Source organism: Haemaphysalis longicornis, unplaced genomic scaffold (assembly GCF_048455015.1).
Source record: "Haemaphysalis longicornis isolate Haplotype H1 unplaced genomic scaffold, Haemaphysalis longicornis Haplotype H1 scaffold_10, whole genome shotgun sequence".
Lineage (NCBI taxonomy): Eukaryota > Metazoa > Arthropoda > Arachnida > Ixodida > Ixodidae > Haemaphysalis > Haemaphysalis longicornis.
Window position 1 is genome coordinate 125,295,797 of NW_027526204.1, and position 144,179 is coordinate 125,439,975.

The 144,179-nt window shown below is 48.7% G+C and overlaps 1 long non-coding RNA gene across 1 annotated transcript; it reads left to right on the top strand.

Annotated features, from left to right (window-relative positions):
• Nucleotides 1-64,252: 64,252 nt before the first annotated feature.
• LOC144157951 (uncharacterized) lies at nucleotides 64,253-111,632 on the top strand. Its single transcript, XR_013319912.1, has 3 exons — nucleotides 64,253-64,345; nucleotides 90,370-90,455; nucleotides 111,409-111,632. It is a non-coding gene; the product is annotated as an uncharacterized LOC144157951 (long non-coding RNA).
• Nucleotides 111,633-144,179: the final 32,547 nt, after the last annotated feature.

A 144,179-nucleotide genomic window follows, 5' to 3' on the forward strand; every position in this document is an offset into this window, starting at 1 on the left:
CGTTGATCGTCGACATCACCAGCTTTTGGCCGGATCTCGAACAACCCGTTCTCTCCAATCCAGTCAACAGCGGTGATATAGCGAGCTTTTACAGCTTGAAATTCGCCCATTTCTTCTTTAAACAAGGATGTCGACCTTCAAACCCAGCACGCCGATGCCTACGGAGTTGATCAACATCAGAACCAGGGTCCTGAAAACAAGCGGCATACACTTGAGGTTTCCGGTGAGCGAATTTTACTGCCTCTCAGCATGGTAGCTGTGTACGCACTGAGGTTCCAGTCACGAAAAAACGCCACAACTTTTCTGTAATACATTATTATCAGCACGCCCATGAACTATTTTCTTCCCGCAGAAAGTTTGTACTTGCAAATATCCAGAAAACGTACGCCTGTAATTCGTACCTGTTAAGACAAATACACAGCTTCTCAAGTGGGTTTTTACCATCTGAAGAAATTAGTCCGTTTATGAATTCCAGTAATAACAAATCTTTACCTTCATAGAATAAATGAACAGTAACGTAGAGACAGCCGCTATGAACGTAAGGCGTAAGAAACGAAAAATGGTAATATAAGACGAGTACTTAGACTTCTTCACTTAGAAATTTCCGTTGTCTACAGAAGAGGAATACATTTTTTCGCAAATACAAGCCGAACAAAAGGAAGTACGGAGCAGACCCAGTCCGGGGCAGCCCTAATGTTTCTTTTCAAGTTTTGCTACGTATCTTCATCGACTCTGTTGACCTCCTGGCTATCAAGGGCCTCCCTCACCCTTTGTCGAATCGGGATTTGGGATGCGGTGAGAAATCGTTAACTAGCTAGTCGTAATTTTTTTTTGGACACTTTTGATTAATGGTAATAGAGCAGGACACCAGCCCATTGTAGGAAATGTTTACAGGAATTAGGGTCCTGAATAGCAGCTTTAAAAACTCGCTGTTGACAAACTAGCGAGTCAACCATGCCTGGGACTCGCCACGCCACCATGTGCGCCAAGTAGGGATTCCTCGTCACATCTACTACGCTGGTTTTGCGTTAAAACCATGGCCAGAACGAGAGTCCAAGTTTCCTTCTTTCCACTTCGCGTGCCAAGTCACTGGCCCCTTGCACGCCGTAACAACATCCCATCAATTAGATTTCGGGGTGCGCTCCGTACCGGGCGTTTTTAGGAGCACAAAAAGGCTTTCCGAGTTCTGGCTTTTTATAAGGTTTGATCTCCTCGCCAATGACACTGTGAACGAGTGGAAATTTTCCTCCCACGCCCTCTCACAGCTGACAATATTAAAGGATTGTGTTTTCGTAATAAAAGTATTCGCACCACCATAATGACTTTGCATTGCGGTCTGCAGACACCAATAGCCATGAGCAAAGCAGTTTACAGAATTCTTGGCGTCATCATCACTTTAAATAATGATTTCCTGAATGAAGGCCACGTCACGGCTGAGGTCAATAAATAAATAATAAACGGCATGCATACCGCGAAAGTCATGCAAATGAGGTAACATTAGCACTACAATATCAATTTCATGTCAAACCTTGCCTTTGACCACACCTACTAAGTAATTCACTGTCGAGTTTTGATTATGCATTTCGGAAGCGCATAGCTAAACCGCAGTAATAAACTTTTGTGTAAATACATGGGTGCCACTGAGGAGCTCCAGCTTTGGCATGTATATTTGTTTATTTGTATACTGGTTTCGATGTATATGTACTTGCTTCTCGAGTCTCCTGTGTTGGTCCTGTTGATACCTGGTTCTCAAACGCGTTTTTTTTTTCCGTTGTTGATTGAGGTATATATGGGCTTGTTTTTTGTGGCTTTTTCATCATACAGCGGCACGGCCGCATGCTAGAATTTTTGGTAATGAGAAGTAGAAGCATATTTCGCCGGACAAGAACCCCTTCATAGTTACTCGAATGTGCTGAAATTTGTGATGGGTTTCCGATACTTTGTCCACCCATGTGCTTTGACCACACCTCAGTGAATTCACAATCGAGTTTCCATTATACGTTTTGGAAGCGCGTAGCTAACGGCCGGCAATAGTATCTTTTATGACCTAAAGGGGTGCCATTCTAATGCCACGCAGGGCATTGTTTTCCTGCATGGTTTATGGCCGGCAACAATGTATAGCAGTGAGCATCCTGTTTTCATCCACTTCATACGTGGACAGCCCAACGTAGTTTATTTTATTGCTTATTGCGAGGTGGATATTCTCAATTTTTTTGGCTTTTCTATATTGACAAAGGCACACCCGCGCGCTACTATAATGTGAACACTAATCGCCTTTGCCACGACAGGAACCCTGTCTTTATCATTAAAACGGGCTTAAGTATGAAAAGTAGTTGCACATTCTTTATTTCTCGCCTAAACGGAGGAATTCTCCGAATAAGGTACGTATGGTCGGAGAGACATAATAAGCACCCTGTACACAATTACAGCAGCACTGTAATGGCAGAAAATATTTCAGTTAATTTATTTCATAGCAGACCTGCCTATTTATACACTTTAGCAGAGGGATTGCTGCAATAATCAGAGGAATAGGTAAAAGTGTGAGTCTAGCCAGAAACAGAGTATAAGAAATGATTAAAACAATTAAAACATTAAAACATTAAATGCTAATGATTAAAACAAGAGCATTAAAAGACGTGAGAGTCATTAATAAAAACAAGAATAAAAATGAATATCTTTTTTCATATAAATATACATATACATGTGCACACACGTACAAACACTTGTACACACATATTTTTAGACTCAAAGAAACGCTTGCAAGTACTAAGCCCGTAAAAAGTATGAAAGTATGAAAAATTACGCCCATCTTCCCGCGAGGAAGCCCTGATGTAATGCGACACATCGGGGGGTTCAATTGGCGTTTCCATTGGGTTGATTCTCTAAATCGGGTGAAACGTGTTGTGAACGCGTATGATGCATTCCATCACATGCGGGTGTTCTCATACGCTTTATATTCACAGCGCCTGAAGGAGAGGAGACAGCGGAGGAGAGTCGCGCATGCGCGCACTTGCGCGCCGTAGCCGACGCGAGCGGAGCGAAGCGCGCGCGCGCAGCTGTTGTTGTTTATGATAATGAGACGGAGTGAGAGTGTTGCGCCAGCTGTCGGAGAGAAGAACGGGGGAGAGTTCCACATGCGGAGGTGGTGTGCGGACGCCGACGACGCAGGAGGTACATTCCCCATAGCCAGAGATGCGTCGCATCTAAAAATACAAGGCATATGCAGCATCGCTAATTTACAATTAAAACGAATTGCCGCATATCTCTTCAAAAAGCAAGGTAATAAAAAAACCACTGAAAGAATGCTCATTATATGCCCGTGGAAGTGTACAAAGTTAGAAAAGAAACATAAGAAAAGAGTGTAAGCTATTCAAGAAAACACACATTGTAAGTGAGTAATGTATACCCTGGCTGTGAAATAATTTTTCAGACACCTTGAAACAAAATTTCGGGCATAAGGGTTAAGGTTTCTGTCGGCCGAACTAGCAATGTTTGCTTTGAATAATATGTGTTTCTTGGTGGGTGTCGGGTGTTATGTAGATACGTGTCGTGGGAAATATTGCTGCTCAATATATTTTACCTCAATGAATTGCATACATTGGCCCCGATTTCTTTTTGCTATACGTACCGACGGGCACATTTAACACCCAGAAAAAAATACTGTTATAAAGATAATGGGCACCTTATTGGTGCTGCGATGGTACATTTCTTTGCGTGTTGTTTATAACAACCAAATTTGAGACTGTCAATTTGCATATTTTCCCCTCTTCACACCTGCGCAGCCGACGGTTGTTTATTTAAAAGCTCATTGCAGGTTATATTTACTTGTGTTATCTTGGCTTTCCTAAGTTGAAAGAAGAGGCTCAAGAGCTAGAATTTTTGTTATGACGTCAACAGGCTCCACATGTTGTACTCCGCCTTAATCACATAAATGTGCTGAAAGTTTGGTTACGATAGCGATGTCTTGTCCACCCCTCCTTTTGAACACACCTGCTAAGTTAACTTACAATCGAGTTTCTATTAGGCGTTTGGCAGCTGTAAAGCTCTTCCCCAGCAAAACTCTAGCATGCGACGCAGGGACGCCATTGTGGAGCATTGCAGGGCATTGTATTCTCCTATGGTCTATGGCTAGCCTCCAGATCGTATGACCGAGCCTCCTCTTGTTTTTCTTTATGACTTGGTCACAAAATATTTATCCCACCGTTCGTTGCGAGGCATATGTTCTTGCTTTATTTTCGCTTTTGGGAACTGAAAAAGGGGGGCCGGTGAGCAAGATATTTTGATGAGGATATCTGCAAGGACTATGGTGCTCTCGGCAAGAACCATATTATATTTATATACACGTGCTGAACCAAAGGACAGTAAGTGAATTTCTTGTCTATCCCGGTCCTTTAACCACACTTGATTAGTTATTTTAACATCCAGCTTTGATACTTTGTAGCGGAATTGTGTAGCTACCCCGCCACAGTAAAGAGTTGTATGTGTTCGAGGGGCGATGCTCTGGCTTTGCACCGGGCATTTTTTTCTGGTATGGTTTATGGTAGGTAAGAATTTACAGCTACGGTCCCATACTTTTTACCCTGTTGATATATGCGTGGCAGGTCGGTATTTATACGTATATAAATGTCTGGTACATAGGTGCTTCCAATATTACCGCTTTTTAAAATTCACATATGCACTCTCGCGTGACAGATACTTCGATAATATTGTCAACATGATGTATGTCTGCTTCGACAAGCAGCTGGTTACAATCATACAGGAGCCGCAAATTAAGGTTCATATACCGATTTTGTTTCTGTTGATGATTGTTCTCCACATGTGTCCCGCGAATTTATCAGTGTGTTTTGATCCTGCCTATCGGAACAGTATAGCCGGTATTCAATAGCGTGGAATGCATGCAGGCAACCATGCGAGTGCGCCGCCATATTTGTGGCCAAGCGTCTGTTGCCAAGGCGACGTTGTGCGCACGGCCCCCAGATTAGGCACCCCTCTTCTCCTCCATGCCTTCATGGCGGCCAGGCAGGCCGCGGGGAGCGACGTGACCTCATGCCGCGGGGAGCGACGTGACCTCGTGTTTCCGTGCAAGGCGTGTGCTATTGATTTGATAGTCAGTTGTACCGTGATAGCGTTGGTTACGCGAAAAGTCATGATTCCGTTCATGAGTGTGACAACCTTATCTGCAATTCAACCCCAGCCTCCGGGAACACCTACGAGAGACTGCGGGTCTGTCGTGGCACAAAGGTTTGAACGTGAGCGCCTTGGTCCGTTTGACAGCAGGACCTGCATCATTTGCAAATTGTTGCCCACTGAACGCAAAGTAATACCTCGGCGCCAAGTGCTGTTGAGTGCCGCACAGTACGATCTACCTATCGTCAGACGTGTATGAAGTAGCCGCCGCAGATCAGCTGATTGCCAGCCACCGCGCTCTAACGTCAGACGTGAGTTGTTTTGCTGAGTGTGAAACATTTAGCGCGCGAGAAAGCTAGCGCTAAATCGGTGTACGCGTGAACCATTTCTCCAAAGACATTATTCGGTTTTTGTACTCAACCACCTATTAGGGGGCATTTACCAGACCTAAAGTCGTGTGTGCGGTGCGGGTGCACTTGCGTCGACATCCGCGGCGGCAGCCAACTGCAGCGTCGGACGTATGCTGCCTATACACGCCGTTCGCAGCCGCGGTTTCATCCTCCGTGAATTCTAAGTGCTCGATGGTAGGTATAGAGCGCCACCACTTAATCTGTTATATTAAGTGGTGGCGTAAACAGATAAGATTATATCTGTTTACGCCACTACCGATAATCGGGCTGGAACGCAGCAGACGATTTACGCTGGTATTTGTTTTCCTTCTAGATGCGGGCGCAAAGCGCATGCACTGGCATGGTGGTTACCGACATGGCGGTTTTCAGTGTTGCCAGGCGGAGAAATGGCCCGCTAAAATTTTCATTGAATACCGCCTATTGCTATCCCAAAGCCATAAACTCTTTTATGAGCTACAGTGGCACTGTGCTGAAGCGGCGCCCGTGCGTTTTACTCGTATGGTTTATGATGGCCAAAAATTTGTAACAGTAGTCCGCTTTTATTTGGCTGGTTGATACCTGGGTGGCGGGAAGTTGTTTATACCTATACCTATAGTTATCCTGTACTACATGTGTTTGCTGTATTTTTGCGCTTGTAAATTTACAGAGGTACCTTAGCCCGGCAGACATTTTGATTCTAATATCAACGCGACGCTAATACGCTTGACAAGTGACGTAACCATTACATAAATATGAAACATTAGAGAGTTCTAGCAGTCCATCCGTTCGGTCGCGTACGTTGCTATGTTGACCCGGACCCGTCTGGGCACTTGGGCATTCGTCACGGTAGGGGGATTAGTTCCGCCGGCCTGCCTTCGCCATGTCCGCGCGTCCTCGCCCTTCCTCCTCGCCCTTCCGCGCGCGCAGGCGCAGACCGGTCCCGGCTACCCGGTAACAACATAACGAACGGAACGGTCCAACTGCTAAACTCTCGATTAACGGCGGAATAGCGATTTTTTCTCCACCGATATATTTTGACCTTACATGATAAGTAATTTACATTAGGTTTGGATACTACATATTGTAAAAGTATAGATAAGCGCTACAAAAATATTCTTGATCAGCCACAGGGGATCCGTAGCGGAGGGGGGCCGGGTGTGTGGTTCTCGTATGGTCTATGGCTTGCAAGAATTTATAGCAGTGAGCCTCGAATTTTTCTGAGGTTAATATTTGGATGCCAGAACGTTGTTGATCAGGAAGCTGATTCTGAGGGATGGAAGCTTGTTTCCGCTTTATATAAATTGACCGAGATACTCTCGGGCGTTTAATGGTTTTACGATGCGGCCACGTAACAATATAAACATGAAGCATGTTTGCTTCTTCAAGCAACCGGGGAAAATATAAAATTGTGCAAATCTTGGGCTACTGTGTCAATTTATTTGGCGCAGATGTGTTGTCTACACGTGCAATGTTAACATACCTTCAATTTTTGATCCTGTGCATGAAAGAAGTATCCGCCTCGAGCTTCGCGATCGCTGCGCCGCCTGCCGCTGCTTCTCCGCGGCGTTGACGGTATGTGCGGTGCCTGGCTGATAGGATCGCGTGCTGTGCTTTGGGTCTGTTTCGCTTCTTTTCGTCTTTCCGCGCTCTAAAAAAAACTTGTTATGGTGACGTGTATAATCAAAGAGTACGTTTGGGTCACTTAAAAAGCAGCTGCGTCTTCGTAGAGTACGCGACCGCCTGCAAGGGCTACCCGGGGACGTGGTTCTGCAGGCTTCGTCGCCGGTCTACCGGGCGTCGTTACTCTAGCAGTATACCACCCGTGTCACCCCCAAATCCGCCAGGAACAAATGAATTCTACTGTAGCCTCGTTTAGACCTGACACTGGCACAGTGCGTGGTTGGCTTGGTTTTGTGCATGGACAACGAATGCGGCTTCGTTTCGAAAATATACGTCGCAAAAATTTTTTTTGAGTATGTGATTACCCAATCTCTTACAATTACTCATGCCAGTATGAGAATAGAAATCATTGGAAAATGTTAAGTATATTCGAAGGCTGTGCGTCATTAAATGTGTGCCCACACACGCCTTATAGCAAGAATCAAGTGTAGGTAATGAAGCACGGAAAAATAAATGCTGTGAAAGTCCGCAAGAAACAGAATAGCTTTAACGGAAATGAAAAAAACCCCGTGCAGCTTCGGAAATGCTAAAGACATTCGTCGAAACTTCAACCATGTACGCGAAATGCACCGCTATTTTGCGAGACATAAGCGGAAGGGGAGGGAGACGATAGGGGACGCCGTGTACATACGCGGAACGAAATCAAGCAATGAACTTTGTAGTAATCACACACACAAAGCTCGCGTTCACTTTCCTTTTGTTTTTGAACTTCAACGAACAGCTAATCGTCCGGTGGACGCATTTTTGGAAGTGTAAAGGGTACGCAGTTCACAGGCGATGAAAGGTGTCGTTGGAAGAGTGCCGTATGTGACAAGACCCTCTGATTCCAGTTTCGGCTTTATTGTGCAGGCTCCCTGTGCCTTATGACGATATTTCGAAGAAGCGTGCAGTCACGGACGTGGATTATATTCCAATCCCGTCTGCGCGCTGCTCGCACAGTATATATGGAGCAGGTGAATGTTTGCGGGAGCTCACCTCACGACAAGACAACTCTTTGTCGTGTGCGGATCCCCGAGTACAATTCTGCATTATCCATCGTACTTTCGTTTAATATTTCCGAAATTAGCACATACTGGCTTGTAAATGGTGGTGATCAATATCTGAGTAGCTGGCGTTATCAGGTATGAGTGCTCCGCTGAAAATGTAAGCGCACAAAACCGATTTACATCGTGTGTATTGCCGTAGAATGAACATCTGAGGAAACGGGGGTTACGGAGACACTGCTAGTAAATTTCAGGACATTGTAACTACCATCAGCTCCGTGCATACACCGGTTCCGCGACGCTGGTCTGTGACACACCTGGCGCTAACACACACCGAATTTACCACACTAAGATCGTGTCAGAAACATTTACACTGTCGTAAATACACCTCATTGCGCGAACAGAGTGACTGCTCCACATAAACATGGTTTTCCCACGCCTGCATACGGTAAATCTCAGTCGGGAACGTGCCGCAAAAGCAGCGGCGACAATGGGGAGCGGGACGGAGATTCCCGCGGCTGCTTTGGAAACGGGCCGCTAGTCGGATTTCAGTGGCACCCCTGCAGGCCGCGCTCGAGGCGTATTGGCGGTGAGCGCGACCACGGGCGGAGCTGCGGAGCGCGCCTTCGTGACGTCGGCTTAGGGATTCTCGCATTTGTCGTCTGCTTCACTCGGGCTCGCTCTCCCTGCTGTTTCTTTGCGCTCGGTTGACGTCTGAGGCTTGTCCGACCCACATTTTGTGTGTGCTTAACTTTTTGTCATAAGAATAGACTAAAAGCACCTACACTAGCTCAAGGCGTGATTTAACGTATAGTTTTCGACACCGCTGCGGAAGAAACATTGCCGGCGTCGCCCCATTCTTTGCGAAGCCGGTCTTGCGCGCTGCGCAAAAAGTCGGAGCTAGGCGTCGGATTCTGTTAAGCAATATTCGAATAAAGCGAACAGCCAGCTGCTAGTAGGCGAGAACAGGGAATTTACGAGACCAAAACAAATTACAGGCCTTCGAGGCTGTCGGCTTTGGCAGAAGACATTTCGAGTCCCGGTAATCGTATGTAAGGTAAATCAGTTTTTGCAACCTTGACGGACGCTCGAAAGTATTGTATCAAATCAGTTTACGTTGTCATATGAAAGTGTGCTGACATGCACTATGGTCCGCAAGAACTGTAGGTAGAGTTCCAAAAAACCCACTGTGTGCATAGGCGCGTGTTGGTTTTATACAGGATTCTAACCAGTATGGAGGTTTATTGAGCAAAATGAGCCACGTCTACGGTAAAAATACAGAAACACTATGTTTGTTCAGAGCTGGAGGGATATTTGGTTACATTTTCCACAGCCATATCTTCTCAATATTCAGATATGCGTTAATGGAAAGCTGCAATCAATAGGAGGAGGAGGAGAAGGAGGAGGAATATTTATTTGACCGTAAAATTGAGATGATTAGTGGGCCGGGTCCTCAGTCCAGGACAAGAGAGTAAGAGTAACTTTGTTCTTTACGCCTGGAAATAAAAGTTGGAAAACAATAAAGAGCGGCTTGAAATTTTTTGTTATATATGCACGTATACTGTTTATTGCATCCGTTAGCGACTATATCAAGCCTTCAACACCGTAACTATGTCTTAACTGCTCAGGTTGAGAGTCGATTCGATATGATAACGATGGTTACGATAGATTCGGAACACAAAAGCCGCCTTGGGCTGCTCTGGACAACGCTGTCTGAGGCGCGATCGTGGCGGCGTAGCACAAGTCTTCTCATTGTATTTGCATGAGAATAAACAATGCACGCTGCGGATATTCACCTTTTCGCACGCAGCCATAACTAAAGCCAATTTGTGAAGAAGGGAATGTATGCCGTATAGACTGAACAAAGTATTCACACAACCTTTGCGAGCGTCCCAAACATCCCCAAACCTACTAACAAGACGTTTGTGACGGTTCAGAAAAATTAGTGCGTTGGGCACAAAAAAAAAACAAACACATTCATCTTATACAAGTCAACAACAACGAAAGAAATAGAAGCCAGCCGCCTTATTTCCTGCTGTGCGATGCGCGTGTAGGGGCGTGCTGCTTGGTACGCATAGCAGTGGACTGTTGAGTCTTCATAAGAGCATCTCAAAAATACTGTTGGGAAGCCTACACATTTTGAATACTTATCGTGGAGCTCTGAGCGCTGAATTTCACGAATAAGCTAGAAAGGACGAGTTACACACCTTCTTCTGACCGATGCTCTGAAGAAAGTTGTTGTCTCTCTCTTCGTGTGTTGCAAACTTGCGGGGGATACAGCTTGAAATTATTCAGATGTGTCAGAAGCCGGCAAAAATTACTGAATAGACCCTATGCAAAATGCGCCCCGCCATCTCACGTCGACTCCGGTAACTAGGTCCGTCATTTTGGTACGGTCGTTTTTAACTTAAACGAATTGGCAAAACATAGAAGGCGGGCATTGACCGCTCTTGGTGATGGGCTACAATCCCGGAGCATTGCTTCGTGCCGCAGTGCACGCAATGCGGAAATACCGGTCCAAATGGAGGAAAGGTACTTGAATTTCCACGCTTTTGAACGAACTTTCTGACGCGAACTTGTGACACGCTGGGCGCGGTGCGCTGGGAGCGAAAATTTGTCGTTGGTTCGCTAAGCGCGGGATTCCGTAGTTGCTGTCCGGATGAAAAATACAGCTGCGTTGGAGTTCTGTGGTCCAGCCTTTGTATTCTAAATGAAGCCTGAGCGTGCGCCACCTATTCATGCGACTGACAGCGCCGCTCGACCGGGAAAATAGTACCACACGTTGCCAAAATTAGGCTATTTCTTTGCTCGTTCCTGTGGCTCTGCGCCCGCTTCATTTCATTGTTAAATGATACCGCTTAGCCCCTACACGAGCCTTTACCTTACCTAGGGCTGTAAGCAAACTTTTCTTGCCGCACTACGCCGTCACAGCGTGGTTGAAAATTTCCTCTATGGCGGGCGCGCACGGTATGGGAGTGTGTTGTTGGTTTTCGTTTACGTTGCATTTAGCCGCGTGTCGTTGCAGAAGTGGCGTACACTGTTTTATGATGATCTAACGGTGGAGCATTCGTGCTTTTGGACTTGGTTCCCGATTTGCCGGGCTGAAAGTTTTGTTGTTACGTCTAGTTAACTTTGTGCCTATTGTCATTTCAGCCACGATGGATTTACTGTCGAATATTTTGCGACTAAAATACACACTCACTCCTCTAGTTTGTCACATGCTGCATGCATACCACCGACGTAATGATAGTGGCCATTGATGTAGGTAGCTGAGACAATTTTCAAGTTTTTATTTATTTTTTATTTATTTATTCAAAAATACCCCTAAAGGCCCTCACTAGGAGGGTATTACATAGGGGGCAGGATACATTGAGAACGAAAAAAAAGAGTACTAGCAGCACGTTATTAGGCAAACAAATAAATACAAGTGGGTGTGAGGAAAAAAAAGAAAGCAAGAAAGAAGGAAAACAAACAAAAAAATCTTGAAAGAACTCAAGAACCTATAAAAGCACAATTTAGTAAAGTTAACACATGAAGTAAGTGTGTAAAAGTTCTTGTAATTTGGTCGTATCTGTAAAATTTACAATGTGAGATGGTAGGTTATTCCAATCCACAATTGTGCGAGGTATCAACGATTGTGAATATTGGGAAGTGTGGCATTTCACACGTGTCAATTTTAAGGAATGGTCCCGTCGGGGAAAGATGGTCGGTGTCGATGAAAAGAAATCAGGATATGAATCAGGATCAGTTTTATTCAAACAAAAAAAAAACGGCCAGAGTTCCATCAGGCTGCCACGCATCAGTTGGGTGCTTTTGCATTTTTTGTATCCACAGTGAAAATCCCAGTAAATTAAACTACTTCGCTGATTTATAGCGCGTGCAGTATAGCAAACTGTGGATATAAATGGAACATAGGGAAGCAATCGCGAACCCCTTCATGGCGCGGTCTAGTAAACACGACTTTGCCCAGCCTCTGCGTGCTCGCGAGATGACGACGGCGAAATGTGGCATGAATGCTTGCTGGTAGCTCATAGGTGACCCTTCAGGTGACATGCCAGTCCTTGTTTCTGTCACTGTGGGGGGTGAGGCCAGCACAACTGGGGCAAAAAAACCATTCCCAAGGCGACCAAGTTTTCTCCCAAGCGCCTGCATGGCACTTTGTTGCTGCTCGCATTGCTCCTGTACTCGACGTGCATCGAACAGACGCATTGGCAAGGGAAGGGAGGGGCCATTTTCTCACGGGCTTCTCCAGTCAATGTCTTGGACACTCGCTGGCTTGATGCCCTGATGTCTCGGACGTCGCCACTGTTGTGGCAGCTCAGTGCACGCAAGCTCTGGTGGCACCTCTTAAAACCTTCGGCTTGCAAGAGGGCGAGTAGGTGCACAGCAGTCAGGATGTGACTCCATACTCCACTGCAACCCGCCGGGCAATCGCACGCTGCCTCAACATCGCCCCACTGTCCATTTCAAACGTGAGGCACACAACATAGGGCCGGCCACTTTTCTTCTGGGGGCGAAAGCAGCTGCTGAGCACATGGATGAGGCCCAGCCTGCAAGAACAGCGAGAGTAACAGTAAATAGCACTCAGGGAAGAACAGGACTAGTCCGCTACAGTTTATGGTAAAGGGACCGAGCAGAAAACAGTGGTTGCAAGGAACAGACTCAAAATGACCAGATTTTGTGTCTTGCTTAACATTGTTGCAAGGGCAATAATCTACACCTCAAACAGCAATGATGTCAAAATTGTTCGTCAAGTTCGAGCATGCAAGTATCTCTGAATGCTTTCTTAATGCCTTTTCAAGAGGAGGAAGTTTAACATTTATAAACCTCACCGTGGGTAATGATACCAGTACCCGCATAATCGTGTTCGTCATAACTTAAGCAAGCAATAATATGATTATCTGGAACTCACTTCCAGAACCTTTTGAGATAAATAGGTAAACATTCTGGCTATATCGATGACCCATCGAATTAAAAAAAATCTTCTAGTTCAGTGAGTTCGAGCCAACGTGGTTTTACTGTATTATCAATTCGTGCACATCAAAAACATGCGCTTTAGAAACAAACACAACCACCCCACCGCCAAAAAAGGAGAATAAAGACACACAAATAGATTTTTGTGGCAGAACGTGCGCAATAAATAATGAAAACACACAAAAAAGAAAATTCAAGGCGTATGTGCGCTTTTGTAGTTGACTTCGCCGCAAAGAGCGATTGCTTTGCGACAAACGCGCGGGCGGACGACCGTCACGGAAAACGGCCGCAACCTTTCCGTAAACATCTTCGCCAAAAATAATTCCGCAAATTCGATGTACAGCATTTGAAAATACCTAATCCACCCACTAGCGGTACGGTCTGGCGATTTGTCGCTTTCCTCCTTCAGGGTTACTGCCACAGGGTCGCCAGTACGCATTTGCACGGTAAACAACGGTGAACAAAGTGCTATACAAATGCTAATACCGGTTAACTCGCGTCACGTAAAAACTAAAACAAGGTTTTACGTACTGCGAGTCACGCGTGTTTGTCCGCACCGATGAAGGCGAGCAATGCGCCTCGGGGGCTAGGCGGCATGCCCTGCTCCGCTGCCGCTCGGATGAGTCTTTGGCGCGGCACCCCGAGTAGTATGAGTCTTCAGACACAGTCAGTCGGCAGCGCAGACAAGTCCTTCGTCCACAATCCGCGGTCGGGAGCCAGAAAACGCCGTCCAGTTTCAGCCATACCGCGTTACCGTCACCTACTATTCCACAGTAAACAATACGACACTTCCCGATCGGCGCCCGTACCAATATGGCCGACGGTCTCGTTTACATCAGTGTTGCTAGATCACCAAGCAATTTCGCATAAGGTCTATTGCTAGAACTACGCTTTCCAATGCAATAAAGCATCAAAGCGGGGGATTTCTAGCGCAGGCACTGCTGCCTCTCACAAGCGGAGTGTAGCAGACGACAGCGGCGGGAGTCCCTAAGCCGACGTCAGAGCCAGGGGGCGCCACTCAAACATCTCACCGCCAATAGCTGACGTGAGCCATAAACTGTTCAATGAATTATACGGCCGCCGTGCGGGAGCGACGGCCGGGCGTTTTGTTCTTCGATTGTCTATAGCAGTATAGAATTTAAAGCACTGCGCATCTTTTCTGAGGATGATATCTTGTCGGTGGTACGTTGTTTATTTGAATGATGATCCAAAGGTATATGTGCTTGCTTTAGTTTCTCCGTTTTAAATAGTGGGAAGCCCGCTGGAGCTAGTATTTAGCTAATGATATCAACATTAGGCATGGTTATTTCGACAAGCAACGTATCGCCGGTATATATTGCAACTAGGTAGGGTTTGGACAAGGATTTATTTTACGTTCTGTGACGACACACGACATTTAAATTCAACATAGAGCGTCGATTCAGCGTAGTGGAAGCGCACACGTAACGTACAGAAATAAACTCTTTTACGAGTAACCGGGATGCCATTGTGGAGCTCACAGGAAATTGGGTGTGTAGGAGTGAGCGTGTCAATTTATGGTAGTAAACTTCCGTTTTTAAAGACGCTAGAAGCGAAATGTTGCCAGGGACGTCTGTCTTTACGTCTCTCGATTCAGCGATACTGCGACCCGCCGCGGTGGCTCAGTAGCTAAGGCGTTGCGCTGCTGAGCATGCGGTCGCGCGTTTCGATTCCCGGCCGCTTTTCTGATGGAGGCGAAAAGCAAAAACGGGCGTGTGTACGAGATTTCAACGCTCGAGAAAAATCCCGAGGTGGTCAAAATTACTCCGGAGCCCTCAACTACGGCGTGCCTCATCGCCTGCGTTGCGTCGGTGCGTTAAACCCTACAATCAAAAAGAAGATCATCTGTACTGCGGCTAGTCACTTCGAAAACGAGATATCTATATAGGTAAATCATTGCTAAACTACAAAAATTGGGGGCCACTCTCATACTTGTGCTAAGTGATAAGAATAAAGAAAATATTCGGCATATTTGAGGTGAGGCACCAGTACAACCTTGGACATTAGCTTTTTTTTTTGGTGGATAAGAAAGCATACGGCTGCCTTAAATAAAAAGTACGCCTTGAAAAACAGATTTTCACATTGAAATACTGAAGCGCTCGCTGCTTTCCTTTGTGATCGTGTTAGAAAGTTCAACATTATGAAGAGAGAGAGAGAAACAACATCTTTATTTGGCCTGCGAAAAGGGTTACCTACTACCGCCGGCGTCCTGGGGGGGGAGGCAGCGGGTTCGGCCGCTGGCGCTCGATGGCCGCTAGCGCGAGCTGAACGACCTCTCGCTGTAGATTATAGTCCGTGCTGGTTACCGCACTTTGCAGGCGCGGTGGTAGCGGATCCGCGGTTGAGTCCGTTGGTTGGCATTCCCAGAGCATGTGCTTCATGGTAGCTCGGTCGCCGCCGCACACCGCACACGCGTCTGTCTGGTATATCTCAGGGCACACGTGTTTTGCGAACACTGGCGTCCATATCGCGCGCACCTGTAGTTGGCGTATCAGCACTGCCTCTCCTCGGGTGAGATTTCGGTGCGGTGGCGGGTAGGCTCTCCTGCCCTCCCGATACCAAGCCAGCACCTCCTTGTACGTGTCGATCGGCGTCATCTCGGTGTGATCGTCCTCTTCTTCGCCTTCCGTAGGACGAGGGCTCGGGGCAGCGTCGTGGCTGGTGAGCACGCGCGCTGCTCGGTCTGCCTCCTCGTTACGGTTCGCTCCCGTTCCCACCGGGCCCATGTGTGCCGGGAACCACTTGATGGTCACTGGCATTGTTCGTTGTGGTAGGGCCCCGCACACCCTGGACGCGCATGAGGACACTCTGTTTGTGGCGTAGTTTATGATCGCACTGCGTGAGTCGCTCAGCACTGTCGCACACTTTGGGTTAGTCAGGGCAAGCGCGATGGCCAGCTCTTCCGCTTGTCTGGGGTCTTGGGCCCGCACGCTGCCCGCCGTGTACAGCTCCCCTGAGGTCGCCGCTATCACGGCCACGGCGTACGTGCCTTGGCGGTTCGGGTACGCCGCCGCGTCGACGTAGTAGGCGTTGGTGTCCGCCGCGTGCGTGGCCGTGAGGGCCTTTGCCCTGGCAAGGCGGCGTTCCCGATTCGTCTCTGGATCCATGTGCTTGGGGACTGGCGGAATCTGCATGAGGCCGAGCAGCCCGCGCGGCAGCGACAGCAGCGGCGCCCGGTCCCCCTCCCCCTGCGGCCTCGTTTGGTAGCCTACTCTCTGCAGTATCGATCTGCCGGTCCTAGTCAGTGTTAACCTCGTAAACTGCCCTGTGCGTTGTGCCTCTGCTATTTCGCTCAACGTGTTGTGAACTCCTAACTCTAAGAGCCGCTCCGTGTTGGTGTGTGTGTAAAGGCCTAGTGCCATCTTATATGCTTTGCGTATCAGAGCGTCAACCTTTCGACTCTCCGCTGCTGACCAGTCGTGGAAGGCCGCGACGTAGGCCACGTGGCTTATCGCAAACGACTGAACCAGCTTCAGGAGGTTGCCCTCTCTCATTCCTCCGTGCCTTGTTGCCACTTTCTTGATGAGTCTTACTGCCGTCATTATCTTCGTTTCGAGCTTGGTGACGGTGAGGCCGTTGTGTCCGAGTGCATCGACGTGTAGCCCGAGGATACGCAGCGTCTTCGTTCGCGGAATTGTCGTTCCGTCTCGCGTTCGGAGGTTGATGTCGGGTTCCGTCTTGTTTCCTCGACTCTTTCGTTTCGGTGGTATGATCAGTAGTTCAGACTGTCGGGGAGCACGTGAGGCCCGTGCCTTGCAGGTGGTCTTCGACTTCGTCGATGGCGCGTTGCAGAGACGCCTCGATCTCGCCGTCACTGCCGCCGGACACCCACAGCGTGATGTCATCTGCGTAAATGGTGTGTCCGACGTTCGGGATGCTCTGTAGTCGTTCAGCAACCCCGATCATGACTATGTTGAACAGCGTCGGCGAGATCACGGCGCCCTGCGGTGTTCCCGTGCTTCCCAGACTTTTCTTGGGTAGTTCCATGTCTCCTGCCACTATCGTCGCGGTGCGGTCCGTCAGGAAGTCTCGGATGTATGCGAAGGAACGCTCCCCCATGTTGAGGCGCGAGACCTGTTGTAAGATGGCTGAGTGGCGAACGTTATCGAACGCGCTCTTCAAGTCCAGGCCAAGTACCGCTCGATGGTCCATGGAGCTGGTCGGTCGGTCTAGGACTTCGTGCTTAATGAGCAGCATGGCGTCCTGCGTGCTGAGCTTGGCTCGGAAACCCAGCATCGTGTCCGGATATAGGCCCTCTTCTTCCAGGTTCCCTCCCTCCCCATTCCTTTCCCCCATCGTGACCAGTGGTCATCCTTTTCTATTAAAGGCTGTCTCTCTCTCTCTTCCAGGTACGCTTGCCATCTGTTTAGGAGGACGTGTTCTAGAACCTTCCCTACGCAGGACGTCAGGGAGATGGGTCGCAGGTTGTCGATACTCGGCGTCTTGCCCGGCTTTGGGATGAGAACCGTTCTGGCTTCTTTCCAGCTGGTGGGGAGTTTGCCCTCTCGCCAGCATTTGTTGAAGTATCCCGTCAGCGCCGTTATTGCCGCGTCACTGAGATTGCGCAGCGCTTTGTTCGACACCCCGTCCGGCCCCGGTGCTGACTTGCAGTTGATGGTTTGAATGACTGCCCGGACCTCCCATTCCTCGATGTCGGCATCGAGCTTGGCGTTGGCCTCGCCCGCGTAACTCGGGAGGGGGGTTGGCGGAGTGGGTGGGAGGTATTTGTTGTCGATTCGCCGGCGTACCTCAGCTTCGCCGAGATCCTGCTTCGCCTTGTGTAGTGTCCGGGCAAGGACGTGATGTTGTGTCCCCTTCGTCTTGTTCTCGTCTAATAGATGGCGTAGTAGGTGCCAGGTCCGACTCTTGTGTATCTGGCCATCCGCTTCCTGACAGACCGCCTGCCATTGCTGACGGCAGAGCACCTCGCTGTGTTTCTCAATCGCGATGTTCAGCAAGGCGATGCGCTTGCGGAGCTTCCGGTTGTGGCGTTGTCGTTTCCACCTGGCCCTCATCGAGTGTCGCGCCTCCAACAGGTGCGCTAATCGGCTGTCGACTTGTGGGGTCTCTTCATCCGCTTCCACCTCTGTTGTGGCTGCTTGTGTCGCTGTGTTGAGAGCACGCGTCCATTCGTCGATGTCTTCTATGTGCTCGGTCAGGGCGTCCAGCTTCTGTCTGTACTTGGTCCAGTCCGTCATCGCTTGCTTGCGGGGGGTCGGCGCTTTGCCGTGCAGCGGCACCGCAATCTCGAGGACGCAGTGGTCGCTGCCCAGCGTTTCGCCCGTGTTTCGCCAGCGAGCCCCGGCGGCGTTGCAGAATGCCAGGTCTGGGTTAGTGTCTCGTTGCGTGGATGTGCCGTGTCTCGTGTGTGTCGATGGGTTGTTTAGTAGTTGATACTCCGCTTCCATGGCTTCCTCGTAAAGGCTTTGGCCCTTTGTCGTGGACTTCGGGTACCCCCACGCCGTGTGCGGTGCGTTGAAGTCTCCGCACACGAGCGCGGTGTTGTCCCCTGCCAACTGCTTCGTCTTGTGCATAAGAGTTCGAAACCGTTGTTGGAATTGCTTGGGATTGCTGTATGCGTTCACGATGAAGACGCTCTCCTTTCGCTTGCGGCCCGTGACGACCTCGATAGCTAGGTGTTCGATGGCACTGTTTTGAAGCAGGCCGTGCTCGATGTATGTGAGTCCCTTCTTCACCAGGGTACACACCCCTTGTCCCGCACCTTTCCCAGTCGTTCTTGCACTGGGCGGGCTGGCGTAGGAGCGGTACCCCGGCAGGCCCGGGGGAGCCTCGCTGTGCGTTTCTTGTAGGAGTATTACGTCTGGCCGCCGGCCGGCTTGTCTGATGTACTGTTGTAAGAGTGCCTTCTTTTTGCGCAGGCCGTTCGCGTTCCACTGCCACACCACGAGCTCTCGCGTTATCGCTGTTCGGGCCATGTTGGACGACTCTTGCTTGGGTGCTGCTGCTGCTGCTGTTGGTGGGTTAGCTCGTCGGGTCGCGTTAGAAGTTGTTGTATTTGCGCTAGTATGCGTTCCATGTTGGTCATGCGAATGTTCATGTCTGCTGTCGTTGCCTCCAGCGCCGCTAGTCTTCGGTTGATTGCCTCCTGGTCCATTCCAAAACGGTCCATGCGCTCTTCCAATTGCTGGTGGCGTCTTTCGATCGCGTTTGTCACTGTAGCACGTCTTTTCGCCCTGGGGCCGAAGTCTTCTTCGGTTGTGTTTCCGTTCTGCGTCGTTGTTGTTGTTGTTGTTGTTTCTTCTTCAATTGGTTCTGCGACTCGCGGTTCGGCGGCGTGTGCCTGTTCGGGTTCCTGCGTCTGCATTTGTTCTTGGTCTTGCTCTTGCTCCTGGGCTCGCGCTTGTCTCTGTGCCTGTCTGTGCGCTGTCCTTGGTGATAGATCTGGGATTTGGTGTTGCTGATGTTGCGGCTGTTGGTCGGCAAGGAGCATGTCTAGCTTCCTGCTGACCTCTTGTAGATGCCGCTCTTGTTGTGCGAGTTGTGCTTTAAGGCGCGCGTTTTCATTGCGGAGTGCAATCATCTCCGGAGTTGGTTGCGGTGGTTGTTGTTGCGGTGCATTACTCTTGAGTTCCTGCGGGTTGGCTTCCCGCTTCGGTCGTGGCTCGGTCACGGCGGCAGCCCACGTCACGCCCTCTCTCGGGCTGGGCTTGACCTGATTTCCATTGCCACTACGGCGGCTCGTTTCGCCTCCTCCGAATGCTGCCGGAGCGCCGCCAGCCGTTGTTGTTGCTGCCGCCGCCGCTCTGTTGACGTCAGCCTTTATATGTGGCGTCCGTTTCGCGCCATTTCCGACCGTTCGCAGCTGCGGGAAGTCGGCTAGGCCTAATGGCGGCGCTCGCCGCTGCTCCTCCGCCCGCTTGCGCTCCCATCGGCACTGCTTGACCACGTGTGGGGTCTTGTAACGATTCTTGCATCCCGCCACCCCGGTGGGGTGCGCCCCGCCGCATAGCTTGCAGCGGGGTGTGCATTCTTGTTCGTGTGTGGGGCCCGGGTTGGGCGCTCCGCACGCAAAGCATATCTCGGTGTCCGGATAGGGACACACGTCTGCGCGGTGACCTAGTCTGCCGCAGCAGTGGCACACCTCGTAGTGTTGTCTGTATAAGGTACATCTCGTTAGCACAGCTCCGTATTTCACTACGTTAGGTACTTTCGTACCCGCGAAGGCCACTATTACCGTGGTGGTGTTTCCGATCCTGTGCGCTTCGAGCGCGAGTGGGTTCGCTTCGTTCACGATATTTTCTTGTAAGTCCTGCTTCGTATCTGATAGCGAGATGCCTCGAATGACGCCCTTTACGGTGCCGTCTGGCGCCGACGAGTACGCGCTGACCTCGTATTCCCTACCCGCGATTCTGAGCTGGCGAATGCCAGTGTACATTCGAGCCCTATGTTCGTGCGGGGTACTTATCACGATGATGTTCTGAGCATTATTGGTGCAAATAGTGTCTTTTCTAGACTCCTGTAAGGTAGTTCCCGCCGTCGCGAAAATGGCTTCCATGAGCTTAGTTGCCTCGGTGCGCGCCACGTTTAGCCCGCCACATGGCCTAAGTATGATTTTGATCTCCTCTTTCGGCAGCGCATGCGGCATGCGTGCTGCCTTGGTGAGTCTAACCGCGACTTGCTTCGCGAAACGCGCCTGATTTATAGAGGCTGCAGGAGGAGTAGCCAAAGCAACAGGGACCGACTCACCGCTGCCGCCGCGGCCGCCATCGCCGCCGGCCGCCCCGATCGCCTGCCGCCGCATCCGCCGCCTCGCCACCTGCCATCCCTCGTCGTCTTCTTCCTCCGTCGTTGGGTCCGTGCCGGTAACTGCTACCGCCACCCGTCCGTGGTCGTGGTTCACGTGCATCGTAGGTGCTTGAGGGCTATCTTCAGGTAGAAAAGTGGTGCCGATGTCCATTGTCGTCGTCATCTCCTCCAATGTAGCTGCCATCTCCGTCATGGCGGCCGTCGTCGACGCGCCCAGCCCGAAGTCGTGCTAGGCCTAGGTTAGGCCTAGCTGGCCGACCACGTTGGCCGATCTGTCTTCGCCAGTAAATAGATGAAAATCGATGCAGCTCACTCGAAATTGGTGTCGATCGATTCCGTAGGTCGAGCAGCGTTGCCCTATAGCAGAAGTTCGTCGATATTTCCAATTGGCTAGGCACAAATAATCATAACCGTCGGAGCCGATGTGAGACACGTCCGCTCACTGCGGCGATCGCAGCGCCTCCAACATTATGAAGAGGTTCAGTAGATGACGCGAGGAGTGCGAAGCGGCAAAATTGAATTCACGCCAGAAAACCTCTACAGAGAATATCCTTGAAGACGACCAATGGGAACATGAAGGGCGTGAGTCGTGGCGGAAAAGAGAAGAGAGGCATCCACGTGGCACGGGAGCAAGGATACTATCTTATTTCGCCCTTTCAAGTAAAACGACCGGATAGGCGGCCATTCTTTTAATACACAGAGGCACACTCGCAAGCCACATATTTTTACGATACCAAAAAACGAGCATGCTTGCATAGACAACCACCCTGTCGTAATCTAAAAAATGTGTTTAAAGGAGTACTGACACGAAATTTCAAAGCTGAGATAACTATGCCAAACGCTTCCTTTGTATCAGGAGATATCTCCCAGAAAGTTTCAACAGCATCCCTTCAGCGAAACATATGTAAAACCCATTTCAATCTTCGCCCGCACGAGAAAGCCCAGATCGGACCGACATGACATCATCTATACTTGCCCTAAATTGGCGACGTCGGGGACCCCGTGGCGAAGCCGACGCGCTGGCGGTGGTTTGCGCGCACTCTTCGGACGTGTGTTCACGTCATGGTTTTGGTTACTGACGTCATGCTGCCCGGGCCTGTGGGGACGGCGAAGACCTCGGCCGGTCTGGGAGCGCGCGTGCGCTCGCTCGCGCACGCTTCCAGAGAGGCAGCGATACGGCAAGAATGGTGACGTCACGTGATACCTCCTGTCATGGCGGCCGCTCGGCGTGCGTTTTGTCGAAACCGAAACTGACACAAATAAACAACTCTGTAAATGGATGTTTACGCTGCCCTAGAGCGTCCTATCTGTCATTCTATGATTATTAGGCTGGTAGGCAGGCATAGCAGCGAAAAAAGCGTAACTCTAAAATTTCGTGTCAGTACTCCTTTAAAGGAGCCATGAAAAGCAAGTTTGTTTGATTCGAAAGATTTCGTGTTCTGTAGTGCTCCCAGCGGTTGTCCGGATGCAAACGATGCTTTATTCATCGAGAAAACAATCAATCTAGGTTAAAATTGTGATTTCCCCGCTAAATCGTGTGTTTTCGTGGTCTGCATAGACATCGCAGGGACCGGCCGCTCTGCAGCCAAATACGAAGGCTTTTTTAACGTTACTGAACCTAGATGGCGCCACCCAACATTGGCAAACTATTTTCTGAGTTCGGTTTGTTTTTGGCCGTATTTAAACCTGACCTGTTTTTGTTCTGGGAGAAAATAATTGTTTCTTGAAACATAGTGCTTCCTCGACAAATAGGGTCACGTAAAACACAGTTGCTTGTGCCAATCGGGCAGTGTCCCCCGTAGTGCTGTGCAGCAAAACCAAGCATGGTGCGCGCAGTACCACCAGCAGTACGCATCAATACTTCTCTGTTTACGTGTGCTTTTGTAACTTGCACTCTTGGTCACACCATTCTTACTACTTTAAAAAGAATGAGCCAGAAATTTACGCGCAAACAGCTCGTTCGGCAATCTTATAAGCTCTGCCTAAGTTGCGTTTGCTTTGCTGGCCTCCGCAAATTGCAGAGCTGGCTGCTGTGGCATCAGAGTTTCTGTTTCGGGAAATGATCTACTGGGTCGCATGGCCATTACCTTTTTGCCTAATTTTACAACTTATTTGAGCGACGTTTGGGGTAAAAATTCTGTCAGTATGATTCTAACGAGGCAATTTTTTTTCATGAAAAAATCTTGTGTTTTGTGTTGTGGCCCTTGTAAATGACTTAATATAGTTATAAATACCATAGTCATCTGCTTCTATGTGCTTAACCACACAAGATGCGGTAATATTACCATTGTGTTTCGTTTCTAGTTGTCGGAATCGCGTAGTACAGCATTCTCTCTGCCATATACCTTTTTTGTTATTTAGAGGGGCGCCGCTGTGGAGGTGCTCAGGTATTTTTTTCTTGCATGGTTTGTGACGTGCAGTTATTTATAGCAGTGAGCCTTCTCTTCTTCACCGGTTGGTATTTCGGCGGCAAAATGTTGTTTATTCGGATGCTGACTGCCTCGTGTATGTGTCTACGCTATGTTCGTTTTTTTTAATTGACCAAAGCTCGATCGCGCACTACATATTTTCGACGATAATATCACCAAGCAGCTTATTTTCTTCGACAAGCACATCTTAATAACCTTCGAAATGTGTTTATATGTGGGACAACGTACCATTTTTTGTCCAACCTTGTGCGTTGACCACACCGGCCAAGTTATTATTAGCATTTATTTCCTATTCTGCATATCAGAACCATAGAGCCAATTCCCCAGCAATAAACTCTCGTATGAGTAACAGAGGCGCCGTTGTGGAACGGCGCCTTCGCATTTTCTTCCGGTATGGTTTATCGCCGGGAAGCATTTATAGTGGCGGGCGTCCTATATTTTCCTGCTTGAAACCTTGGCGGTAAAACATTGTTTTTCGGATTGTGATTTCATTGAATGTAATTTGCTTTTTATTCCATTTTGCAATTCCAACAAACTACGCGCGCGCGACAAATATTTCAATGTTGAGAATAACCAAAAGGATGTTATAGTTTAAAAATGTTGCATGTGCTAGAATTTCGCTAAACTTCTGGGCTACGATGTCAGTATCTCCTTCCCGTGCAGTGGGACCAGAGATGCTAATTATATTAACATTCAATTTCGATTCACTGCAAGGGAAATCTTATTTCTTCTCTGAATGGTGATATGGGCGCTGCTCTGCAGCTTGTATGCGTGGGTGCCTTGAATGAGCCCTTTAATCATTTCCCTTTGTTTACGTACGGCTTATACGCAGCCAGGATTTATAGTAGTGAGCGTCGATTTCTTTTGGGATTCTGTATGGGTGGCCTACGTCGTTTATTGTTAACGCCGTAACAAATATTGATATTGTTAGCTGCGAGAATTGAGTGGAGGATTGTTTCTTCACGGCTATAGAAAGCAAGCGTCAGTGTACAGGCGTTGATCGTCGACATCACCAGCTTTTGGCCGGATCTCGAACAACCCGTTCTCTCCAATCCAGTCAACAGTGGTGATATAGCGAGCTTTTACGGCTTGAAATTCGCCCATTTCATCTTTAAACAAGGATGTCGACCTTCAAACCCAGCACGCCGATGCCTACTGAGTTGATCAACATCAGAACCAGGGTCCTGAAAACAAGCGGCATACACTTGAGGTTTCCGGTGAGCGAATTTTACTGCCTCTCAGCATGGCAGCTGTGTACGCACTGAGGTTCCAGTCCCGAAAAAACGCCACAACCTTTCTGTAATACATTATTATCAGCACGCCCATGAAGTATTTTCTTCCCGCAGAAAGTTTGTACTTGCAAATATCCAAAAAACGTACGTCTGTAATTCGTACCTCTTAAGACAAATACACAGCTTCTCAAGTGGGTTTTTACCATCTGAAGAAATTAGTCCGTTTATGAATTCCAATAATAACAAATCTTTACCTTCATAGAATAAATGAACAGTAACGTAGAGACAGCCGCTATGAACATAAGGCGTAAGAAACGAAAAATGGTAATATAAGACGAGTACTTAGACTTCTTCACTTAGAAATATCCGTTGTCTACAGAAGGGGAATACATTTTTCGCAAATACAAGCCGAACAAAATGAAGTACGGAGCAGACCCAGTCCGGGGCAGCCCTAATGTTTCTTTTGAAGTTTGGCTACGTATCCTCGTCGACTCTGTTGACCTCCTGGCTATCAAGGGCCTCCCTCACCCTTTGTCGAATCGGGATTTGGGATGCGGTGAGAAATCGTTAACTAGCTAGTCGTAATTTTTTTGGGACACTTTTGATTAATGGTAATAGAGCAGGACACCAGCCCATTGTAGGAAATGTTTACAGGAATTAGGGTCCTGAATACCAGCTTTAAAAACTCGCTGTTGACAAACTAGCGAGTCAACCATGCCTGGGACTCGCCGCGCCACCATGTGCGCCAAGTAGGGATTCCTCGTCACATCTACTACGCTGGTTTTGCGTTAAAACCATGGCCAGAACCAGAGTCCAAGCGTCCTTCTTTCCGCTTCGCGTGCCAAGTCACTGGCCCCTTGCACGCCGTAACAACATCCCATCAATTAGATTTCGGGGTGCGCTCCGTACCGGGTGTTTTTAGGAGCACAAAAAGGCTTTCCGAGTTCTGGCTTTTTATAAGGTTTGATCTCCCCGCCAATGACACTGAACGAGTGGAAATTTTCCTCCCACGCCCTCTCACAGGTGACAATATTAAAGGATTGTGTTTTCGTAATAAAAGTATTCGAACCACCATAATGACTTTGCATTCCGGTCTGCAGACACCAATCGCCATGAGCAAAGCAGTGTACAGAATTCTTGGCGTCATCACTTTAAATAGTGATTTCCTGGATGAAGGCCACGTTACTGCTGAGGTCAATAAATAATTAATAAATGGCACGCATTGTGCGAAAGTCATGCAAATGGGGTAAAATTAGCTAGAATACGAATTTCATGTCCAGCCATGCCTTTGACCACGCCTTCTGAGTAATTCAATGTCGAGTTTTGATTATGCGTTGCGGAAGCGCATAGCGAAACTCCAGTAATAAAATTTGTGTTAAATACATGGGCACCACTGAGGAGCTCCAGCTTCGGCATCTAATTTTGTTCATTTGTATACTAATTTCGATGTACATTTGATTGCTTCTCGAGCCTCTTGTTCTGGTCCTATTGATACCTGGGGGCCGCACGCTGTTTTTTCGTTGCTGATTGAGAAGTATATGTGCTTTTTTTTGTGACTTTTTTAAATTAGACATGGGCACCTGCGCACGGTAGAATTTTCGATTACGAGAAGAAGAAGCATATTTCGCACGACAAGAACCCTTCATAGTTACTGGAATGTGCGGAAATTTGGGATGGGTTTTCGATACCCTTTTCCACCCATGTGCTTTGACCACACCTGCTGAGTGAATTCACAATCGAGTTTCCATTATACGTATTGGAAGCGCGTAGCTAACGGCCAGCAATAAGATCTTCTATTACTTAAAGGGGCGCCATTGTAGTGCCGCGCAGGCCATTGTTTGCTTGTATGGTTTATGGCCGGCAACAATTTATAGCAGTGAGCATCCTGTTTTCATCCACTTCATACGTGGACAGCCCAACGTAGTTTATTTTATTGCTTATTGCGAGGCGGATATTCTCAATTTTTTTGGCTTTTCTATATTGACAAAGGCACACCCGCGCGCTACTATAATATGAACACTAATCGCCTTTGCCACGACTGGAACCAGGTCTTTATCATAAAGACGGCCTTAAATCTGAAATTTATTTGCGCGTTCTTATTTCTCGTCTTAGCTGACGAATACTGGGAATAATGTTACACATGGTCGAACAGACGTAATCAGCACCCTGCACACTGTTACAGCAGCACTGTGACGTCAGTAAATATTTCAGGTAATCTATGTCACAGTAGACCTGTATATTTATACAATTCAGCAGAGCGATTGCTGTAATCATCAGAGGAATAGGTAAAAGGGTGAGTCTAGCCAGAAACAGAGAAGACATGAGGTTACCAAAACGCAAATGATAAAAACAAATGTTAAAAAGACCTCAAAGTCATTAATAAAAAGAAGAATAAAAATAAATAGCTATCTTCATATAAATGCACATATACATTTGCATTAACACGTACAAAGACTTATACAGAGATATTTCATGACTGAAAGAAACGCTCGCAAGTACTAAGCGCCGTAAAAAGAATGCAAGTTTGAAAAAATACGAGGCATCTGCAGCATCCTGAATTTACAAATAAAACGCGACGCCGAATATCTCTTCAAAAAGCAAGCTAATAAAAAAACCACAGAAAGAATGCTCATTAATATGCCAGTGAAAGTGTACACAATTAGAGAACGAACATAAGGAAAGAGTGTAAGATATTAGAGAAACCATACATTGTAACTGAGTAATGTTGTGTACCCTGGCTGTGAAATAATTTTTCCGACTCCTTGAAACATAGTTTCGGGCACTTTGGCTAAGGATTCTTTCGGCTGAAATAACGATGTTTGCTTTCATTAATATGTCTTTCTTGGTAGGTGTTTGGTGTTATGTGGATACGTATCGGGGGAAATAATGCTGGTTAATAAATTTCACCTCAATGCATTGCGTATATTGTCCCCGATTGCTTATTGCTATACGTACCGACGGGCACATTTAACACACAGCAAAAAATACTTTTATATGGTGAATGGGCACCTTATTGAAGCTACGATGGTTGTTTTCTTTGCGTGTTGTTTATAACCACCAAATATAAGGCTGTCAACATGCATTTTTTTCCCTCTTGATACTTGTGCAGCCGACGGTTGTTTACTTAAAACTTTATTGCAGGGTATATACACTTGTGTTATCTTGGCTTTCGTAAGTTGAAAGAGGCCGGATGAGGAGCTAGAATTTTTTGTTATGGCATCAACAACAATATACAACAAAGCCCCATACCCGACATTGCGAATGTGCAGCAGCAGAGCGAGCGAACGCTGCACTAGAAATTCATCAAATGTGGCCAGCATCCGCGCAGGAGTGAAGGCGAAATTTGGCGTCACTCGGGCTACCCTCGGAGTGAAGGTGCAGAGCGCGATAGCAGTGCAGCGGTGAGGGTCTGTGCCTCTGCGGCTGCATGCTTTTTGATCAGTTTAGTTGTTGAGCCGATAGTACTTCTACCTGGTGCTGCAGGCTTTCTAGGGCTTCTTGGTTTTATATAAATTCTTTTGCGGTTGCTTGGGAGAGGTTCCCCTGTGATATTAGGCTTAAACAAAGGGGTTTAGATTCGCTCTGATCTCAGCAGCATATTCCTGTCCAAGGTTGGTAGTAGTGTATGTAGGGATGGTGGTTGTGGACTATGTTGGGATGTGGACCTCCTACATGTATCGCGGGTGTGCAATCCCCACCAGAACTATAAGCGGCGATGAAGCGCGATGGGCTAGGCGCGTGGTGATATTCGGTGCGCGCGCGTGGCAGGGCTCACCCTCGAGGGCACGCACTGCGGAAGATGATTGCACCAGGATGCGCCTAATCTTGATAGTGGCGCTGCATTCAAATGCCGCGGCTATGCAGGGATCGCCCTAAGGCTTGCCGCGTTCGGACGAAAATAGGAGAACTGTGTACAGCTATGCGCACTTAAATGGGAACGAATGCCGGCGTTTAAGGTGGTTACACCACGACCAACTTTACTTGGTCGTGGGTTACACTGACAAAGCCGGTACAGTCAGCGTCCGGTGAGTAATTTAGTTGTCTGGGAGGGTCGCAGCGTAATCGGATAGCAACAGACGTCTTGCGATTCCGAACCTAAAAGGAGCGCTCAGACAGAAGGTATAAAAGCCGCAGAGGTCGAGTAGACTTCCGGTGGCACAGCGCGCTCTAAGAATGTGGGTGGAGATAGCTCACGAGGGTGTGGTTTTTCTGTCCTGCAGAGAGCTTTCACATTTAGGGATTTCAGTGCTCACCTCGAGTGGTGGCTTTCGATTTGCTCACTTTACTTCACTGCGCTTTTCTATGCTGAGTTCCTGGAATTTGAAAAACGTAACTCAGATAATAAACTTCGTTATTGTTTTAGATAACTTAGCTGTTTGACCCGCTTTGATATCACCCAAAACTTCAGCACATCTTTCCACCGTCGGTTTACTGGTGCCTTCCTATTTTAGTGATATCACCCTCTAATGTGTCTCTGGTCGTAAGGGATGATGGCTGAACAAAGTTGTACACTCTTTGGCGCTGTCATCGTTAGATGGCCTTCCGACTGACGTCTGCCTATGTCCATGTATACTGCCCGGAGCTAGGATACATCCACATCAACATTTGGCGAGGTTGCCCGAGGGTGGTCTCACCTCGTTTGAAGATTATGCCGATTTGGCATACACGTCGAGCTCACGCTTCTGGAATCGCGCCTATGCGAGGTTACTCTAAGCAACTTACAGTATAGACTTCCACGGGTCAACTTTTATACGAACGGTGCTCGTCTCACCTCCTGCGGTCGGTTTGCTCTCTGCGATGAAGATGAAACGATAAAGCATTTTCCCTCAGACTGCCACGTCCTTCATTATTATAGAGAACGTACATTGCCGAGGCCATTCACTGACTCGAATTTTTACTTTAATTGTCAGTATTACTTTCGTTTGGTACCGTATTGCTCGGTATTCATCACGGAGATGTGCTTACTGCCAGCACCGTCATAAAAGATTACGCGACAAAAGTACCCGAGAATACAGCACAGCGTCAAAATAGCACGCGATAAAGAGCACCCCACAAAGGAGCAGAGCGACAAATAGAGAAAGCTACAAAACAGCACAGCGTCAAAAGAGCGAAATGTCAAAAAAGAGCACGCAACAACAGACACATCTACAAGAGGGCATACGACATAACAGCATGCTACAAAAGCCGAACACTGAAACAGTTGCGCGGTTTTCTCGCACAATCTATTCGTTATAGTGCTATCTGCCTACTATCGCTTAACTACAACTTAGATAAGGAAAATAGCTTGAGATTCCCTGGGTATGGCGGTCTTGCAATAGATTTGTACGAAACATTTTTCACGACTGAAATAAATGATGTTTCACCCAATCGTTCTCTTTCAGTTATATCATTCTTCGTTTGCCCTGTAGAGTCGAAACCATTTTTTACTGTGATCCGAGTCCGGCATATGCCACTATAATATAGATTCCATCTTCTGTCAGCTTTTTATCCCAACTTTAAAATGCGACTTCTTGTAACAGCCTTTTTAGGAACCCCCTGAGTTATGTGTCAGAAATTTACGTTGCAATGACAGCGGTCCTGTGATGCACATAGTTGTAGCTACACTATAGCCCTCCGACGAAACCTGGTAGACGATCCCAACCTCATGCCGCATACTCTCGCCGATTTCGAGCGTCTGAAACATGCGGCGCCAACCCCCGTCAGCGCGCGTCAACCAAATGGAACAAAAAAACGATGCTAAAAATACGGCGTTCAGTCAGCGAACGCCAGAAGGCGAATGGCAGCTTCCTGGTTTGCAGTCATCGTAAGCTGTAAATTTTCCTGATTTCCAGTCCGCCTCAAGGTACTGGGCCAGATTTTAGCATTCCTCAGCCCTCTTTCGTTCCCTCACAGCAATTATTTTTTTTACCTATCAGCAATCGGCTGCTTCGAGACAAACTGAAACAACTGCTTGTGTTCAGAAGCTGTAACCAACTCAATTGAAGCGCCCGCTATTGCCGTGGATGTTATTACCCAGAAAACTGATTGTCGCCGTCGAGCTGCGAGGGATTGTGTCGTACATTTCATCCGCGCGCTGGGGCTTAATCGAAAAAGAGAGGAACGTTTAATTGAGTCTTCAAAAGCACCTTAGGGGGGCAGGGTGACCCGCGTACTGGTGACAGCAGCGCCCTTCGCCGTGACTACCAGTGGACCGTCAGGTTGTCCAGCTTCTGTCCAGTGTCGAGCTTCTGATAAGATGGGATCGGGGTTACGGGGCAGTTCCAAAGCACACGTTCGAGCGTTTCGACAGTTCCACATACAGAGTCGATTGATTGTAGGGTTTAACGCGCCGACGCAACGCAGGCGATGAGGCGCGTCGTAGTGTAGGGCTCCGGATTAATTTTGACCACCTGGACATCTTTAACGTGCGCCGAAATCTTGTAAACACGGGCGTTTGAAATGCGAATGCATTTCTTAGTCGGGGGTTGTCGTGCTCCGTCGGGGTGCGCCTGCATTCCTCCAGCGCGAGCGCACGTGATCGCGCGCCTCGTAGTCCTGCCTTCGTCGTCGTCGTCGTCGTCTCGGCGCGGCGGGGGGGTTGTTGTGCTTCGTCGGCGTGCGCCCGCAGGTGCTATCTCTCCGCGCTCCTCCTCGCCCCTAGCAACAGCTGTGGCGCGCCTAGCAACCGGAGCAGGTGGTAGCTTGGGCGGGAGTAGCGGAGGGCAAGGGGAGAGGAGGAGCGCGCTCGGGCGTGTGAGGGCGCTCGCATCGCGGAGCTCGGCGGGAGAGAGAGCTCACGCGCGGGGCGGGCGTGTTGCGCGGGTCTCCCTCTCCTCTCCGCTCGCTGCGCTCGGAAAATGTATATAAAGGCAGTGGAGCGCACGCCTCTCTCCGTTACTGCTTGCCGCAGCGCACTCATCGGTGCTCCCAATGCATTCGCATTTCCGCACGATCACCTTCGGGGAGGTGGGGGGAGTTTTTTGCTTTTCCCCTCCATCCGAAAAGCGGCCGCCGCAGCCGAGAATCGAGCCCACGACCTAATGCTCAGCAGCCCAACGCCTTAGCCACTGAGCCACCGCGGCGGGTCACATACAGAGTCATTGGGGGAGCCGTAGATGGAAGGATAAATACGGTGCGAGAAACAGCCACCAAGGAAAGTTTGGGTTTGAACCAGTCGCCATAGCCGTGATTCAGCGTTGGATAAATCGGGGTCTTTGCGGTCATTCCAGCCGCAGCGTCAAAGCTTTTCTACATTTTCAACCCTTTCTAAACTTCACGTTACTACACCCTACAAATTCTCTACACCACACTCGTATTTGCGCACTGAGTTGAATGCGGGCGAACTATCCAATGGGCCTCCTCGATTATAAGCCCTGGACCGTTCGCAGACTGCCCAAGACGCGATCCGGTGGTCGATTTTCCCATCTATTCTGATGGTACTTCAGGCCGTACACAGTCCTCGGACTGCCCGCGGACCGTCCGGGACTGGTAAATCGAGGATGCCCCAATACTAACGTTAGTGCATTTCCTCCCCTCTTAATTCTGAATGAATGACTTTCTCCTTTTGTTACCCGACATATCCGAAATTTTAGTCGTGGGTCCTTGCGGTCGTGGCTACCTTGGTTTGCGTCGGCAAGATCGGGCATGTGCGGTTGATTTTTTAGATTTAAATAGGGAATGCTGGCGAACTTATTTGGTTCTTCTGCAAGGTCGGTGTTTGGAAACTGCAGTTGTCATTGCCAGAAGTTCTCAAATTCGACAAAACTAAGCACACTCGACAAATCTTGAAGACGAGCTATAGCTTGATATGCTAAATTGTATACGCCGTTTCTGTGCGCTGAAATAGGGCCACCGGTGAGTGACACATTTTTCAACTACATTAAGAAAGTCGCTTGTTCGAACCTCGCCTGAAATTTTTTCTCTCTAAAAATTGGATCGCTTTGTTGTTTATTTCTTTATTTTTATTAAGATATGCGCCTTCTGTTCTCCTTACTTTCAACCCACAAGTGACGTTTGGCTTACACCTGAATAGCAATGCGCGACTGAACTTTGCCGCGTTCTTTGAACAAACCCGGGTTTCCACAGGGTTCCACCCTCGGCCCTTTACTGTTTAACTTATTTGTGAATGATATAAAGTTTAATGTAAAACATTCATCTCTCTTGCAGTTTGCAGACGACATATAACTTTCACGTGCAGTAGTATCAGAGGCAGATTGCGCCCAGCTTCAGAGCGACGTACATGCGATTTCCCTCTGGTGCAAAACAACTACCTAGACCAAGATCCGCTAAAGGCCGGTGCTATTACATGCACTCGCAAGAATTCTCCTGTAACCTTGCCGTGCCATCTTGACTCTTAGACGATGAAAATAGCAAATATAACACGGGATTTGGGGTTTTTGATGGTTTCTAAACTTCGGTTCACACCTGTTATTAACCCCGTAGCACGCCCATAATTCGGACTCTGGGTGCGATCTCTCGAGCAACAAAAGACTTCTCAAGTGGATCGTGTTTTCGAGTCCTGTATAAATTCCTTGTCATCCCCAAGGTAGAGGTTGCATCGGCAGTATGGAGATATATGAGCGTGTCGTCATCATTGAGCTTAGAGAGGGTGCAAGAAAGGTTCACGCTCATCTTCTCTCGCCGCTACACCCCGCATTTAAAATACGCTTACAACGATGTCCTCAATTAGCTTAACCTAGAAGAAGAACAATGTAGGCGCACGAAGAGCGATTTATTTTTTATGTTCAAGTGTGTCCACTCTAAATTCGACAGCCTGAAACTAGTGAGCTCTGTTCGGGTAAGGGCACCAATGCGAGCACTCCGTCCCACATGTGCTTTGATGTACCAATGACAGAGATACTGTCTCCTGTACGCCGTGTGCAACGCGTGTATAATCATGATTTTCACGTATCCTTAGACTCCTGTGCAGGCAAAAAAAATCTTCCAAACGTGCACTTAAAAATGCAAGAATCTGAAGCTCTTCGTGCTCGCTCAGTATGGTACACAAGGGATTCCGAGTTCTCGTTTTTGTTTGCATGTGTGTGCGTGTGTTCCTGCGGGCGTATGTTTTGTCAATACAGTAGGGTAGCCAACCGAACAGTACCCTGGACAACTTCCCTGCCTCCCCGGCATTGTTCTTTCCTTGTTGATACATTTCAATGTACTCTAAATGTATTTCGCGCCATTTCTATTCTCCTATATGATACTTAAATTCTAATGTTTAGAACATGAGTGTTTGCAGATGCCTGTAGTTTTTCGGGATCCCTCTTTTCGTGCTTGCTAATATGCCCGACCACAGTGTTCATATCTTACTCGTGTAATTTGTGCGCTTGTGGGTTTATGTACGGGTGTGTGCGTGTGTTGTGTGTGTGCGTGTATTTGCGTATGTGTGTGTGTGTGAGCGCGGCGCTACACTGTACTTCGTTACTCATTGCACTTAGCAACCAGTATCACTACTTCCTCGTTTGTTCTGTGTCGCCCTGTACTTCCAGTGCACCACCCAAGGAAGGCCTAGTGCTGTTGGTGGGCACTCACAAACAAACAAAGAAATGTTTAAATAAATAAATAAATAAATAAATAAATAAATAAATAAATAAATAAATACCAGTCTGTACAGGAGTGACTGGCTGAATGGAGTTCACTAACTTTTGCACATTACCTAAGCCCTGGGAATCAAAATACGCCAGGTTTATTAATGTATTTCTTGGTCTGAGCACTGTTAAAGGACTACGAGTACATATAAGGTCAAGATGCCATAGGCAGTAATAAGGTGTAGGTTCTGCTTACGCGTTCCTAATTAACCAAACGCTGTCATTTAACTCACGTACTCCCCATTACTCGGACACAAAGTGAAACACTTTTTAAAGGAGCCTGAAGACTGCACAATGTCATGCTTTACTGAAAAATCTCGCGTATTCTGCCTACGAAACCTGATCGAGTGCCTTATTGTAAACGAACATGGTAAAAATTGCATAAGTAAACCCTCTGTCGTAATCACAGATGAAGAAATAGCGTTTCTTGGTTTGTGCTCAGATTGTCTTTTTGAATGCGAGAGGGTGAGGCAATACCTGGGGTTAAGCTACGGAAGAAAAAGGGATACATCGAGAGGAGTTTCGTTTCAATACACAATTGTGAGACCAGTGGCTGTTCCTTTTGTGTCCCTCTTCACTTGTGCCGTCTTTATACGTCAAAAATTATACACCAACACGTGCACGAATCTACCTTAGTTAGCTTTTCCGCTATTGTTGGATGGCTAACGGTAAATTGCTTCCTGATAAATAAATAATGAGTTCGAAGTTCTTTCCACACTTCCCGTCTCAATTTTTGTGACTATTCAAGAGCATCCCAAAGAGGGACAGAGACAAACATTTATTTTGGTTATGAGCAGGAGGATGTTCTTAGGGCCTCCACCCAGTGAGAGGCATCCTTATTCCAAGATGCCTTGGGGCTGGCTGGCCGTCCGGGCCCGTTCCACCAGTCGGCGCTGAAGGAACAGAGCGAGGCCACCCGATTCCTACTATACCATCTCCACCTCCGCGAAAGCCTGAGAAAGACTCTTTTTAACATAATCTCAGTGGGGCGTCGCTCAGACAAATTCGGCCACCAGTCCCGGCGCTTTATGTACGGCCGGGACTGGTGGTAGTAAGTTTGGTAGTAAGGTGGTAGTAACTTTCAACTGGTAGTAAGTTTTGTAAATGCATGTGCAGTTGTACATGTAAATTGAAGGCCGTCCTCTTCCAAGTCGGTCGCACTAATAGTGTCTTGTACTACCACAGGCTGTTCAATATATGTGGAAAGATGCTTAGTGGGTACGGTAGGCTGTGTCTATCATCCGCATGCACGAGTCTTTTGATCGCGCTTGAACGCACTGCGAAAGATTCCAACGAAATCAAACGAAACCAAGCCGGGCACTGGCATTTTATGATATTTGCGAAGTAAGGGTTGCGTCTTAAAAAGCGCTTGAGCTGTGAACTTTGCCACAATCGTTTATTCTATATTTGCATGTTCCTTCTCTGTCAGTATTTGCTCCAGATAAGCGCTATAAGCAGGCTCAAAATATCCCGTTTTGACATGACTTCGCGATAATGAAATTGCAAATGGTAGTGCAGGAAAGTGTTGGCGGCATCCACACCTGTTTTGTTTGGCATTTGTGGTGTCAAAGGGGCCCTGAAAAACTTTCGACAAATGATTTCACTCTTTCCTTCACGTCTGGAAGCACTGCGAAAATTAGTTATCGTCAGCACGGAGTGGCACTGCGTGATTATCTCGTCGCAACAGACACGCCTTGCGTTTTTGCTTTGTTTTTGTGACTGTATTTTTAAAGTTGCAATTGAAAAGTGGTCACTCCTGAAACTGAAGGAAAATCGGCCAACAGGCGCTACATAGCTTCAGTGACCTAATGACGGACGGCACGCGTTAAAAACCGCAATAAATTGTCACAGCAGAGGTGCATACTACATTAAGAAATAAAATATAAAACAAGGAATGTGTATTTAGGGCATAAAATTCAATCAGCAAACATGGGATATGGTGGAATTTTGAAAGCGTATGGCAGAATATTTGTGCAGAGAAATAGGACAGATGTAATATGGATATATAAAACGGAGCTTATCATTTTTACATTCTAACCTATATAGCTCATGTGCGTTGCATTAACGGGCATAGTGTTCTCCGAAGGTATCGAAATCAGAGCATGTTTTTCGAGAAGAACTAACAAAACATGAAGAGGAACTCATAGAGAGCATTTTATGCGGATGTTAAAATACAAATACTTGCCCATTCATTCCTTCCGTAAAAGCTCACTTTTTTGCCGTCGGTATGTTTTGACGCTTTGCTCTCTTCTCGTGTGCGTTTTTTCGCCGTACCCTCTTGGCGCGTGTACTTTTGTAGCGTGCTGTTTTGGCACCGTACGGTTTTCCCAACGTCGTGTTGCAGCTGTCCACGCATACGTTTTTTGGACCAAGCTCTTAATCTATTAGCTGCTCTTCGCGACTTGATTTGCGGCCTACAAAAAATTCGTTGCCTTCTTTTCACGGCGAAGCTGTTGTTGCCGGCCGTAATGGGTGCGGTGCGAGGCGTCAAGTAAAATGTCTGTCATCGTTACTCCCGTCGTTTACACCAAAAGTAAGCACTTGCTTTACAAGGGGCGCCCGGCGTTGTCCATGCTTGCGCATGGCACCCGCAAAGAATACTGTGACGGTCGTGTGCGTGCCCTGGCTAATCCGGACCAGATGGAGGAAATTTGACCGCAGGAAATTTTCCCGTGGGAACACGCGGCCGCTTCACTAAGGACATATGGTTCCATAGTGAAAAATTAAAGCGCAAAAAATTTATACAAAAGACGAATGACACAAGGACAAGCGCTTGTCCTTGTGTCATTCGTCTTTTGTCTAAATTTGTTGCGCTTTAATTTTTCACTATGGAGTACCAACTAGCTCGAACCGTCACGTTGTTAAGTTATATGGTTCCATTTTGCCTCGGGGCGAGCCAGGCTCCCCTCCTGCTCGACGCGCGTTGGGCGGGTTCATGGCCAGCCGCGTCGTCCACCGACGCTGGAAGCCGGCCCTTCTCCCCCTTTCCCCCGTCGCGGCTCGGACGTAGGAGGAGGAGGAGACAAAGAGAAGCAAACGGAGAGGGTGAAGGCAGACTTGGGGCGACCGTCTTGCCATTCGGACGCAGCCGTAGGAGCAATCCGAAAGCGCGTCCCTCCCAAGAGCCCGCACGCTGCCAGCATTTCCTGCCCCGGTCCACACCTATAGCCCGCAGAGCTACCGGTCCTGCCCGGCCTCCCCTTCCTGACTGCGGCCGAACTACCGGTCCAGTACTGCCTGCCGTTCCGGCCCGTGGATCCACCGCGCAGGCCTTTCGAGCCGCCGGCCCCACACTACCTCCATCTCCTGGCCCCGAGACCCACTTGACCCATCGGCGTCCCGTCGACGATTGACCACCCCTGCAACCCGAACGAGTCCTCCCAACCTGGTGAGGAAGCCGGCACCACTGAGGCACCCCATTAAACTAATTGTTAATGTTTTTTCACCCGCCTCAGTGTGTCTCATTTCCTCCAAGCTCTGCGTGAACCCACCTTAATATAAGTTGTGACTAACCAATTGACGAGCGTCACACATGGTGGCAGCGGTGGGATCCACGTAAGCTAAATCGCAGAGCTAAAACGTGAGATTTCCCCCTTATGCTAGGAGGAAACGAGACACCATGGCCAAGGCTACTATGACCCAGGCGAACGTGATAGGCGTAAGTGTTAAGGCATTAGGTGGCATGGTTCCGTCTTTCACGGGAGATGGACACGGGGTCAACATCGTTGACTTTTAAGTGTGAATGCACTTCTTAAGCGAGCCTGAATCGTCCGCCGCCGTCGTCCGCATAGCAATAGCTGCGGGTGCGCGCGCTCCTCGTCTTCCTCCTCGTCTTCCCTAGCAACGGGGGGAGATGGGCGCGCACTACTCTCCTCCTCCTCTCTCCGCTCAGTCACTGCGGGTGTTGGGCGCCTCCTCTCCACTTCGGGCGGGAGAGCTCTCGCTCGCGTAGCGGGCGCTCCGCATTCCGACGCGTGAGGGCGCTCGTGTAGCCCTCGCCGTAACGGCGGGCGCTACTCTCCTCCTCCTCTCTCCGCTCAGTCACTACGGGTGTTGGGCGCCTCCTCTCCACTTCGGGCGGGAGAGCTCTCGCTCGCGTAGCGGGCGCTCCGCATTCCGATGCGTGAGGGCGCTCGTGTAGCCCTCGCCGTAACGGCGGGCGCTACTCTCCTCCTCCTCTCTTCGCTCAGTCACTGCGGGTGTTGGGAGCCTCCTCTCCACTTCGGGCGGGAGAGCTCTCGCTCGCGTAGCGGGCGCTCTGCATTCCGACGCGTGAGGGCGCTTCGTGTAGCCCTCGCCGTAACGGCGGGCGCTACTCTCCTCCTCCTCTCTCCGCTGAGTGACTGCGGGTGTTGGGCGCCTACTCTCCACTCCAAGATCACGATATCCACCGTAATCGCGCAATCAACAACCGTGCATTCGCACTTACACACTCTCCCCCTCGGGGAAGTGCGAGGGAATTTTTTTTGCATGTCCTGAAGGCAGTGGGACATCTCGGCGGGTTGTCTGACTCGCAGTTGGTAGGCATTGCATGCTGTAAAATGGTCGGTGCAGCATATGATTTTGCATGGCAAGATGAGGCCGCGGCCGTGGCTAAAACCTACGTTGAGTTCAAGGAACGGGCACAAAATCGGTTCGACACTGAGCCCGAGTGCGAAAATTTGCGCAAATTTATGTGCTCCAGTTAAAAAGACGCTGAGGACGTGCAATCATTCGCAGCGAGGCTCCGCACGTTGGGCAACACGGCTATGGGAGGACGTGGTGACGTGGAGCCCGAATCGGAGCGCGAAATCCGCAGAGGGCTCCTCGACGAATAACTCCGAACCCAATTCCTGAACGGGCTAAGGGATCCGATTAAAAGGTTCACGCTCTCCCGAGACCCCAAGACCTTAGATGAGGCGGTCGACGAAGCCGTACGAGAGGAGAGGAACGAACCAGCGGTGAACAGCGGTCATGCGCCCGTACGCAGCGTGCGGGAAGGCGACAGGCAGACCGACGAGCTGCGTGCGCGCCTTGATAGGGTTGATCAGCTTTTCGAGGCTGGCATCGAACTTCAAAACAAACAAATGCACGACCGCGACAGCCGGAGGGGGAGTTCTCCGCGACGGGGGGCCTGTTACAACTGCGGGAAGTACGGCCACTTTTCGAGGAACTGTAGAGAGAACAGGCGCGGTGACAGCGGCACCCGAGCAAGGGGGAACCCAAACACAAACGCTTCCGAGACGAACCAGGGAAACTATTAGGGCCCCCTTCCTCAGATAAACGCGTGGAGGCGGAAAACGAAGGGGGTGCTCAGACTGCTGTTATAAACATTTGTGGGGAGGCAAGCCCGATTGTAGAATGCGGCTTGAATGGAGCTCTGTTTAAATGCCTAATAGACACTGGTTCCAAGGTCAGCCTTTTAACACATAGCGCTCTCAATGAGGCTATGCCAGACTGGAAGCAGAAACTTAGGCAGGTAGAACAGAAAGCGAACCTAGTCGGCATCATGGGCGATACCTTAGAAACGGTCGCGTGTTGTGAAGTGCCTGTGTCGTTGAGAGATCGCCATTTCACGGCAATGTTTTTTGTTTGCACGGAAAAAGCCATGTTGCCGGTAGCCGGCCTTATCGCCCAAAACATTCTCTCAGAGCAGGGAATAGACCTGTTGCAGAGCAAGGGGACACCAAGCTTAGACGGTGTCGAAATACCCCTTGTAAATTGGGCTGGTAAGGTCGACATGACCGAAAACCCCCAAGATTGGCTCACGACGGAGAGAACCACAATCCGCCTTGCAGAGGAAGGCATACTACCGCCCTTAAGCGAGTGCGTGCTGGCAGGCCAGGTCGCGTGTGAACCGGCGTATGGGCGCTTGGGCGTCGCAGAAACTGGCCTAGTAGATGTATCTGGGCTTGCCGGAGCCTACTCCTTAGTTAGATGCTCCGAAGACGGCCAGTTGCCGGGGCGCATTGTAAACACTACGCTTCAAGATAGATTACCTCGCAACAAAGCGGTCGGGGTCCTCGTTCCCTCCGTCGTGACCGAACAGCCGGTGGAGCAGGCAGTTTGCAGGCTCATCAGCGCGGCCGACTTGTGCAATAAGTTTGACCTTTTCCACGTCAGCGAAACCGAGAAATCCCGCATTCAGGATCTGATCTCTGAGTTTAGCTCTGCCTTTTCCACGGGAAACGCGGACATCGGTCACTGCGAGGTTATAAAGCACCGGACTCCTACTAACGGCGCAGGGCCTGTGTATCGTAGGGCATACCGAATTCCTTATGCCAAGAGAGACGACATGGCCAAGCAGGTTAAAGATTTTCTGGACCTGGGGATCATTCAGCACTCTATGTCTCCATGGTGTGCGCCGGCGCTGCTGGTCGAGAACCGGACGGGTCATATCGTTTTGTCGTTGACTACCGCGATTTAAACCGTGTGACTCGCGTCGACCCGTGCCCGCTAGCGAACATTTCTGGGACGCTGTCAGAGCTAGGCTCCGCCAAGTTTTTCACAGTCCTGGATATGGCTTCCGGCTATTGGCAGATAGAAATGCACGAGAATGACAGGGAAAAGACCGGTTTCAACACGCCGTCAGTGCATTACCAGTCGCGACGTATGCCAATTGGGTTAGTTAACAGCGCCGCCGTATGGCAACGCACGGCCGACGTCATCTTGGTAGGACTGTTCGGCAAGGTCTGTCATGTGTATCTTGATGACATTATGGTGTACAGCAGCTCATTTGAGGATCACCTGACCAACCTGCGGAATGTATTCCAGAGAATACAGGCGGCGGGCCTTAAACTCAAACCTTCCAAATGCCAGTTCCTTAGGCCCGAAGTGAAATACCCTCGGACATATTGTATCGGCAAAAGGCGTGCGTCCATACCCTGGTAAAGTACAGTGCGTGCGTGACTTCCCCGAGCCCAAGACAAAGACCGAGGTGCGGCAATTCCTGGGTCTTTTGTCCTACTATCACCGACACATTCCCAACTTCGCAGCGCAGGCTCGTCCGTTGACACAACTTACCACCAAGAAACCGTTCCACCGGGGCGAAGTAGACCAGACGGCCTTCTCTTCTATGAAAATGAAGTTGATGGAGGCTTCAGTGTTAAGGTTATCCGATTTTGAGTAGTCCATTCACGCTCGCGACAGACTCATCGAAGGTGGCTGCAGTAGCGGTGCTGTCACAGGAGTTTGAGGGGAAGTAACATCCGATAGCATTCGCGAGTCGCCAGTTAAGCTACGCGGAGCAGAAGTATGGAGCCACGGAAACGGAATGCCTCGCCGTAGTATGGGCTGTCCGTCATTCCCGGTGTTTTCTGTACGGGCGGCACTTCCGCATTGTCACTGACTGCCATTCCTTAAAATGGCTGATGAGCGCACGTGACCCGAACTCGAGGCTAGCGAGATGGAACCTACTCCTGCAGGAGTACGACTTCGAAGCCATTCACAGGGCAGGGACAGCGAATCAAAACGCCGATACGTTGAGTAGGGCAGCAGTCCGGGTAGTCGAGGGTTTCACGCCGGTAGTTGAAGAGGCCCGTATAAAGCGGGAACAGGACGACGACCCGCAGCTGTAGCCCATGCTCAAATCACTTCAGGCCGGCGGTCGTGATACACAGTACTATATGTATGACAGAGGACTACTCCGGTTCAGAGACAAACCAGACGATACTAAAGGGCGTCTGGTGGTACCGGCCTCCATAAGAGGCGGGCTGTTACGACTTCACCACGATGCTTCGTTCGCGGGTCACCAAGGGGTCCGTAAGACGCGTCAGGAGATTAGCAGGGCGCATTTTTGGCCCGGGATGCGACGAGACGTTGTGGAGTACTGTCGCAAATGCCTCTCCTGCGCCGTTCACAAAACCCCCAAGAATCATAAGCGTGATCCTTTACAGGTGTTTGAGAGGCTTAGCACCCCATTTCAGCGCACGGCGATAGACATAGTGGGTCCACTGCCGACTACCTCAGCGGGGAGCAAGTACATATTGGTCTTCGTGGACCATTTGAGCCGCTACGCGGAAGCTGTTCCTTTAGTTGACCAGAAAGCATAAACAGTAGCGAGAGCATTTGTAGAAAAGGTAGTACTGCGACATGGTGTGCCTGAACAGCTGCTGACCGATCAGGGTACAAACTTTGTCTCCCGGGTCATGAAAGAGGTCTACGATCTCTTAGGGATAAAGAAGCTACAAACGACCGCGTATCATCATAAATGTAACGGCACCATAGAAAGGCTGAACCAAACGTTGGTGGGCATGTTGTCTCATTTTGTCGCTCACGACCAACGAGATCAGGATCAGTGGCTTCCTTTCGTGATGTTTGCTTATAACACCGCGGTTCATGAGGGCACCAACGAAACCACCTTTTTCCTCCTCCACGGGCGCGATGCAACGACGCCCAGCGTCGACAGTGAGGCAACTAATATTCATTACAACACCATGGAGGATTACCGTGCTGAACTGGCTCGACGCCTCTTCATATCACACCGGCTGGCGGCCGAGGCTCTCGTCAAAACAGCACAAAAGAGAAAGGCGCGCTCTGATCTAAAAGGCCGACCCAGCTGTTTCGAAGTAGGCGACAAAGTTTTCGTGAAGGTAAAATTCCGGACACCCGGACTGACCAAAACACACACGCGCCAAAATGGAAAGGCCCGTTCCGCGTGGTCGAGAAGCTATTTGACGTCACGTGCAGAATCCGTGAGATCCGAACGAAAGAGGAGAAAATTGTGAATGTAAACGAACTCAAAATCGCTGTGTGCGAAACCGGAAATGAGCAACAGCCGGTAACGGTGGCTGACCGAGACAGGCCACGACCCCTGTCCCCTGAATGCAGTTGCCCAACGGCGAGCCCGTTCGGGGACATGCCACCCGAAGCTGTGATCGATGAAATTCTTCAGAATTCCATGCAATCGTTCCTTCCAGCCACGGGAGGCGGCCATCCTCATCTATCGCACGATCGTGCCTTGCGAAGCAGGCGTGCTGCACCGTACCCTCCCTATCACGCGTTGGTGGTTGATCCTTCTGGGCCAAAATTACGAGCTTCCACAACCCGTACCTTTTGTTTAATTTCTTTTGTACTTGTACACTTGAAGTTTTCGCGAAGATCGCTAGGGTCAAGTTTTTAGAGGCGACAATACGCCTTGTTATGTGCTTTAGTGGTACCTCTTTCCCTGTGTCTTTATTGCCCAACCTGTAAAATGTGCCGTGCTCCAAGACTGGACTTTGCGGTTCGCATTATGTATATGCCTACACGGGTGTGATTCAAGACTTTTGCAGTGGCAAAACTCTTCTCCTAGAGTGGGCGCATGTGACGGTCGTGTGTGTGCCCCGGCTAATCCGGACCAGATGGAGGAACTTTGACCGCAGGAAGCTTTCCCGTGGGAACGCGCGGCCGCTTCGCTAAGGACATATGGTTCCGTTTTGCCTCGGTGCGAGCCAGGCTCCCCTCCTGCTCGACGCGCGCTGGGCGGGTGCACGGCCAGTCACGTCGTCACCGACGCTAGAAGCCGGCCCTTCTCCCCCTTTCCCTCGTCGTGGCTCGGAAGTAGGAGGAGGAGGAGATAAAGAAGAGCGAACGGAGAGGGTCAAGACAGACTTGGGGCGACCGTCTTGCCATTCGCACGCAGTTGTAGGAGCAATCCGAAAGCGCATCCCTCCCAAGATCCCGCATGCTGCCAGCGTTTCCCGCCCCGGTCCACACCTCGAGCCCGCCGAGCTACCGGTCTGGTACTGCCTCCCGTTCCGGCCCGTGGATCCACCGCGCAGGCATTTTGAGCCTGCGCGGTGACCACCCCTGCAACCCGAACGAGTCCTCCCAACCTGGTGAGGAAGCCGGCACCACTGAGGCACCCCATTAAACTAATTGTTAATGTTTTCCGCCCGCCTCAGTGTGTCTCATTTTCTCCAAGCTCTGCGTGGACCCACCTTAATATAAGTTGTGACTAACCAATTGACGAGCGTCACAATACCAAGAAAGCAATTTACTTGCGCCGGCGCCTCAAGGAGGGAGCAGAAGATTCCTCACGCGTCAGACGGACAGTACACGAAGCCGGATGCTGCCGGTTTTAGCGTATGCAGACGCGTTCCACTTTTCGAGAAACGTGAAAGCCTGCGGACAAAGCAATCCGAGCCCACCGGTCATGCACAACTGCGACGACGATAAAGATAGATATGATGACGACACCTATACCACAATGTAAAGCGACGACAGAACATGTGAATAAACAAATTTAAACCTATTGCAATGCGTCGTAGTGTGTCCTTCAGAGCTCACATAGAAAGAAATCATCCAGCTTCGCTTTGGTTCAAGCCTTGCGTGGATTAGTGCAAACGTCACCAATGTTTTATCTTCGCGCGGAGTGTGATATTGTCTTTTAACAATTCTTACGATAGAGTGGGCTTTCTTTATGAATGTTTTCTGTAAATCAAAATTTTAAGACGTGCACATCCCCCACAAAGATTCCAATCCTTGCCGATCCCACTGGTTGGCATGTGGAAAATAACAAGAAGAACAACAACTACAACAGCCTAAGAAATAAATCCTAATGAACTATTTGCGGCAACATTACCGACAGAGTAAACGTCTTAAACGTGTGATTAAACATTGTTCAAGTGGAAAAAAGTTGCACTTTCATTTTCGTTCGTCTCTGGCTTTGATTTTTGTTTTTTGTACTCTTCATTGCAGTACGGCATTCTTCTACCGAAACCAGGGCAGGGTCAATATACAAATTTTCTTCCGATGGCCTGGTATGAAGGCCTCACCGTGCGTGCATTTTTTTATGCACCTCAAGCGAGGTAAGTGCAATATAAATAGTACTTCTCTAGTGGGGAGGATTTGACTATCACGGCCAAGGAAGCTTTAGCCAACGAGGAACCGTAAAAAAAGGTTACATCAACGTCCGAGAATTCGGTTATAAGACTCCACACCGTTACTTCGACTCTGACAGAAAATTTTCGATCTAAGATTCATGAGCACTGGACATCAGCAAAGAGAAAATACTAGAGGGTTTTTAGTTGCCGTGGTCCAGAAGAGAGCAAGGCCACTGGGGATTCTGTTGCTTAAGATGTGAGGATGAAAGGTTGCGGCTGCATAGTGTTAATCAGTTCTTTATTAAAGAAGAAATGGTTGGGGTTTAGGAAAAGGCGTGAACAGACAGTAGGGAGCGCTAAGGGTAGAACATGAGGACTAGGACGCCGGATGCAACAGCTCCTTCTCTTGCCCTTTTATCAGCTCACACTGATCTTCGGGTGACGAGCTGGTGGAAGCTGTTTCGCATGTCCCGAGAAAGTACAATACGTCGTGTTCTAGTTCGGTACGGGTAAAATTTCCATTGAGCATACCCTTGGACATAATAGCTAGGTTGAGCGGGGAGGGTGGACCTGTGCCCTATTGAGTTTTAGGGTAATGTGTAATCTTCCTACCGAAAATGTTCTCCCACGTGGATTTGCAGATATTTGTGTTGGTGTTTCCCGCACAGTGTTTGCGATTCTTCGGCATTTATACCGCTCGCATAAAGAGAAAAAATCGTGTGCCTAGGCAAGGATGAGAGATGTTCTTGGAGGGGAGTGTGGTAGTCTTGGTCGCAATGAGAGTATGTAAATTCGCGAGCCTTTCGGGTGGTGCCTCCTTCTCCTCCCGACCCTTGTGTACGGGTGTCCAGTCTGCTCTAATAACTTTCTGAATTCTGGAAGGATGTGTCTTACCGAAGCATTTGCTTACGGAAGCATAATGCTACTTGACAGTCTGCAAAGATGTTTACGTTTCTATTCAATATCCATTAATTGGTGTGCAAAGAGGGTGTCTTGAACTTCTGTGTCTTTGTTTCCGCGCATAAAAGAGCCATGCAGTCACACAGATTACCTAAGTAGTCAACTACAACAATTCCTGTATCGTAGATTCGTACTTGCCAGAGTCGGTGCATACTGTGGCCTCATGATTTCGAAACGTCCCTGAAATGAATATGATCCTGCCCTATCGCTTGTCATTGTGTAGGTTTGGATCCATGTTTCTAGTAGATAGGTTTTACGTGCAGTCGCTGGACCGGTGACACCTCTTGCATGGCGTGCAGTCGTTTCTTTTCAGACGGGGTGCCTGTCATCCGCACAGTGGCCAGTTTCGATTTTGCTCTTCTACCCGCTCTCTTGGCGCTAGCAGAGTGGTTTCTCTCATTTATTATAAAGCGTTATGAAAACCCTATTTCTATGCCTATTCATCGTCCGCGTCAAAACTTCCTATTTAAGTGGACGGCTCGAGGGCCTCTCCCTTTGACCTTTACCGCTTTTTCCCTGTCTGCCTCCGAATGTTGTTTCCTTCGTCCATCGAGTTAACGCCGTTACCCTCATCCTAGTCCCGTGTCTGGCTGTCCGTTTTGTTACCCTGGTGTCCCACTGGTTACGAGTTCGCCTCACGGTCACAATTGCGAAGTTCAGAAGTGCCTTCTATGCTGTCCCAATATGCTGTCCTCTTATTCTGTCCTGTTTCGCTGTTGTTCCTCGGTACGGGTAGATTTGTAGCACGCTAAGCTGTGCAGTATTTGGCCTATGATCATGGGCTGAAAGAGCGTTACCGTTTATTCTTTCTTTTTTTAAGCTTCTCTTGGTTATGACTTGTATACTGCGGGCAATTGGTTATACTGTTTTTTACCATAGCGAGTTCTCATCTGCCGATTGACTCCAGAGCCATGCCGAGCGCTCTTATGTGACTGTTCTCTGCGATGACATCAGTACCTATTTTATGGCAATTTTAAACTTGACTGTGTGGCGGCCTGCGTCGTATGCCCAAATCAATTGCAGTGGACACTGAACCACAGGGATATTGAAAAGCAGTTTGAGAATTCATGTGATGAGCCCTTATATGCTGGTATTTATTTTCGTTCGTCTCTGCTCATAATCAATGCCTTCCTTTATTTCTGAAACACTGGCGATAATCATTTGCCCGCTGTTGTAGTTAGCTAACAGAATGTTGGTGCAAGCATCAGCTCCGGTGGAAAACACGCCGGGGTGATCTCAATGATCAAGGCGTTGCGGTGCTAACTCCGAAGATGGGGGTTCGATCTCCGAGTATGGGGGTTCGGCTGCCGCTTTCCTGATGGAAGCAGAGAACTGAAACGCGTGTGCGTCGAGATTTCTGACCGCGTTAAAGAACCCAGGCGGTGAAAAGTATTCTAGGGCCTTCCACTACGGCTCGCCTCCTACCCCATGCGTAGCTTCGGCCCGTGAATGACCGAAAAATTATATATTTTTATCTTCCGGCGAAAATTTGACCCTTTGGTGTAATGGCGTCAGTTGCGAGCACGGCTGGCGACTGAATCTGTCGAGTATGCTTTAAGGCACATTCCCACTGGCGATTTGTCTCGTCGCGCGACGGCGCGCGTCGCGCGATGAGGCGTTGAGGTGGTGTTCGCACTTGCGATGAGCGATGATGCGACTGCGTTCAGCGCAGCTGCTTCCCGACTTGTACATACGACCTCGTTGGTGCGTCAACCATTCGCAGTCAAAGAATACGCGACAAAAGCAGGTAGAAATCAAACTAAAACACATGCTACTAACCTGGAGCAATGCCGAAAGCATTTGCGGGTTGCGGGAGGAGCAGAAAATAACAAACTCACGAAGGCTCTTTTCAACATATTATTGCACGAAGAAATGCACACACTTGCTTTCACGCCACAACACCCGCCTCACGGCCCACAAATGTCGCTTCTTTTCACATGCGCAACGTTCTGACGCCTCCGAACTCTACGCGTGTTTACCAGTCGCCGATAGACGAAGAGGCTGCAAGTCAACCTACCGTCTCGCTGTCCACCTAGCTCCATTTACAATCCATACACGCTTCTCCACACTGATGAGTTCCACGCTATTCGTTGATTAGTACACGCGCACGCTGAAGCCACTGACCAAAGAACCGATGCACACGGGAAGTTGCTTGCCGGCCCGACCCGGCGGGTACAGCGATAGCGGGCCAAGCGCCTGGCCGCCTGGCCGAGCCAGCCGAGCGAACCAGCGGCGGTGGCGGCGGCGGCTCGTCCTCGCCCGCCCGCAGCGTTTGCATACCGGATGTAAAGAAACGTTTCGTTTCCGGCTACGTCAGCCTACTCCGCGGCCATGATTGGCTTACCGGTTTTGCGGGGCCGTCGCGCGACGAGGGAATTCGGACCGAGACCGATCGGCTCCGCCGTCGCAAAACTCCGAAAAGCGACGGCCGGCTCGTCGCTTTGCGACGTCGCTTTGCGACGTCGCTTTTAGTCGCGACGAGGCGCATCGCCAGTGGGAATGTGCCTTTATCCTACTGGGCGTTGAACGAATTACAGAGTGCGGGCGGGGCAACCGCTGAAAATGCGCGTCCTTTCTTGCGTCTCGGCCGTACTCGTACTATTTCGGCCTTCCTTTCCCGAGAGAGAGAGAGAGAAAGACTTTATTGAATTGTCCTGCGGGGGGAGGTGGGCGGGAGCCACTCAGGGCCTGCCCCCTCCTTGACGTTTCCTAAGTCGTCCCCGAGACAACGCCTTGCGGGCGTATACGAGGTCGACGCGCGGAGGGTCGTCGGGTGTGATCCCTCAGACTCCCGTCGGCGCCTCCCTACGCTTCTGCCCTGGAAGAGCAGCCTCGAGCCGCTGGACTGCTCGGAGTTGAACATAGTGGTCGGACGAGTCCATCGCACTTGTGACATCGTCCGGCCAACGCGTTGAGGCGGTTGCCTCCACTGGATTTCGTTCACAGTCCCACAGTAGGTGGACCACGGTCGCGTTCGTTTTCGCGCACACACTGCATAGCACACTTTCGTACACTTCTGGACACACATATTGGCCAGCACCGGAGTTATCACAGAGTTTGTCTGTAATTGTCTATACAGCACTGCTTCAGCCCTGGTGAGCTTGGGGTGTGGGGGCGGCCGAAGCTGTCTGCCGAGGCGGTACCACTGTAGTATTTCGGCGTAAGTCACAAGGGGTTCCTGGTCTGAGCCCTGCTGCCTTTCCGCCTGAGAGATGCGGGGGGGCGCCGCGCTGTTGGTAAGTGCGCGTGCGGCGGCGTCGGCTGTCTCGTTGCGGTTAGGGTGGCCGCTGCCGTCGGTGCTAGCGTTCATGTGCGCCGGAAACCAACGGATGTGGGTAGCCGGCACCGATTCACTGTTCCCCACACAACACTGCACTACGCGCACTGCACTTGTACAAACTTTGTCCTTGGCGAAGTTCGCGATGGCCGAGCGCGAGTCGCTCAGTATTACATTGCGGGTTCGTTAGCGCGAGTGCGATCGCCACTTCTTCCGCCTCCTGAGCAGACGGTACGCGAACACTACACGCACTGTACACTTCTCCGGTGGTGGCTCTCAACGCCACTGTTGCGTAGGTGTCTGGCCTGTCGGGGTATTTGGCTGCATCCACGTAGATGGCGCCCGTGTCGTTTGCGTGCGTCTCGGTGACGGCTCGGGCCCTGGCCGCTCGGCGTCCTGGGTTGTAGTCGGGATGGACGTTGCGGGGCAATGGGAGTATCTTGAGGCGTTGTAGCGTTTCCAGAGGGAGAACCCTTGCCTTGTGTGTTTCCGTCTTCTTTGGGCCGAGGCCCAGCCGCTCGAGGATTCTTCCGCCTGTACGTGTGGTCGAAAGGCGCTCAAGGTGGGCCATTCTTTGGACCTTGCTAATTTCCTCCAGGGTGTTGTGGAGACCCAGCTTCAGTAGCCGGTCGGTGCTGGTGCTGTTCAGTAGTCCCAGAGCGGCCTTGTATGTCTTTCGTATTGCTGCGTTGATTCTGTCGCTCTCGTGCTTCTTCCACTGGTGGAAGGCCCCTACGTAGGCCCCGTGACTCATGGCAAAAGATTGTATCAGTCGCAAGAGGCTGGCCTCCTTCATCCCGTGATGCCTTGTTGTTATTCGTTTGATAAGGCGGGTGGCAATTCCCAATTTTGTGGTGATGCGGTCGACCGTGGTTCCGTTGCTCCGGCTCGCTTCGAGGGTCATGCCGAGGACGCGAAGGTTTTGCACTTTGGGGATGACAGTTCCGTCTCTCGTGCGTATCGTGATTTTCGTAGACTCTTCCTCCGCCTTCTTGCGGTACCTGCCTGGTGGTGGGATGATGAGCAGTTCAGATTTCTGCGGGGAGCATCGCAGGCCGGTCTTCGCCAGGTGGTTTTCGATGACATATACTGCAGTCTGTAGTGTTGTTTCAATGTGGCCATCGCTGCCCCCGGGAACCGACAGGGTAATGTCGTCTGCGTAGATGGTGTATCGGACCTGCGGGATCTCCGAGAGCTGCTCGGCCACACCGATCATCACAAGGTTGAAAAGCAGCGGCGATATCACCCAACCTTGGGGGGTTCCCACGCTGCCCAGTTCTTTCACCGGCAGCTGTTGATCCCCTGCTTGGATTTCCACTGTTCTCTGCGAAAGGAAGTCTCGTATATAGTTGTACGTTCTTTCCCCCATGCCCAGTCGCGAGACCTGCGCCAGTATGGCGGAGTGGCGCACCTTGTCGAAGGCGCTCTGCAGGTCAAGGCCCAGCACCGCTTTGTTGTCGTGGGTGAGGATGGATGTGTCGAGTATATCTTGTTGTAACAAGATCATGGCGTCCTGGGTGCTGAGCCGTTCCCGGAACCCCAACATGGTGTCGGGGTAGAGGCCTTCACCTTCGAGGTAACGCTGCCATCTGTTGTTGAGCACGTGTTCGAGGACTTTGCCTACACACGACGTGAGGGATATGGGGCGCAGGTTCTCGATGCTGGGCGGTTTACCGGCCTTAGGGATGAGGATTGTTTTTGGCTGTCTTCCATTGTCGTGGTATTGCCCCTTCGCGCCAACAGCGGTTGAAGTGCCCCGTGAGAGCCGTGACGGCCCCATCGCTGAGGTTCCGCAAAGGCTTGTTAGTTACTCGGTCCGGGCCAGCCGCAGATTTGCAATTGAGGCTCTGTAGCGCTGCCCGTACCTCCCATTCTTCGACGTCGCGATCGAGGGCTGGGTTTTGCATTCCCTAGTAATCGCCATGGCTTTCACTTGGGGTACACGGTAGATAACGTGCGTTTATCCCGTTTGCACGTCTCCTCCTGCCCTAGTTCTTTGGTGGTGGTGGCGTGCATGATCTGTGCCTGTCGGTGTTGTTGGTACCCTCTGGTCTTCGTTTCATCGAGGAGATGGCGGAGTAGCGTCCAGGTCCGTCCCTTGTGGAGTTGTTCGTCTGCCTCACTACAAGCGGCATGCCATTGCTGGGCGCAGAGCTCGCGGCTGTGTTTTTCAATAGCTCGTCCGAGCTCCGCCACTCTCTTGCGTAGTGTGCGGTTGTGGCGCTGTCGTCTCCATCGCCGCTGTAGGGACTGTCTGGCCTCTATCATATGGGCCAGGCGACTGTCGACTTGCTACACGCTCTCGTCCGTTTCCACTTCTGTGGTCGCGTCCGAGGTTGCCTGCACTATGGCTGCCGACCATTTCTCGATGTCCTCGATCTCGCGCTGCAGCTCCAGAAACTCCGATCTGAAATGAGCTCAGTCGGTGAGCTTGTGCTTGCGTCGATGTTCGTTGGTAACTGGGGCGGAGGCTGGCAGGTCCAATTCGACGATGAGGTGGTCGCTGCCCAAGTTGTACCCCGTGTTCCTCCAGTTGACACCCCTCCTGGCCGTTGCCGCTGTTCGGACAAAAGCCAGATCCGGGTTTGTGTCTCGTGTGACAGAAGTTCCTATTCGGGTGGGGTCCGCTGGATCTGTGTGGAGGGTGAAGCCGGCGTCGCCCGCCTCGTCCAGTAGGACCCTTCCTTTGACCGTGGTGCGGTTGTAGCCGAGCTCTTTGTGCGGTGCGTTGAAGTCCCCACATATTGCGATTGTGTCGTGTGGCGCTGTGCGTAGTGCTTTGTGCAGGAGAGTCTTGATCGTTTGGTGCCTGTGCGCTGGGTTACTGTAAATGTTGATGAGGAGGAAGGATTCCTTCTTCTTCTTGCCTAGTATCACCTCGGTCGCAAATTGTTCGATGGTGCTGCGTCCGAGGAAATTCTCGTGCTTGATGAAAGTAAGTCCTTTCTTTATGAAGGTGCATACCCCTTGCGCAGTTCCCTTACCGCAGTACCTCGCGCTCGGGGGGCTTGCGTGTGTTCGGTAACCAGGGAGGGTCGGTGCACTTTCGGTGTGGGTTTCCTGGATCATTATGACGTCCGGAGGCTTTTCGAGGCGTTGCAGATGTTGTTGTAGCACTGCTTTTCTGCACTGGAACCCGTTGGCGTTCCAGTGCCAGATCTTCAGGCCCGGGCTTGTTTTTGGTGCTCGGGCCATAGCGATGTCTTTGGTTGAGCGGTTTGGGTGCGATCTTCTGCCACGTTGTCGTCGCGGCCAAGCTTTCTATAGAGAAATTCTTGTAACGCCTCGAGTCGGCGCTCTACTGCCGCGAACCGAGCGTTCATGCGATGCTCGAGTGCGTCGACCCTCTTCCTTTCCACATACCAGTTGGTGCTGCGCGTATGCCATATCCAGACACATTTCGCATCTGCTCACATAAATTGTAACTTCCAAGTGGCAATGATTACACATTTCCGCGCACGCTTGATGAGCGCGGCTGACAGTGGACGGCTGGCAGCCACGGGGAAATCGAGAAAATTTGTCGCCATTTCGCCCTGCGAAAGTTGATGTTCAGCAAATCTGTTGTAAACCACTGCAATTGGTGATCAACGAGGGTATGAATTGTTTATCGTCGTCTTTTCGGGCTTCTTGCTTGCGCTTGGCTATTGACAATAGGTAAGGGCGCAGAGTATCGCCAATCTTTTCACTTATTGCTCCGTGCCGCTGCTATGATCGTTGGTCAGTTCGCATTACGTGACATTGGTTTACACTGGGACGGAAAGTCAGACGTCTACAGGCCACGTCTCGCGCAGAGAGCTGCGATTTGAGCCCTCGTCATTGCCCTGAGCTTTCCCCAATTTGAGTCGCACCTTAGGTGCGCCCGCACTATGTATGAAAGCTAGTGCGACCAGTCGAGAGGACATCGGCCTTCTTCCGAGACCTATCTCGAGCGCGTGGAGAAAACTGCTCTAATTTCCACCGCTCGAGCACGGCGTGCGCTTTCGTTCTCGGCCGCTGCGTGGTCCGCTGAGACCCGGCGCAAAGCGGGCGAGCGGCGCTGCAACTCGGCAGGCCCGCCTAGGAGCTCTAGCCACACTTATTTGCGACACTGTCGGCAAGCGAACACCGCAGGGTGATATCCCTATCCTTTCCGGCTGTCAAGGCCAGTCTAGGTACAGGCGGTCCGGTCTCAACAGACGGCTCAACCTCAGGCGACACCGGAATCGCTACTACCTCGGCTGGCCGTGGCTCGACATCCAGTATCCGAGTTTGAGGTGGAACGCTCGCGACTCGCTCAGTGGCGGCGTCGTCGTTAAGCTTAGCTTCCCCGTGAAAACCGTTCAGTGTCTCGACTGTGGGCTCTGCCACAGCGTTGCTCGGTTCGGAAATCGAGTCCGAAGAAACACCATTCGTTTCAATGGACTCCTGTTGCCTACTTTCTCTAACGTCACGGTTTAGGCTTTCCCGCGGAACGTCGGTAGCCTGCGAACCGCGCGCGTTCGGGTCAGCAGCCGTTTTTAAGGCCTCCCGTGAACCTGCCCACTTCGAAAACGACGACGCTGACACATCTCCGGTCACTGTAGGGTCCCTACACACAGTGTACTTACGCTGCCCTCTGTCGTGAGCCTTCGGAAATGCCAAATCCTCGCTATCTGTCTGAGTCTCGCCCTTCCTCTCAGAGGCGGCGAGCCACTGGCGACACTATCGCTACTTGAGCCCTTCGCAGCGAGCTCAGCTCATTCTTTGCTCAGCAGTTTCTCGAAATTGTAGCCCCTTTCGCGTAACAGGTGATCCTACCTGTTCAATAATAGGTACCTGTATTATGGAAGAAGTTGTGGGAATACTGCCGCCTGTGTGACAAGTTCACCGAACGGACCTCCGATGCTCACTTTAGCAATCGCAGGCGCACGTTTCGTGCTGCTACGGCCTGCTTCACCCAAACACACTGTCCCATCAGCTGATCCGGTTCAACGTACGAAGGGTGGATCATGTCTAACGTCGCCGCGGAGTCGCGAAGAACTCGGCACGGTTTACCGTTGACCACTAGCTCACGTACGTACGGCTCTAGGAACTGCCTGCTTTCCTCACTCTGGTCTAGTACGTGAAAGACAAGTTTTCTCTTCTTGCAACTCGCAGCGAAATGTCCCGTCTCGCCGCAGTTGTAGCACACAGCCTGTCAGCGCGCTTCAAAAGCTTTCTTTCTGCGCTGCTCCTCAGTGTCTTCCACTCTATTTTCGTTTAGGCGGCCAGTTTTCTTATCCATGACAACGACTTCCCTTGCTCCACCGTCTTCCTGTGGAGCTCTGCCTTTAGGCCCTGACTTATCATACCTCTGCCTGAACTCTTTTTCGCCGTCTTCCGGCCCTTGCGCACCTCAACGTGCGATAAAGTCGTCGGTCAGCTGAGCTACATGATCCGCAGTATTTTCCCCCGGCCTATCTTGCACCCAGAGTCTCAGGTTCTCTGGTAGTCGGCGGTAAAACTGCTCAAGACCGAAGCACTCAACTATCCGGTCGTGCTCTCCGAAAGCCTTTGCCTCTTTCAGCCAATCTTCCATGTTAGCCCTCAGATTATAGGCGAACTCCGAGTACGACTTGCCCTTAGCTTGCTCGGCTTCACAGAACTTCTGGCGAAACGCCTCTGCTGACAGCCTGTACTTGCGCAGGAGGCTGAACTTGACTTTCTAGTAGTTCTCCGCCTCCTCCTTTGGCAAGCGGGCCATCACGTCGGATGCCTCACCTGGCAAAAGCGTAAGCAGCTGTTTCGGCCATGAGACTGGACTAAACTGGGCCCTCTCGCACGTACGCTCGAAGCTGACCAAAAAAAGACCTAAGTCTTCTACCTTGTAGGGTCGCATTAGGTCGCTCAGTCGCCGCAGACTGCCCGCTTGGCGTGCTGCTGTCACTCTCACACCTAGATCGAGATTCCTCGATGTCTAGACGCTTCATTTCCAGCTCGTGCTGTCACTTTTCTCGATCGAGTAGGAGCTCATGCTCTCTCTCTCGCCTCTTTTACTCCTATTGTTCCTGTTTCTGCCTCTCGAGCTCCTGTTCTCACTTTTTCTCCTCGCATTCCTGTTTCTGCCTCTCGAGTTCCTCACACTGGCGCTCAGTCTCTGCCTCTGCAGCCTGACGTTTCGCGGTCTCCCTGCCATTGGTCATCTCAATGCACTCAGACAGCCCGTCATCGTCAGCCCTAACAGCGAGTATAGCCTGTAGCAGCTCTGGCTTTCTCAGCGGTCCGAAACATCCAAGCGCAACTCTTTTGCAAGCTCCAACAACTGCGGTTTTTTCAACGCCTTCAAATTCATGGCCGGTCTAGAGTACTGCTTTCCCACTGCTCCAAAACTGCATTGCGCGAAGCGAATAACCCACGCGACAAAAACACACGCTCTCACTCCATGAACGTCCGCTGAACTTCCGGTAGTCTACACCTGTACTGGCTTCGACACGCATGTCCTGCCTTTTCCGCGAGTGACGAGTACATGCTGGCGGGTATTTCTGTTCGCATTCCGGCTCATTGCGCTGACGCCTAAAATCACATTGCTTTGGTTGGTGAACGAACAGGAAAATAAACCCCGGCATTCCGGAGAAACGTGGCGTCGAAAAGACCCGAAACGAAAAAAGGAGATCTCTCGGTATGTTCTTAGCGAGGAGCAAAGAAAATAAGCGAACGAAGGTTGTTCTCATTTGGTCAAACAGAGAGGTGTTAATACATTGTCTTGGCATCCTCAACACACGTGGGGGGATCCTTGAACCCAAACCCAAGAGCAACTGTCAGAAGCAGATTTTGCACACGTGAACTGCACTGCTTCCCTCAGGCGGCCTTATGCTGGCAGCGGAAGCACGCGACAGTTTGTCACCTTTTATTGCCGATGAAATGCAGGTCATTTGGACTTGGGCGGACATCAGCGGCCAAAACTACCGGAACGTAGTTAGTGGCGTTGCTTAGCCGACAGCGTCCTATCGCTTCGCCATCGTTTGATACTTTGGTTTCGGCTAAATTTAACGTTAATAACAGCTTTTAATTTATATCTGCTGTCACCAAACTAATACGTATTTTTAATAGAACAAAACACTACGCTTTCAGTTACGTGTCTAAATTTTTCCCCAAATATGTCTGAAGCGCTGCGTCAGAACAATAGAAGAGAGGATAGGTCGCTTCTTAGGGAGGCCGGGTAACGTCACAACAGCTTTTCCTAGGAAAGGGAAGCTGCATCTGTCGGTGGTAAGAAACGGCGCCCCCGTGGTGGTCGGCATTTTGCAGGGCAGCCCCGAAATGAATTCGTCTATCGCATGCAGCTACCCCCTCCTTCTGTTTTAAAGCTGCGATGCCTTGTAGTCCGAGTTCGTTTTTGCTGCGACATAATCGGTCATGCGCCCCCGACCGCCGCGTTAGGCCGATTCTTCTCCTGCATATATTCAAGCTACGTGGGCTAAGGATATCTTCGTGCTAAACAAGCTTGATATGTACCAGCTATGCTACCAGTCTGGTAGTTTGGAACGGTCCTAAATAAGTACTTCTTGCTTCGTTACGCCTGAAATACTTTTCGCCGAGGCAGGTACAAACATATGTAAACAGGCGGCTCCAGAAAATAAATACCCGCCACTAAACTTGCCTAAGATTTTTTCTGGTAGCAAGTAGGCTTGCCGGCTCTGGCACGTCGGTCGAAAGCGGAGTCTAGGCGACCACTGGGGTCCAGGTCTGGTCCACCTGGTTTAAAACTGCAAAAGGAAAGGAAGCTGTATGAAGGAATGGAAGTTGGGATGAACAACCAGGGGATGATCCTCGTCCAGCTTTTTGCCTCGCTTTCATTTCCAACTACTCACTGTCGCCTGCAAGAGATAGATAAACTTGGTTGTTCACACAACACTAGTCCGGAGGGCCGTCACTCGGCATCCTTTCGGGAACGGCCGTTCTCTAGCTCTCCCTGAATCCGTCATTAACACGAATGAACTGGGACACCAGGAGTCCTTGTATCCAATTGACGTCTACGCTATTACAGAATACCATTAGCTGCTGTACTCTTCTAGAACATGCCCTTGTTATTTATTTGGGTTCAGTGGCGGCATAGGTACTTTCGTGCAAATACGGTTTGAAAATCCCATTCGTTTCTCTTAGTCCTGACAATAATTTTCATTCATTTCAGTTCCGAGGCAGCGCACTTTGACGTCCATTATCAAGGAAAAACATATTTCTACATGGCAAGGGAAATTGTACAAGGAACGACGGTGAAGTTTGAATACAGTGGAAGGGGAGCTTATACAAATACTAGATGGGGGAACGAAACCATCGAGCTTAATCTCCCAGGATACTACAGTTTGGCAATTCGTCAGAAAGACGCTGAAAACCTCTTGGTAAGTGTCAAAACAAACTGGTTTTCCTGCTCCCAGTATGGGGCCGGCTTATGCTCATCATCGCACCATCTCAAGGTCGTACCCAAATTTTCTATGTTATGCTGTCTCTTGCGACACTGTGTAAGTAAAGCAAGGAATGAAAAGTAAGATACCATGGGCCACTTTGAGAGAAATTTGCAAATTTGCAAATTGCCAAAGTTTCTGAATGCTGGGTGTCTAGGCTGTCTATTATTGAAAACTTATCAACACCATTGACTGCTCATTTAAATGATTATTCCTGCTTTAATCGTTAACGCACAACAACCTATTTCCCACGCAGGCCACCCTGTCATCCTTGGTTTAATAATGCTCTTGATTGATTGATTTAGCCTCTTTTTCCCACCGCTTCATGCTGCAGAGCAGCTCTTGAAACAACGAAGCATGAGTTGTACCTTCTGGGGCTGCAGCAACGCTTACTAACGGTTTGGCTGCAGCTAGCTTCGTTCACCAATGGCAGGAGCGGGAGTGCCTTGCGCATACATGTCATTCGGAGGAAAGCCAGGGTAAATTCTTTAGAATTTGTGCAGTACTAGCGCCAGGGTATAGACAGAGGTTCCCAGTTTCTGTTCACACGAAGACTTTAGTTGTATTTGGCCTCAAAAATGCCACCAAGGAATGGAAGTCCAAAACTATGTCATACGTGAGTTGCTAGGACTACAGGTCCACGGCACAGAAGCCGACTGTCCATCGGTTTCTCTTTGTCACAGCCCAAGAAAACGATGTAATAAAGGTAGCATAGGCCTACATACTTTCCTATCAGGGTTCCTGTAGTGCCCCAAAAAAATTGTCTCTAGCGATGCTTCTGTGCGTAGCAGTGCAGCAGACTTTAAAAGGGTTTGCTGCCTAGGGCTGAATTGGGATGCTTGGTGGTGGTGGTTGCGCAAACATTTATTGATATGGTGTCTGTGAGAGTGCTCCCTCAGTTTCCGGATCGATAAGGAAACAATGTGGTCTTTGCTTTAGGTGCCAAAAAAAGCTACACCCCCAGCTCACCGCTGGTCGTCAGGTTCTCCAACAGCTCAGAGACACGGGGGAGAAAGGATATCGGGAAGGTTCGTGTTTTGTGCGTACCCTGGGATGATATGAGGCAGTGTGCCTAGTTAGCGACCGTTGCATTCAACAGCGTACTGGTCGGGGTACATAGAAGGAGCTGAGTTCGCTCACCAAAAGTTTTGGTTGGAAGCAGGGAGAGGGTTGGTTTGTTTTCTTTGGATAGTTTTCGATGTGGGGCTGGTTAATGTTTCCGAGTCCATTTAGTACAGGATTAGTTGAAAAGTGACGAATGGGGAGAATACCTGGTTTTTAGGAGGGTAATAAATACAATGATATTTGGCTCGACTTCACACTTCGACAACACATTTCCTATACGGTGAAACCTCGTTATAACGAAGTAGTATCGGGACAGCAAATTACTTCGTTGTATCCGATATTCGTTATAACACTACAGGTAAAAATCGGCTGCAACTAATCGGCAAAATGGCTCGCGCAAAAATGCCTGATATAAAAATACATTTTTTAGGCTTACAACCCTGTGTAAACATGCAACCCTTACCTTTCCTTGTTGCATTTCAAGCTGAATGAGCCGGAACACGAGTACGGAAAATTACAAGACAAGGTTCACTTGACAAAACAGGCCTGCGTCTTTATTTACTTGATGAAGGCTGTGGTCGTCATTTGGTGGGTACTCAAAGCACTAATCTCGATGGAGTTTTCCACAGTGTCCACTGACAAAAGGCCTTTATACGTCTGCAGTTTCGGATTGCGGATGGCTTTTCCAAGCAGCTTATCAGCGTCCTGGCGAAACATTTCTTTGTTATATATGATATTGCGCGGGGCTCAGTGTTTCAGCTTCGTTATAAAAGAAGTGCCATTGAAATAAGCGTGAGCAATCAAATATCGTATTCTGTTCGCTATATCCTGTAATTCGCTATATCAGTGTTCGTTATAACGAGGTTCAACTGTATTGCCACAAAAATGCCTTGACCAGCCCTGTACTTCGGAATTGCAGTGAAGCGATCTTTAACAATTCCGCGATTGTAGCCTAATTAGAGCCTCATGGTATTTTTTATTGTACTAGCATTGCTACTTGCGATGCCCCAATGTGCTGATGTGACCATCAGTATAACGCACAGCAGGAATTACGTAAAAATTTGAATATTTCCCAAATCCAGATTCGTCCGATACGACGTGGTTTGACACAGAGCTTTGGATAGTTTATAGGCACTGGCAAGCTTCAACCAGGCATCCGTACAAAAATTACGCAAAGTTAGCTTTCCAGCAATACATTTTTCTTGTGAAGGCTCTATAGCTCTAAGTTTAATGGGTTACCTTTTGTAATATTTTGATTTCCACATAGCACTGGCACATCTTGAACTTAGCTGCCCTTGTTTAAATTATCATCATGATCCTCGGATGTCTACCAAGTGTAGCATGACACCTCTCCGATGGACCCCCAACCACTACTACCCTGTGCTTCCCAAGCCCATTGTTTGCCTCCGAATTTTTTTATTTCTTCCCTCGATAAGTTTATGACCTGCCCCTTCTTGTAGACACGTCTCCCGGTAAGAGGTGTGTAACCCTGGTGGTTTACCTGTTGTCATTTCGTGCCACTACATGGCCAACACAACTCTACTTGTTTTTCTAATGGGGTTGACGGCACACAGATAGCATACCCAAGCGCGACCACAAAATTGCAGAAAGAACGTCGTGATGTTCGAGCCGTAACTTTTTTCAGACCTTTTCAATTATTTAGAGCTACATTTTGAAAAAAATCAAGTCATATAGAGCTCCTGCACCACGATAAGAGTGCATTCACGTAGTTTCAAGCCCTTGGGAGCAGAAGTTTGGAGTGGAGTTGATAGAAGCCATTGCGCCTTATAACTCCACAGTAGTTTTAAAGGGTGCCTTCCCCTTATAGCTGCTTCTATAGGCCAAACTTTTCCATTATTGTTTGCGTACTTGTGTGAGTAATATTCGCCTGCAGAGGGCAATTTTATATACCTTCGCCGGGAACTATATACCTTTGCCGGGAATATTGGCGAACCCACAACAACATCCAATTTACTCCAAATCTAATTTCTCAGTGAAACCCCGCAAAAAATTACCGGAAATTTGTCGGGGGACCTACAAGAGCGATATAAAACTGACAGGCAAAGCGGCAAGAAATATGGTACAAAATCGAGAAAACACAATTTACCATGTTTACTTAATTAGGATAGTTCTGTGTAAGACCCCAGCCCTAGTGACGATTCCCAACAGCATCGCAAGAATATGTGTGCATGATTGGGACATACACAGCGCCAGTGTATTAACTCATTCGGTTATTTCAAAGATTTTATAGTTTCTAAGCTTAAGTATAAAGTGATAACACAGGCTGAGCTACCAGAAACCACTACGCAAAGGACAGGGGAGGATATTGATTTTCTCATCTACCTTCATTAGGTGTACAATCCCACCCTGGGATGATGTTTCTTTGACGGAATTGTATTTCAAAACGTTTTCACAGGTGCTTGTGGGTGACAAAGAACTCGGGGATGTAAACGAAAAAGATTTATTTGGTAAGCCTGAACACACCTTTTTGTGCTTAAAAACTGATATCAATATTCTAGATGTTGGCATGCATCAAGAGTTTTGCATGGCCCACCTATTACTAGCCACTCATCCGGCAATTCACACGTGCTGCACCCACTGCTCAACTCGGTGTTATCAATAGTGGATATCCTATAAATGTCCCCTGACTTCAAGGTGGGTCAATAGGGGGTCAACAGCAGAGCACCTTGCCGCATTGAGAGCGAGCGTTGTAGCGTAGTCCCACTAGGGTTCGCTGAAGAAAACTTCACCTAAATCTGAATTTCCGGATAGGACGGAAGACGAGAGTTTCATACTAACCGCGGAACCCTCTCACTAGCCTCCGGTAAGCCTCCAGTAAGCATAAAAATTTCTAGTCGTCGCAGTCGATCGCCTTTAAAATCACCGGTTTATATTCATTTGCGCCTCAGCAGGACCTGGGGCTTTAAAAAGCCCTCCATTTGGCAGTCACTAAAATTCGCGCACCCCTAAGCACCTTTTGTGTAGTAGTGAACACGAACGCAGTGGAGTTCAGTTGTAGAATAAACAGACCAGGGGTGGTATTCTCGTAACTGTCCCTTTTGAACACGTCCCTTTTGCGTCCCTTTCATCGTGACGTACTTCCGGTTAAGAAGTGGACGTTGGCAGCATGGAGCAAGGTTGGCAGTAGGTTTGCCGCGCTTGCGTTACGGCACTTACGGTTGTTTGCTTTTAGCCAATCACGGCTCGCCAAAAGGGACACTTTTGAAAGGGACGCAGAAGGGACAAAACTCGAGAATACCGCCCCAATATGCTGCGCACCGCCATGCTCCACACCTGCTGTTGATGTAGACGGCTGTGACTCCATGGCTCCAGCATAACATTTGTAGAACAAGTGTTGCGTGGGAAGAAATTCGTTCAATCCATCAATGGTAACGACGGGGGGCCGGCAGACGACCGTATTCAGTACTGCGCAAGAATTCCGGCATAATCATCATCATCAGCATCGTCATTATCATCATATTCTTTTTATTCTCCTCCTGCCCTCCTCCTCCACCTCTTCTTCTTTTCTTTCTTCTTCTCCTCTTCGACGTTTTCTTTTATTTCGGTTATTATAACTTTCCGGGTTGGCCAGTTGTGGTTTTCAGCCCCAGAAATACGGTACTAGAGGAACCGTATTTTACTACTCGCGTTATCGATCATTGCGTAATCACCATTGTTATTTTTTTTTGTTCTGATTACACGATTCTTACGCACGCTTCTACATCGAAGGGAAGATCCCTTTCGCCACGTTCAAGTTTTGTCAGGTATCACGGTCTACCTCAGCTCGCCCAGCGAATCCTCGTTTGTATATCATTTCCCAGGAGCTTGAATCGAATCTCGCTCAGTGAAGCTTTAACCAAATATTTTTATTCTCAATTTGTCACTTTCTTTATAGAAGCTCCCCTGATAAATTTCGTACTGTCAGAGCATTCATTAAACCGGATTTAGTGCTTTCAAGGCCCAGCCATTCTGCCTGCCGTGTGTGAGGTACTTCGTGTACCATCCGTGGCCCTTTTGTATGTAGAAAATGCCGCATTTTGGTCAACACAGTTGGCTAATGACTCTACATTAAAACAGGCCGGCAATATGAATAGAAGTACGTAGTCTATGAACACGTTTTATGAAATGCAGTAGCCCACTCCAACCATTCATTTTTCTGAGAAAACATTCACCGCAACCGTAAAGCTGCTCGAATCTGTTAAGACTGACCGGCTGATATAAAATACCAACTGCCAAATACTTACAGAACAAGCTGCCCTGCATGTGTACGAATTCTGAGGCAACGTATTCCCATTCAGCCTAAAACGGCTTCTTCGATTTCAAATACTCTATTGAAAAATAACGTTTTCAGTAATTTTGACATTAACGTTGGCAGTAACTCCATTGCAGTAATTTTAGTATGGTCTCCATTTGCAGACCTTGCGATACAGGCCGCCTGTCAATTTAACTAAATAATAGGAAATGCACCCTGGTGCATTGGTGTAGAAGCTGCTACATCTACAGACTGCAGAAGAAGGCAGACCACGGGTAGGACGTTTTTGTAGCGCAATCGAAGGGTGTTCTGTATAACCGAAGAGTTTTCCCATTGTTCGTAATTATGCAGCACGAAAATCCTCGAACTATTCAACCTCGGCACGAATCTAGGGATAGCTCATGTAAAGCTCTCGGATTCGGGGTAAACATTCCACAAATCTTCTGCCCCATAAGTAAGGCCTTGCTCTGCGACCGATATACTGTCAGACATAGATTGTGGTAGATCCCAGGAGCCATCATATGGATTTACGGTCTACTCTATTCTCACCACCAAGTGTTACCTCGGTGTATTCTGCTGCGCTAGTGTTGAAGATGAAGGTTTTCCTATGTTTATTATCCGCCCGTCAAAGGGGGCCTTCTTATCTCCCTTTCAGCACATGGAATGTCCTTAGGCACTAAAAATGGTTCGTTTAAAAGTGTTATCTCATGCTAGTCTGTAATCACAATAACTTTTAGAACACATCTTTTGTAAGAGAAGTTGTTATGTCAGCATAAATCACCGCCCGCCTTTTACCCTTGGAACCCGCCCCGCTGGCTCAGCGGCTAAAGCCCGTTCTACATGGGGCGAATTTCGCCTGCGAAATTCGGCACCGCCCGTGCGGCAAAACAATTTATTTTCCGATTTTCACTGCTGCCACATATTGCCAAATGATAAGCGGCGTTCACAAGAGAAGTTCGACTCTTCCAAACATTTAGAAATTCGCCACAACAACGAGAATAGAACGTTTTGGTGCACGAGCGGTGCCGCAGCTGCGAATTCGTAAGAGAAATTCGCCCCATGTAGAACGGGCTTAAGGCGTTGTGCGCTGAGCCGAAGAATGGGGCTCCCTTTATATATGCGGTGGCCGCTTTTCAGCCTGAACAGAAAAGCGAAAACGCCCTTCTGTCGATATTTGGCGGCACAAATTTCTCCTTTTAGCCAAAATTATTCCGGAGCCTTTTCTTCAGCGCACCTCTTCCCACAGCTGCAGCTTCAGCGCGTTAACCTCCACAAATTTTTAGCCCATGTCCTTACTTTGCCTTCGAAAACTACAATGCCGTTTTTCTATTTTGCCCCTGACCAACAGGTGAAAAATGGGAGCTCCGAATGAAAGGAAGTGTTCATTTTCTTCTGTCACTTCACTTTAGTTCGGACACCGATGACACTCCAAGGAAATTCGTACGTATTTTACATACAGTGTTCATGTCGCTGTGGTCTTAGCTGGATCTGCCACAGTCCTCCTGCTTACGGCGTTCACATTACTTTACAGTAAAACCCGACTTTCCAAATGAGTGTTGTTAAAGTTGTAGCTGAATATCCGCAGAATTGCTGCAATCAGGAACACGAATAGAACCCCGCGGGGAGGACGAAACAAGAACGTATGACCACACTTGTGTTTCAAACACTAAAGCGAAACTCCCACAAGAAAGGTTTTATAAAAAGGAAACAGAACTTTGTCCTTTGAAAGGCAATTTTCATCTACTGAAACGCGTTTTTAAGCCGTGTGACTATAACACCTGGTCCAATAAACACTACAGGTCGGCTTGCTTAGCCGAGCTTTGTGCTAGCTTACCCGGACCTAAACGGTGCAGGATAGATTAGCATGACAATTAGATGAGCACTCAGGAACTAAATCAGACGTTATCAGGACAAGTAGAATGGTTAGTGGAACACGTAATGGGGTGTGTAAGAACCTCGGAGTACGTTTTCCGCAGAGGGAGAAGGTAATTGTGAAAAGAAGTCTGCAGATTTATTCAAAGGGTAGCGTCGACCCTTTCTCATAATGCCGTGTTGGAGGCATACGTTAAAGCTATACTGCCCGGCTAAGCACCAATGTTTGGCTATGATAACGAGGTTCTTACCAGGTAAAAAAACTCCCACCTCCCCTCGCGGGAACCCCTGTGTAGATGCGACGCATAGGGGGTTCACGTTGCAGCGTTGGACAGCGGAGAAACGGCGCTGGAACGATGGAGCGGAGCGGCGCAGGCACCGTGTTTTATAGCGCGCATAACGGTGAGGGGACGCGCCGGCGCCAGTGCGTCTGCCGCGGCTGTGACGCAACACAATCCAACACAATCCACTTTAATCCAATCCAATCCAAGCCGAGCCAATCCAATCCGAGCCAATCCAAGCCGAGCCAATTCAATCCAATCCAATCCAATCCAATCTAATCCAAGCCAAGCCAATCCAATCGAATCCAATCCGATGCCCCTCGCGAGAGAGTGTTCGCTATTGGCGAGGAGAGGGGGTGAGCGGCGTAGAGCGCAGCTGGCGCGGCGAGGAGAATGGGGGAGGGGTGGACGCCGACAACGCTGGATGGATGCAGGGACAAGGCGAGTGAATGAGATGCGTTCGCATCATAAAAGATCAGAACCGGAGCTTAATAAGCTAAACCAGCAGGACGGGATACTGCTGGGAAGATGCTAATGAAAACAAATGCGAGACAATCCACCCTATGAAAGTGGTTGGAAAACGTAGCTGTAAACGATACCCGCAATGATTGCCCAGGCGATGTCACTTGAATACACACGCGTGTTTCTATAAAGAGTGTAACCAGAGACAACTAGAAGGTATTTAACCACAGCCTTTACACAGAAAAGAGATATTCTTTGCTAAGGTGAAATCAATGCATAATCCATGAATGGTGGTTGGTTGAGTTGAATTGGTGAAGCACATCGTTTAAACTTTTTTATAAAACTGACGGAAGTTTGAAGCTGGTGTTAGACGATCTCACCTCTCCTTCTCCTCGGCACCAGCCGACAGAGGCGGCGAAGGCGACGGAGACGGAGGACAAGTGAGATGAAATGCGTTGGTGAGAGCGTCCCTTAATTTTTATAACTCCTAGCGCATGCACAAGGCGCGCACACGACCGCTAAAAGTGCCATGGGCGGAGTGAAAGCGGCGCGAGAGGTCGCGTGACCCTATCACGCGGCATTCAGCGAGAACGCTGGGGTAAACACGGAGATGTGCTTGGTGAGTGCACCGTCTGTCACCCCTTCTCGACTGGGCTCGCTGCTCAATAGATAAGACAACGGGCTCTCGTTCCTTTTTCTATTCGGTTTTGGTTCGATTCCTGGTGGTGTCAATAACTTATTTTATTTGTTTGTGGGAGTTTTCTGTTTTACACCAACGGAGGAACAGAACCCTTTGGGGGTAAAGGTAAACAGCTTCGCTTTAAAAAATAATACACAAAAAACACGTCTGTACCGTTCAAAACTTCTAAATAACAGGCCCTCATGACTATTATGCTGACTTGCTTGCGTTTCGGGACGGATAACCTAAAGATTACGAAAGAAAATTGCCCTCCAAAATGTCGAAAAAAGTAACGCACGATGAAGCGCACCATGAAGAGAAAACCAAAAACTGTAACCGACTTCACTTCACGTGCCAACTTGTGTAGTATGCAGGATGTTGCGGTGAGGGCAAGCTGGACATCAAGCTTCCTGTTATTATGCAGCGGCCTGCTCAGGGGCTAATTAGGAGGAGGGCCGAACCACCTTCCTACACCAAAAGAAACAGAAACAGGGAACCGAATGTGGAGCCCGAAGAAAGAACAAAAATCTGCAAAGACGTAATTAAAACAAGGAAATGCATCAATGTCCACTGCGTGTACTCTATGAAACGTCGTCATTGTTTTGTTCTATTCGTTATGTCTGCAGTGGTTCTAGCTAAGTGATGGTAGTATTCAGAGGCGACATGGAACCTTTTTAAGCTAGAACTACCACTTGCTACAAGAGAATATGTATATGTGGCCGCTCTGGGCTGATGGTAGTAGCCATCAGCACTGCGTCCCGGATATCGAGCGTGGAAGGCCGTTCATTGAACCCGTAGTTTCACCAAAGTTTGATTCCGTCGCCCTTCTAGTCTACATACTTCGGGTGAGGCCGCAGTCCCCTTACCGGTGATGAGGGACAATATTTTCGTAGGACTCCCACAGATTACAGCGCTTTAAAAAAGCTTTTCCGAACAAAAAATTACGCCCACCTTCCCTCGCGGGAACCCTGGTGTGATGCGACGCTGAGGGGGGTTAAAGCGCAAGCGGAGAGCAACCCTGGACCGAAAGGCCGCCGGAGAGCGGCACACCGGTTATATGCGCAGCGCGCCCGAAGGAGAGGAGACCGCGGAGAGAGAGGGACTGCACATGCGCAGCACCGCGCGCAGCACCGCCCACCGGCGGATTGAGAGCGCGCTGGGCCGCACACCCGCAGATGTTGAGAGAGAGTGTTCGCTCTCACTGGGCACGCGCCGGCGCCAGTGCGTCTGCCGCGGCTATGACGCAACACAATCCAACACAATCCACTTTAATCCAATCCAATCCAAATCCAATCCAATCCAAGCCAAGCCAAGCCAATCGAATCCAATCCAATGCCCTTTGCGAGAGAGTGTTCGCTATCGGAGAGGCGAGGCGGTGAGCGGAGGAGAGTGCTGACGCCGACGACGATGGACGCACGCAGGAAGGACAGGGGCGCCGAGAAGAGATGCTCTCAGCGTCGTATTTAAAATATTATTTCAAGGATATTAGGAAAATATAGCGTATAAATACCCAACCCTGAGCCTAATCAGGGTACCAACTTAGGAAGAAAACAAACTGTGTAACCATTGCCAGAACCAGGAAACTGGGACAACCGCCCAGGAATACAAAAGTGTCCTCTTGTAGAGATGAAAGGAAAATGTCGGAGTTATCAAAAGTGAGAGAAGGAAGGTGGAAAACGTTTCTTCGTACAGAATGTGTAATATGAAAAGCAAACGTAATGAAGGTGCAGTTGAAAGGGGAAGATTAAGTTTGGTTATGGTAGAAGCTTCGGTGATCATAAAATCGGCGGTAACTACGGTAGGAACGCATATTACAGTGAGAAAATTGTTTCTTCATCACTTAAGGCGAAACTCGGAATTGACAACCAAGGAAATGCAAATGCGTCAACAAAGAGAGGTGAAATTTAATCGGCACAGTTGTCAACAACCAAGGAAATGCAAATGCGTCAACAAAGAGAGGTGAAATTTAATCGGCACAGTTGTCAACATTTACTTGAGGAAGGTGGAGACTTTAGGAGCCCAGGACATGGCAAAATTCGAGAAAAGTTACACATTAAAAGCTCTTTAATGTGAACTCACCCGCCGCGGTGGCTCAGTGGATTAGGCGTTGTGCTGCTGAGCACGAGGACGCAGGTTCAGTTCCGGGCGGTGGCGGCCGCTTTTCTGATAGACGGGAAAGGCAAAAACGCCCGTGTGTACAAGATTTAGGCGCACCATAATGATCCCCGGGTGTTCAAAAGTAATCCGGAGCCCTCCACTACGGCGCGCCTCATCGCCGGCGTTGCGTCGGCGCGTTAAACCCTGCAATCAATCAATCAATCAATCAATCAATCAATCAATCAATCAATCAATCAATCAATCAATCAATCAATCAATCAATCAATCGATGGGAACTCCACGTGGAGGCCACCTTAGTTCGACCTAATGAAAGGGCAAACTAAGGAGACGGAAGCCCAAAAAATGCACAATGCGGCTGTGGGGCAATGGAGCTTGTCAGCAATTCAATGCTTGAAAAAGGTCGCGATTGACACCTGCCTTTTAAACTTGAAGGCGAAAGCCAGAGCTTCCTTCTCTAACGAGCGAATGTAGCGCAAAGCCTTCTTTTCACGTACTCAAAAACTCAAGTGGCTGGTGGCATTCGATTGTGCCATTATTTTAGAGCAATGTCCGCCCTGGTGCTTCATCGGCCACCACCTCGTGCTCACTGGCAGCGACAGGTCCTACACTTAAAACCGCAGAAATGACGCCATCTGTCACCAAGCCCCGCACCCTGAACTCGTGTGTACATCTACGTATCCCACAAAGAAACTGTTCTAAAACAGCCGCTATGGTGGTGTTAGATTACTTTTACCCTATTTACCTCGTTTATTTGTTTTCTCTCCTTTTCGGAGGGGACCCAGCCTCGCGTGTAGGCAGCGGGGCCGTGCCCAGGCCCAAGCTGCTGGCACGGTGGCTCGAAGTTCAATTAATCCGTGGCAGAGGCCCCTCGCGTTCGAAGTAAGGGGCTTTTTATTACATAGGCGTCTATGGAGGTTGCGCCGGAGCAAATTGTATAATTCGAATTATCTATCAAGTCTAGTTATTGAAGTTCGATTTGAAGAGCTTTTGCTGTACCAAGAAAGGATTTTGACTGCAGAAAGGAATCCCTGTAAAAGCCTAACCGAAATTTTTGCACCATGGAAAAGAGACGTGTTGCAACATCAGGACCAAAATGGCTGGCACATTGAGAACGACGCAAAATATTCCAGTCGTAATTGTGCATTTGCAGTATTCAGGAGGGAAGCACTATTCAGAGGATAAGCTTGATCACGATACCTTGAGTATAAAGATATAAAAGGTGGGAAAGAGGCTGAATAGAAGTAAAGGGAGGTAAACAGAGGTAAAAGGAGAGGCACCATACCGTAACCCTGCTACAGTAGCGGATTCAGGGGTATTGTACGTGAACACCTCGAAAGAACATTCCATTATTCTGTCGTGCTTTTGAAGGCAACGGAATGTATGAAGCACACTAACCTCCTCCATAATCAGAAGAATGGTTATTTCAAAGAAAGACACAGGTGAAAACACCGGATGTTCTTTTATTTTCTATTATATTTTGGATACAAAGGCCTCTACGAGAAAAAAATTAAAGGTGTTTGTGGTATTGACAAGTGCGTGTCTTTATGAATAGAATGTAGTTATTGAAACTACATTCTGTCTTTGTCATTATCTGGTTCTCTCGTAATAAGGGCGTGGTCATGTCCCAGGTGCGCTCTGATTTGGCTAGAAATGCCATCAGGCGTGAGGTGGCCGTCGTGTTAACTGTTATCTCTGTTGTAGTCGAGCGCCGGGGTGCGTGGGCCGAGGTCACGTCACTGTCTGAACTGCACAAAATGCGACTGTCAAATAAGTGCGGATCTTTTTTGGGTACGGCTACATCGGAGTGGCGTCAGTGTTTCGGTCGCATCAGCGCTCCCCAAGGAGCGGACCCGACAGTGCCCACACGCCACCCCTACAGACGACTGGCCTCCAGTGAGATCCCGCGGCTCCTTCCAACTCCTGGGGTAGCCCAAATGGAGCGGTGAATTCTGCTCCGATGTCGCACCGGCTGTTTAAACACAGCAGCATTCCTCCACAAGCAGGGTCGCAAGGCCTCACCTACCTGTGCACACTGCCCGGACCCCAAGACCTTGGAGCATGTCCTCTGTGCCTGCCCTACGCATTCTGGCGCCCGGCACAAACGCGTGTCTGGGTACCGGTGGCTAGGGCTGCCTTCGAGCCCCGCACAGGACATTCTGCATCTTCGGTGACCTCTCATCCTGCAACGAGAGGGCTTCAGGTTTCCTGATGGCGTACCTCGAATTGTGGGGCCTCAACACTGCCCCTGAACTGTCAAAGCTTAAATCCTCCCACCACCCACCGTACTCTTTCCTTCTTCTCCTGTTATGTGTGTGTGCGAGTGAGTTTATATGTAAATAGTCTGCATATCGGCCGCGAATGTAAGCATATGGTCAGCACATAAACCTGTTTTTCGCTTATTATTGCTTATCTCATCTTACTATTCTATTGCCCTTTCATTGACATTTTTGTTATTTCTAAACCCTGCCTGGCAAGGCCTGTGACCGCTGTTTAAAAAAAGGTAAAACTTCGCCATGTAAATAATATCCGTTCGATAAACAGTTCCTCTCTTTTTATCTGTTACATTTGCTAGTATTTGCGCGTATAACGCCCTTGTTCAAAATGTGAAGTAATAATGATGATATCGACATAAAAAGAAGGACTTCACGTTTCGCGGCAAACGAATCCTGGACGGGCGGAACAAGAAACAGTGCATCCATTTTAATTGGGCTACCTTTCGAGATCGTCTGCTTCAATACGGCCCCCACACATCACTTGCAGCAATGGCTGAAATTATACGGAACTCTTCTGCTGTTGGATTGGAAACTATTATATGCGATGATGATTCCCCTACCTTTGACAATCACCTCGCCATCCTTTGGAAGCAAATGGAGTACCTCATCCAGCCCTACCGCTCTACTGGAAAAAGGCACAACATACCCGACGTATCAGATATCAGTACAATGTCATTAACCAATACCAAAAAGAACTATGAAGCGACAACTGGGCAAATCTGCGCTACATCCTCGGGAAAACACCAGGTTATGTTTCTTTATGGAAACTTTACCGAAGCCTTGGTGACAAAAAAATTGGCCGCGTATCTGCCCCTTTCGTTGCAAATGTCGAGAAACGACGATAGTCTTTCTCAAAATTTGCCAAGTAAATGCCTCCCTTCGCTTTCCCGCTCACCTGTTATGTTCCTCTTGTGTCGCGCTCCTCCCAAAGTAAACGCGCTAAAGTTTTTCTCAAGTCGATTTGAGTTTACGGTATACCGCTTCCACAAGCCGGGTGTATCGGTGCCAGCGTTGCCGTACGGCGGAGACGCGCGTGAATTGAGGCAACCTATTACAATGTTCATAGAATCACGTAGCTTTAGTCTACGTGCGTTCCAAGCAGAACATGGAACCTATCTAGTGAAACCTTTCGTAACTGCTGCGGCTTGATTTCTTAAAATTTCGTAAGAAGCTATAGTGGCGCGGGCAACAGCAGGCGATGGTGTGAATGTTTTTCTGCAGTGAAGGTATTTTTTCATTTCGCAAAAATCAAGCACCTCGCAATTTTTTTATAAAGCAACACTGTAAATATCCCATGTGTATCAATTTTCGGCTTTATATTTGCGTAATGTCTTGTTTTGGTGCAGCAATGTTGACAAACACGAACATAAAAACTTGACTTAGACGCTTAGATTTGGCTGTGGGTATATGATACTATTGCGCAGACTCCGTTTCCCTTTGGCCGGGTGGCTGAATCGAGTCACATACGGACAGACAGACAGACAGACAGACAGACAGACAGACAGACAGACAGACAGACAGACAGACAGAAAGACAGACAGACAGACAGACAGACCAAAATGTCTGGGTTTAAGAAGCCCAAGGAAGACTATCGTGTTTAAAGGAGCCATGAAGAGAAAACACAAGTTTGGTTCATTCAAAAGATTGTCTCGTTAGAATCATACTGACACCACTTTTAACGTAAACTTCGCTCAAATAAGCTACATAATTAGGAAAAACGGGAATGGTCATGCGACCCACCAGCTCATTTCCCGCAACAGAACCTGTGATGTCACATGGGCTAAGCTCTGCGATTGGCGGAGGCTGGCAGAAGCAGACGCAAATTAGGTAGAGCTCACAAACTAGACGAACGAGCGATTTGCGCTTAAATTTAGGGCACATTCTTTACAAAGCAATAGGAATGATGGGACAAACAGTGGAAGTTACGAAAGCACATGTAAACATAGAAGAACTGATGCGTTCTGCTGTTCGTACTGCGCACAGCATGCTTTGGTTTAGCTGCACAGCACTATGGGGCTTGGGGTTGTCTCAGACGACACTGGCCGATTGACGCAAGCAACGGTGTCTTACGTGACCCCATTTGTCGAGCGAGCACTGTTTCAGGGAACGAATATTTTCTCCCAGAACAAAAACAAGCCAGGTTTAAATGCGGGCAAAAACAAACCAAACGCTTGCCACGGTATGGTGGCGCCATCTAGGTTACGGAACGTAAAGAAACGCGGGAACAAACCAACACCGCTACAAGGTGGAGACAACCTTTGAACGGTCCCGTGCCGCCGCAATTGGGCCAACCGGCTCAACGCGTTATTCTTTTCGTTTCCCACGAGACCTAGCAACGCGAAACAGACAATATGATTCAAACTTCTTGAGTAAACCGTGTTGCGGCGATAATTTTAGCGCGGTTTTGACACAATGACATGCTTCGGCGACGAGCGAGCAACCGAACATGGCGGCGCCAGCGTTACGTGTCTCTACCCTGTACGGCGGATGCGTGAATGAAGAGCGGTCGGCTGCAGAGCGGTCGGTTCCCGTGATGTCACTTGGGACCACGAAAACGCACGATTGAGCGGGAAAATCAAAATTTTAACCTAAATTGTTTAATTTCTCAGTGAATAAAGCACCGTTTGTATCCGGACAAGCGCTGGGGGCACTATAAAACACGAAATCTTTCGAATAAAACCAACTTGCATTTTCTCTTCATGGCTCCTTTAAAAAAGCAGTGAGACACCAATAATTAGCACCATCGTGCTGAGCAACATGAATCCCGTGGACATCAAAGAGTTACTGCTAAAAAGCTTCTTTCCACACGTATCACTAACTCTCCCACCCCCACTATCCGAAACCCCAATCCCGGAACCATGCTCCGACCTTGTAAGCCCCTTTACCATCGCTGAACTTTCGACAGCTATTCGTCAAGGTATTCCGAAGTCTGCCCTCGGACACGACGGCATACAATGGACCCACCACCGCAACCTTACAGAACCAGCACGATACGAACTCTTCGAACAAATCAACGATTCCTGGGAAACCGGGCAGGTACCTCCGCATCTCAAGCTATCCCTCATCTCTCCCATACCGAAACCTAACAAAAAACAGACCTCTCCCAACGTTTTTCCCATATTTTGCCAACCTCCCTCACACCTGTCCTATGCAAACTCATCGAACGACTCATCAACAATCGAATAGTGCACTACCTGGAGTATGTCAAACCACATCTTCACCCATAGCAAACTGGTTTCCGCCCGAATCTCGGCACTACCGACAGCCTATGCCTGCTGTCACGTTTCATTAATCACTCAAGCTGTTCGAGACTCCCGGACTATGTACTCGCACTGGATCTCCGAAAGGCCTTTGACTTTGTTAGCCGGAGCGTCATCCTCGATGAGCTTGCTAAGGCCTTTCCTAACCAACGAGCACAGACATGGGTTAGAAACTTCCTAGAAGCCCGCCCCACCAAGCTTAAAGGAAAATTCCGAGGTTGGACCCCTCGTACCTTCTTCCTCGGCAGAGGAGTTCCTCAAGGCTCGATCCTCAGTCCCACACTCTTTAATCTAGCCATGACTAGGATCGCCCGGAACCTTCAACGAGAAACTAGTGCGAGGTTTACTATTTATGCGGACGATATCACAATATGGACCGAGTCAAGGGACTACCCCAATGAACTAACTATGATTACGGCCCTGCAAAATGCAGTAGCAATTATTGAATCTACCCTACCGGATCTCGGGCTTTCCTCAGCCCATAATAAAACAGAGTTTCTGTCAGTTTTTTCCACAGTCCAGCTCCTGAATTTAGTCCGCCTTGCATCATGGTTGGCACCACACCGATCACAGCCCAACGCGAGCACATTCGCCTACTAGGTATCCCCGTCGGTTACAAAAGTAGCCAGACTATACGGCTCAACCAACTAAAACAGAAATGGAATTAAACTCAACATGCCATTCGAAGAGTATCTAATAAGGATGAAGGAGCTAAGCAAAAAGCAGTGCAGACACTTGCTTGCACCGTCGCAGTCGGTATTCTTACATATGGAGCCCAATCATACACTTTGAATTGTACCCAACGGCGCGCTCTTCGTACCATCACTGGCTTACCACGCCATACACAAATCTCTAACCTCCAATCTGCGTCTGCACTTCGACCAATTGAAAAAAATTATTCAAGAGCAAACCGATCAATAGAACATCAAGCGGAAACTTACCCATCAAGGTGCCATACTAAAGGCCTAGGATAAGCAAGATCGCTTCCCCTTACCTGATTTCCCGATACCCATTCCTCCGTGGCAACGACCTCTCCTGACCGAACTCACAACAACCCACCCCATCACCCGCACAACGGCTGTTTCTAGACAAAAACGTTGTCAGAGCCTATTCGCCACAAAACAAACCAACGAAATCGACATTTATACCGTTGCAAGCCTGACACCACCAAATGTTGGAACTGCGCGGGTCTTCCCAGATGACCCAATAATCCTAGGAACCCGGCACTCCAAAATTACTGTCACAACCACGGAAGCGCAACTACTCGCCATTACCCGTGCTATTAACTACCTAATGTACGACCACCATCAACCCATACCAAGAAAGATCACAATATTAATCGATTGCTACGAAGTATATCCAGAACTTCGACGACCATTTTCAATGCACCAAACAATGGCCCTACAAAAAATGGCCCTACAACTGTATGGCATTCAAGTCCGCATAGACTGGATTCCTGGCCATGATTCGGCGGCATCAGTGAATCAGGCAGCCCACGAAGCTGCGCAGAAGGCTTTCCCTTTTCTCTCCTCCGCTGACCCCGCCGTCGCTCAGCCTTCAGACCTTCCTGAATGCTTGGACAGGACCCAACGTACTAGCGTACCCCGCGCCATCCGCATACACCAGTACAAACACGAAAATAAACTCCGACTCAAGCAACTTACGCCGAGGGATCACGTTTCCAACAGATCCCCCCAAGAAATATTTATTAGCAAATTCTATACAGATGCATCATTTCACCGGGAACAATTCGCAAATGATACTAACCCTTATCAGCCCGAAATGTCCATACTGTCAGCAGGCCATCAAGGCAGATTAGCACCAGCTGGTGTGCATATGCCCCAAATTCTCGCAATACCGGAATTTCACTTCCCCAAACCCAGATCCCTCAAATTATATCTATCCCCTCACATTAGCTGAACACACCATTAACCTTACCATACGGTTCGCCACTGAGAGCGGTCTAGCGCGAGTTACATAGCGACGGCCTACGCCAGTGAATGGAGCATTCAATGCTGATGCCGCCTCCCGACGACCACGAACTCATAGGAGCCCCCGTCAACCAAGAATACTCCACTCCCAAATACCCCACAAGGCCTCCGACCTTCCCTTTTTGAATAAAAGATTTCACAACAGCAACGACTGACAGCGGGCTCTTAATCAGGGGTCTTAACGTCAAGCTTGGCGGTGGAAAGAGTTGTCTGATAAAATGACGGTCCTGAAACGTTAAGGAGGCCAGGAACCTAAAACGTGCCCCTCTCGAGCAAGGGCAGCGTCTTCGCGCCGTGTGCGGGGAAAGGGAACTTCATTCTCGGTGTTTTTCTCTGATGGTATACAACAAGTAGTCTGCAGAAACAAATGGAAGACGGCAATAATTGTTCCTGCAAGGCAAATAGCGCAGACGCACGCGCTCCCCGCGACCATGAACCATACATATGATCAGCTAATTGCGCACAAGATGTAAACCAGCCTTTTAGATGCGGCTGCATCTCATTCACTGGCCTTGTCCCTCCATACGGCGTTGTTGTCCGTCCACACTCCTACCCCTACACTATAAAAAAAATAATAGTTAGCGCCTCCCGGTTTCGATCCCACGACCCTGTGGGCGGAACGCGAGGTACGTGGTGCTCTTCCCACTGCGCCCCAAAACCGAGACAGAATCAAATGCTACGAACGTGCCTTATATCCTTGACTCATTCGAACTACGTCAAGATGCTACTGATACAACGCATGATGGGGCAATGATTAACACTTGCAATAAAAGGAAAGAAGCTCCCACTTACAGCAACAATGATGGAGTAAAGGTCGTTGCGACAGCGAAGCCCCGAGCATACCACTTAGAGAGATTGACCAAGATTGGCCAATAAAACATAATAATAATCATAAAACATAATAATCATGCGCGTTCTCCACGTGTTTTACGCGATTTCAGAATCAGTCCAACGGAAACACCAAGTGAACCCCACGACGCGTCGCATTTACACAGGGTTCCCCTCGCGGGGAGGTGGGCGCAATTTTTTATTCCGAACATTTACAGCAAGCCGCCATCTACGCTAGGAGAAATCGATCGCGTCTTTACAACCGTGAAGCGGAGCACAAAACGACAGGCCTTGAGTGTTGTTGTGAATTTGAATACCCATCATACCACCTTGGGGAATGAGCGCGATAACAAAAAGGGGCAGAATATCCATGGCGCCATCCGGAATAACACTCAGGATTTGCGGAATGCAATCGACACTCCTACGAGAATATGGAATAGTGTCCCCTGACTCTGCGCTAACAGACGGCAGTAAATATATCTCGAAATGCCTAGGAGAAAGACTCTGCAGTGATAATTATGTAATTCAACTGCAACATCTGCATCACAAAACCCAATTGCACGGAAAATAAATTCCCCACGTAACCGATAGCCAGAAATTTCTAGCAACTGCCCCAACGAACCCCATTCATGACATTGAATAATGGACAGAAGAAATATTCGAACCCACAAAAAAGCAAACTAAAGTACTGCCGCTCACCCGGGATCATACCGCCGTAAATGGCCACCCACTGCACGTTTGCTAGGCAATCAATCAATAATTCAATCGGTTTATTTCCCAGAAATACACCTGGAGAGGTTCATGGGCTAAAAGCAGACTTAACCGCTTGACTTGGCCCACGAACCCTTACACAACAGTGTCAGTATGACGCAGGGAGCTTTTATACAAACTCTAACAAAATGAAACATATGGATACACAATGATTTTCACACAATTTAATACACAGCAGGTAACGGTTTCAGTACATAATTTTGAAAAAAATGCAATTTCACAAATTCAAACAAAATGCAAATATGCAACGTCATAACGCTCTGAAGTATAAAACATTAAAATGTATAAAAATGTATAAAATTTATAAAAACGCATCAAGAAAATTGGAATGGGAGGGGAATGTATAAACAAGAGAAATAACTGAAGAAATGGGGTATCAGCAAAACCATTTGCACTGCAAAGAGTGATGTTTATCAATCAATACATGGGTGTTTCCAGTTTACTCTATGGTGGTAAAAAACACTTTTAGCGGTCCTAAAGAAAAATTAGCTGCAAAATCGTATCTATTTAGAATTAATGGCAAGTTGTGCTATAGTGATCGCAACTTGTAGTTATCGCGCAATTTTCGCTGGTACCAGTTGTCTATGTTACGGGTATTTTATAGGGTGAGTTTGGGCCTGGAGTGATGCCGAATGTATGAGAAAGTTTTTTATTGGTAGCGAAGAAAAATAGAAGGAGTGGAGAATTCGGAAGTCGTACATGTAATTTGCCTTGATTACGTTATAACGCAGAAAGAAAGTACGAGTGGAACATGAATAATCAAGGTTTGCAATATGGCGAACTGCTTTCCTTTGTCAGATAAGTAGTTTATTGATGTTTTACTTAGTTGTAGTAGTCCATACTAAGCTGCAGTAATTTATTTACGAGGCAAATAAAGCATTGTAGATGTTCAGTTTAACGTTTTCTGGGAAGAATCGTCGCGTGCGGGCTCTCGCGCCGGCTACAGAAGAGAGTTTCGTACAGGTGGTATCTACATGTTTAGTCCATCAAAGCTGGGATTGGAACGTTACACCGAGGATCTAGTGATCATTTACTAATTCTACATCTTTGGCATATTTGAGTGTATATTTCAGTTCAACTCTTGATTTGATTGATTGTAGGGTTTAACGCGCCGACGCAACGCAGGCGATGAGGCGCGCCGTAGTGGAGGGCTCCGGATTAATTTCGACCACCTGGGGATCTTTAACGTGCGCCGAAATCTCGTACACACGGGCATTTTTGCTTTTCGCCTCCATCAGAAAAGCGGCCGCCGCGGCCGGGAATCGAACCCGCGACCTCGTGCTCAGCAGCGCAACGCCTTAGCCACTGAGCCACCGCGGCGGGTACCAGTTCAACTCTTCTGTTTTTAGCTCGGAATAAAACTGATTTAGTTTTCGTCGGATTAACCTTAATTCTATTTGAACTTGACCAATGAAATAATTTATCCAAAACCGCGTTACATTTGAGCATTAGACTACTCCCATAAAAAATGTTGCGTTTAAGTCAATGTGCGTAATATCATTTATATATAAATAAAAAGCAGGGGACCTAGCACTCTGCCTTGAGGAACACCATTTAAAATTGGTAGAAAAATAGACTGTTCACCAGAAATATACACTGACTGCACTCTGTTTCCTAGATACGATTTCATAAGTGTTAGGGGCTTCCCACGAATTCCTGATTGCGATAACTTTTCAGCTAAAATATTATGGTTTAGACAGTCGAAGGCTTTACTAAAATCAATAAAGAGTGCTAAAGTGAACTTATTGTTTTCTATATTTGACAATATGTGCGCTTTAATAGTTTGCAAGGCTGTTTCAGTGGACCTTCCTTTGCGAAAACCGAATTTTGCATCCCTAATGAGACTTCTTGTTTCAAGATAATATAAACATACGCGAAAATATTACTTTTTCTAGAAATTTGGAGAAGACTGGTATGAAAGATATGGGCCTGTAATTTTTAGCATTATTTTTGTCTCCATGCCTAAAAATTACCGTTATTCTTGCTCGCTTTATTTTATCTGGAAACACCACATGAGTTAGAAATGGGGCGTACTTAACAGGTTTAACTTGAATGTTGTCTGTATCCAATGCTCAACTATTTTTTAAGTTCTGTATACTTCCAAATCATCAGTAGGCTCTAAAAAAAACGCTTCCAGTAGGACCACTAATAGGTATTTGAAGAGCAGTAGTTTCACCATCTGGTACGTCAATGTTTGTAAAGTACCTATTGAAGTAATCTGCAAGAATTTTCCCAGATAGTTTATGGCCATTCTGGACTATGCTTTCGATTGGTGTGTTTATTTTGCCGCGGCCTAGAGAGCCATTTATTAGTTTCCAAGCAACTTCTGGTTGTTTTCAACAAATGTCTTCAAACAACTGGTGGTGATATGCTGCCTTAGCTTGTCTTGGCTGATTGTTGAGTTTGTTTCGTGCTTTTTTGAAAGCTGTCAAGGTATCTACAGATTGTGTTTTAAGAAAGAGATCGTAAAGTTAATTTTTTTTATTATTTTGTTTTTATTTTTTATATGTTCCACCGTAATCTATGGTTTCCTTATTTTGTTTTTACGGGAAAGAGCCTTAAAAGGAAAGTGGGCTGCATACATTTTAAGGAATGCTGCAAGAAAACGTGAATATGCAAGATTCGGATCTGTTATTTCGATGAGGCGAGACCAGTTATAAGCGACAACTTCTAATTTAAAGGATTTAAGGGTTCTGGCCGTTATATGTTGTGTAAGGAATGGTTTACGTTGAAAATTTCTGGTTTGATTTTTACTATGATAGAACATGCATATTGGACAATGGTAACTTATATCTGATGTAATCGTCCAGCGATCGGACACAAGCGTATCGGCATTGGTTATTAAGAGATCCAGGCCACTTGAAGTGGCCTGGGTGACGCGTGTTGGGGTATTAATCAAATTTACGAAACCAGCGGATTGTAACGTCATCAGTAAACTACCACCCAATACACTGTCATGTAATATATTTACGTTCATATCACCTCCACATTATATATAAAAAAACGTTTTTACTAACATAACCCAAGAACTTCTCAATGAACTGTAGGAAACATGGTATGTTCCCATTTGGTGGACGATATATTGCACATATAATTTCTGTATTAGATTTTAAGGTAAACAATTCATAGTCCTCACTGATTGTTGAGAACTAGGGAACTAAGTCGTAATATCTGGAAGAGTGTACGTAGATAGCAACACCACCTCCTCGTCTGCCAGTTGTATTAATGAAAAACATTTTATAGCCATCTAATTGGAGCATACTTTCGTCATTACTATACCAAGTTTGGGTGAGCATGATTACATTTAAATGAAAAGAAAACTGGTTAAGGAAATACTCTAAGTTATCATTTTTGTTGTTTGCAGAACGAGCGTTCACGTGCAGAATGGAGTTATGGGACTGCGGCGGGGACGGAAGGGATTCAGACAAGGCTAACTGGCGGATCATTCAGGGACAGCGTTTTGTTTCACTGGCGTGGTAGCAGGCAAGCTAGGGGTCATTTTGGCAAGATCACGTTCATCGGATATCAGTAGAGGGTCGGAATTGTCAGTTTGTGTCACAAAGATTTTCCCATTGTAGCTCGAAACCGATTTCCAGAGGCATTCGTCTTCTTGTTTCACAGCCATTCCCAGAAGCCTTTTCAGAGCAGGACATAAATGTTCATTCACGTACACAGGGGCCACGGTGTTGAGACGAATGTCTCTGCGGTTGATCCTCGTTTTCTTTTCCTTCTTTAGAACCGAGTCGCGTTTTGTCCGCGATTTCAATTGAACAATGATGTCGATTTTAAGGGATCGTGAGTGGCCACCCTGTGACAAACCTCAACGTCAGAGGCAGCTATACTCTCACTAATTGCCGTCTCTATCATGGACACGATGTCAAAAACGGATTCATTTTCACTCTTGGGAACACCATGTATCTCAAGATTTGTGCAACGCGAATACTGCTCTGACTGAGTGAGTCGTCTCTCGAGGTGGAACGCTTTCCTTTCAAGGCCGTCACATTTTGCCTTCAGTTCCTGCTTCTCTTGCGTTCATTGCTTGGTTATTGATTGTTCAGTCTTAAGTCGCATTTTTAGGTCCGTAATTTCCTCGTGGGCATATTCAATGCTTTTTATCAGAGCTTCTTGCTCCTGGCATAAATCTCGTATGTCACGCTTCAAGTCACGTTCGAGGGTTTCCTTAAATATTTGGTTCAGCTCGTCCTTAAATTTCCGAAATTCCGCTTTTATTTCGTCTCTGATCTTAGCTGACTCTTAGCTGATCTTAGCTGACTCTAATCTTAGCTTGAGGAGGGTTAGAAAAACGAGGAAGAGATTGCAAAGATCACAAAGTGCGGCTCAGAATCGCTCTACTAGCGCCAGAAGCATCAGGATACGCTTGTAAACTCAGATCACAAAAATTGGCCTGATTTCTGAACGAAGTATCAAGGCACACTCCGCACTCGATGCACGTAGCATTTCTCTCCTTCGATTCGTAAGGGGTACCATGGAAAGCAAATCAGCAACAGCCCATAAACTAAAACGTATTATCTACAAATACGACGGCGCGGAAGGTGTCTGAGTAAATCGAGAAACCGTGGCACGATGGAGCTATCACGATCGCGTTCCCTCTTGAGCCATATATCAATGCTCTCAAACATAAAATGGACACTTCCTTCACTATAGTGAAAATTGAAGCAGCGATTCGAGAGAGGCAAAGAAAAGCTGAAGGAAAGGCAGGAATGTTAACCAGGCTACGGCCTAGTATGCTATCCTGTTCGGCGGAAGGGGTAACAATGAGGAAAAAGTGGGAAAGCGAAAAAGAAGAGGGAAAGGTACAGACATAGCGTAGAGTGGTGTGTCCAGCGGTAGGACACTATATACAAAGTTCAGTGAGCTCATAGAGGGTAGTCTTTTGCGCTACAGTCTTCTGTGCAATTCCGTCGTTTTGAGAACACACAGGAGCGCTTTTGCGCCTTGTTCGTAGATGACAGAAAAGGCCAGAGGCCTAGTGTTGCCTCCTCAGAGAACGGGCACCGAGAGTCTAGTTTCAGTAGAGTCGAAGAGACTAGGCTTCTTTCCGGGGAAAACCGTGGACACTCGCGTAGGACATGCCGTATGGTCTCTGGTGCGTCACAGACTTTGCTCGCATCACTGGCTGCCATTCCAATCAAATAGAAGTAAAAATTTGTGAATGCGACTCCAAGTCAGAGACGACAAAGAATGGTTGCATCAGGTTGTGCGAGGCTTATTGGAAGGTGGCGCTGAAGATGCGGGTACAGGGCATGAATACAAGCGCTCATGAACTCTTGGGTAGTCCATTCGGATAGCGTGGTGTCCTGAGCAAGTTTGTGGAGATTCCTAGCTCAGTCCGTCCTGGATAACGGAATGAACATGGTCTCCGTTTTTTGGTGTGCCGAGCGGGCGGCAGCGTCCGCACTTCCGTTTCCGACAATGCCGCAATGATTGGGAAGCCACTGAAAGGCAATTTAATGACCCGCTTGCGTGGCATGGTCGTAAAGAACTCTTATCTCGGCCAGCAGATGTTCATGAGATCCGCGGCACACGGCAGACTGGAGCGATTGAAGCGCAGGCTCTGAATTGCAGACGATCGCCTATCTTCGGCATGAAGTTTGTTCAACGGTGTGAAGTGCACAGCGGATGGCGGTAGGTTCTGCAGCCGTGGAAGTGGTGAGATGGGCTTTTTGAATTCTGTGAACATGGACATTCGTGGCATAACAACGGCTCCAGCAGAACCAGATGTTGTTACGAGCCATCGGTGTAAATATGGGTGCGGTCAGTGTATCTCTCGTGCAAATAAATCAAGAATTAGCTGATGTAGTGCCAGCGTTGGAAAATTCTGCTTCTTTGTTAAGCCTGGGATAGGAAGGGATGTTAGAGGCTGCGTCGTATACCAAAGTGGGAGTGGTGGCCTCATCAGAGGCGTATAGTTGGACGGCATGCTGGTGATGCTTGAAGCTACAACCATTGCGAAAGACGCACGGGAGCCTTTCGATGGCATACTAGCAAGGTGATGATCAGGCCGCCTGGTTAGGTGCCTAATGTGCGCCCTGAGTGTTTCAATTGTCACGTAAGTGGGCAAGGGGTGATCACGAGCCACAGCAATGGTTGCAGCTGTTGACGCGCACCGTGGTAGGCCAATGCAAGTTCGGAGAACCTGCGCTTGTATGCCTTGCAGTTGCTGACTATTGGTCGGCACGTACCTGAACGTACAGGCAGGCTGTACCTAGGGAGCCCAAGAATAGTGCATCGTACAGCTGAAACATTGACTTCATAGCCGCTCCTCACGTCTTGCCGCCGATGAACTGGAGAATGTGGGCCACTGCAGACAGCCTCTTCTTCAAACAACGAACGTGTAGGCTCCAAGAAAGGTTTCTGTTGACAACCACGCCGAGAAACTTGTGATACTTCACATTAGAGATCCTTTCGCCATTAACTGTCAAAGGGTATGCATACATAGGCTTCCGTGAGAACGCAAGCACTGCGCATTTGTTGGAAGAAACTTCCAACCCTTGCTTGTACAGATAGGTGTTGGTCAAATGTGCAGCCTTTTCCAGGCACGCGAGCACGTCCCGTCGAGTTACTCCATCTGCCCAGATGCAAATATCATCCGCGTAAATAGACAGATGAACTGTTTTTGGGAGGGAACTTGCGAGGCCGATGAGTGTGAGATTGAACAAGGTGGTGCTCAAAACGCCTCCCTGGAGACACCCCGTTGGGTATAGTGTACTGACGTTCGGTCATCTTGAGTCATTACAAAGAATGACCTCCCCGAGAGGTAACTTCGCACCCACTGGTAGACTCGGCCGCCAAGCCCCACTGCCTGCAGTGCTTTAAGAATGTCATCATGATCCACGTTGTCATACGATCCTTTTACGTTCAGAAAGGGTGCAGCGCATATGCGCTTGATGTGTCTCTGCTGCTGCACAAAGGTTACCACGTCAATAACGCAATCGATAGAAGAGCGGCCACGACGGAAACGAGCCATGTGTTCAGGGTAGACGTTGTAGTGCTTCAGGAACCACACCAGGCGTGCAAGGATAGCTCGTTCCATAAGCTTTCCAACGCAACTGGCAAGTGCTATGCAACCGGGTCCAGCAGAGATTTTCCAGGTTTCAGTAGGGGAGCAAGGCGGCTAGAGCTCCATTTTTCAGGGACAGTGCCATCACGCCATAGTTCGTTGAAATATTTCAAAAGGGCGTGCCGGTCGCAGTTGCCAAGGTGACAGACAGCAGCATGGGTGACTCCACCCGGTAGAGGCGATGACGATTGGGCGCAGAGAGCCAATGCCGGCTCGAGCTCCTCCATTAAAATCGGGACGTCCATCCGAGAATCCCGCAAAGCGGGAATGTCAGTGGCAAGTAATGAACCAGCACGGCCTGTTTCACTGGCGATACGAACACAGAAGGCCTCTGCTACTTCGAGCTCTCCGCGTTTCTGGTGAAGAGCCAGAGCCTTGAATCGGGTGCGCTGTTTGCGAGGGTCGTTAACCCTAGCACAGTTCGCCATATTAAAAAAAAAAAACCTTCTGAGGGTCGAGTGATCCACAAAAGGACTCCCAATGCTGTGAATGCGCTTCAATAATGTGGCGTTGTATCTTCTTTTGCGTCCTTCTCGCATCTCTTAAATCTTGAAGAAACATCGTACATCTGTATCTTCGTTTGGAGCGCTGATGGACAGCTCTAAGGCGTTCCAGCTTTATGCCGTGCTCTGTTTTTTTAGGAGACAGCCGGACGGAACCTTTGCAAGTATCTAGCGTGCTTCCAATGGCAGACCCCTCATCTCCAGGCTCATCGTCCCCGCAAAAATCTTCCATCTCGGACTAAAATTGTGACTATTTGGTAACCCGAATAACATTGGGGTTGAAGCGACTTTGTGGTCCATGAATCTTTAAATAGGTCAGAATATGGTTGCTTCCATGGGATTCCAGGTTTAACAAGAAATACTACGCCTTCCGAACACAAGATTCACAACATGCTACTTCAAAACCTGTACACCGCAGCGTTAGAGACCCTTCTAGACTTCATTAATGAACATTGGACAACCGTCAATATTCGTCCTCCAGGGAGGCGTGCAGATATCCACTTGATGCTCAAACCTGAAAAGACCGCTAACCGCAGCTAATCTGCAACCTATTCCCCTCAGGTGTTGTGTTGGAAAGTTCAAGAAACATATGGTGCAAAATCGCCTCTCCTGCTACATTAAAGACAATGAAAAGAAATTTTAAATACGTTCTAGGCTGTATTTGCCGCTGATATTTTCCAGATGATGAATGTGTCCACACCAGTCTGTCTCCGACGTTATCTCACCTTCAAAAGTTTGTGTCTGTACCCCTTTCAATTCCCGGCCGGGACACTGCTTTTCGGATGGAGGCGAAAAGCAAAACTTCCGGCGTGTTCAAGATTTCGGCGGACGTTAAAGGTTTTCAGGAGGTCAAAATTAATCCGGAGTCCTCTACTACGGCGCGCCTCATCGCCTGCGTTGCGTCACCGCGTTAAACCCTGCAATCAATCAAACCAAATCGGATTTCGGAAATAAGCTGAGGGCTAACATGGAAGAGTGGCTGAAAAAGGCAAAAGCTTTCGGACTGCATGACAAAGTAGTTAGTGCTTCGGTTCCGAACCATCTTACCACCGATTACCGAAAAATCTTGTACTGTGGGTGCGAGATGGACCAGGGATAAATACTGTTGATCGTGTTGTTCAGCTTGCGGACACGTTCGCCGCACGCCAAGTCCGCAGAGGCTGAAAGACAGCCAAAAAGAGTTAAGGAGGAGGCCTGCCAAGACAGAGCCGAAAGGCAGAGCTTCTCAGGAAGACGGTGGAATTGGCAAAGTCGTTTGTGTCGGATAGTAAGACGGGCCGGTAAAAACAAAAGAACACAGACGCAGACGTGCAGCGCCGAAAGAAAGCTCTTGAAGCGCGCAAACAGTCCGCGTGTGACAATAGGGGCGAGGGAGGGCATTTCGCTGCGCATTGCCAAAGGGGCAAACTCGCATTTCACGTAATAGACGATAGCGAGGATAGCAGGCGGTTTCTGGAGCCGTACGTACTTGAGCTTGTGGTCAACGGTAAGCCGTGGCGAGTTCTTCACGACTCCGTGGTGAGGGCAGATATGGTCTACCCTTCGTAGGTTGAACCGGATCACCTGACGGGACAGAGTGTTCGGCTGAAACAGGCCGTAGCAGCACGGAACGTGCGCCTGTCGATTGTGAAAGTTAGCATCGGAGGTCCGTTTGGTGAACTTGTCGCGCAGGCGGTGGTATCCCCCCAACTTCTTCCGGAATACAGATACCTATTTTTGAACAGGTCCGATCAGCTGTTTTGCGACAAGCTGTGCAATTTCGAAGAACTGCCGAGGAAATAATCAACTGAACTCAAGTAAGGACAGTGTCGCTATCTCTGGGAAGAACGAAGAGACAGAGAAAGATAGCGCAGATAGCGCATTTTCAGAGGCTCACGACAGAGGGCAGCCTACGTCCACTGAAAGTAAGGCCCCTAGACAGAGCGAAGAAGTGTCAGCGTCATGTTCAGAGGCTCAGGTTTACGGGAAGACTCCGAAAGGGCTGCCGCCCCGAGCACGCGCAGTTCGCGAGCTAACGATATTTTCCATGAAAGTGTGAATGGTGATGCTAGCGAAAGGAGGCAACACGCGCCCGTAGAAACGAAAGGTGGTTCTAAATACGCGAATTCAGAACAAGCGCGGCGCTGTGGCAGAGACAGCAGTGGAGACATTGACCGGTTTTCATGGTGCAGCTAAGCGTAACGACGACGCCATCACTGAGCGAGTCGTTAGCGTTCTGCGACAAACTCACACTCGATATCGAGCGACGACCAACGGAGTTCGTAGCGATTGCGGCGTCTCTTGAGGCTGAGCCAACTTCCGAGACAGCGCCGACGGCACCTAGTGTAGCCTTGGCAGCCGGCATACAGAGCGGAAAACACCCTTTGGTGTTCGCTCACCGACGTTGTCGCCATAATGGCAAAGCACGACCACGGAGGCAAAACTTTAAGGCACACGTTCAGCAAGAATTCTAGTGTGCGCCTGCCGTGTGGCAGCGCCGAACGCACGCATTATGCAGGTCTCCGTGGACCTCGGAGCTAAAGAGAACAAAGCACACGCCTTGCTCGAGCGGTGGAAACTTGGGCAGTTTTCTCCGCGCACTCGAGATACTCTTTTGAAAATGACTGATGTCCTCGGAACCGGTCGCAGTCGCTTTCAGAGAACTGGGGCACATAAAGTGTGATTCGAAAGGGAAAGCTCAGGGTAATGATGAGAGATCAAATCGTAATTCTTAGCGGAAGAAGTGGCCTGTAGACGCCTGACTTTATGAATTGCGTTGTTTTTCGTGAAGCAGGTTTTGGGCAATTAGATTACGTTTCTTTTAAAGACGATAGTCTTTCTTGGGCTACTTAAACGCAGAAATTTTGGTCTGTCTGTATGTCTGTATGTCTGTCCGTCTGTCTGTCTGTGACTCGATTCAGCCACCCGGCCAAAGCAAAACAATGCCTGCACAATAGTCTTATATAGTCACAGCTAAATGCGCCCGTCTAAGTCCAGTGTAATGTTCATACTTGTCAATATTGTTGAAGAACAACAAGGCATTACGCATATATAAGACAACAAATTAATACACAAGTGATATTTGCAGCGTTCCTTTATAAAAAATCGTACAAGTTTGATATTGGCGAGATATAATACTTCATCAACTGAAGACAAAAATATCACTCCGCCGTCTCCTGCTGTCGCCCGCGCCATATAGCTTCTGGCGGCATTTCAAGAAATCAAGTGGCAAGAGTTACGAAAGGTTCCACTAGATAGGTTCCACGTTCTCCTTGGAACGCACGTGGACTAGGAAAACGCGGTTCTATAAACGTTCAAGTAGGGCGCCTCGATTCACAAGCGTCTCCGCCATACGGCAGCGTTGGCATCGAGACACCCGGTTTGGAGCAGTGGAACGCGGGAAATTTAAAATGATTTAAGCAAACCTTTGGGGTCTTTACCTTGGGAGGAGCGCGACGCAACAGGAACAACATAAGAGGTGAGCGGGAAAGCGAAGGGAGGCATTTACTTGGCAAAAGTCGATAAACACTATCGTCTTTTGACGACATTTGCAACGAAAGGAGCAGATACGCGGACAATTTTTTGTGTGGGACATTTCCAATCAAGCGAAATGTCATCTTTCAAGTTAGTGCGGTTGGCTAACGCACTGCTGTGCTAAAGTGTAACTATTGTAGTTAGTCATTTGCGTATTGTTTCGCAACGAAGAGCGTGGTAGACCTTCATTGTGGATTTGTCTTCGAGCTTTCTGGCGATGCGCTTGTGTCCTTTTTTGTTGTTCTCTTGCTTGCCTCACGAGCCAGGGACGCTCCTGGGAGGCCACTATTCGTTCTCTGAACGGACCGGTAAAGCCCCAGCCCGGTGTCTTACAGTCCAGGCCTGGAGTCTAGCATCTGTTCGAGAGCATCTTTCAGGACGACGGTTGAAGAACATTATCCTTTGTGATCTAGGACCCCCGGCGGAGAAGCTGTCACGATTCAGCGCGTTGCTGTGCTGCAAGTTTGTGCAGCGCTCTCGTGCTTTGTGGCAGAGCCTACCACTACGTGTGCCTTCCACGTGCGCCTCTCTGTCGATGACTCAAGCTTGCAGCGACTGCCATCAAATGACAACATGCTGAATAACGGCCGCCGCAAGGGTGCCTCACTGTCACCGTGATTCAAACTTAGGCGGTGGCCCACGCGGCGAGTCGAGACATCCTCAAAGGACGCGGACGCCGCATCGAGATATCCTCTCTCCCATTTCTCAGACACAGCGTGCGCCGCTAATACCGACACCTCACGAACTCTGGAAACAGCGTTGTGAGGGTCTGTATTATGTTCGCGCCGTGCGTAAAAAGCGGGCGAGAACATATTTGACTTTTAGCACTTTGTGCATAAATACGGGGCCCCAAGCGGAGTACTGCGTTCGTTTGGTAGCAGCGAATTAATGCTGTCACTCTGCTCGAGTCCTGTACCGTAGCATAACCCATAAGGGCATTGTTTGTGTCTTGTTTTGGATCATCTCTTCCCATGCAGTAAACCAGATAAGCTTGGCTTCGGCTTCTTCTTGTGGTACCGAGGCAGCAACGTCTCCTGGCCACTCTTCACCGCGCTACCTCGCATAAAGAAGGCGACGGAGCCCCGTTTGTGAAGGAACGCCTTTCCGTATGCAATAACGGGCTGCCATCGGTGGAATGGCAGCGTCGTAACACTGGACTCAGACATTTAATTAAAGGCGTGGTTAGAGGTCTATGGGGGAAGCCATGGTCCCCCAGTGGACAGAAAAGGTAGCAGTAGTAGTAGCAGTTGCTGATGTTGATGATGTTGACAATGATGATGCTGGTCTTCGATTTGCTTACGGCTTTTCTGATGGAGCCGAAAAGCAAAAACGCCCGTGTGTACGAGATTTCGGCGCACGGTAAAGATCCCCAGGTGGTCAAAATTAATCCGGAGCCCTCAACTACGGCGCGCCTCATCGCCTGCGTTGCGTCGGCGCGTTAAACCCTACAATCAATCAATCGATTTGCTTACGCTCGCTGTGACTGTTCATTCACAAGTGGGCAAGAAAAGGTTTTAGCAATGCTGAACCAGGTTGACATGTGGCATATGCCATAAAAAAATTCAGTTTGGAATGACGAACAAATCGAAGAAACCCGACAGCTCAACGATGCAGAAAACACAAAATGACATTAAAACCAGTATGAGATCAGTAGGGCGCTTGTAGGTTCACCTTAAAGACCTGGAATTGTTCTCTCCTTTTCAGCGTTACCCACACACTAAGGCTGTATGCTTTGGCGAACTGCCTAATTTAAGTAGTGCGCTAGATAAGCTTAATAAATTTAGCACTGAAGCAACACAGAATGGCTCAATAAACGGTTCGCTTTCTTTCAGGAGCGAAAGGACTGGCTAATCAATCCCCCGTTCGGGATATCCTCCCATTGGATAATTGAGGCAAGCGTGGACGACGCAACCAAACCGTAAGTATTTTGTGTCCTGCCAATCGGTGTTATAAATAATGTGGCAAGAAAAGGGCTGATCGAAACCTATACATTTTTTCTTAAAAGAAAGCTCCATAAAGGGCATTTATTTTCTATATAAAACAGGTGCGCCATACAGGTTTTGATCTTTAACTCTTTACCCCTGCCCAACCAACTGGTGCTAATATTTTCTTTCGATTCGGGTAGGACACACCATTTGAGTTACACCTTGCAAGAGAACTCCCTCAGAAGTGGCCGTGGCATACGAACCTATAAGCAGGGTTCAACGGCTTAAATTATTGCGAGAAGGGCTGTAATAGGTGGCCGGAAAAAGCAGGTAACGGGGGTATACACTGGTAGCAAAACAGCAAATTCATCTTACCCGAACATTGACGATTAAACATTTTCGTTAGCCTCTTAACGCGTGTTTTTCGTTTTCTTCGCTTTCTTTTATAAAAAAATGTACACGGTTAACTTCACCAATCGTAGTAAAAAATACCTAACTTTTTCCCTGTGCCTTTTCTGGCGTTGTAGGCTTCCGGCCTTCCTTTCGGTATTTTATCAATCAGCCCCTCACTCTTAGTCATATTGTTACCTGTCGGTGTTGAGTGATGACCACGAAGACGAGGGAAGTTTTGGGGCTTTTAAAGGAAGATGAAGGTCCTGTCAGATGCCGACCTGCGTTGCTATCTACCGTAAATACTGAGAATAGGGTGAATATATTGGATCCCCTCTTCTTTTACCCTCGTAACATCTTTTGGTGGAATGTGCGGACTCGTTCCCCTCCGACGGCCAAGCTCTGCATCGTCTCTCCGTGGACCCAAGGGTTCAGTTGGGTTTCCAGGCTCTACCAAACATCACGGAGCTACGCAGTCGGCGCATATATTCTGTGACAACATTGCACCAAGGCACTCAAGCATATTCGACAATGGCTCTTCCTCCTATCTGTCGTATCCGGGGTTTTCGCATCTCAGCGTTTCGGTGGTTCTACCACTAGGGGGCTACGCCGCGGATATATATGTGACGTCACTCTGAATAAACGCTCGTTTTTGGCTTGACTCTTCGACTCGAGCGTTGGTCTCCTGCTTCGCCCTTCGGGGCCGTCACGGACGCGACACCACAATAGCGCACCCGACGCAAGAACCGTCCGAAATGTAAGCGCTCGACATTCCTGCAGTAACATGTAAGCCGCCGAACAGCCCGCACATTTTATTGTCAAGTAGTGAGGGCTGGAACAGTCAGCCGAGAGCGATAGAGAGTTAGGCCTACGTGGACGACCGCACCAGCGAGGAAAGGGCGGCCAGCAGCATAGTGCCGAAATTGACGTGCATCGAGCTACACGCAGCAAATACGTCCAGCGACATGTAACCTTCAGGTAATACTGCAAGATATCGTCAACTGGCACCAAGTATTTCTTGCACCAGGATTATATAAACTTCATAAAGCAAAGTAAAGCGGCACCACTTCGTTCATTATCGTGTCAAGATGGCTGACATAGCCGCAAAGCCCCCTCCATTTTTGCCGGACACGGGAAGGCCGGCCATCCCATGGCGCGAGTGGCACCACTCGTTTGAAACATACCTTCTCGTAGCAGGCTGAGAAGAAGTCACGCCAAAACGCAAAGCAGCACTCTTAAAGACCTTTTTGGGGACGGAAGCAGATCGCATCGCCCATATCATCGAGTCAGCCAGGCCTGCGGGCGCAAGTGATTCCGACGAGTACAAGTATCTTGTTCACGGCCTCGCGGCTCACTTTCACGTTTCGACATCACAGCGGGAGAACCGCATACAGTTCCGAAGTTTATGTCAAGCAGAAACGGAATCAGCGATCGACTTCGCGCGCCGTGTGCAATACGTGGGTCGACAATGCAACTTCGGTTCCGACGAAGCCGCGTCACTCGTGGATCAACTCATCGTGGGACTTGCGTCCGATCGCACCAGGGAACGTCTGCTCACAGAAGGCCCGGCACTCACGTTTGACAAAGCCATGCAAGTTAGTCAAAACGTAACTGAAGTCCAGGATCTGCTGCAACGATATCGAGCAGCCAGAGAAGAAATAGTTCAAGCGATCGACGGGACTCAACAAACTCGACCGCTTCGATTTCCACGTCGCGAGTTCCGCCCGACAATCTCAACAAACAGAAGAGAAGCACCGTCACGTCCGGGGCTTAGGTTATCCCGGACCAGTGCTCGGCGTTCTCCAACGTGCGGCCGCTGTGGTAGGATGTGGCACCCTTTTCAACAGTGTCTCGCTCTAGGGAAAACGTGTTTCCAGTGTGGTAAAGTCAGCCACTTCCAGAATGCCTGCCGTACGCAGCGTTCTGCAACCACGCATCCGTTGTCACCTCGTGGGAAACGACACACCAGGCCACCGTTGCGAAAAATCGAGACTCCACCCGACGACGACAAGAGAATAGTCGTCAACCAGCTGGGCCAACATGCAAATTCACCACGGCAAGAATTCTACGCCGATGACAAGGTGAATGGCACTTTACACTCCCTTCTGGTAGACAGAGGATCAACTATCTCAATTCTATCCAAAGAAAATTTTCAACGTCGCCTTGAACTAGCACAAAGGAGAAGGAAAGAAGCGAAATTCGCTGAAGAAACGTGGCTGCTAAAGTCTCAACGAACAGATCTTCGAGAGAAATTTTGAGCGAACTCGTTTGAACTTGAGGAGGGCACAAGTAAGGCTCAGGAGGTTCAAAATAAAGAAGGTGACAAGCCTGAGAAAGAAGCCGAAAAGGCTGACGAAGCAGATAAGCCCGAGGGAGAGGCCGAGAAGGCCTAGGAAGAGGGGGAGCCCACGATTTTGAAAGACGCCGAGAAGGTCAAAGGAGGCACCGAGAAGGCCGACGAAGCCGACAAGCCTGTGGGAGGCGTCGAGAAGGACGACAAAAAGGATAAGCCCAAGATAAGCCCAGCGGAGCGACGGACGACCGCTGACAAGAAAAAGAAGAAAAAGAAAATGGGGAGACGAAGGTGACAGGGGGTTCACCACAAACAGTGCTGCGTGCCAGCGGTGAAAGTGTAGTGCAGGGGTGCGTGGAGACTGCAAATGAAGTATGAAAAAAAGTGTTTCGTTGAGACAAACTCTGCAACGGATAGTCGTCCCCGAAGGAAGGGTAGACAGAACAGAGACATTTTGATTGAGTTTGTGTCGCTATTTTGAGTTGTTTTGTTTCCTGTATCCAGCCTTTCCTCCCATGGGGGAGTTTGTTTGAAGGGATGAAGTAGGTAGTATCCGGGGTTTTCGCATCTCAGCGTTTCGGTGGTTCTACCACCAGGAGGCTACGCCGCGGATATATAGGGGAGGTCACTCTGAATATATGCTCTCTTTTGGCTTGACTCTTCGACTCGAGCGTTTCTCTCCTGCTTCGCCCTTCGGGGCCATCGCCGATGCGACACCACACTATCGTCATGTCCCAGCCGCCTGACCCCGGTAAATTCTCCGGTACCGATAACGTCGACGTTGACGACTGCCTGAAGATGTATGAACGCGTCAGTCTCCACAACAGGTGGGACCAGACGATCATGTTAGCCAATGTGAATTGTTACTTGGAAAAGCCCGCACTTGTCAGGTATCAGAAAAACGGGGAAACAATCACATGCTGGGACCAGTTCAATGAGTAGCTCAGGGGATTGTTCGGCTAGTCTACGGCTCGCCAGATTGCGAAAAGAACGAACTTGCTTCCCGAGGCCAGTCTGCGACGGAACCCTACGTTTCGTACGTACTGGACGTGCTGGCTCTATGCCAGAAGGTTGATTGCAACATGCCGGAGTCAGAAAAAGTGGGCCACGTTCTTAAGGGTATTGCCGACGATGCTTTCAATTTGCTTGTCTTTAGGAACTGCACAAGTCTTGATGCAATGATTACTGAATGCCGACGCTTCGAGGAGGCAAAAAGCCGCCGGATCGGTCATCACTTCGCCCGGCTACCGCATACTGCCGCAACATCGAGGTGTGAGGAACAGCCCCTATGACATCCCGAAGTGCCCCCGTCTCCGGCATTACCACGACTTATCCGCCGGGAGGTCGAATTCATGTCCCCTGCAACTTTGCCACCGTATCCGGCTGGACCTGTTACCGCTACTGTGGCACTCATTCAGACGGTCGTCCGTAAAGAAATCGACAACTTGGGCACCCGCTCTATATGCGCTTTTCATCATACCGGCAACTGCAATCCTTGCACCGCCCAACCTGCCAGGAGTCAGTATTCGTCTGCTCGTGCTCGCAATCCCGCAGATTGGCCACACCTGCCGACCGACCAATCTGCTTCCCCTGCCGTGGCGTCAGACATGTATCCCGATAATGCCGCAACCACTGGTCCTCACCTCTACGTACTGGTTTTCCGACTTATTGGCCTTTTGGAACTCCCTCTCATCGATTTCCGTCCCATCAGGCGCAAGACACCTTCCCTGCCGATGCGTTCACATCCCCAAGTAGCCGCTCCCCTTCCCCTCACTGCCGCCAGTCGCCTTCACGGCAAGCTCATCTCTCGCCTTCTGCTACCTATAACAGCCGCCCATCGTCAGAAAACTAAATGGTGCAGCACCGAGATGTAGCGCTGCAATGACGATGACGCCCGCAAATCCTCTATCCACTGAACCTACCCGGCCCAATCTTATCAATGTAAAAGTCGATGATGTTCCAGTTAAAGCAATACTTCACACAGGCGAGCATATATCTGCCATGAGTGCAAGACTTCGCAATGTACTTAACAATGTTTGGACGCCAGCTCCACCTGGCCTGGTGCGTGTCGCTGATGAAAGAGTCCCTACTATACTCGGCCTGTGCACTGCACGCGTAACAATAGACGATCGTCCACTTTCAGTTTTGTTCCATGTGCTGCCGCAATGTCCCCATGATCTCATACTGGGCCTGGACGTTTTGGGAGAACACGCTGCCCTCACTGACTGTGCCTCATGTTTCGTGCGCCTTGAACTTTCGCAAGCAGCTACAACGGTTGACGACTCGCCCTGCCGCCTCCGCTCTACAAAATTCGTTAGGTTATTGCCACGAGCTGCCACATTCATCCCTTTGCCACCCTGTCCTCCAGTTGAAGACGGGGATTATATCACATCGCTATCACGGACATTTTGGTCGCACGTGACCTAACCCTTGCTCATACCGCCGTGACAGTTGAAAACGGCCACATTTGCATCCCTGTTCTCAATTTTGGCCGCATACCCCAAATCCTCCCAATTCGAACGTCTCTTGCTACACCTCCGCCCTTGAAACGCTCAGATATCTTAAGTTTGTCTGCGTCCGCGTCCCCGTCATCTTCCCATGGTACACACCCTCCTGGTTCTCCGGAAGAACCTTTGACCAGATGATCACCGCAGATCTCACGTCTTCACAAGCGGAAGACCTTCGCCGCGTGTTGGCCCGTTATCGTAACATTTTCGATCCCGGCAACCGTCGCTTAGGCCAGACCACTTTAGTAAGACACCGCATTAACACCGGCGACGCAACTCCTATCTCTCGACGCCCATACCGTGTCTCTGTAAGCGAACGCCGAGTTATTCAACAGGAAGTTGACAAAATGCTCGTTAAGGAAATTATCGAACATTCACTTACCCCATGGGCGTCACCCGTCGTCTAAGTGAAGGAAAAATTGGCCGCGTATCTGCTCCTTTCGTTGCAAATGTCGTCAAAAGACGATAGTGTTTATCGACTTTTGCCAAGTGAATGCCTCCCTTCGCTTTCCCGCTCACCTCTTATGTTGTTCCTGTTGCGTCGCGCTCCTCCCAAGGTAAAGACGCCAAAGGTTTGCTTAAATCATTTAAAATTTCTCACGTTCCACTGCTCCAAACCGGGTGTCCCGATGCCAACGCTGCCGTACGGCGAAGACGCGTGTGAATCGAGGCGCCCTACTTAAACGTTTATAGAACCGCGTTTCCCTAGTCCACGTGCGTTCCAAGGAGAACGTGGAGCCTATCTAGTGGAACCTTTCGTAACTCTTGCCACTTGTTTTCTTCAAATGACGGTATTTCTCCTACGACGGTATTTCGGACCCTACCAGATTCTACGACGTGTTGGCCAACTTACCTAGGAAGTGATCCCCGATGGTGACTCCGGCACATCACGACAACGCACGCGGCCAGAAGTCGTCCACGTGGTGCGCTTAAAACCTTTCTACGGACGATGACGAACTTTTATTTTCATTTGTTCGGACTGTCGCTTATGTTGGCATCGGGTCGATGCACTCTTAGAGGGGGGTAATGCCGCGAACCATACATTGGGTTTGTTTATTTGTGTTTTGCTTTTACCGCCCGGCTGCGCCGGTCTGTGTTATCTCTGCGCCAAGGGAAGCGCGTATTCCATTCTTTCTTTCCGTGCCGCATGTGTTATCTGTTGTGATAGGGAGAGCATTCCGATCTAAAGTGAACAGCCCAGAATAATCTTCTTGCATCTACTATGTTCTCGATGCCAATCGACGTTTCGAGAACCACGCGCGCCAAAAGATAAAAAGCCTGCAGTGCGGACGTCGGGGCATTCGATTCGACGACACTCGCCTGTGCAAGTCACTTTGTTGACCGCTGCTTCGCCGCCTCTGTGTTCTTTTGAGTTGTTAGGGGAGCACAAGTTCGCTCCAATAAACGTGTTTCTCATTCAAGACAACTGCATCATCCTTGTCTTCGTGACAATATATATATATATATATATATATATATATATATATATATATATATATATATATATACATATATATATGTGTGTGTGTGTGTGTGTGTGTGTGTGTGTGTGTGTGTGTGTGTTATGTAATAGATGGAGTTGACTTTCTGGTACCAGACTGAATATGGCTTATTGGCAGGAACAGAAAAGAGGGGAGCGTAGGTACAAGCGTACAGACGATGGCCCAACTCACGCGCCGAGCACCCTCTCAGCAGAACTTCTTCCGCTACTCCCAGCCTGCACGCATACCCTCGTGTATGAAGTTACCACGCTCGCATGGCACTCTTTCTTGATGTGGCGCATGCCGCAATGGGCTGACGAAGTTATGGGAGCTGCTCATTACCCTTGCTGCAGTCGCCCCCGGTGGAAAAGGAGCCAACCTGGTGAGTTAAAGTGAGGACGTCACCAGGGTGTCGTAGTAGGGCTTCAGTTGTTGAACGTAGACAGTTTCACGCCCTCGGTTGCGAAGATCAGAGGAGGGGGTGACTGGTTCCACAATGTCGTTTACAGGCGTAGTGCGGGTGATAACCGTGTAAGGGCCGTGATATTTAGCTTTGAAGAGAGTTTTTAGGAGCGACCCGGTTTCGGGCAGGGCACCCGAAGCCACACATGCGAGCCGGGATCAAGTGTCAAAGGGCTTGTGAAATCGTCACGGCCATGCTTCTGGCGCTGTTGACGTGCAGTTGTCAACAGCGTGCCCCAATTGCAGTGATCCGACGACACGTACATTGAAAGCATATCTGTCAGGGTCGGTTGAACCGCTGTGCGCATGGTACGAGGAGCCCGTGCGATGAATAACATGGCATTCGGCGAGTAGCTTTCACAACGTTCGATAAGAAAGCGCATCCTCGATCACTCAGATGTTCTCGAGGCTCTCCGTGACGAAGGACAAGGTGACCTAAAAAAGGTGGCGACGTCACGAGCTGTGGAGGCCGGCAAGGCAGGTTGTGGATGCCTGCAAGGCAGCTGTTTCGGCGTACATTGTGAGGTGTTCTACTACAATTATCCACCCGTTATCGGTGGCTGTTAAATGCCATATAGATTGATGCCAAAGCGATCAAAGGGTTTCGCGGGGGATGGTAGTGGTTGCAATGGGGCCATAGAGCAAGTAGGCGGTGATTTGCAGAGTTGGAATTCCGGGCATGAGCGAACGTACTTCAGGTTGCAGGTATACATGCTCCTCCAATAATAACGTAGGCGCAGTCGCTAGTACGTTTTTTGGACGCCAGCGTGAGCAGATGTCTGCGCGGAGATGTCTGCACGCAGGGGCGCAGATGTCTACACGCAGATGGCGTCAAATAACAAAGAGCCTCTTGCGACCATTGAGTAGTGACCAGGACCGCTGGTGTTGTGACCACGTAGTGACCACGACCATTGTGACCACGTGGTCACGAGAGTCATGGTCAGAGAGAGAGAGAGAGAGTCACATGGTCGTGGCCAAGACCATGTGACCACGAGAGTAGTGACCACGACCATTGAGTAGTGACCAGGATTGCGACCAGGACCGCTAGTCCTGAAAATTCTTAATTTCCCCTCTTTAAAGACCTGGATAACTATTGCCGCAATTTACGACTTCGAGATTATTTCCATGATCGCCCCAGCCCAAATGAGATGCATGACCCTTTACCCCCTCATAAGCACTGGACTCCCCCAACACCGCGTGACAAGTATATAGACATGTATATATCTGCCGTTACGTGGGACGTACTTGACGCCTACAAAAAGCAGGCCCCAAATCGTAAGAATCTTTCAGGGGATGAATGCAACGCGCTGAAGCAGTTAGCGACACATCCTGAAATTATCCTTAAGCCAGCAGATAAACGAGGCGCAAAAGTTGTCATGAATAAAACTGACTATATTAACGAAGCCCTGAGACAATTATCAGGCAATTTTTTTATAAGCATGTCGGTGCCCACCCCACCGAAGAATTTATTGCCACTATCAAAGAAACCCTGCAAACTTTGGCACAGTCTCAAAGGTAGCACCAGACGACATAAAAACCCTGGTTCCACTCAGTCCGGTAGCAGGTAGATTCTATCTACTGCCAAAAATACACAAAAAAAATAATCCAGGTCATCCCATCGTAACCGAAAGTGGCACAGTGACAGAAAAACTCTCCCTTTATGGAGACTCTCTCATAAACAATGTCCCACCTAAGTTCACTTCGTTTGTTAAAGGCGAACCATTTTTAAACGATATCATGGAACTCTACATTCCGCCCAGATCGCTGCTCGTGACTTTGGACGTAGCCTCATTGTACACTAATATACCTATCAACGATGGCGTTCGCCCTGCCGTTGAAACCTATGAAACCTGCGAATCAAGTCCGGCGACACACTGGCAACGTTGTTAAAACTGATTCTCGAGCTAAATAACTTTGAATTTGATAATGCACACTATATTCACATGAACAGTACTTCAATCGGAACGAGGGTGGGACCAAGCTATGCTAATATTTTCATGTGTTCTCTCAAAACAGCATACCTGGATAAATGCGCTCTTAAGCCCTTCTATTACAAACGCTTTATAGACGACGTTTTTCTAATTTGGCAACATGGCGAACTTGAACGTCTCTCCTTCATCTGTGGTTTTCACAACTGCCACCCCCGTATCTCGTTTTCGCACCAGTACTCGGCTGAAGCAATCAACTTTCTTGAAGTCACAGTGTCCTTGAAGGATGAAAAACTAAATAGAAATCTTTATAGAAAGCCTACAGACCACCATCAGTACCTGCACTTCGAAAGCTGTCATGTAAAATATAATTGAACTAGTGTACCTTACAGCCAAGCGGTTCATTTCGAAAGGATATGCTCGCAAGAATCCGACTTTGACTAAAACTGCGCAGTACTCCGTGCCGCCTTGACTAGACAAAAATACCCCACGCAGATTATTGACGATGCACTGAGAGACGCAAACATGCTTCATGGCAACGCACTTTTACATCCGACGACACAGCCTCGCACTCAGCAAACCTCTAATCTGGTACTCAGCTATTCATCGTCAGCCCCTAAAGTAACATCAATTCTCAAGTAGCATCATAACATATTTATACCACGCCAGAGGTTCCAACGCATTTTTCAAGATTCGCCTCGCTAGTCTATCGACGATCACCAAACCTACGCGATTGACTCACTTACTCTAAAACCACTCGCCCACCTTCAATTGGCTGCCAACCGAGCCAAAAACCGCGATGCCGAATTTGTCCCCAAATGACGACAACTGCCACAGTCAGCAGTACAGCTTCCAATTTCACACTAAACATAAAAGGAAATTTTACTTGAGACACCGAAAACGTGATTTAGCTGTTCGAGAGTACCGAATGCCGGCTTCAGTATATTGGACAGACCCGCAAGTATTTTAGACTTCGTTTCAATAATCACAAGTCGTATATAAAGACCCTCCCGAACCTGCCGTTGCCCCAGCATATCAACGTAGTAGGTCATTAATTTAACAAAATAAAAGCAACAATCCTTGAATCCGGTTTCCGCTCACATCATGAAAGGAAAGTGATGGAATCGTATCCCATTCACAAATTCAAATCTATGAAATCGGGGTCAAATGAAAGAGTTGGCGCGCTGGCTTTCTTGTCGCAGTGATCGCCTCTATGTAACCTTTGTACTGCTTTTAACGTAGATATATTTGTGTTTGCATTGGTCCGTGTGTATGTGACTGCGCGCGTGCCCCAAATAAGCATTTTTAGTAGTTTTTATCTATCTTAGCTTCGGCATTAGTCTCACGAGTCATACTATCTCTACCGCATTCCTTACGACCGGTTGACTGTTCAGACGTTACTGTTTTCTTTTTCTTTTTTTTTTTGCTCTCCATTGCATATGTTATGCTGACTCCGCCGTTCGGTAGAAATTTTGTTTCACATAGCCTTTTACCGTTACTCTTTATCTACCGTTTTTGTACAGCTCTCACTGTTTCTGCCAGTGAAAGTGACCTGTCACTTGGAAATCCTGCAAGCCTTAATATTGAATCAAATGTTCATCGACTGTTGTCGTCCTGCCCAACACAAAACCTGTCCCCATGTTTGCTGTGATTGGCTCCTGATGCTTTATACGCCAAGTTACTTGTCATTTGTTTTATTCTGACAAAGGCTTGCCCCAAGCGGACACGTTAATACACTTTCGTTCGTTATCTTCTCGTTTCAGTATATATATATATATATATATATATATATATATATATATATATATATATATAAAGAAAAACTTCGAACAAGGTGAAAGCACGATTGTTGCCAACGTGCTTGCTTTCCCCTGACGAAAGCAAGTCTCTTTGCTGAAACGTTGGCAACAATCGTGCTTTTACCTTGTTCAAAGTTTTCTTTTCTTGTGTTCTCTACCATCTTCAAAAGTTCAACTTCTCCCTATATATATATATATATATATATATATATATATATATATATATACATATATATATATATATATATATATATATATATATATATATATATATATATATATATATGTATGTATATATATATTTATATATATATATATATATATAGGAGAGAAAGAGAGACGACGGTTTGCGTGGCCGTTTATTTCAACGCTCGGGCCAAGGAAGCAGATCAAGCGGTGATGATGAATATTTACAAGTGATGATGATGCCGAGCCCATCGGGGCTAGCACTGATGATAGTGGGTGATTACGAAGAAGCGCCGGTAACACAACCCAAAGTACTGGGAGTGTAGTCACTGGGTCTCACATAATTTCCCCTCCGCGAGCGGAAGCGGCCTCCTGGCCGCGAGTCAGTCGGTGGTACGGTGGTTGAATGGCTTCAGGCGGGATACATGAACGATTTCAGTGCCACAGCGACGGCGGTCTGTAGGCGGAGTTACCGGCGTGATGCGATAATTGACAGGAGAAGTCTCTTCTAAGATTTGGTATGGGCCAAGAAAACGGTGGAGGAACTTCTCGCACAGTCCGGGGACGCGAACGGGTGTCCATAGCAACACTTCATCCCCGGGACGGAACCGCACAGAGCGATGCTTCACGTCGTAGCGGGTTTTCCGTTCGTGCTGCCGAATTTCTGTTCGACGTCGCGCGAGGTCTCGACAGTGGGCGAGCCGCGAAACGTACTGCTCATGCGATGGTGCATCAGAGGCGACAGGAGCGTAGAAAAAACTGGATTCAAAAGTAATCGATGGGGAGCGGCCAAAGACGAGAAAGAACGGTGAATAGCCGGTAGTCTTTTGCTTTGCGGAGTTGTAAGCGAAGGTTACAAAGGGTAGGAAAACGTTCCAGTTGCGATGATCAGGACTAATATACATGGAGAGCATGTCCGACAGTGTTCGATGAAATCGCTCAGTCAGACCATTCGTCTGGGGATGGTAGCTGGACGTTGTTTTGTGGGCCGTGTTCGAAGCACGCAGAAGCTCTTCAACAACGGTTGAGAGAAAAACCCTGCCGCGGTCGCTCAGAAGGACGCGTGGAGCTCCATGGCGCAAAATAATGTTGTGCAGGATGAAGTCTGCCACTTCTGCGGCAGTGCCAGAGCGAATAGGCGCAGTTTCGGCGTACCTAGTCAAATGATCTACAGCCGTAACTATCCACCGGTACCCAGATTGGGTCGCAGGTAGCGGTCCATACAAGTCGATGCCCACGGTCTCAAAGGGAGCCGAAGGACAAGGAAGAGGCTGCAGTAGTCCGGTCGGAGGAGTAGTCGAACGTTTGCATTGCTGGCAAGAGGGGCACGAGCGGACGTACTTGGCCACAGCTGCAGAGAGGCCAGGCCAAAAGTAGCGGCTACGTATTCGCTCGTATGTTTTTGCGACGCCAAGGTGCGCAGCGGTTGCCGCATCGTGATATTCTTCGAGGATACGACGTCGAAGTGGACCAGGTACTACAGGGACCCATTTGTTGCCATTGGGATGGTAATTTTGGCGGTAAAGGACACCATGGAGGAGTTGAAACTTGGCGAGTTGACGACGTGCACGGCTGGTCGGAGGCGGCACACGGCCGTCGAGGTAGTCCATGATGGGGCGGCAGTATGCGTCTGCTCGCTGTAGCGAGGGCAAGTCACCGTGTCCAGCAGAGCTAGGGAAAGTGATGGGTGCCAAAGGGACATCGTGGTCGAGGCTTTCCTGGAGAGCAGTAGACGGAGAAGACAATGGGCAACGAGACAGAGTGTCTGCGTCCGTATGCTTCTTTCCGGTCTTATACGTCACGGAAAAATCATATTGTTGGAGGCGGAGAACCCAGCGACCAAGGCGCCCAGACAAGTTTTTCATGGAAGATAACCAGCATAGTGCATGGTGATCTGTAACCACTGTAAAGTGACGGCCATGGAGGTAAGGCCGGAATTTTTGAACAGCCCAAACGATGGCAAGGCATTCCTGTTCTGTAATGGAGTAATTCTTCTCGGCGGGTGTCAACGAACGACTAGCATAGGAAACGACCCTCTCCCGGAGCTGAGCATCACTTTGAAAGAGAGCAGCGCCGATTCCGTGGCCACTTGCGTCTGTGTGGAGGATAGCGGGCTTGCTTTCATCAAAGTGGCAGAGTACCGGGCTAGACGTTAAGGCGGCTTTCAATGCCTCAAAGGCTTGTTGGCACTCATTCGACCAAACGTAAGCTACGCCGGACTGTAGGAGCTGGTTGAGGGGGGGCCGCAATGGTGGCAAAGTTCCGAAGAAAGCGACGGAAATACGAGGCCAACCCGAGAAAACTGCGCAGATCTTTTTGTTGGCATGGACGCGGAAATCCGACAACAGCAGCGATTTTGTCGGGGTCGGGTCGTATCCCGTCCTTGCTAACGACATGGCCGAGTACCTTGATATTTTTGGTCGCAAAACGACATTTTTTTGAGTTGAGCTGTAGTCCAGCATTGGAGATGCACGTAAGCACTTCGTCCAAGCGTTGGAGATGCTCAGCAAATGTCGAGGAAAAGACAACCACGTCGTCAAGATAGCAGAAACAGGTCTTCCATTTTAGTCCTCTGAGCACTGAGTCCATCATCCGCTCAAATGTTGCCGGGGCATTGCACAAGCCGAACGGCATGACATTAAATTCATATAGGCCGTCGGGAGTAGCAAACGCCGTCTTTTCCTTGTTGGGCTCGTGCATCGGTATCTGCCAGTAACCAGAACGCAAGTCAAGGCTCGAAAAGTATTCGGCTCCTTGAAGGCAGTCCAGGGCGTCGTCGATCCGGGGCATAGGATACACATCCTTTTGGGAAATTTTGTTGAGGGCCCGATAATCTACACAAAAACGCACAGAACCATCCTTTTTCTCCACCAGGATGACTGGGGAAGACCAAGGACTGGATGAGGGCCGAATAACGTTACGCTGCAGCATGTCGTTCACGTTCTCCTCAATTACTTGCCGTTCTGATGGGGAGACTCGGTACGGGCGGCGGTGAACAATAGTTGATCCATCAGTTTTGATGCGATGCGTAGCTGCAGGGCTTCGAGGAAGGAACTTTGAATGGGTGTCGAACGAGGCACGGTGCTTGTGTAAAAGTTCCAGTACTGAGGATTTCTGTGATGGGGTAAGGTCCGGACCGATGGTGACCGCAAGAGACGACGTAGAGGAAACGGTCGTGGAAGGCCCTCTGCCTGTGGAAAGAGTACCAGACGGAAGGATGGACACGTCGTCGCCAGAAACAGAAGCAATCGCACAGCCTTGCGGGAGCAGAACCGCTTCGGAGGTCGTATTACGCACAGGGATAAAGGCGCGCCCTCGGGAAAATCGTACCAGACAAGCGGCTACTGCAAGACCTCATGAAAGGAGGCGGCCGCACGGAATGGCCAGCACATCGCCGTCAACGATTTTGTCAGCGGAAACTGAAAGAATGTGCTCTTGGCGGGCGGGCACAACGTGATCGGTACGTAGCGCCAGACGAGGCGTACTTGTTTCCGGGACAGCTGAGTGATGAACGTCTGTGATGCTGATAGCAGGAGTGCGGCAACAAATAACAGCGGAAGTCGACGAAAGAAAGTCCCAACCAAGAATAAGCTTATAGGGGCACTCCGAGATCACCGCACACTGAATGTGATGACACAGCCCGTCGATAGAAACGCGTACCGTGCAGAAGGCAGAAGGTTGAATGGACGTGTCGTTCGCAGCACGTAATAAATGGCCACTGTATGGGGTTTTTACCTTTCGTAGTCTCTTACAAAAGACAGCTCGAATAATAGAAATACTTGCTCCAGTGTCCACCAAAGCTCCGATATCGTTACCTTCAACTGAAACTAACAACAAGTTCGATGGGTGTTCTGGAGGAGTTGCTAATATACCGATAGATGCAGTTTCCCCTCCAAAAACTGCATGACTTAGTTTTCCGAGAGGTGGGTGGGGTCATACACGACAGGGCGAAGCGGAGACACAGATCGTCGAAATGGTGATGGGGAACGACGTCGCGACGCACGAGAATTGGTTGGGGACTCAGAAGTGGCAGGAGGAGAGGACCGCCGTGGCGGAGATGGGTAACCCCTCTGGCGGTAGTCGTAACGAAGGTTTGGTCGGTCACGTTCGTACGTGTCGTAGCCACGTAGCTCATCAATTAAACGCCTCCTACAGAACCGCGAAATGTGCCCGCGAATTCCGCAGTAGAAACACACCGGCCGGTTGAAAGAGGGCTGATGGCACTGCGGTCGCCATGCTGGATAGTAAGGCTGCGGCCCAGGGACCGGGTTGACCGCTGCCACATAGCCAGGAACTGGTTCGGCGGGGACGCCTCCCACGGACAGAGGCGGCCTGCCAGCCACTTCGGAATAGGATGGCGTGACTGGAGGAGGGGTAAGATCTGCGGGAAGTCTTCCGTGAGTACACGCGGCAAGCTCCTCTCTAATGATCTCTCGCAGGTTAGGTGTAGACGAGTAGGGACTGGTAGAAGAGACGTGCACAGAGGTGCGGCCGTCAAGTTCTTCCCGGATCAGTTCGCGTATTAGAGCTCGGAGGTCCTCATCGCCGCTGTTCCGGGCCATGGTACCCTGCTGGAGACGGAGTGACTGAAGGTCGTCCAGGCGTTGGCACGTTGTCCTCACATCCGAAACGGTAGTCGGATTCTGAAGGGCCAGGGCATAAAGGCGAACTGGCCGATCCCTTTCAAGATGTAGCGCACGCGATCAGCCTCCGTCATGTCTTTGTTGACCTTTCGGCACAGGGCCACAACATCTTCAATGTACGACGTGTACGTCTCACAAGGATGTTGGAATCGACCCTCCAGCTTCTTTTTCGCGATGTCTGAGCAGGCCGAGGAAGAGCCAAAAATCTGGCGCAGCTGCGTGGTGAAATCGTTCCAGTCATCAATGTGGTGAACATTGTTCCGGAACCACGTTTTGGCCACTTCGTCCAGGGACCACGAGACGTTTTCAAGCTTCGCGCGGTCGTCCCACCTGTTAAAGGCACTGACGCGTTCGAAGGTATCAAGCCACTCGTCAACGTCCTCATTACGAAGGCCAGCGAACATCGGTGGATCCCGCTGGCGGCTGGTGACGAAGTACGGTGGGACGGCGGCTGAGCCCGCCCCACCGGTTCCGCTGCCGGTTCCACTGCCGGTACCGCTGCAGGTTCCGGTGGCACGTTCCGCTGTCATAGGCATGGCGTCTCGCAGCAAGCGACGACCCGAACGGAGCTCCAGGGGTGCTCTCAGAGATGGAGGACGAGGGATCAAGACGCACGCTCCACCACTTGAGAGACGACGGTTTGCGTGGCCGTTTATTTCAACGCTCGGGCCAAGGAAGCAGATCAAGCGGTGATGATGATTATTTACAAGTGATGATGATGCCGAGCCCATCGGGGCTAGCACTGATGATAGTGGGTGATTACGAAGAAGCGCCGGTAACATAACCCAAAGTACTGGGAGTGTAGTCACTGGGTCTCACATAAAATATATATCTATATATATATATATATATATATATATATATATATATATAGATATATATATACGATAGAGAAGTCAAACTGAAAAACTTAACAACATTTATTCTAATGTTTCGACCGGGGAGCGGTCTTTTTCAAAGATACCAGCTTTCGTTCCTCACTGAGGATGTGCTCTAGTTGTGAGTTATCGTGGTCAATTACAATATTCAAAAGCTCCTTGGATGCTTCATGTATGCATAGCGCCCACCTAGCATTAGGCTCTTGAGACATGCCGGAGGTGGCGGCTTTAACGTAAATGCGCAGCCCTATCGGAACAACATCACATCTGCGATACAGAATGAGGTATATTTGAAAAAGAGCGGTCCCTTGTGAAAACGTTAGAACAAATGTTGTAATGTTTTTCAGTTTGACTTCTATATCGTGCAGCTAACCTCATAGCCAGGAACCTTTTCTCTTAACTATATATATATATATATATATATATATATATATATATATATATATATATATATATATATATATATATATATATATATATATATATATATATATATATATATATATATATATATATATATATATATGTACATACACGACCACTTAAGGGCAAAGACCTCTCCCATGGATCTCCAATTATCCTGGCTTTGTGCTAACGGCGACTAATTTGTCCCCGCAAACTGCTTTATCTCATGTGCCCATCTAACCTTCTGTCTCCCCTTTCCACGCTTGCCTTGTCTAGAGATCCACTCTGTTACCCTTAATGACCAACGGTTATCATACCTTGGCATTACATTCCCTGCCGACGTTTCTTTTTAATTTCTACTAATATGGCCTTAACACGCGTTTGCTCCCCAACCCACTCCGCTCTCTTCTTCTCCCTTTCATCTTCATCACCTATCATCTTCAGTTCCATTGCTCGCTCAGTCGCCGTCAATTAAAGTTGAACTCTTTTAGTGAGCTTCCTAGTTGATGCCTCGTAGGTGAGTACCGCTAAGATGCAGCTGTCATACACTTTCTTTTTTAGGGACAATGGTAGGAGGCTTCCAGTCATCTTCTGAGAATGCCGGCCGAATTCATTCCACCCCATTCTTATCCTTCTAATTATCTCTGCCTCATGGTTGGGATCCGGGGTCACTGCTAGGCCTAAGTAGATATATTCGCTCAATATAAATATACATATATATGTACGTGTATACATATGTATACACATGTATGTACACGTATGAATGTATATGTATGGATATGTATGTATGTCTGTATGTTCATGTGTGTATGTATGTGCGTGTGTGTGTATATGCGTGTGATCGTGTCTGCGCGTGTGCTCGTGTGCGCGCGTGCGTGCGCGCCTGCGTGCGCACTCCCAAAGCGAGCGCAGAAATATCATGAGTAAATGGTCGGTGCCACGAGAAGAGCTTCAACAAAAATGTCTGCTCACGTATCGGCAAAGGACTTCCCTGCATCACAGTAACATTTACATGATATCGCTGCCATAGAGAAAATTACTTTTCTTAAATAGAATTGCGGCAAGCAGCGAAAAACAGAGGGAGACATTTCGAAAGACGGTGTATGTATACACAATGGGCTGTCTTTGGGGGTAAACAAGAGAGCGAAGAGTGACGTTTGCTTAAAACTGCTGTTGTGCTCATTGCGCTACAACACAGCAAGTAAACAAAACGTAAGTGACCGATACATATGGGCTTCACGTGCAGGCAGAAGGGATGCGTGCGTCCAACGCCGTTGGCGTGTCCCGCTCCCAACAATGTAGATACAAAAACGGAGATAAACCGTGTACACAAAGGGCTAATGAACAGGAAACAGTTGTGAGAGGGTTGGCTCAGGAAGGTTGCTCTTGGTTTTGGCAACTCCGCAAGCGATGTTGGCTGGGCGAAGAAAAGGGTGCGAGCACAGAGTTGTCGAAGAAGTATGCGAACGTTGCACAATCAGCTAACCTCAGTTCTGCTAATGTGGGTCGTTCACGCGAACTTTGCCTCGAAATTGTTCGAGCGGTCCAAGGTCAAACTGTTGGTTTCTGATGATGCTGCTTTGCGTTTAATGACGCAAGACTGACAAGAGCAAAGAGCGCCAAAGACGAAGTTGTTTGATGAGGACAGATGTGCAATTAAACACTACATTGTCTCATTAAAAACAAAAGTGAAGCGAATGTATGAACATGGCTGGTGTATTGAGCCAGGACGATAATGCATTATATGAAAGAAGCTGTAAAAACTTGACGTCAGATCAAAATAGGAAAACGCTTTTTAGAAAACATTGGGCAGTCGGGCAAGAAGTGTCATGGGTGTAGCGGGATGTGTTGTCGGTACCGTTCAGGGAAGTGTTTGCGTAGCGTGGTGTCGAGTGCCTTGCATTGAATGACTACGTGAACTACAGATAGGGCCTCTCCGCACCTGCTGCACTCGGGTCTAGAAGATCCCGTGAGCAGGTACCAGTGAGTTGGATGCGTGAGCCCTATCCCTATCCTAGCCAAGACGACTTCCCTGTTTCTGTTGTGTGAGTCAGCTGTGTACCGTCCCAAGTTTGGCTTTATTGCATGTAGTTTGTTGTCTGTTCATTTCAGTGTGCTTGCCATGCTCAACGTAAGCGTTTTCTTATGTGTCTTATGTGTGGCTTGAGGTCTGTATAGGGTACCGTTGTAATGTCTACAGTGTTTCTGAGGGCAGTAGCAGCGGACCTCTCGTCTGCCAACTCGTTGCTAGCGATCCCAGCGTGTCCTGGGACCCTGAACAGGACCAGTTCATGCTTTTGTACATAGGCATCATAGTGTTGAAAACGAGATTAACTGTGTAGTTTTTCCCGGGCGGGTGGGATGGCAATGCCCGAACAACACTTAAAAGGAATCTGTACAGATGGTGTAATTGGGACTTTGAATTTCAAGAATGTGTTGTACAATGAGAAAAATTCTATATGATTCTGCTGAAAAAACGGCTGTGTGTACGTTCATGGTACTGTCGGCACAGAAATTCAGACCATGAGCAGCGCAAGACACCATAGGGGAGGCTTTAAAAGCGTCACTGTAAAATTCTGCACATGGGTATTTAAATTGCAAAGACAGAAAGGGCTGCACTACTGCGGCTCGTGGTACCCCATTTTTGTCAAGTTTCATAAAAAAAGGTCACAGGACACCGAGCGAACTTGCCAAGGCGGTAAAATGTCTGAAAAGGATGATCTGTATACATCTAAAACAAGGCGCTTAGATCCGAGGCTCGCTCTCTCATTCTAAGCGAAAAGGGTAGAGGAACAAATGGGCGAAAAGTGTTGGTTTCTGTGCTTCTTTTTGGCTTAACCTAGCTCTTTCCACAACACTCACCCAATATGGTTTGAAGGGTTTCACAAACTATTTGATCATGGCGGCGGGAATTGCTTGCCTGCTCGGCAACGTCCGGTCTAGAAGGTGGTTCCTCAAAGATCACGCAATAAAAACTACACCACAAGAAGGGATATCGGCGGTGAATTATATAACATTTCTTAGCGTCCTGTGAAGTATCAGTAGCTTTTCGAACGGCAATCCGGTACTAAATTTCAAATAAATGCCACGTTGCAGGAGTAGTTTAACTACGTTCCTTAGCACTCTGACGTCTAGGCGTCTGTCGTCAAGTTGAACCACTTTGCCTTTAAGCGCAGAGTATAACTGGCCAGGCCGTTCTACGGAAATGACGCCGTCCAGAATGTTGCATTTTATTTCGTTTATATTGTATTTCTTGGTAGAGCAGATGGCCATTTTTCCCTGATCCTGTGATGTGGTGATTCTGTAGCGCTGAATGCACAGTGGTTCGCGCCCTGTAGCGATTTTTCAGGAAAACCTGTAATAATCTTTCCATCGGTCTCGAAAAAAAAAAGGTTGGTACGCGCGATTGGCTCTCAAATGCTCGGCAAAAAAACGAGGCGAATTCTGGCATGACGCATTTATTAGCGAGTTCTTCTGTCAGAAAAGTTTAAGAGTTGCGCAAAATGGCAAAATTTTAACCTTTAGTTCAAGCTACTTTATTCTGCTCTAGTTATGGGAACACAGCCCTCCGGGGAACACTGTGTTTTTATGGCATTTCTAATTTGGTGCACGCGTTTGTTTTGAAGAGCCCCACTCCTGTCTTAAATTCACTCTTAGCTTGATGCTTCCTTCTGAAACATTTCAAAGTAGTGTGGCAGTCTTTGTTCTCTTCAGTGGAGAAATAATGAACAAGAGGTAGGACTACTGTGAAGGTGAGGCCACGGCCAGAAAATGCTGTGATGGCACTAGTCAACTTAATGCCGCTCGGTGTATACAACAACACCTAAACGATTCACACTAACTTTTGTATGACCTGTAAATGAAAAAGTACTACAATATTCATGTCACCAGATGCAACTATCGTTCGTGCAACTTTGCATCGGTGCCTTGGAAACAGTATGAAGCCTAATTTTGTGTGGAAATACTCTTTTCAGGCTCACAGTTTCCCTGAATCAGGACGCGAACGACCCTTCCAAGGACGTCACGGCCTTATTCCCTCTCGGCAATGTGTCAAAAGGAGACATGCTCACTATCTTCATTCGGAGTACAAGGGGTGGTTATTTGGTGGGGACAAGTTTTGACAAAACGACACATTTGGTCGCCGGTACGTCACCCCGAGACAACTATATACGCCCTTCAATTTCAGACAACTGCACGATTTACAGACAATACGCAGTGAGTATAATATAAACATCCGTTACATACAGTCCGCCACATTAGCACTGAGTTTGATTTTTTTGTTCAATATTGCACCAATTCCGTCAAACGATTTCACATATGGGTTGGTTGAGGTAACCGCATGTAGTGCGCAATCAAAAGGAACTGCCAAATCTTCTCCCTTTATTTGGAACAGTAGCAGCTGACGGAGATTCATACGCCCAAGAAAGATGAGAGACTAGCTCAGTGTCTATGAACGTGCCGAAAGATGGCGTCCCCTGAAGGAAATCAACGCAAATATTTGTTTGCACCTTAGGCAGTGCACAGGTCGCTGCGTATGGTACCGTAATGCAAATAATTTGTCTCACGTCTTTGCACCAGCCACACCTCGTGTATTCTAATCGCCGTGCAGTCTGACACAACCTGTGAGGGCTGTCCTTGCAGCAGCGCAATTTAAAAATGGCCGCATTGCAGGGAGAGTCCTTTTTTATGGCATGTGCGTCAGCCATGATTATTCCAGCGTAGCTGTTAGCCTCTAGTTGTTGGAAAAATTTCGTATCGTGGACAAAAAACTCAGTAAGGACCCAAGATTCTCGAACAAGACGCCGAGCACATGCGTCAGGCTATGCAGGAATACTGCATAGAGCTCAGTATTTGTGTAAATAAAAAACACAAAACATGCATCGAAACCAACTGAGTGATGAAAAGGCACCTGTGAACAATGGGGATCCGCGCCCTGGAAAAGTTTACGTTTGCAGCTGCCCTCGAAAAGGGGGGTACGTCATTTGAGGGCGAATGTTGGCTAGGCACGACCCGGAATTTTCTGCCATAGAAGCCGAGTGCAAACGACATGCCTACAGAGACGACCAAGAACGTTTCCTGATCTCCCACAACAGCATCTGCAGTGGTTTCCAAAAGTGAGATGGTGGCCATTTTTCCCATTAAGAATAATTTATTATCAGGTTTAATGCGGCGACGCTACACAGGGGATTTAGCATGCCGTATTGGCCGGCTCCGGATTACTTCGGCAGGCGGGGGATCTTTACACGTGCGCCAAAATCTCGAAAACACGGGCGCACTGGCTTTTTGCATTAATCAGAAAAGCGGCCGCTGCGGCCAGGAATAGAAGCCCCGTGTTTGTGCTCGGAGGCACAGCACCTTAACCACTGAGCCACCGCGACGACTCCCTTAACAAATACAATGTCCACCTCAGCCTGACTAAGGAAGCGAACGAATTTTTTTTAATAAATCATCCCTATGTAAAGAATTAAGTAGTTCGCTACTGATCAGGTGAAGTGTCTCAAAATGACCTCTGTCGCAGGCGACAGCCTGTGAAGCTTTGCGCCTAATCGTTGTTTACCCCAGCTTGCGAAAAGAAAACGGTAATGAACACTGTTCGGAAGGCAACGACAAAAGAAGCTTAGGCAGAACTTGATGTTGGGCTTGTTAGTTGTGGTCTAAGAACATCTCGTGTGTGTTTCTTGAGCGCTACTCATCATTTCCTTCGGATAAAAAAAGGTGACTAGACACACAAAGCGCCGACTAGCCACTTATCTTTACTGAGTAAAGAAACACATACTAACAAAGATGCCATCGACGCATGCGCGAAACACGTAGGGCAAAAATTAAGGAAAACATAGTGCCATACGGGGAGCAAGGCAAGTGACAGCAGGCATGTGCAATCGCTTTTGACATAACAAAACAAAGCAACGGCCGGTGCAGTAAACACACACACTAAAAATCACACCAAAAGTTTTGCCAAGAAATGCAATCTTGCATATCAGTACGGGCAGACGGTGGAAAGTAGGCTTCGACAATTTTCCTTCTGCGCACACTTTTGTAACTCGTGATAACGTCGCAGACGTGGAAGCATGGCCTTCAGTCTTTGCAGTGGGTGGCCAAGCTGCTGCCAATAAAATAGCTTACTAAAAATTTTAAAAAGTTTTCCCCTCATCACCTTGCGTTTTTCCTTCTTGTCTTGCCCTAGTATTTTCGCTCATGCGTAGGTCGTACTTTCACTCGCATGTGTTTCTTTACTGAAATAAAAACCAGTTGCAAGCCTGTACTTTGTGTGTTTAGTTGCCCTTAGTGTCCTCGTCTCCGGTGCAGCTTTGTTTGTCCTAATGTACAAACTAGGAAGAAAAGTTTTGGCGTGCGCACATTTCATGCCATTTTTGTTACGCTATTCGTAAACAGAACATAACTTGAACTGGGATAACCGAAGGAGAGGGTGGTGCGCACTCGGCAGAACTGCTATTTCGTGGATAAGGATCTTCGGCCAATGCATTTTGGGGGTATTTATGCTCCTCAAATGAAAGATATACTAGTTAGTTAGCAACCAAGAAGTTTTCTCTCAGTCACGTTTTTTCACGTCAAGGAAATTATAGTGGAGGTAATGAGCTCAATCTATATGGGCGGCAGCGCCGTTTTTCGGGTTTACATTGCTTTCGGGCGTAGCCACCGCAGCCATGCATGGTACTTCCCACGCGAGGGTTTGCAATAAACTTTTGGCGGACACATAAACCAATGTTTTTCTATATTGCCCAGAACGCGACGTTGGTTGCGGTGCATTCATTTTTCAATCCATTTTACGAGTGGGTTTATTTTAGGACGCTTACATGTCCGGCCAGCCAGGCCGTGGCCTAGCTTCTGTCCACCTTGTCGCTGCCCTTCGGTGCACCTCGTGCGGTACACTTCCTCACCATGATGCAACTTCCCGCGCATTTTGCCGCATTGTTCATCCCGGGAGAGGTGCCGCCCGGAAGGCCCCCGAAGGTTCTGCTGGTCTGCTTTCCGGTAGAGATTTCCAACTCATCAAAGTATGTGGAGAAGACCAAGATCGGCCGGCAACCCGCTCACAGGTCGGCGGCAGAAGCCTTTCTTTTCACTAACAGTATTCGCGCTTGAGACAGATGTACAAAACAATTGCTGTTCCAATTTTCTATTTTCGTGTAGGTTCTTTTTTCTTTGGTTTTTTTTTAACTTTTAGGGGCCTCGCTTCTATTATTTAAATGTGAAAGAGTATCGTTGTCCGCTCGCAAGCCCATGCCGACTGTGCTCGTTCGCTTGTTCCAACGAACAGACCAGCAGACCAGTACCGTTGGCCATGAAAGTGTCGTCACCCCAAAACGTAAAGAGAAATGGATGAAGGAAACCAGGCGATAACGCATTTTTGAAAACAGCAGTTTTGTAGCTACCGATATCTCAATTGCAAACATGCTGGTAGATAGAGACGGTGCTGCCCTGGAAGGATGTACTGTCCAACCAATCGCTTTCATCCCAAAAGAACAGATCTGAAGGCATCCAACGGTAGAGAGGATACATATTTAGGGTCTACTCCAAACGCCCAAATATGTGGGGGCTATACGCAGTAGGAAAATTTGACAGGCACAAGCTCCAGGTCCCAAGGAAGTGCAATACGGCATCTGGCACGAGCACGGAATGGTACAACGTTGTCGCCGTTGTTTCGGTACTCCAACACGCTGCTGTAGCGGTGAAACAGTTCTTTCTTTTTTCATTTCCATTACTTCGTGAAACCTTGCTCTTTCCGTGACACTTTTCTCATATCTTCTTCAATCTGTCTCTTCTTCCTTGTTGTCCCAGGGTCCAAGGAAGTTATAGAACTGAAGGCTTGCTCCACGTCGAACACGAGACAGGCAGCTCGCCGCTGTTACTCGCGCAGCGGGAAATCGCGGGCATATACACAACAGGTTCTCGGTAGTCGCGCGCACAGCGCAGGTGGGACACAGTGGAGGATCCTCCCACCCTATTTTGAACTGGAAGCTTCGGGTATAAGCCACATTGAGACGCAAACGATGCAGTACACCTTTAGGCGCTTTGGATAGTTCGGGTGGAAGACGGAGTTTACAGAAAGGATCAATTCCATTCCGGGGATAGATATCCGCTGTGAGGGTGCTGCCACTTCAACATTTGCTCACTCGAACCAGTTCGATAGATAAGGGCACAAGCATCCTCTCGAGAGAAAGGAAGCTGTGTCGTGTTACGCAGAGAGTGGCCCGCAACAACAACGACTCATCTTTAGCGACAAAAATTCTTCTGCGTTTTTTGCGAGATTCAACAACAACAATGGCTCAGCTTTAGGGACAAAAATTTTTCTGCATTTTTTGCGACATTCAGGACTAGGCAGAACATTGTAATTCATCTCTTGTGCGCATGGCTACGTCTGTACGCATTTGCGTCTTCATGTACGCTTTGACTCCTTTTTCTTGTTAGGCGCTCTGCGCTTCCTAGGCTCCATTCGCTCTATTTTTTTCTTTCACTTAACTTTATTTTGGGTTTTGTCCTTGCATTTCATTGCGTGCGATTTTTCATTTAACATTTGTTTTCTCTCTATTGCTGCTTTCGCGATCTTTCACATTCACTTCACTGCATTGTAATCACCTCCATCTCGCGCAGCAAGCACTGCCGCTAGCAGAGCCGACCTCTCCAGCCCACATTAAACAGTTCTCTCTCTCTCTCTCTTCTTCCTTCGTTCCTGTCTATATCTTGCTTTCTCTTGTTTCTTCTAACTTCGTTTGTTTTAAGTTTTGTTTGCATTCTATTCTTCACTTGTTCTTTCCTTTAAAGGGACACTGAAGTGATATGTAAACATTGCGGGATTACTTGCGCAAATTGTAGTCCGGAGTCCCCAGGCCATGTTACGACCACTCTGGGCACGTTTACGCGATTTTATTTAGTAGAAAAATTAATTCGAAAATGCTGTCCTCCTCTCTTTACGCTCGCCCATTTTCTGCGGCGTTTTCGTGTGACCTCGCGAGGAGCCGAGCTCGCAATTGGCTGCGCTACTGCACGGCACCCCGGCCTTCAGACAGAGTCAGTCGGCCCAGCGTTTCGTCCGCCGGCCGCCGACGGGTCGTCGCAATTCGTTCGCTTAGTTGAAACGAAGCCAGGACACGTTTGTGAATGGAAGAATGGGCCTTTCTTTACTTGGTTAGTTTGTACACTGTATCTAGCTCCACGTCAAGGTCGCTTCACACAAGCGCTGCAAGCGCACATGCGATGCTTCGCTGACTGATACGCCAGTAGGAAAATATAAGGCCTCTTGAAGGCGGGAGAAGAGTCAGCGAAGTCAATATAGGTACTAAGGAAAAAAATCAACTGTTATTTTTACTGTACAATTTAAAACTAGGCTGCGGGAAGCACTTTTTTGCGCTGGGCGAACAAGCACAGCGGTCAGGAGCACGACTACGCATCTGCGAACGCTTCTCTGTCTACGAAATGCAATTGCTAGACGTGAGCTATTGTGGAATTTCGGGGGACGCTTACTGCACGAGCGCAATACAACAAATAGTCACCTAAGCTGCTTGAAATGCCAAAACTAAAGACAAGTGTAAACTGGTTGTACAATATATACTTTATGTTACCAAGGTCGGCATATCTCGTCCCGTGGCCGAGTGGTCTGGGGCGCTAGGTATGTTGGCGCAAGTGTTTTGCAAGTCACGAGTTCGAGTCCCCGTGGGTACGTGCTTTTTTTTTGTAAGTTAATTTTTTCGTTTTCTGCCGATGTTTTCTACATTGAGTTCGCCTTTTTTTTGGCCGCAACGTTCATGGCTCCACGAACTAGTTCACAGAACGCGCGCAGGCTGGCACTGGCGCGCTAGCGAGTTCTCGTTGGCGTGCTGTTGCCATAAGCACCGACTGCTTGCGGGCAGTTGGCACAGGCCAGAATGAACAGACCCTTGGCCTGGTGCGAACACGCTTTTTACGGTACAGGCATGAGTGAGGCAAGCACCAAATATGGGGGAAAAGCGCATGACATTTGGGCGTCTGCGGGTACGTGGAGGGCGTCCATGCACTGCGTAGGCCTCGGCTAGTGAATGCTACGATTCCAAGCCGTCCTGGGAGGCTTATCTTTATGCATTTTTACAGCTGACAACATGACAGAAGCGCGGTACGATGATTACTGAGTTCTTGAGAATGCCCATCCAACAACGCCACCGGTTGTTTTTTACAGAACCGAAACCGAAACTTGTTTGGTTGCTCACCTTGGGCGTCGTCCAATCACGGTGCCCGCTCCTCCCAACGTCACAGCTTTACTTGGTGCGGCCGCCGCAAACCGCGCATGGTAGTTTTTCTGCTTTCCCGCTTTGTGAAATAATTACCGATTTGTCAACCGGATAAACGATGAAAAGTGTGCTAATTTGAGCCAGTCTACGCAGTGCAAGCAAAAACAGGAGCTTGACAAATTCACTTCAGTGTCCCTTTAAAATGTGTGTCCACTTCTGCCTGTTTTATCACTGTTTCCCAAAACTGACATTTTTCTTTCTCTTCCGCGGCCTTAATGCAACTGTCGAATCGGATACCTCGTGCCTTTTAGGCAGATGCCACCTTTCGTGGCTTCTTTCAACAGGGTCGCAACCATTCTAGTAATGTTTACCGGTGGCTAAGGGGCTCATCGATCGATAGATAGATCGATCGATCAATTGATTGATTGATTGATTGATTGATTGATTGATTGATTGATTGATTGATTGATTGATTGATTAGACAATTAGTTGGAAACACCAGGCGCCCTCCCGAGTCTGATGTACAAGAATATTTGCCGGAGTACACGATATTCGATTACCACAGCTTAATGGGAGCCATGGAATCCCGCATTGGTGACTCCCATCTTCAGCAGCTTCATTTTGCCGATCGGGTGCGTGTAAGACAGCTCTAGAAAACCTCGTGCATAGCGTGGAGCGACTAACGCACAAGGCACTCGCTGGTTCTACTAGCGACGCAAAACACCTCATTGGCACTGGAGCACTGTCGATGCCCTGCAGAATCCCAACTTTCAGCGTTTTGTGCGTCTCGCTCTGCCGATGACTGTCGGTGCGGCTCTTGGATTAGCGCTCGACGCTTCAAGTGGAATCCCTGGCTGCACGGCAATTTGAGCCTGGCTCTCCGTCTTCCTATTTCTCAGTTTACCTTTCTGTCTACCTGGCTCACAGCCCTAATTGGATTGTCCCTCGCACCAGGTTTATTCTAATTGTCTTCTTGATCCGCAACACTAGGAGGTGTTGTGGACCAAGTAGAAAATTAGAATAATTGTTTTCTTGGTCCACAATTAGAATTTGTGCCAGGATACACACGGAAATGACGCCAGTACAAGGAAGCAGGGTGCCTGTAAAGAGTACACACCCGAGAAAAGGGTCTCCTTGCGGGGAAGCAAACTTTAGCACTAAAGAGTACGTTATACTTACGGTTGCTCGTTTTTGGGTTTTATATTTTAACACGGAAGTGTTTTATGCCGTGATACAACAATATTTGATTGACGTCGTATCCGCAACGGAAAGGACGGCAATACATCTTTGCCGAAGCGACCCGGCAGCAGGACATCGCTCGCCAAGTACACCCACAAGACAGCAGATGACCTGCAAAAATCATGCTCATTTCGCTACAGATTTCACTGCACATTTAACTTTCGTGTTTGCCGATTCATATGTCAGAGGAATCAACCACAGTTTCTCACTAAAGCTTGCTAAATACAGTTCAAAATTAATGCGAGTTGAAAATGTGAATTGTTACGTGTGTCTCAGGTTTGTTTTCTGTGTTTTTCTCTAAATTGAAAACAAATACTTAGTAACGCAGAAAACAACACTGAATAAATATATTCTGCAAAACATGCTCACTAGAAATCACTACAGAATGGCATTTCAAATGGATAAATCAGCAGCAACCTCTGGAGAAGACGAAAGTACTGTGTATATTGTTAACAAGGCCTGTAAACTTAAAAGCAGCCTTTGTACCGCTAGGACGCTGTTAGCAGCAAATGTGAACAGGAATTATTCTGTTTTTGTTTTAGTTAAACCACTTTCAAAACCGATAGGGCATACATATCAAAGAAGTGGTGAATACATACCGGAAGAACAATTCCTTTTAGGATTTTATCAATCCTATAGAAAAAAGAATAAATTAGAAATAATGAGCTCAACAAAGAGCGTTAGTAATGACTGTTTTAAAGTGATTGGGATTAGTCATGGCAGCGCTTTTGTGGCGGAGATGGTTCTATTGAACTCTTGTTTTCGTTATAAAATATTATTATACACTTTAGTGTGGCAATATGGCATGCCAACTTTGCTGCAATGATTAATTAAGGATTTTATTAAAATGAACTTGCACTTTTTCTTTTTTTTCCACTGTCTTTCAGGAACAAGGAACGAAAAAGTACTTGTAAACACTTAATTGACAAACCTTGTAAACGTGGCTTTTAGACGTGGTTTTCTGAAAAAAAAACTTTGTAAACATGGTTTTTAGACGTGTTTTTTAAAAGAAATAAACGACTTTTTTCTTTCTGTTTTACGAAACATTCCTGTGCTCCCTGGAAATTACGTACGGGTAAATATGTATAGCACATACTACAGAGAAAAGATTAGGTGGGCAGGGAGAGTTGCAGATGCCTGTTGAGCAGGCAGTAAGATGCAAACAAAAAAACCGCGAGGCTACAACCACAACTCCAGCTTTTCGGACCAAGTCTAGTGCCGCTATCGGCGACTAAGGGCTAAGGAAATAGCGTAACCACACGGGCAGCGCTCTTCCTGAATGCTTACAGAAAAAGCCCGAAATGTTCCGTAGAATATTACTTTCCACGCCATATTCGGAAGGAGAACTACCCACATGTGTAAAATACGGCATACATATATTGGTTCCACGAGGTTTCTGGGACGTTTAAAGTTTGAGCATTGCAGAGAAGCTTCAAGCATTGCGGGAAAACTCCTGTCGTCCGGGGAACAAACAGGCCATATGTTGCCAAAGAGGTGCGCGTTTTGTCTCGTCATTGTGTCAATGCGTGTTCCTAATCAGGCCCGTTTTTTAAAAGGCGATAGTGTATCTTCAGCTACGCCAACGCGAACATTTTCTGTCTGTCTGTCTGTCCTGTTGGGTCCGGGAAGGCCCACCCGAGCCGAGCTCCGTCGCCTCCGACATACGTGTGGTAGCGTGGATTGAAGCGAACGGCCAGCCAATGATGCAGCCGTGAAGAAGTCTCGAAGCCATAGGCAAAACGTAACCGATTACTTCATAGCGAGATATGAGCCGAAGCCAAACAACAATGCCCCGATGAAAGAGGTTACAGTACAAGACTGGAGCAGAGTGACAGCATTGATTCGCTGCTCAAACAGGAATGAACTACAGCGCTTGGAGGGGTCTTATTTATACCCAAAGCTCTAACGGTCAAAGCAGCGTTCTCTCTGGATTATGCACACGATACGAACGGCACAGAAACACCCAACACTATTTCCAGAGTTCGTGAGCAGTCAGTAGTAGCGGCGCACACTGCGTCCGAGAGAGGGGAGGTCTCCGCTGCGGACGCGGGGCTTCTGCGTCCTTGGGGCAAGTTGAAGCGTGCTTCGTCTGCCAACGTCGGTTTGAATCGCGCCGATAAATAGGCGCCACAGATCGAGGCACGTGCTTGCTGCAAGCGTGAGTCACCGACAAAGGGGGCCTGCTTGAAAGGCGCACGTAGTGGATGATTCGCCGCACAGCCGAGGAGTATTGAAACAAAGCCCAGCGGTGGGCTCATTCGTAACAGCTTCTCCGCCGGCGGTCCGGGGTCCCGATAAATAAGGGTCTTCAACCGTTGTCCGGAGGGATGCTTTCGGAGAGAAGTGCTCGCCAGATGCTCGACTCCAGGCCTGGGCTGTACGACGCCGTGTTGGAGCTTCACCGGGCCGGTCACTGGACTCCCCAAGAACGTCTCTGGCTTTGTCAGGCAAGCAACCGAACAACAAAGGAAGACACAACCGCATCGCCGACAAGTGCGAAGACAAATTCACACTGAAGCTCTACCAGGCTTTTAGTCGCGATAAAATACGGTAAAATTTAACTACACTAGTTATGTCTTAGCCCAGCAGTACTTTAGCCAAGCACACTAACTTGAAAGGTGATATTTCGCGTGATTGGAAATGTCCCACACAAAAAGAAACGTAATCGTAAAGGGCAAAACCTGCTTCAGGAAAAACAATGAAATTGAGAAAGTCAGGCGTCTACAGGCTACTTCTTGCGCTGAGAACTGCGATTTGAGCTCTCGTCGTTGCCCTTAGCTTTCCCCTTTTGCAATCGCACCTTAAGTGCGCCCGCTCTCTCAAAGGGCCTGCTACCGGTCGAGGGGACATCGGCCGTCTTCCGAGGCGTATCTCGAGCGCGCTGAGAAAACTGCTCTAATTTCCACCTTCGAGCGAGGCATGCGGTTTCTTTATAAGCCGCCCCGAGGTCCGCTGTGACGCGGCGCACAGCCTGCGCGTGGCGCTGCCACTCTGCAGGACCTCATAGGAGCTGTTCCCACACTTTTTTGTGACACCGTCGGTAAGTGAACACCGAAGGGTGTTTTCGTTCTCCTTTCCGGCTGTCAAGGCCAATCGACGCATGGGCGGCCCGGTCTCAACAGACGGCTCAACCCCAGGCGACACCGGAATGGCTACGAGCGTGGCTGGCCGTTGCTTGACATCGAGTATCTCAGTTGGAGGTGCAACGCTAGCGACTCGCTCAGTGGCGGCGTCGTCGTTAAGCTGAGCTTTGCCGTGAAAACCGTTCAGTGTCTCGACTGCCGGCTCTGCCTCAGCGTTGCTCGGTTCGGAACACGCGTCCGGAAAACACCATTCGTTTCAAAGGACTCGTGTCGCCTCCTTTCGCTAACGTCACGGTTTGGGCTTTCCCGCGGAACGTCGTTAGCCTGCGAACTGCACGCGTTCAGGTCGGTAACCGCTTTCAAGGCCTCCCGTGAACCTGAGTACTCCGAACACAACGCAGACATTTCTCTGCTCACTGTAGGGTCTTTACAAAAAGTGTATGTACGCTTCCCTCTGTCGTGAGCCTCCAGAAATGCCCCATCCTCGCTATCTGTCTGAGTCTCGCAATTCCTCTCAGAGGTGGTGACACTATCGTTACTTGAGCCCTTTGCAGCGAGCTCAGCTCATTCTTTCCACGGCTGTTTCTCGAAATTGTACCCCTTTTCGCGTAACCGCGAACCCGACCTGTTCAAAAATAGGTACCTGTATTCTGGAAGAAGTTGTGGGGATACCGCCGCCTGCGTGACATGTTCACCAAACGAACGTGCGATGCTGACTATAGCAATCGGCAGGCGCACGTTTCATGCTGCTACGGCCTCCTTCACCCAAACACTCTGTCCCGCCAGCTGATCCGGTTCAACTAACGCAGGGTGGACAATGTCTACCTTCGCCGCGGAGTCGCGAGGAACTCGGCGCTGTTTACCGGTGACCACTAGCTCACGTACGTACGGCTCTAGAAACTACCTGCTGTCCTAACTCTTATCTAGCACGTGAAAGACGAGTTTTCCCGTCTTGCAACTAGCAGCGAAATTTCCCGTCTCGCCTCAGTTGTAACACGCAGCCTGTCTGCGCGCTTCAAAAGCTTTCTTTCTGCGCTGCTCCTCAGCGTCTGCTCTCTTTTAAATGCATAGCATTTTAGTAACTCACAATGTCACGCGGCGTTGGCGTGCGCTGTCGTAGTCCGCATGCGCGCCTTGTCGTAGTCCGCATGCGCGCCCTGTCGTAGTCCGCAGCCAGGAAGAAATAACAGTTTCCGGCGCCCGGTTTCGAACCCATGACGCCGCGGGCGGAACGCAAGGTGCCCGGCGCACAACCGACCGAGCCACGAAACCGACACAGATTTCAATGCACCGAACGCGCCTTATATCCTTCACTCATTTCTCGTTTGTTTCGAAAGCGCCACAAGTTGTCCCGCGCTTCCAAAAGATGGCGACACGGGTCCCGCGATCAAGAGATACGACTTGCCGGCGCACCCCCTCGGAAATGCTGTGCATTTGATCGTGCCCCTCGCGAGGGGGATGTCTTTTTTTTACATACTTTCGCAGCAGCCTTAAATTGGGATAAAAAAAACTCCCGGTCCATCTCCACTAACATGAAACCTGGGGCGGGGGAAGCATGCGGTGTACAAGTGTACTCTTGGTGCCTTAGCGTTTCTGCCCACGGAGATAAAACTGTTTTTCTCTTGGCGCTCTTTGCCCCAGTTAGCATTGCGCCATTAACATCCAACCATCATCGTCATCTTATTTCCCTTTGACCTGGCGGCTGAACAGACAGACAGGCAGTCAGATGGATGGAGGGACAGACAGAAGACAGACAGGGAGACCAAAATTTTTATACAGCTTATATTCTTGCGCCAAATGTCGCCTCGGGTGCTCCTCAGTGACCGGGGCCGAACGTTCGTATCAGCAGTTCTTGCAGAAGTGCTACGCTCTACGGAAACTGCTCACAAGACGACATTGAGTTATCGCCCTCAGAATAATGGACTTACTGAGCGGTTCGACCGCACACTGTCCGACATGATTTCCTTTTATATTAACCCCGACAACACCAAATAGACAGTGTTTTGCCGTTTCCCACCTTTGCTTACAATACGGCACTTCAAAGCACCACTTCGTTCTGTCCATTATTGCAATCTACGCTCCCCAGTGTGAATGTTATCTTGCATTCACCCTTCTTATAGCAACGTCAAGACTACGTGCCTTTCTAATTATTCTGCTGATATATTGTCTCCTTTTTGTTTTCGAGGCCAGTTTCATTATCCGAGTGAACGACTTTGCTAGCTCCACCGTCTTCCTGGGGAGCTCTGCCTCTCGGCCCTCACTTATCAGGCCTTGGCCTGAACTCTTTTTGGCCGTCTTTAGGCCCCTGCGCACCTCGTCGTGTAACGAACTCATCGGCTGGCTGAGCTGAATGATCCACAATATTTACACCTGGCCTTTCGTGCACCCAGAGTCTCAGGTTTTCTGGTTGACGGCGGTAAAACTGCTCGAGACCAAAGCACTCAACTACCTTGTCATGCTCTCCCAAAGCCTTTGCCTCTTTGAGACACTCCTCCATGTTAGCGCTCAGCTTATACACGAACTCCGAGTACGACTCACCATAGCTTTCTCGGCTTCACGGAATTTCTGGCGAAACTTTTCTGCCGACAGCTTGTACTTACGCAGGAGGCGTGACTGACTTTCTCGTAGTCCTCCACCCCCTCCTTTGGCAAGCGGGCCATCACGTCGGATGCCTCACCTAGCAAAAGCGTAAGCAGCTTTTGCGGCCATGAGTATCGGCTAAACTGGAGCCTCTCGCACGTACGCTCGAAGTTGACCAAAAAAAGACCGATATCTTCTCCTAACCCACGCGACAAAAACGCACCCCCTACCAGCTATCCTCAGAAGCCTGGTAAAACTCAGTGAAGAAAAGTGCCGCCCTCACTATTGACCGCCGTGAATTCTGCAAAGTCCTAAGCCGCCTCGACGTCCTTGGTGTTGGATCTCGCACCGCTGCCTCAGGGTTTACGAAGTTGCCCTCCGACCGCTGCCACCAGTTGTTGGTTCCTGGAAGGCCAACCCGAGCCGAGCTCTGTCGCCTCCAACATACGTGTGGTAGCGTGCGAACCTCCAGCCAATGGTGCAGCCGTAAATAAGTCCAGAAGCCGTAGACAAAACGTCACTGTTTACTTCATAGCGATATATGAGCCGAAGTCAAAGACCAATGCCCCGACGGGCGAGGTTACGGTACAGGACTCGAGCAGAGTGACATCATTGATTCGCTGCTGAAACAGGAATGAAGTACAGCGCTTGGAGGGGTCTTATGTATACGCAAAGCGCCAACGATCAAAACAGCGTTCCCTCTAGATTGTGCACACGATGCGAACGGCACAGACACACACAATACTCTTTCCAGAGTTCGTGAGCAGTCGGTACTAGCGGCGCACGCTGAGTCCGAGAGAGGGGAGAGAGGAGGTCTCCGCAGCGGACGCGTGGCTTCTGCGTCTTTGAGGCAAGTTGAAGCGTGCCCCGTCTGCCAACGTCGGTTTGAATCGCGCCGATAGATAGGCGCCAGAGATCCAGACACGTCGGAGCTTGCTGCAAGCGTGAGTCACCGACAAATGGGGCCTGCTTGAAAGGCGCACGTAGTGGAGGCTTCGCCGCACAGCCGAGGAGTATTGAAACAAAGCCCGGCGGCGGGCTCATTCGTAACAGTCCCCAGATTCAGCATCCCGTTCATTATTTAAAATAATTCTTGAATGACAGTTTTATATTGGCCGAACGTCTTCAATGCATTAACTCTAAACAGTTGCTCCATATTTGTTGGAGAACGTCAATGCATAACTGGTGTTTGCAGTGCTATTTTAATAAACTAAATGTCTTGATAGATTTTGTGATAGCAAATTTAAAAAAAAAAATACGCTTTGAAAAACCAGTTGGAACCACGAAATACAGACAAGGCTCTCGCTGGTACCTCGCGCTCGTGGCTGCAGCACGAAGTCCAAACAGTCCCAAAAGCAGTAGTATGGAAGCGGGAAAATTGAACTCCGCAAACCTCCAATGAATGAACCGAGACAGGAGGGCAACAGCGTGAGAGAGGGGTAATGATACAAAAGGCAAAGTAGCTTAAGCTACACTAGCCGTTGTTCAGCAGTTTCGCGTGGAGCTTGAAGGGCCGTGCTGTGCAAACGCGAGGAGCATTAGAATTGGATTGGATGGGATGGGGGCACGACATCGCTATCGACATGGGCTCACAACCCTTTTTTGTACAGGTCCTGGAATGCCTGACTGCAATCGCACGTCCGATGTACAGCGCTACGGATAACCAGTTTCCACCGCCATTTCCTGCAAGCCACCGCATCGAGTTTACGGGTTTCAAGGAAGCGGTACTGCCCTTTCATCCCTTCCCGGATACCTGTCGCACATCGCCAGGTTTGGCGTCGACGGCGTTTTCTACCTGGCAACCTGGTACAGCGAGCGACATCCTTCGTCTGACACGAGTACTTAACCGCCACTACTCCGTTGGACGCGCGGGGCACGACATCGCTATCAACATGGGCTCACACCCCTTTTTTATACAGGTTGGTTACTTACGCTCTGCTTCATGTTACCGTACCTCGAATAGATAGGTTATGGCGGTGTCGTGCCCTGATACTGTATTTGAGTGTGCCGCTTCTATCAAGAGACGGTGTTTTTCTGGTGTTGAACGTATGCTTATGTGTCTTGCCCGTATGCTGTTAATGGTGTCGGGAGATGTTGAAAGCAACCCTGGCCCTAACGGTGACACCCCTTCCGGCCCTCATGACAGCCAATCCTCTCAGGCCAGCATTGATGGCATTTTTGAAATTTTAAAGCGGTTGGAATCAGGGCAAGTACAGTTTTTTCGCGAACTAAAAGAAGTGAAAGACCAACAAGTTGCAATGCACACCTCTATAGAAGGTTTGCTGGCCAGGGTAACCGTGGTTGAGAGCGACGTTAACTCGTTGAAACAAATTACGCCTAGCGCATCATCGGAAAACAATCTTGCTAGTTCCCTAACCCGAGACATCGCCCAGCTAAAAGGACAACTAGAAGTCGCCAATAACAGAACTCGCAGAAATAATTTAATCATACATGAAATAACTGATACTGCAAATGAAAACTGGGCTGATTCGGAAGAAAAAGGACGCTCTTTCTTTCAAACGCAATTAGGCGAATGCGTCAGTCCCGACAGTATTGAGCGTGCGCATCGAATTGGGCAATTCTGCGAGAGTAAGAACCGTCCGATTATTTGATGTTTTCTAGCTACAAAGATAAGGAGCGCATCCTTTCCTGTGGGCCTAAGCTAAAAGAGACTGATTTTGCAATGCGCAATGATCTTACCACTGATGTAAGATTAGCATATTCGAAACTTCTACAAAACGCCCGTACGTTACATTTACCGTACAAACCGAGGCATGACAAGCTAGTTATCAACAAAAAACATTCGTCTACGATTCTGGGCTCGACCAAGTATAGTCGAAACAAAAAGTTAGCTAAGCGGGACGCAGTTGTCTCCGCAACATGGTGCATGCGGTCGTAACTCTGTTCAGACAGCATTACAAATTCCAGAGTTTGCTATCCTCGTAGTAAACTGCCGTAGCATAAAAAACAAAGTTGATGAATTTGCTACGCTCACTTCAACAGCCAAGCCCCACATTATCATTGGCACAGAGTCTTGGCTTCATAGTTCGGTCCGGGACGCTGAAGTTTTTCCGCATGGCTTTGTCGTATATCGTAGTGACAGAAATACCCAAGGGGGAGGTGTTTTTCTGCTTGTCGATGCCAGCTTACAATCTACTTCACTAACCGTATTGTTGAGTTGCGCAGAATCGGTATGGTGTAACGTTCACTTAAACAGCGGACGAGTCATCACTATCGGGTCATATTATCGTTCACCAGCATGCGCTGATCCGGAAGCCTTCAGGTCTTTATCAGACTTTCTGTCAACATTGAACCACGATTACATACTTGGAGGTGATTTTAACATGCCGCAAGTTCAGGGGTTGGATCAAAAATGCATTCCCACCGACTCGTGTGCGCTGTCTGCAGGTTTCTACGAGTTGATACAAGCAAACGATCTTTTCCAATTTGTAACCGAACCTACCAGGAAAGGAAAAGACGCGCTTCCGTTTTAGATTTGCTCTTCGCAAATAGGCCCTCACTTGTCCGAAATACTGTAGTCGTCCCTGGAATTAGTGATCATGACTGCGTCCTTGCCTGTTTACCACCAATCAGATTCAAAACTGTGCACTATAATCCACGTAAAGGTTTCTTTTATAATAAAGGAGATTTTGTCTCCTTATCCAGGGAACTTGCATCCTTTTTACCAAAGTTTAACGAAATGAGCCGATGCTCTAACTGCAACACTCTATGGGAAGCTTTCAAGGACAAACTACAGCAATTAATAGCAAAATGTGTTCCTAGCAAACTAATATCCCGCAAAAGGCGTGCCGACAAGCCGTGGGTGTCCCGTGACGTACGTCTACTTATCAACAAAAAGCGCCGTCTTTTGCAAACGTATAGAAAAAAGAAAGACCAGAGCGTATTGGATGCCGTAAGGCTCCTCGGCAAAGACATAAAAATCCGGAACAAAATTGCTAAAGACAAATATCTCTGCTGCTTGGGAACTAAGTTAAAAAAAATTCCAAAGAAATGTGGAAATTTTTGAAATCCCTGGGCAAGGAACATACAGGAATACCCTGTCTTCACGTAAACGCCACAACTGTTTCTGAGGACCATGAAAAGGCGAATTGTTTCAATCATTACTTTCAGTCTGTTTTCTCTCCAACGTATTGTGAAAACACTCCGAGTGTCTCAGAACAAATAAATGAACAAATGGATCCCGTCATTGTGACCTATAATGATGTACTCAAACTACTCCAGAATGTTAAAGTTAATTCTTCAGGCGGAACTGACGGCATACCCAATGCCTGCCGTGAGACTATTGCCCACTTTCTCGTTACTGTTTTCCAAGTCGATCACTTTTGGTGACCTGCCTGAGGATTGAAAAATCGCTAACGTTGCGCCCATTCACAAAAGTGGCCCGAAAAGCAATCCTGAAAACTATAGGCCCATATCCCTCACAAGTGCCTGTAGTAAAATCCTAGAGCATATAATATATAGCGCCATAATAAAACACCTGGAATCTAATAGATATTTTACGAACTGCCAACACTGCTTTCGGGCAGGTTTTTCCTGCACAACGCAATTAACAGAATTTAGCCATGCCCTTACAAAAATGCTTTTTTACATTCTGTAGACGTTCTGTTGACATCCTACCAACTTTATTGCTATCCTACATACTCTTACATTCTATTGACAGTCGTCTGTAAAACGTCTACTGAATGTATGTTGACACCCGTCTGTTGACTGTTGTATGTAGAAAGTCTACTTAATTCACGTTGACATTTGTCTGTTGACGGTTGTATATAGAAAGTCTACCTCATTTTTGTTGACATTTGTCTGTTGACGAGCTTCTGAAGGATGACCACTAAAAGTGTTTTGACACGCTTTGTCTCAAGTTGAATTTAACGCAAACATCTTTTTCCTTCGTCCTGGAGTCCGATTTCAATTAATTCATATTGGTTTTTGCTAAATACCAGGACAGGTTCACAATATTTGGGGACAAACTATTTACTTGACTTTAACCAAATTACGTTACTTTGTTTGAATCAGGTTTTAAACACACACACACACACATACACAAACACACGCGCGCCCGAGCGCCTGCACGCACGCACGCACGTACGCACACAGACACACATACTCTCTCTATCTCACACACACACACACACACACACGTATCTTTCTCTCTCCCTCTCTCTCTCTGCATGTATCTTCACACTTGTGCAGCCCCAGAAAAAAAAAAAGTAGCAAAAAGGAGCAACTTTCACTGTTCGTACCTCGAACCGCGCAGTTTCTCCCTCGGAACAACCAGTTCGTCCCTCAGCCGCACGGGTTGGTACTTCACGACCCGCTCGCTTTCACTCTTCACGGTGATCAACATGACTATTCAGCGGTTCCGAACAAGCGCCAGCCAGCGGCATCAACCGCGCGCAACCGCTCGTCACTGTGTTTTGATTTGCGCAAGCTAAGTGCCATGCATGGTTGAAAGGAACGAATTATGCCAGTAAATATTTCGCGACAGACTACTGGACGTGTCTCCAACAACGGCGATAATCTAAAATCGCCTGCTATGCCCACCTAATACGGCCGGCGCAAATGTTTTGGTCGCTCTCGGCCAACCGCCAGCGGCGCCCCTCCCTCTTTGCGTACCTCCGGGAGAAACGCGTCAATCACCGGAGGCAGCCGAAACGCGGCGCGCAACCCATTCCAGATTTCCGTTTTGTTTAGTTACAGCTTGCAACAGTAAAGTAAACATGAAGATATGTGCAATTGCTTACGTTCCAGTGTTTCACGGTATTATATTTTGGAAATAATAACGCGTAGTTTGGTAAACATGCAATGAGAGGCGCGCCTCACCGCGGCATCGGCATCCCGCGGCTGGCGAGTATATATACATGAAGTGCACTACTAGCATTTGTGCGGTGTCGGTGTCCTGCTTGCAAGCGCTTGTGGTTTTTCGGATGTAGTACGTTTGTGAGCTGGGGTTGTGTTGTTTGTTGTGTTGTGTTTCAGAAAGTGCGCGTGTGGATGTGACACGGCCAGCGCACGCGGCATGTCCGAGCCAGAATTAACAAGATCACCGGCACCCGCGCTGCGATCGAGACTCACAAGACAAACACCATTTCGTAAGAGAGGACGCAACCGCGAGCAAGCGGACTCGCGATAAACGGATCCTACTTGTATGGGAGAGATAGCGATTATAGCATTCTCGAAATAACGGGCAAAAGACGAGGTCTTGAGCGACGACACGGACACGGCAAGAACGGCAACGAATGAACCTGATCCAGACGAGGCATCGAATGCCCTGACGATGAAGTCACGCTTGCGACGCCGAGGAATGTGGGACCGAACGGACGGCACGAACTACGCCCGCTTCCCCACCACAACGGTTTCCCTTCCGAAACAACCACGGCGACTGCGAGCACGGAGCCGCAACGACTTTGACCGATCAGCCATGCCACCCTACGAAAACGCCCCGCTACCGCACACTAAACGAAAAGCCAAACGGCTCCCGCACCATACGCAACGCACGCGTCAATTCAAGCAACGTCCTCAACGTGCCAAACTATGCCATCCCTACACAGCGCAGCGATCGCCACCGGACAAACCAGACGACTACGCCCCCACATGCATCAAGCACGCGACGAGCTACACGAACACAATCGCCGACGGAAGCGGCGCAACCAATGCAACGCCGTAAACACTGTCAAGTTCAGGTCTGACGAAGTGAATCCCACGGCTCACACACAATAAAATCAAGCAGATTTGAAATTCACCGAAACTCAACGAGACGAACACCCTCTTAACGAAGTTTCTAGTATCTGGAACAACAAAAACAAACGCCAGCATTGAGCATCTGTGAACAAGCGGACAGTGATCTGGATACGAACGGACGTCAATCTACGCGAACGCTTCATTGTGCCTGGGTGCAGGCGCATTTCGGATTCAGAGCACGATTAGGATACGTATCAATGCGCCCGGAAACGAAAAAGGGCGACAAAAGCTGCCACCCGAAGACACGCAGAAAAACGCAGTTTACGGCCACGGCCGCACCGACAAGCCCCGAGCTCCCCTGAGCCCGACCCGGCCTGAGAACAAGACGAGACGCCAGGCGCAACGCGAGTGCTTACGTTCCGTTTCGCTTTCTCACATGTACAGTGTACTTGCCTTCGCACAGTAAGTCTCCCAACGACAGTGCACCGCGTCAGACGTTTTCTTCCTCTGTCCTGATTTATATGCAACCTGTGTTTTTCTAATCAATTAAACAATTTATTTTTTCTACTTAGTCTTTCATTCGAGCTACGACCTAGCTAACAGTGCAGATAAGTTGATTATTCGTGAGTAATGCAAATTGAGTACTCATGAGTACTGATTGAGTACTCATGAGTGCAGAATGAGTAGTGCTCATGAGTGCAGAATGAGTAGTACTCGTGAGTGCAGAATGAGTAGTACTCGCGAGTGCAGAATGAGTAGTACTCATGAGTAGTACTCATGAGCAGTAGTACTCATTGAGTACTCATGAGTACAGAGTGAGTACTCATGAGTACAGATTCAGTACTCATGAGTACAGATTGAGTACGAATACTCGTGAGGACAAATGAGTTTGAGTACAAGTGAGTACTATTACAAATGATTATTTGATGAGTGAGTACGAGTGATTTTGTGAACAGACGAACTTTTTGAGTCTGAGTTTGATTGAGTACAGCGTAAATAAAAAAAATGTGATTGAGTTTGAGTGAGTTCTTTCTGTTTTGCCGACCTATGGCCATAACGGCGCGGTGGACGGATCAGTCTCCCAGATCGCGACCTTGTCCCAGGTCCAGCTGCTTGCGGAGATGGTGGTGCCAAGGGAGCCGCGTTGCTGGTTGTGTCGGTGAGTGTGTCACGCGGGGGAGGCAAGCTGTCAACGGAGACTTGATCTTCCTCGGCACTCTCACGACGATCGACAACCAAGAACTTAGCGTTTCGGCGAACGGTGCCCTGGTCCGTGCCAATGATGTAGGAGCGGGGCGCATCCGCCTTCGCAAGCACTGTTCCAGTGCGTTTCAGGTCCTTGATCCAAACCTTCTGGGCAGGTTGAAACTCCGGTCGCTCTCTGGCAGCATGCCTTCTGTTGTAGTTTAACTCTTGACGACTTCTGGCTTTGTGCTCTGAAGCCTTGAGGGCTGCTGCGTCTGCAACTGAAGGCTTCGTCAGTTCTGGTGCCAAAGGGATGTGCGTTCGCAGCCGACGGCTGAACAACAGCTCGGCCGGGCTGTACCCGTTGTCCAGTGGTGTTGCTCGATACGCCAAGAGAGCCCTGTACGGATCCGATGCCTTCGTTATTTTCTTTTTGGCGATCTTGACCGCAGCTTCAGCACAGCCATTGCTTTGTGCATACTTAGGGCTTGAAGTGATGTGTCGAAAGCCCCAGTCTTTGGCAAAAGCCAGAAACTCCGAACGGAACTGCGGCCCGTTGTCCGTGACCACTTCCTCAGGAATGCCATGCCTTGCAAAGATAGACTTTGTCTTCTGGATGACAGTTTCGGGTCTCTGGTTTTCCAGTAGTGCTATCTCAATGTAGCGCGAGTAATAGTCCGTCACACGCAGGTACCACTTCCCGTTGGCATAGAACAAGTCCATGGCTAACCTTTGCCACGGTCTGTCTGGGAAGGGGGTGGTCATGAGCGGCTGGACTGGAGTTAGTCTTTGCTCCATGCAGCTGACACACTTCTCCACGGTGTCAGCAATGTCTCTCGCTATACCTGGCCACCAGCAGGACAGTTTGGCTCGCCTTTTGCACTTCGTGATGCCTTCATGCCCGTCGTGGAGAGAACCGAGCACAGAAGCTCTTAGGGCTGCAGGTATGAAGTAGCGCTGGCCTCTCATGATGATTCCGTCATGTAGTGTAAGTTCATCCTTGAACTGCCAGTATGGCAAACACTCCTGCCGCACTTGGGACTTCACCTTCGGCCAGGCTGTTTGAAGGTAGTCCACGATGGCTTTGGAAACGAGGTCTCCACCTTGTGCCTTCGCAAGAGTCTGTAAGCTCACGTCGGGGACGTGCACATGACAGATGAGGGCTTGCTCGAACTCTCTAACCTCGTCAGCAAGGTCTGTGCTTCCATGTGCTGCAAGTGGCTGCCGGAATAATGCATCAGCAACAACCAGGTCCTTGCCTGGTACGTGCTGCATCGTATAGTCGTATCGCATCATCCTAAGACGCAGGCGTTGCAGTCTTGGTGTGAGGTCATCCACTGGCTTCCGAGTGAACAGAGGGATGAGAGGCTTGTGATCAGTTTCAATATGAAACTTCAAACCAAGAAGATAGTCCTTGAACTTGTCCGATGCCCATGTGATGGCGAGGGCCTCCTTTTCGATCTGGGAGTAGCCCTTCTCTGCCTCTGTCAACGATTTTGAAGCGTAGGCAACGGCTCGCAGGCTCTTGTCTTCCTGACGCTGCAGAAGAACAGCACCCAGCCCGTAGCTGGACGCGTCTGCAGACAAGACCGTCTCCTTTGTAGGGTGGTAGAGAGCAAGCAGTGGTTGCGATGTGAGAGAAGCTTTAAGATCTTCGAATGCACGTTGCTGAGCGCTGTCCCAGCTGAATGGGACGTCCTTGTGCAGTAGGTCTCTCAGAGGAGCTGCCTTGACAGCTAGATTTGGTATGAACCGTGCGACAAAGTTCACCATGCCCAAGAATCTCTTTAGTTCGGTCACGTCTGTTGGAGGAGGCATGTTAACGATGGTCGCAATCTTGTCTGAGTCTGGAGTCACGCCATCTTTGTTGATCACATGGCCCAAGAACTGGACGGTTTCCTGAGCGAACACACACTTGTCACGGTTCAGTGTAAGTCCCTTCTGTTTTAGTCTGTCCAGGACTTCAAGGAGACGACTGTCATGCTCGGTTTTCGTCCTGCCCCACACGAGAATGTCGTCGATGAGGCACGCCACTCCCTCCTGGCCTTCTAAAAGCTGATGAACCATTCTCTGAAAATGTTCAGCAGCCGAAGAAATGCCAAAGGGAAGGCGGTTGAACTTGAACCGACCAAATGGAGTGATGAATGTTGTGAGCAGCGTTGATTCGGGATGCAGTTCCACTTGGTAGAACCCCGAGTATGCATCGAGACGAGAGAAGTACTTGGCTTGTCCCAAGGTAGCCAAAATCGGCTCTACGCTAGGGATTGGGTGATACTCTCGTTGTATGCTCTTGTTCAGCGCTGTGTAGTCTACACATATGCGCACTTCACCGTTCTTCTTTGGCACGACCACAATTGGCGAGCACCAGTCTGTTGGCTCACTCACTCTGGTGATGACTCCTTCCTTTTCCATCTTCTGGAGTTGGCACTCAACTGGCTTTAGCAGGGGAACTGCTACGCGTCTTGGGGATGCAACTGCCACGGGCTCTGCCTCTGGCTTCAGCTTGATTTTGTACGCGCAAGGCGCTTTCCCCAAGCCCTGAAATAGTTCTGGGTACTCGCTGACTGGGTCTAGACACTGCGTAGAACAGGCTCCGTTTACTCGTTGCAAGATGCCAAAGCTCTCTATCAGGTCTAGCCCAAGGAGTGGTTCGTCCAGGCCCCTTGTGACGTGCAGGTCTGCTGTGACACTCGTTCCCTTGTATGAGACTGTCGCATTCAGGACTCCAACGATGTCTAGACGCTGCTTTGCTGGTCCAAGAATGAGCTTGTCAGGTTTGAGAAGAGTGATCTGCTTTTCCAGCCTTGATAGCAGACCTGTTGGCACAACCGTGACGTCTGCCCCTGTATCCAGACGAAAGTCAACACTGTGGCCGTTGACGGCAACTGAAACTTTCCACGGTTTCTTTTTCATTGTAGCGTTGACTGTTCCGGCAAAGAACTGTTCATCATTTGTTTGCGTGCTCTCACGTTGCTGGATGATCTGTCGTAGTCGCTTGGCTTTGCAGACCGATGCAAAATGACCCTGCTTGCCGCACTTGTGACACTGGGCTTTCGAAGCAGGGCACTGTTGCCTGGGATGCTGTACTGCGTTGCCACACCAGTAGCAGGGTTGTTTCAGCGCTGGCTCAGTCCCCTGTTTTGGCGGACCTCCCTGCTTGGGTTTTCTTCCCTTGTGTGACTTCACTTTCAGGCTATCCACGTAGGCCGCTTCGGCAGATGAAGGGTCGACCGGCTGCTTCAGGTTCTCTTGCTGCCGACCGACGGTTTCTGTTTGCTTGGTCAACAATACTGCCCTCTCGAGCGTGAGATCACCTTCCATCTGGAGTTTCGTAGACAGCTTCTTGTCCCGGACCCCGACTACGATCCGATCCCTGAGCAGCTCTTCTTTGAGGTTCCCATAGTCACAGGTTTCAACTAGCGCGTACAGCGCAGTTATGAATTCCGCCGCCGATTCTCCCTCACGCTGTGAGCGTCTGTTGAATACAGCGCGCTCGTAAACGACGTTTCTTTTTACGATGAAAAACGCCTCGAACGCAGCCAACACGTCGGCGTAGGACTCTTGCTTGTCGGCCGGGATGGGGAGAGTGGGGAAAATTTCCTCAGCCTTTGGACCCATTAAGTAGACGAGAGAGTTTACTTGCGCATCTTCCGGCTTGCCGTTCAGTCCCGATGCGGTGCGGAACCGTTCCCAACGCCTCTTCCATGTCGTCCAATGCTCCGGTAGGAACGTGAAAGGCTCCGGCGGTGAAATCTGGTACGGCGACGGCGTTGGCGGCACTGGGCGAGTAGCTGGGGAAGCCCCGTCCATTGTTTCGATGCGCGGGCGGCGTAGGCCTAGCGACGACGCTTGACGAAGACGCCGAACTTCTGATGAGTCCGGGTTTCCAGCGGCTGGGCTGGCGAAGTTTGCGTGCGGGTACTAGTCCTCAACTTCTGACACCATGTTCACGTTTCGGTAGGTGATAACCTTTAATAATTAAGACATGAGAGTAGGGTACAGGATACATGTGACAGCCGGCTCCATGGCGGGCGGGCACCGACCCCCTAGGGCTGTCCCTGAACGTCCACTTAACACAGGGTAGGGGGCGCTGGCAGACGGCCACAACACATACCTCCGACGTAATGATAGTGGCCATTGATGTGGGTAGCTGAGACAATTTTCAAGTTTTTATTTATTTTTTATTTATTTATTCAAAAATACCCCTAACGGCCCTCACTAGGAGGGTATTACATAGGGGGCAGGATACATTGAGAACGAAAAAAAAAAGAGTACTAGCAGCAGGTTATTAGGCAAACAAATAAATGCAAGTGGGTGTGAGTGAAAAAAAAAGCAAGAAAGACGGAAAACAAACAAAAAAATCTTGAAAGAACTCAAGAACCTATAAAAGCACAATTTAGTAAAGTTAATACATGAAGTAAGTGTGTAAAAGTTCTTGTAATTTGGTCGTATCTGTAAAATTTACAATGTGAGATGGTAGGGCATTCCAATCCACAATTGTGCGAGGTATGAACGATTGTGAATATTTGGAAGTGTGGCATTTCACACGTGTCACTTTTAAGGCATGGTGCCGTGGGGGAAAGATGGTCGGTGTCGATGAAAAGAAATCAGGATATGAATCAGGATCAGTTTTATTCAAAAAAAAAACGGCCAGAGTTGCATCAGGCCGCCACGCATCAGTTGGGTGCTTTTGCATTTTTTGTATCCACAGTGAAAATCCCAGTAAATTAAACTACTTCGCTGATTTATAGCGCGTGCAGTATAGCAAACTGTGGATATAAATGGAACAAAGGGAAGCATTCGCGCACCCCTGCATGGCGCGGTCTAGTAAACACGACTTTGCCCAGCCTCTGCGTGCTCGCGAGATGACCACGGCGAAATGTGGCATGAATGCTTGCTGGTAGCTCATAGGTGACCCTTCAGGTGACATGCCAGTCCTTGTTTCTGTCACTGTGGGGGTCGAGGCCAGCACAACTGGGGCAAAAAACCCATTCCCAAGGCGACCAAGTTTTCTCCCAAGCGCCTGCATGGCACTTTGTTGCTGCTCGCATTGCTCCTGTACTCGACGTGCATCGAACAGACGCATTGGCAAAGGAAGGGAGGGGCCATTTTCTCACGGGCTTCTCCAGTCAATGTCTTGGACACTCGCTGGCTTGATGCCCTGCTGCCTCGTATGTCGCCACTGCTGTGGCAGCTCAGTGCACGCAAGCTCCGGTGGCACCTCTTAAAACCTTCGGCTTGCAAGAGGGCGAGTAGGTGCACAGCAGTCAGGATATGACTCCATGCTGCACTGCAACCCGCCGGGCAATCGCACGCTGCCTCAACATCGCCCCACTGTCCATCTCAAACGTGAGGCACACAACATAGGGCCGGCCACTTTTCTTCTGGGGGCGAAAGCAGCTGCTGAGCACATGGATGAGGCCCAGCCTGCAAGAACAGAGAGAGTAACAGTAAATAGCACTCAGGGAAGAGCAGGACTAGTCCGCTACAGTTTATGGTAAAGGAACCGAGCAGAAAACACGGGTTGCAAGGAACAGACTCAAAATGACCAGATTTTGTGTTCATCGTGGTGGAATACAGAAGCGCTCAAAAAAACAAGGACGAAGGAAGAAGTAGACAACACGGCGCTTCTTACTTCTTCCTTCGTCCTTGTTTTTTTGAGCGCTTCTGTATTCCACCACGATGAACACATACCAACTAGCCCAACTTTCCGTTCTTCTGCAGATTTTGTGTCTTGCTTAACATTGTTGCAAGGGCAATAATCTACACCTCAAACTGCAATGATGTCAAAATTGTTCGTCAAGTTCGAGCATGCAAGTATCTCTGCATGCTTTGTTAATGCATTTTCAAGAGAAGGAAGTTTAACATTTATAAACCTCACCGTGGGTAATGATACCAGTACCCGCATAATCGTGTTCGTCATAACTTAAGCAAGCAATAATATGATTATCTGGAACTCACTTCCAGAACCTTTTGAGATAAATAGGTAAACATTCTGGCTATATCGATGACCCATCGAATTAAAAAAAATCTTCTAGTTCAGTGAGTTCGAGCTAACGTGGTTTTACCGTATTATCAATTCGTGCACCTCAAAAACATGCGCTTTAGAAACAAACACAACCACCCCACCGCCAAAAAAGGAGAATAAAGACACACAAATAGATTTTTGTGGCAGAACGTGCGCAATAAATAATGAAAACACACAAAAAAGAAAATTCAAGGCGTATGTGCGCTTTTGTAGTTGACTTCGCCGCAAAGCGCGATTGCTTTGCGACAAATGCGCGGGCGGACGACCGTCACGGAAAACGGCCGCAACCTTTCCGTAAACATCTTCGCCAAAAATAATCCCGCAAATTCGATGTACAACATTTGAAAATACCTGATCCACCCACTAGCGGTGCGGTCTGGCGATTGTCGCTTTCCTCCTTCAGGGTTACTGCCACAGGGTCGCCAGTACGCATTTGCACGGTAAACAACGGTGAACAAAGTGCTATACAAATGCTAATACCGGTTAACTCGCGTCACGTAAAAACTAAAACAAGGTTTTACGTACTGCGAGTCACGCGTGTTTGTCCGCACCGATGAAGGCGAGCAATGCGCCTCGGGGGCTAGGCGGCATGCCCTGCTCCGCTGCCGCTCGGATGAGTCTTTGGCGCGGCACCCCGAGTAGTATGAGTCTTCAGACACAGTCAGTCGGCAGCGCAGACAAGTCCTTCGTCCACAATCCGCGGTCGGGAGCCAGAAAACGCCGTCCAGTTTCAGCCATACCGCGTTACCGTCACCTACTATTCCACAGTAAACAATACGACACTTCCTGATCGGCGCCCGTACCAATATGGCCGACGGTCTTGTTTACATCAGTGTTGCTAGATCAACAAGCAATTTCGCATAAGGTCTATTGCTAGAACTACGCTTTCCAATGCACTAAAGCATCAAAGCGGGGGATTTCTAGCGCAGGCACTGCTGCCTCTCACAAGCGGAGTGTAGCAGACGACAGCGGCGGGAGTCCCTAAGCCGACGTCAGAGCCAGGGGGCGCCACTCAAACATCTAACCGCCAATAGCTGACTTGAGCCATAAACTGTTCTATGAATTACACGGCCGCCGTACGGGAGCGACGCCCGGGCGTTTTGTTCTTCGTTTGTCTATAGCAGTATAGAATTTAAAGCACTGGGCATCTTTTCTGAGCATGGTATCTCGGCGGTGGTACGTTGTTTATTTGAATGATGATCCAAAGGTATATGTGCTTGCTTTAGTTTCTCCCTTTTAAATAGTGGGAAGCCCGCTGGAGGTAGTATTTAGCTAATGATCTCAACATTAGGCATGGTTATTTCGACAAGCAACGTATCGCCGGCATATATTGCAACTAGGTAGGGTTTGGACAAGGATTTATTTTACGTTCTGTGACCATACACGACATTTAAATTCAACATAGAGCGTCGATTCAGCGTAGTGGAAGCGCGCACACGTAACGTACAGAAATAAACTCTTTTACGAGTAACAGGGATGCCATTGTGGAGCTTACAGGAAATTGGGTGTGTAGGAGTGAGCGTGTCAATTTATAGTAGTAAACTTCCGTTTTTAAAGACGCTAGAAGCGAAATGTTGCTAGGGACGTCTGTCTTTATGTCTCTCGATTCAGCGATACTGCGACCCGCCGCGGTGGCTCAGTGGCTAAGGCGTTGCGCTGCTGAGCATGCGGTCGCGCTTTCCGATTCCCGGCCGCTTTTCTGATGGAGGCGAAAAGCAAAAACGGCCGTGTGTAGGAGATGTCAACGCTCGATAAAAATCCCCAGGTGGTCAAAATTACTCCGGAGCCCTCAACTACGGCGTGCTCATCGCCTGCGTTGCGTCGGTGCGTTAAAGGGGCCCTGAAATGCATTTTGAGCACACTAAATGAACTAGCGCAACCGTTAGATTGGGTCATCAACGTCCTCTGTGCCAAGTATTACTCTTTTACGCGCAGCGGAAAGCTCACACTTTTGTAGCAAAGTTTGTCGTTTTTTTCTCACCCTTTCCTTCGTGTTTTTGGACGCCGCCATCTTCACATGTCTACGTCATCGATTCCCAGATGTTCGTCATGAGCTAGACACCCTGCTATTGGGCGGCTTTTTCACGCACTTCCGGCAAAGAGATGAGTCGTCTGCTCAGCGTCGGCTCACCGGCTTATCTGCCAGCGGAGTGCCGGAGTGCTTGGGCATTTTACGACAAACGAAACAAGTGTAAAACAAACGCTTAACCGTTTGTATTGAATGTAACACGGCCATAACACGACATTGATATTCTGTTACCTGAGTACGTTCCATAAAGAAAGCGTTGAAGCCCCATGGCACTTCTTTCGTGCAATCGCAGAGAACGCCCTGAGCCGAATGCCCGGGTTTGACGCATACATTTTAAACAACTTCAAAACAATGCAGAGATGCGTTTCTAACGAACACAACGTCACAACATGCGTTGCAAGTCCGAACCGCGATTGACAGACGATGGGTTGCCTCCTGCCCGTCGTAAATTCGGTACTCACCTCGCGCGCGCTTTCGGTCAGTTAACTCTGGCGCACAAGCCGATGGCTTTTAGCCACGCACACTGCACATACCCCATGCGAGGTTGAGTCGTACGTCGCTCGAGAAAGATAATCCAGACCATGGGAAGCACTATCCACCCGCAAAAGCACAGCGGCGCATTTCATCGCGAAACAAAGGCGTCCACAACACACACACCATCGCCTCCTGTAATGCCAAACGCATCTCGCACTTCCCAATGGGAATGAATGATACGCCTGCAGTGCCCACATGTCGCGAGGTGGGGCCCCGAGCTGAACCGGGATCACGGAACCGTAACTGACTTCTAAGCGGTTCGTGCCTTGTTGCCAAGGCAACCGATGTTTGAGATTGTCCATGGTCAAAGAAGTGGCGCTCGCTCCAGCGCTAGAAAGCTCAGAGCCGCGACGGAGCATGTTTTGCCAACGTTGCCGCACTCTTAATCTGGTTCCACGTAAGATCCACTTAGTAACTGGAACTTTTTTGCAAAAAAGTTCCAGTTATATATTTGGAACCGTGTTTCAATGTTTTGCCAACGTTGCCGCTCTCCACCACGCGTCGCCCCAAGCTGAACTGGTCACATGATTGAAGCGTTTTGTGCACGGGTTTTCACATGCCGCCGGCAGGAATTACCCCCGCCGCAAAATAAGACCCGGCACCAGCGGGGCCACATCTGATACGGCGCTTTTTGGATAAACAGTGCGCGGTGCATCAAGGGAACGAGCGCACTAAAGTCCCTCGATAAACGCCGATCGAGGGACTTTAGAGCGCACGACCCTCCCGTGCGGCTGCGAGTTCGCCGCCGATAAAAAGTCATGTGCCGCCAGCAACTTACACCGCGAAAGGGCAAGGCGAGGCCGCCGCATACATGCGGCCAGATTTTTCGTTAGCTTTTCCAGCCTTGAGCGGCGGAGTGCGGGATTCATGGTGTCGACAAAGCTTGCCCGTAGCAGCCGACAGTCTGATCAGCGCAATAGCGGAAGTACGTCACCGCTGCGGAGCGCAGCATCATGGGAGGCAACGCTTGCGCGCCGTCAACAGCGGAGAGAAGTCGAAAGGAGGAGGAAACGGGAAGCGACGATAATGCGCGGTTTTTGATTTACGATTTCTCAGCTAATACTCATCGCTTTAACAAAATTCTTGCGGGAGGAGATTGCAAATACATTGCTTTATTTGGGTAGATGTACATCCATGCACCGGCGGAAGGTATTTCAGGACCCCTTTAAACCCTACAATCAAGAAGAAGATCATCTGTACTGCGGCTAGTCACTTCGAAAACGAGATATCTATATAGGTGAATCATTGCTAAACTACAAAAATTGGGGGCCACTCTCATAATTGTGCTAATTGATAAGAATAAAGAAAACATTCGGCATATTTGAGGTGAGGCACCAGTACAACCTTGGACATTAGCTTTTTTTTGGTGGATAAGAAAGCATACGGCTGCCTTAAATAAAAAGTACGCCTTGAAAAACAGATTTTCACATTGAAATACTAAAGCACTCGCTGCTTTCCTTTGTGATCGTGTTAGAAAGTTGAACATTATGAAGAGGTTCAGTAGATGGCTCGAGGAGTGCGAAGCGGCAAAATTGAATTCACGCCAGAAAACCTCTACAGAGAATATCCTTGAAGACGACCAATGGGAACATGAAGGGCGTTAGTCGTGGCGGAAAAGAGAAGAGAGGCATCCACGTGGCACGGGCGCATGGAGACTATCGTATTTCGCCCTTCCCAGTAAAACGACCGGATAGGCGGCCATTCTTTTAATACACAGAGGCACACTCGCGCGCCACATATTTTTACGATACCAAAAAACGAGCATGCTTGCATAGACAACCACCCTGTCGTAATCTAAAAAAATGTGTTTAAAGGAGTACTGACACGAAATTTCAAAGCTGAGATAACTATGCTAAACGCTTCCTTTTTATCAGGAGATATCTCCCAGCAAGTTTAAACAGCCTCCCTTCAGCGAAACATATGTAAAACCCATTTCAATCTTCGCCCGCACGAGAAAGCCCAGATCGGACCGACATGACATCATCTATACTTGCCCCAAATTGGCGACGTCGGGGACCCCGTGGCGAAACCGACGCGCTGGCGGTGGTTTGCGCGCGCTCTTCGGACGTGTGTTCACGTCATGGTTTTGGGACTGACGTCATGCTGCCCGGGCCTGTGGGGACGGCGAAGACCTCGGCCGGTTTGGGAGCGCGCGTGCGCTCGCTCGCGCACGCTTCCAGAGAGGCAGCGATACGGCAAGAATGGTGACGTCACGTGATACCTCCTGTCATGGCGGCCGCTCGGCGTGCGTTTTGTCGAAACCGAAACTGACCCAAATAAACAACTCTGCAAATGGATGTTTACGCTGCGCTAGAGCGTCCTATCTGTCGTTCTATGATTATTAGGCTGGTAGGCAGGCGTAGCAGCGAAAAAAACGTAACACCAAAATTTCGTGTCAGTACTCCTTTAAAGGAGCCATGAAAAGCAAGTTTGTTTGATTCGAAAGATTTCGTGTTCTGTAGTGCTCCCAGCGGTTGTCCGGATGCAAACGATGCTTTATTCACTGAGAAAAAAATAAATCTAGGTTAAAATTGTGATTTCCCCGCTAAATCGTGTGTTTTCGTGGTCTGCATAGACATCGCAGGGACCGGCCGCTCTGCAGCCAAATGCGAAGGCTTTTTTAACGTTACTGAACCTAGATGGCGCCACCCAACATTGGCAAACTATTTTCTGAGTTCGGTTTGTTTTTGGCCGTAGTTAAACCTGACCTGTTTTTGTTCTGGGAGAAAATAATTGTTTCTAGAAACATCGTGCTTCCTCGACAAATAGGGTCACGTAAAACACAGTTGCTTGTGCCAATCGGGCAGTGTCCCCCGTAGTGCTGTGCAGCAAAACCAAGCATAGTGCACGCAGTACCACCAGCAGTACGCATCAATACTTCTCTGTTTACGTGTGCTTTTGTAACTTGCACTCTTGGTCACACCATTCTTACTACTTTAAAAAGAATGTGCCAGAAATTTACGCGCAAACAGCTCGTTCGGCAATCTTATAAGCTCTGACAAAGTAGCGTTTGCTTTGCTGGCCTCCGCAAATTGCAGAGCTGGCTGCTGTGGCATCAGAGTTTCTGTTACGGGAAATGATCTACTGGGTCGCATGGCCATTACCTTTTAGCCTAATTTTACAACTTATTTGAGCGACGTTTGGG